This window comes from Saimiri boliviensis, chromosome 9 (assembly GCF_048565385.1).
Source record: "Saimiri boliviensis isolate mSaiBol1 chromosome 9, mSaiBol1.pri, whole genome shotgun sequence".
Taxonomy (NCBI): domain Eukaryota; kingdom Metazoa; phylum Chordata; class Mammalia; order Primates; family Cebidae; genus Saimiri; species Saimiri boliviensis.
In genome coordinates, this window is record NC_133457.1 from 90776511 (window position 1) to 90920689 (window position 144179).

At 42.7% G+C, this 144179-nt stretch overlaps 1 protein-coding gene and 3 pseudogenes across 2 annotated transcripts; 3 read left to right on the forward strand and 1 right to left on the reverse strand.

Moving 5' to 3' along the window:
- The first annotated feature begins 1793 nt into the window (after positions 1 to 1793).
- Positions 1794 to 72674, forward strand: GPCPD1 (glycerophosphocholine phosphodiesterase 1). 2 transcript variants are annotated; one of them, XM_039479591.2, is made up of 20 exons: positions 1794 to 1989; positions 9232 to 9307; positions 15120 to 15216; positions 19446 to 19530; positions 25559 to 25634; positions 27458 to 27499; positions 32994 to 33117; positions 34477 to 34708; positions 36579 to 36741; positions 37018 to 37150; positions 38666 to 38720; positions 42591 to 42683; positions 46368 to 46445; positions 47124 to 47163; positions 49411 to 49472; positions 53211 to 53276; positions 54635 to 54771; positions 55976 to 56111; positions 56680 to 56840; positions 71477 to 72674. In XM_039479591.2, the coding sequence occupies exons 2-20, from the start codon at positions 9259 to 9261 to the stop codon at positions 71664 to 71666; spliced, it is 2019 nt and encodes a 672-aa protein (XP_039335525.1). In that variant the 5' UTR covers positions 1794 to 1989; positions 9232 to 9258; the 3' UTR covers positions 71667 to 72674. The 2 variants fall into 2 exon arrangements, with proteins under 2 accessions (XP_039335525.1, XP_074262380.1); XM_074406279.1 differs by lacking the exons at positions 1794 to 1989; positions 9232 to 9307; positions 15120 to 15216; positions 25559 to 25634 and having other exon boundaries at positions 19500 to 19530.
- On the reverse strand, positions 68673 to 71031 carry LOC104652211 (eukaryotic translation initiation factor 4E pseudogene; annotated as a pseudogene).
- A 53851-nt stretch (positions 72675 to 126525) lies between the features above and the next one.
- LOC101052806 (small ribosomal subunit protein uS3 pseudogene) lies at positions 126526 to 127302 on the forward strand (annotated as a pseudogene).
- Positions 127303 to 132784: 5482 nt separating this feature from the next.
- On the forward strand, positions 132785 to 134664 carry LOC101052495 (GTP-binding protein 4 pseudogene; annotated as a pseudogene).
- The last annotated feature ends 9515 nt before the right edge of the window (positions 134665 to 144179 follow it).

Consider the following 144179-nt stretch of genomic DNA (forward strand, 5'->3'; position numbering starts at 1 on the left):
TCTTTAAGAAATTTGGGATTAAAATGAGTACTATCAAAAACTGTTGCATCCTGAGCCTGGCATAAAACAGGCACTTAATTATTTACGTGAATGGATGACATTGTCAGAAAATTTCTGGGATTGAATCCAAGCTAAATATCAAATGTGGTAAAGAACAACCAGATTTCTAAAACCAGAAATTTGGTCTAAAGCTAGAGCTCATCTAATCCAAATACATTTTTTAGTAGGCCCATTTTGAACCAGCATGCAACTCGAGCTATTTGTCCACTTCTTGTTGTAAGAGAACTTCAACATCTCCCAAAAGGTGGTTCTTTGTAGTCATTTTTTTGTTTTGTTTTGTTGTTTTTTCGAGAGTCTAGCTCTGTCACCAGGCTGGAGTGCAGTGGTGCAATCACAGCTCATGAAAACTTCCACCACCCAGGCTGCCTCCGAGTAGCTGGGATTATAGGCATGAGTCACCACACACGGCTAATTTTTGTACTTTTGGTAGAGACGGGGTTTCGCCATGATACCCAGGCTGGTCTCAAACTCCTGATCTCAGGCAATCTGCCCACCTCGACCTCCCAAAGTGCTGGGATTAATAGTGTGAGCCACCTTGACACCAGGCCTCTTTTTAGTTTTCAACATCTCACTGGATTTAAGTAAAATCTGCTAATATAATTTTATATTGGATGTTAACCAGAGGGTAACTTTGATACTGGTAAAGTAACAGTGTAAGTTAGGTGAGTTGCAAAGTGTTGTAGGAGAACTTCAAATGGCAAATGCTGAATAACTTTCTGGAGACCACCAAAGGAGAAAGGGGAAAAATTTTTTTTTTTTGATGGGGCTTTTTTTCTTTTCTTTTCTTTCTTTCTTTCCTTTGTGTGTGTGTGTGTGTGTCACACTCTGTCACCCAGGCTGGAGCGCAGTGTCAGGATGTTGGCTCACTGCAACCTCCACCTCCCAGGTTCAAAGGATTCTCCTGCCTCAGCCTCCCGAGTAGCTGGGATTACAGGTGTTTTGCACCACCACACCAGGCCCGGCTAATTTTTGTATTTTTAGTAGAGACGGGGTTTCACTTTGTTGGTCAGGCTGGTGTAGAACTCCTGACCTCATGATCCACCTGCCTCAGGCTCCCAAAGTGCTGGGATTACAGGTGTGAGCCACCACAGGTGTGAGCGAAACTCCGTGTCGAAAAGACAAAAACTACAACTCTGGCAGGGAGAGTCTGCTTCAAACTTTAATTTGCATACTCGTTAACCTGGGGATGCTGCTAGAGGCAGATTTGATAGGGCAGGTCTGGGATGGTCCTGGGAGTCTGTAATTTTGAGTGCCGGCAGGTGCTACTGGCTTGTCGACCATACTTTGAACAGCAAGGGTATAAACTCTCATCAAGCTCAGGTGACTCAATCGTTTTCAATTAATAATATGATTCAAGTGTGATTGTTGTTTTGCAACGAAAGAAAGTTTCCAGAAAACATCAGTACTGCTCGTTTCCCCCGTTTTCAAATGGGGAAAAAAATGCAACTCTTGAATTGTAGTTCCAGGCTCCACAGCCGGTTATTCTAAGGCTGCTTTGAAGGACCACAGTACACGCCTGTGACCCCAGGGCAGTTCTCCAAGGTGCGGGTGCCAGGGTCAGCTGAGAAGGGCGGAGGGGACACTGGGGATGCCCGGCCGCCCACGGCCGTAGACGTCAGCCCTTTCCAGGAACGCGCGGGCCCGTCCCCACCGCGCGCGGCCGCCGATTGGCTGAGACAGCGCCGGGCGTGACGTCAGGCCCCGCCCCGCCGCCCTCCGGCCCCGCCCCGCGGGGTGGCCTGGCAGTTTGGTCTGGAGCAGCTGAAACCGGTTTGAGCGTCGCCGCTTCCTGCCGCTCCGCGCCGCGGCGGGCCGCCTGGGAGAGCGCTGGCGAGGTACGGACGGCGGGCGCCCGGCACCTCGGCCCGCGGTCCTCGCTCTCGGGAGGGGCGAGGGCGACGCGGACCCGCGGACTAGCGAACCCTGCAGGTGAGGCGGGCGGGCGGGCCGGCACCGGGTGCGGGGGCCGGGCAGCCGCTCACGTGGCGGGCCGAGCTGTCAGGGCGGCCCCGGGACGCGGCGGGGCTGGGGGCGTCGGGGCCGAGGCGCGGGCGGGGTCCTCGGGCCGGGCCGGGCGCTGCCCGCGGGGGAACGGCGGCCCGGGCGTTCGCTGCGCTAAGTCGGTGGCTGGGATGCACTCCTGGACTTTTATTGTTCACGGCCGCGGTTCCGCTGGGCTGCCTGGGGCTCAGTTCCCTTCTGAAAAACGCGTGGGGCGTTTGAGGCATAGCAGGACGCGTGGCGCGGAGGACCACCGCCGGCGTGCCGAGTACCGAGTCAGGGAACAAAGACGCCAAAGACGCAGGTGAAGCGCTCTGCGGACATCCCTGCCCCACCGCGGGCCCCTGGCGCACCGCCGCGCGGTGTCCCTAGGTAATCCATCGTGTTTTGACAACTGCTTATTTTCCGAAATGGCCTGGGCACGTAGTCTAGGGCATGCTTGTATAATTCAGTTATTCCCAGAAACCGAAGTGCGTTTGCTACGAAAAGGTTCCAGGAATAGTCGTCAGTGACCTCGATACAATTTTTTTAGCTCTGCTGCCCCTTCTCTTCAAAGCTCTACTTTCCCAAAGCTCTTAAGACTTCCTTGCTGAGTTAGGGGAGAGAGCCTCAATCACTTAAGTGTTTTTCATCAGCCCTCTCCCCAAGCTCCACTGGCCGGCTGGAAAAGAAAGCGGGCATGAGTTGTAGAGGATTCTTCCACCTTAAGGCAGCTGTTAGTCTGATGTAACCTGCATAGAGGAACTGATGGAAGCGAGCAGGATGTTTGGACTCGATGTTTTCTTCATACTCTTCGGTCGCCCTCCTCCCATTTCTGCACAGTTCTCACCCACTACTCTACCCCTTCATGTTTCCCCTTGCTACGTTTCTGACAAGTTGTGACTTAACTAAGAAATAAATACAAGCTAGCAGTCTTTCCCCCCCCCCCAAAATTCCTAATGTCGTGGATACAAATAACACCAAGCAAAACTGCACATGGTGTAATCTATTCCTGATTAAGAACTAGGAAGAACCAGAGCTAGAGAAAACCCTAGTATTCTATACAAAATTTAAATCTGCAAACAACTACGTGGGAAAGTTGGACTCAGAGAAATAATGACCACAAAAGAAAACTCATCGTGGCAAAGTGAGTAAAATTTGATATATACATAAACTACGTTGATTAATTAAATCTTTATGTATGAGTTAAAACAGGAAAAATGTGTGAAACACACCTGAGAATAATATCACGATAAAATGAATGGAAAACATTTGGGGAAATGTTACTGCATTGTTTACAGAGTTGATCAAGGAACTGACTAGGCTTAATGAAATCTATTCCAGAAACAGGGTTTTTTTTTGTTTGTTTGTTTTGTTTTGTTTTTCCCCTTTAAGATGGGGTTTCACCATGATGGCCAGGCTAGTCTTAAACTCCTGACCTCAGGTGATCCATCCACCTCGGCCTTCCAAAGTGTTAGGACTACAGGCGTGAGCCACCGCTCCCAAACTGAAACCGTTTCTTAATAAAGATCCATTAATATCTTAACATGTTTTATTAAAATATTGGCTTAACGTATATGGGAATCAGAATGACAGTCACAACTTGTTAGAACGTAGCAAAGGCCATAATCATTCATCACTAAGATGAACAAAAATTAACTCAGGGAAAGGTAGGAATTGTATATATTCCTTTATTCAGCTAGTTAGGAGGATCAAAGCTGCCAAAGCCTAGGAAAGGGCAAGGAGAATTGGAAACGGCTTTTTTCTTTGAAAAAATTCGAGGGAAAACAGGTGTTCCTTTTAGCCAGAAAAACACTTTAGCTAAAATATCTGACTTCAGTTTAGCTCTAAAGTAAATGTCCCTGTACCTTAGTTTACTTCATATCCCTTTTGTTTCCCAGGCTGGTAAATCAGTAGTGTCACGTGTTGGAAAAGTTTATTCGAGGAAAAGAATAGAGTAAAATTTATTTTGCCAGGTAGTGTGAACTCTGAAAGTTAAAAAAATGTAAATTAATTACCATGTTATTTTGCTAGTTGCTTGAGTCTTTTAAAAAGGGTTATGTAAATACTCAGAATCTCAGATGAAAATGCTGTTTAGTTTTTCTCTTCAAAAAGTAAAAAATGAATGTTATGTTTTCAATAACCAAAAAGCAAAAGCCTGTCTCATAGTCCTATGTGAGGTAATAGGCGAGTTGGTTAAATTAGCTGGTCAGCTCACGTGCATACAATCACTTAACGTTTTTCATCTTACTCTTGTTTCATGTATATCCAGAAGACCTCCCCTTTTCTTTGTTTCTTTCTTTCTTTCTCTTTTTCTCCTTCCTTCTTTTCTTTTCTTTTTTTTCTTTTTTAAAGATGGGGTTTCACTGTGATGGTCGGGCTGGTCTTGAACTCCTGACCTCAGGTGATCCACCCACCTCGGCCTCCCAAAGTGCTAGGATTACAGGTGTGAGCCACCGCGCCTGGCCCAGATCTCCCCTTTTCAAGTTAAGATTTTTTTTTTCCTTGTTTAGAAGAAGACGTATGGGTGGGTGCATAAATTTTTTTGTACCACAGCACAATTGTTTACTTTGTCACTGCTGCTTTGCTGGTGGTAACTGGATGCCAAAATTGTATACTTCAACACTGCACCAGACTTTTGGCCTCTGTCCATGATCCAGTTAACTGCATTTGGAGCAGCTCCCCAGCCTTTTATATGGTATGATATCAAATTTGGGGGTTGAGGGGTGGTCAGGGTGGAAATCAAACCGGATTGCTTGACTTTGGCAAATCAAGTGGAAGATGATGCTTTGTTTTCTGGAGGTTTTTTGGAAGATGTTTTTGTGCTTGTGTATGTAGTTTTGTATTTACTGGAGCTGTTTACTGCCAAGTTACTATAGTCACTCTTATAAACAACTTTGAGAATGAAAGACTCAATTTCTGTAATCAGTTCATTTCCTTTTTATTAAATTTACTTAAGTTTTCTATTGCCTTAATGCAATAGAAATCTAGAGATAATTTTGTACTAGCTGTTGATTTTAATACATGGGAATAATATCTGATTTCCCTTAAGTTGATGAAAATAGTTATTTAAAATTAATCCGCAAATAGCAAAATACCAACTATTATTTAATCATGTATATGAGGTTGTTCTTAGTTGAGAACTGTGGCAGTCAATGCCAAATGAAAGGACACCTTAAAGGTTAAGATTGAAGTTGTTCTTTCAGCCCTTTTGAGGGGTGATGGAATATTTGCTCTCTTAAAATTAATTCAGTAACTTAAATGTTTGTCAAGCATTTTATTTTATTTTATTTAGGTAGAGTCTCACTCTGTCACCCAGGCAGTGCAGTGGTGCAATCTCAGCTTGCTATAACCTCTGCCTTCTGTATTCAAGTGATTCTCATATTTCAGCCTCCCAAGTAGCTGGGATTACAGGCATGTACCACCACTCCTGGCTAATTTTTTTTTTTTTCTTTTTTTTTTTGTATTTTTAGTGGAGATGGGGGTTTTGCCATGTGGGTCAGGCTAGTCTTGAACTCCTGACCTAAAGTGATCTGCCTGTCCCAGCCTCCCAAAGTGCTGAGATTATAGGCATGAGCGATCAGGCCTGGGCACCATGTTTACTCTTGGTTGCCGAAAGTAGAATAAGAAGTTATTTATCTTAGAAATTATTTTGATGAATGAAGAGAAGCTTTTCTTTCTTTCTTTCTTTGGTCTCGAACTCCTGACCTCAGGTGATCCGCCTGCCTCAGCCAAAGTGCTAGGATTACAGGCATAAGCCACTGTGTCCCGCCAAAGGGAAGGTTTTCACTAATGTAGTATTGGGTGTTCTAACCAAAATGGTGAAGTTGCCAAATATAGAATTTCTTTTTTTTAATTTTAATTTTTTTTGTTTTTATTTTTTAAATATAGAATTTCTTATCCTCTTATCCAAATATGACATGACTCCACATTGATGGTCTTGCACTCTGTGAGATGAATATTGGACAATGTACATTTATATATATATATAAACATTCGGTGTTACATTTTATAATTTACATAAATGTGTTGATACATAGTTTATAGCTAACATGGAGCCTGGACTCTTGATCCTCATCTCAACCTCAGCCCTGTTGTTTGGAGCTGGACAATTAATTATTTGTGGAGGGCTGTTGTGTGTATTGTAGGGTGTTCAACAGCACTCCTTGGCCTTTACCCGCTAGATGCCAGGAGTGCCACTCCCAGTTGTGATAACCAAAAATGCCTTCTGACATTACCAGATAATCCCCTGGAGGGCAGAATTGCCTTCGGTGAGAACTGCTGGTATAGATCTATCTACCTTGACTGGGAAGTGTGGCTAATTGTGCATAGCAGACTCAAGGGGAGGGGAAGGGAGCAAAGCAGAACTAGAAAAATGACTAAGGTAGCTATGAAAGGTACTTTAGAATTGTTTCATAAAGTAATATATAAGTGCAAGTGAAGTTTTTAATGTACATGATGCAGAATAAAGATGTGATTGGAATTCTTGTAGGAACATTGGTGGGTTGGGGGGCAAAGGTTTTTTTGAGGGGTTGTTGAAGATTTGTAGACTATGGTATGTCTTTTGGTGGAGTATGTTCTCTCTCCATTTAAATTATGTAACTATCTCGAAGTATACGTATGTGTGTGTTAATCTATTTTTTTAAAACTTCCTTTAGGTATTTAAGTTAGTGGATGGGAAACAGATTACTTTGGCTGACACAGACAAGGAAGAAATTTAAAAATTAGCTTTCTCTCTCTCTCTCCCTCTCTGTCTCTGTCTCTCTCTTTTTTGAGACAGAGTTTTACTCTTATTGCCCAGGCTGGAGTGCAATGGGAGATCTTGGCTCACCACAACCTCTGCCTTCGGGTTCAAGCGATTCTCCTACTTCAGCCTCCTGAGTAGCTGGGATTACTGGCATGCGCCACCACACCCAGCTAATTTTGTATTTTTAGCAGAGATGGGGTTTTTCTGTGTTGGTCAGGCTGATCTCAAACTCCCGACCTCTGGTGATCTGCCCTCCTTGGTCTCCCAAAGCGCTGGGAGCCACCAAGCCTGGCCTTTTATATATATTATATATAAAATTATATATATAAATAAATATATATAAATTTATATATAAATTTATATATATATATTTTTATATATATATTTATATATATGTGTATATATATTTAGTGGTAAGTTACATTGTAGTCTTAGAAGCAGATTCTCAAACTTGCTTTTTAAGGAGTGATACTTTGCTTGTTTCCTTTTTGTAAAGTAGAAATTCTTTCTAGAGTCAAGCTTTTTTCTATCTATAGTTGTTTTTCTCCTGGACCACAGTGTTAGTCATGAAAGATAGGTTGAATTCAGAACACCTGCTTATCAGAAGAGAAACTGTGTAGCAAGAGAATCTTGACTACTTAAAAAGATAACAAATTTGGATACTTTGTTTTACAGTGTATATTTTGGGCATAAATTCTGTCTTGTTTTGGTTTTGGGCATGCATTCTCTCTTTTTTTTTTTTTTTTTTTTGAGACAGAGTCTTGCACTGTCACCCAGGCTGGAGTGCAGTGGTGCTATCCCCTGGGTTCAAGCAATTCTCCTGCCTCAGCCTCCCAAGTAGTGGGACTACAGGTGTGTGCCACATGCCCAGCTAATTTTTTTGTATTTTTAGTAGAGATGGAGTTTCACCATGTTGGCCAGGATAGTCTCTGTCTCCTGACCTCATGATCTGCCTGTCTGGCCTCCCAAAGTGCTGGGATTACAGGCGTGAGCCACTGTGCCCAGACTGGGCATACATTCTTTTTTTTTTTTTTTTGAGACGGAGTTTCGCTCTTGTTACCCAGGCTGGAGTGCAATGGCGCGATCTCGGCTCACCGCAACCTCCGCCTCCTGGGTTCAGGCAATTCTCCTGCCTCAGCCTCCTGAGTAGCTGGGATTACAGGCACACGCCACCATGCCCAGCTAATTTTTTGTATTTTTAGTAGAGACGGGGTTTCACCATGTTGACCGGGATGGTCTCGATCTCTCGACCTCGTGATCCACCCGCCTCGGCCTCCCAAAGTGCTGGGATTACAGGCTTGAGCCACCGCGCCCGGCTACATTCTTAAATAATAGTTTTGAAGCATTAGGCTCCAGACTTGCTAGCTACTTCTCAAGTAACTGAGTCACAGCTCATAGGCTGTTACCTATAAGCCTTCATCAAAATAGACGGCAAATGTCATTTTCAGACCTTAATATCACTTATCCTTGAAAGGAAAAGCTTGGCTATATAATGGAGTTTCTCTACAGATGCAAAATTCTTCAAAAAAGATGGCCATTTCAACCTGTATATATAAGAACTCTGAGATTGAGGGTTTTTTTTTTTTCTTTTTTTGGCTTTTTAAAAAACTTTTTTCAGCCTTTTTTTTTTTTGAGACAGGGTCTTGCCCTGTCACTCAGACTAGAGTACAATGACACAGTCACAGCTCACTACAACCTCAACTTCCTGTGTTAAAGTGATCCTCCCACCTCAATCTTAATCTGTAGCTGGTACATGCTCCCCATGCCGTGCTAATATTTTTTATTTTTGCCAGGCGCGGTGACGCGTGCCTGTAGTCCCAGCTACTCAGGAGGTTGAGAGGGGAGGATCACTTGAGTCCAGGAGTTCTGGGCTGTAGTGGGCTATGCCAATCGGGTGTCCGCACTAAGTTCAGTATCAATATGGTGACCTCCCGGGAGCGAGGGAGCACCAGGTTGCCTAAGGAGGGGTGAACCGGCCCAGGTCGGAAACGGAGCAGGTCAAAACTCCGGTGCTGGTCAGTAGTGGGATCGTGCCTGTGAATAGCCACTGCACTACAGCCTGGGCAACATAGTGAGACCCCATATCTTAAAAAACAAACAAAAATATATATATATATAAAATAATTATTATTTTGTAGATATGGGGCCACACTGTGTTACCCAGACGGGTCTCAAACTCCTGGGCTCAAGTCACCCTCCTGCTTCAATCTCCCTAAACATTTGTATTACATGCATGAGCCACTGTGCCTGGTTTATTTTTTGCTGTTCTACTTTTTTTCCCCCGCACTAAATTATACTTTTTTTAAAAAAAAAACCCACCATAAAACTGCAAAGACATTAAATATTGCTTTTTAAAAATATAAATAGCTCTTGATTGAAGTTGTTTCTTGATGGTAGCTATCTAAAGTTAATATTTTTATAAGTGTTTTTTTCTTTTTTTCTAGCACAACGTCATAAAATAAATCATCAGAATGACACCTTCTCATATTACCTTTGAAATAAGAGGAACTCTTTTACCAGGTATTGTAAAAGTTTTTCTTTAAAACGGTTTTTAAAATTAAATTAGCATTTTTCTTATTTGGATTACCTTAAATATGGAGTTGCTATTAGAGCGGGGCTGATTTTTTACGTGAGAATATCTGTAGGTCTTGCCTGATATGGGAAATGCACTTGGAGCATAGTAGACACAACAAAAACTTCCTCAAACTCTGTCTTCTACTTCTCATGTTTTCCCAAGAAAGCTGTGAATTTACTTAATTTTGCACAGGACAAAGATGGTGGGGCTTTGGTTTCTAGGCAGCATGAAAATGACGGAAACTTTGCTAGTGCAAGAAGTTGGTAGGCCAGCTACAGTGGCTCACTGCTGTAATCCCAGCAGTCTGGGAGGCCAAGGTGGTGGTGGGAGGTGATCATTTGAGGTCAGGAGTTCAAGACCAGCCTAACCAACATGATGAAACCCCATCTCTACTAAAAATACAAAAATTAGCTGGGCCTGTTGGCCTGTGCCTGTAATCCCAGCTACTTGGGAGACAGGCAAAAGAATCCCTTGAAGCTAGGCGCGGTGGCTCAGGCCTGTAATCCCAGCACTTTGGGAGGCCGAGGCGGGTGGATCACGAGGTCAAGAGATCGAGACCATCCTGGTCAACATGGTGAAACCCTGTCTCTACTAAAAATACAAAAAATTAGCTGGGCATGGTGGCACATGCCTGTAATCCCAGCTGCTCAGGAGGCAGAGGCAGGAGAATTGCCTGAACCCAGGAGGCGGAGGTTGCGGTGAGCCGAGATCGCGCCATTGCACTCCAGCCTGGGTAACAAGAGCGAAACTCCGTCTCAAAAAAAAAAAAAAGAATCCCTTGAACCCATGAGGCGGAGTTTGCAATGAACTGAGATTGTGCCATTGCACTGCAGCCTGGATGGCAGAGGCAGACTTGATCTCAAAAAAAAGAATAAGTTGGTGAAACATTTGGCTGGGATAACCTCGTTCCTATATGTGAATGTGTTTTTTTAGCCTCATTGTATTTTTTTGCTGTCCATTAAAGCACTGAATAATTTTAGTGTAGGATAGCATGTCAAAGCAGTATCACACCTGGGCTAGGTACCTCTCAGTTTTGATGTATTCTGGCTGTACAGACCTTCTTTCAGTTCCTTAAATGTGCTGCATTCCTTCCTCTTTTCTTCGTCTTTTGGGACTTTCTCAAATGCTGTTTCCTCTGCGTAGATCTGTGCCCACTCTCATACTCCCCCTGTTCCCTCTCTTTTCTCCCCTGCTCCCACTGCCAGCCTCCAGATTCCACTAGGTTCTGGCACTATTTTATAGCACCTCTTGGAGATTTTATAGAATTATTTGAGTGACAGATTGTAACTCTATTGAAAACATGACTTTTTTTTTTCTTTTGAGATGGAGTCTCACTCTGTTGCTGAGGCTGGAGTTCAATAGTGTGTTCTCGGCTCACTGCCGCCTCTGCCTCCTGGGTTCAAGCGATTCTCCTGTCTCAGCCTCCTGAGTTACTAGGTTACAGGCGCCTGCCACCACACCTGGTTAATTTTTGTGTTTTTAGTAGAGATGGGGTTTCACCATGTTGGCTGGCTAGTCTCGAGCTCCTGACCTCAGGTCATCTGTCTGCCTTGGCCTCCCAAAAATTACTGAGATTACAGGTGTGAGATATAGACCTCACCCGGCCAAAACAGGACCTTGTCTTGTTTATGCTGAATTCCTGCACCTAGCAGACTGCCTGGGTCAGAGCCAGAGTATAGTATAGATATATATTCAAACAATGAATGAGTGACTCACACCACATCTAGCTTCTTTGTTTTAGCATTCATCACAGCAATTGGCAGAGTGTGTGTGAGTCTGAATTCAAATTCTTAGCTAAGATAATCTGGTGTAGTTCCACCCCTGGGCAGAATTCAGCAGATTGAAGATTGCTAGTTAGCTGATTGGTTCCCTTGAGCCAAGTGCTCACCTCTGGTTTAGCATGTGGCCATCTCCGTGGATAGAAGATGGAATTCTCTCATAGGGAGTTTTAGGCTGGTAGTTAAAGCTAGAAGGAGTTGGCTATTTCAGACAAATGAACTGACCACAGAACTGGCCACAGAAGTGTCAGCTTGATTGGGACTGGGGGGAATGCCTATAGTCAGGGATGAGAGGGAAGAGATAATGGTGGATGTGGATACAGATGACTCTGTAGGTGGCAAGGAGGAGGCTGAGGGACAGCAAGGGGATATTGAGGGAGATCCCGCCTCAATTCCCCCCTCACTTAATTTCCTCACTGTACAGAAGGAAGGCTCCTCAGCTAAATGTAGAGAGAATGGGTAGAGTAGAGAAGGCTTGTCGGGGGAAAAAGTACAACCAGGCGAGGAAACAAAAAGAGTATGTGGAGGAGCTGTTTGCAGATTCCTTTAGTTAGCATCCAAGTCTGCATACTCTTTTATCAATGAGAGCCGATTGAAAAGGGTCTGTGTGTTTTAGTTAACAATTTCCTCATTTTCAGAAGCCATATTCCCATGGAATCAGCAGAAAGAGAAAGTTACATTGCAGGGGGCAATTGGTAAAATGCAGGAGCACCTGGAAGAGGAAAGTGAACTACTGATTCCCTATTTCACTTGTTCCACCTGGAGTTTGTTCTTTTCACAGCAAAAAGTAGCATGTGGGAGATGAGAAATAACTTGAGTCCATGAAGGTTTTTTTGTTTTTTTGTTATAAGAGACAGGGTCTTCCTCTGTTGCCCTGTTTGGAGTGCAGTGGTGTAATCACAGTTCCTCAGATTCCTGGGTTCCAGTTATCCTCCTGACTCAACCTCATGAGGAGCTGGGACTGTAGGTGCACAACACAATGCCTGGCTAATTTTTAAAATTGTTTTCTATTTTTTAATTTATTTTTATTTTTTTTATTATTTTTTTATTTTTTATTTTTATTTTTTATTTTTTATTTTTTATTTTTTTGAGATGGAGTTTCACTCTTGTTACCCAGGCTGGAGTGCAATGGCACGATCTCGGCTCACCGCAACCTCCGCCTCTTGGGTTCAGGCAATTCTCCTGTCTCAGCCTCCCGAGTAGCTGGGATTACAGGCACGCACAACCATGCCCAGCTAATTTTTTGTATTTTTAGTAGAGACGGGGTTTCACCTTGTTGACCAGGATGGTCTTGATCTCTTGACCTCGTGATCCACCCGCCTCAGCCTCCTAAAGTGCTGGGATTACAGGCGTGAGCCACCGCGCCCGGCTATTTTTATTTTTTTTAAAGAGACGAGGTTTCACCATGTTGATCAGGCTGGTCTTGAACTCCTGACCTCGTGATCCACCTGCCTTGGCCTCCCAAAGTGCTGGGATTACAGGCATGAGCCACCATGTCCGGCCAAATTATTCTTTATATATATATATATATATATATAGTACAGACAGGGTCTCACTATATTGCTCAGGCTGGAGTGCAGTGACACAATCTTGGCTCACTGTAACCTCCATCTCCCCCAGGTTAAAGTGATTCTTGTGCCTCAGCCTCCCGAGTAGCTGGGGTTACAGGCATGTACCACCATGCCCAGCTAACTTTGTGTTGCATGTGTGTGTGTTTTTTGTTGTCTTTTTTTTCAGGGGGTGGGGAGGATGGAGTCTCACTCTGATGCCCAGGCCAAGTGAAGTGACGCAATCTTAGGTCACTACAACATCTGCCTCCTGGGTTCAAGCAATTCTTCTGCCTCAGCCTCCCAAGTAGCTGGAATTACAGGCGTATGTCACCACACCCAGCTAATTTTTGTATTAGTAGAGACAGGGTTTTACCATATTGGCCAGGCTGGTCTCGAACTACTGACCTTGTGATCTGCCCACCTTGGCCTCCCAAAGTGCTGGGATTACAGGCGTGAGCCACTGCACCCGGCCAACTTTGTGTCTTTATCTATTTATTTATTTTAAAAAATATTTTTTTGAGACAGGGTCTTGCCCTGTTGCCTGGGCTGGAGTGCAGTGGCATGATTTTGGATCACTGCAACCTCTGCCTCCTGGGTTCAAGTGATTCTCCTGCCTCAGCCCCCTGAGTAGCTGGGATTATAGGCACCTGCCACCACAACTGGCTAATATTTTATTTTCAGTGGAGATTATGATTCACCATGTTTGTTTTCCAGGCTGGTCTTGAACTCCGGACTTCATGTGATCTGCCCATCTCAGCCTCCCAAAGTGCTGGGATTAAAGGCACGAGCCAACCATGCCTGGCCTTTTTATATTTTTAGTAGAGACAGGGTTTTGCTATGTTGGCCAGACTATTCTGGGACTCCTGGCCACAAGTGATCTCCCTGTGTTGACCTCCCAAAGTGCTGGGATTACAGGCATGGGCCACTGCACCTGGCTCACATGTATTTAGAGCTCTGAAATCTGAATGACTATCACACTTGGAATTTTACTTAAGTTTTAGACAGTCCAAGCTAACAATGCTCATGCAGGTGGCTGAAGCTGACTACAGTTCTAGTCTTACTAGAGCAGTGCCTCAAGCTTGGAAGCCCAGCTATTCTCAAAATGTGGAGGAGTTTGTCTTGAGCCAAATTGGCAGTTGAACTCAGTTCATTATCTTTATGAATTTTAATTGTATTTGGAATGTGTTGATATGTAAGTCAGAGACTTCTGCATACTTTTATCCAAGTATGTTCTGTGAAATATATAAAATTTAGCAAGAAGAGGTGGTAGCTATATGTTGGCTTTTAAAGCCTATTGATAAATGTTCAAAAGAAATGATAGTTATTACTTTAGTTAAGAAGTACTAGATTTTGGCCCAGTGTGGTGGCTCATGCCTATAATCCCAGCACTTTGAGAGGCCAAGGCGGGCAGATCACCTGAGATTGGGAGTTCAAGATCAACCTAGCCAACATGGTGACCCCATCTTTACTAAAAATACAAAAATTAGCCAGGTGTTGTGGTACATACCTGTAATCCCAACTACTAGGGAGGCTGAAGCAGAATTGCTTGGACCCAGGAGGCAGAGGTTACAGTGAGCTGAGATCATACCACTGTACTGCAGCTTGGGCAAAAGAGCAAGACTCCATCTCTAAAAAACAAAAAAGCATTACGAGATTTTTCAATTATATAAGTCTTTGTTTTGTGGGGTTTTAAATTACATTTCTGCTATCCCATTGATAATGTTCTTTTCTTTTTGTGATGAATCTTACTCTGTCCCCCAGGCTGGTGTACGGTGGTACAATCTCATCTCACTGCAACCTCCGCCTCCCGGGTTCAAATTATTCTCCTGCCTCAACCTATCAAGTAGCTGGGATCACAGGCACCTGCCCCCACACCCAGCTAATTTTTGTATTTTTAGTAGAGATGGGGTTTTGCCATGTTGGCCAGACTGGTCTCAAACTCCCGACCTCAGGTGATCCGCCCACCTTGGCCTTCCAAATTGTTGGGATTACAGGTGTGAGCCACCATGCCTGGCCTTGATAAATGTTCTTGATGTGAAACTTACTAATAGCTACTATTTGAGTTTCTGGAAGATACTGATTAATAACCCTTTAGAGTACTGATAGGCATTTAGTGTTTGCCCGTTAAAATTGGGAGCTATCCTGAAGGCAAGGACTGTGGTTTTATCCCATTTGTATACTTGGGTGCTTGTTACTGACTAATGACTAGTTGAACAGATGAAGAAAACTTCCGTATGCCTTTTCTCTGGCTTCAGTTCTAGAAAGGTGAGTCAAGTTAACAGGCAGGTGTCAGTGTGTGGTAGGTATGTGGGCCCAAACCTATGTCTAGTGAGGCTCTTTTATCTCTGCTAAAGGAGGCAGCAGATCTGGTTGAACTAATGCAAGCTTCCCTACTTATCCCACTGTAACTGATTATTCTGTTTCTTTAGGAGAAGTTTTTGCAATATGTGGAAGCTGTGATGCTTTGGGAAACTGGAATCCTCAAAATGCTGTGGCTCTTCTTCCAGAGAGTGAGACAGGTGAAAGGTGAGTATGGAAATGTTAGGTTACAGAATAACTGTGACATTAACCTTATAATTTTAGAGGTTTTTTTTGTTTTTTTTTTTGTTTTTTTGTTTTTTTTTTAAGATGGGGTTTCACCATATTGGTCAGGCTGGTCCTTGAACTTCTGACCTCAGGTGATACACCCACCTCAGCCTTCCAAAGTGCTGGGATTACAGGCGTGAGCCACTGCACCCGGCAATTTTAGAGGCTTTTAAGGCATCTTGGCATTTTTAATTTTAGTTTTAATTTTTATCAAAGTTATATTGAATGATTTTTTTTGTTTTTGTTTTTTTCCTTTGACAGAGTCTTGCTTTGTCACCCAGGCTGGCGACTGTCATGCAGTGTTGCAGTCACAGCTCACTGCCACCTCCACCTCCTGGGTTCAAGTGATTTTCCTGCCTCGGCCTCCCAAGTAGTTGAGATTACAGGCTCCTGCCACCACACCCAGCTAATTTTTTGTATTTTTAGTGGAGATGGATTTCACCATGTTAGTCAGGCTGGTCTCAAACTCCTGACCTCATGATTTGCCCACCTCGGCCTCCCGAAGTGCTGGGATTACAGGCGTGAGTCACTGTGCCCAGCCCACACTGAATAGTTTTATGAGTGAAATAATTTTACAAAATTAGTGTGATAAAAACAGGTTCCTCTCTTGCCCTTAATTCCCACCTCTCAACCACTTTCGTGAATCCATCATTAAACTTCATATGGGCCCAGTGGATGGGGAAAGGTAAATCTGGGTGTCAGTCACTCTTCTGCAGTTAGGTGTGATCTCGGACAGCTGATGTCTATAGGCCTCAGTTAACCTCATCAACACAGTAAAGGGGTTAGCATAGGTCAGTGGATGTCAGCAGAGGTGGCACTTAACCACACTGTAGAAAATTGGACATCTTATGGGTTTTCTTAAACAGCATGCAGGTATATCCAGTGCCAGATGAGGTGATTGCTAAGGCTCTATTTTTCTGTAGAGCAGCGTGACTAAAAATGTAGCCTGTGCACCAGTACCGGTACAAAAGACTTTAAAAAAAAAAAAAATCAATCCACAATATGGGAAATACAAAAATTGAGAGCAAGCATTTTTTTTTTTTTTTTTTTTTAAGGCAGGGTTTCACCATGTTGGTCAGGCTGGTCTTGAACTCCCGACCTCAGGTGATCTGCCCGCCTTGGCCTCCAAAGTGCTTGGATTACAGGCGTGAGTGACCACGCCCAGTGCAAGCATTTGTAAATGTGTATAACACTTGGACTCCATGCATGTCACTGTGGACACATCCCACTGAACCGGGTATGTAGATCAGAATGTTGGTTACCAGATAGTTTGAGTAAAACCAGCAAACAACTGCTGGTCATTCACAGCAAATAGTTTGAAGGGCACTGGTGGGCGAGCAAAGGAAAATAACAAAGTAAAATAATAACAGTAATGTAAGCTAAGGGAAAGAAAATGAAAACACACAGAACTCTTCTTTTTTTTTAGTTTGTTACTAGTGTGACATTTTCTCAGCCAATTCTCAGCTCTTATAAGAGTTCTATTGGTAAATAGTGTTATTTTAATAGTATATATTATTTAGTAGTGTTTCACAGACAAGTATTCCCTTCAAGGGGTTCTTTTTTCTTTGATTTTCAGATCAGCCACTCTGGTCTGAAGTGAAACCTCTTATTTTTCTAAATTTGTCTCTAAAACACACCCCTGCCTGTCCTAAGTCAGTTTCAGCCCACTTGCTCTAAACGATGTGAACAGGATGAGGCACTTAACAACTTTAAGAGGACCAGTTCATATGTTGCTCATGTACAATAAGAGAACTGATTCACTGTTGATCTGTAGCAGAGAAACAGTGTTTCACAGGGAGAAGGAAGTAGATGATGTAAGAATCCATGTGCCTTTAGGCAATATTTGTGAGCTTTAGAATTGTGTTTCTTTGGAATTTTAATGTGCTCTACATCTATGTCTGCTGTGCTCCTCTCTTTCAGGGAGTATCTTAAGCTTTCCCTTACCAGCTCTCCATGCCCACAGGCTCATGGCAGCTAGAGCTCTCCTGGAATTTTTTTCTACTTACAGATAACTTGAAGGTCATGGTATTGCTTTCTAATAATGCTGAAGATGTGGGTCACTTGTGGCTTCATTTGCCCTCCTTGTAGATTTTATGGTATTTTGGGAAAGGATATGAGGGCAATTCAGAATTGGGCAGCTGCACTAAACCATCATATGACTACCCATCTTTCCTGGTTTTGATTTAATTTCATTAGATTATTTTGTCTTCAGTTCACTGAATAGTTCTGATTTCCTTTTTTATTTTTTGAGACTGCGTCTCCTCACACAGGCTGGAATGCCATGACTCGATTTCAGTTCACTCTAACCTCAAACTCCTGGGCTCCAGTGATATTCCTGCCTCAGCCTCTTGAGTAGCTAGGACTATTAAGTGCACAACATCATGCCCAGCTAATTAAAACTTTTTGTAGAGATGAGGTCTCACTTTGTCAAGACCCAGGCTGTTTCTGAACTCCTGGGCTCAAGCTATCCTCTCAGTTCAGCCTCCCAACATGCTGGGTGTAAGCCACCATGCCTGGGTTCTGGTTCCTTCTTAAGAAGTAGAGTAGGCCGGGTGCGGTGGCTCACGCCTGTAATCCCAGCAATTTGGGAGGCTGAGGCAGGTGGATCACCTGAGGTCAGTAGTTCAAGACCAGCCTGACCAATATGGTGAAACCCTGTCTTAATTAAAAAAAAAAAAAAAGAGAGAGAGTAAAAAGACACTGCTTTGCCTTCTTATTTTTTATTTTTATTTTTTTTAAAGACAGGGTTTCTCCATGTTGGTCAGGCTGGTCTTGAACTCCCAACCTTAGGTGATCCGCCCGCCTTGGCCTCCAAAGTGCGTGGATTACAGGCGTGAGCCACCACGCCCGGCCTACAGTGTCAATTTCTTAAAATAAGACAATGAAGTTTACCACAGTGATTAACTGTTCCTTTCATGAAAGATTTTCTGTAGCATACAATCACCATAACAGATAAAATAATAACAAAAAGGTTTGAAATATTATGAGATTTGCCAAACTATGACATAGACACGAAGTAAGCACATCTGTTGGGAAAATGGCACTGATAGACTTGATCGCCTCAGGCTTGCCCCCCCCCCCACACACACACACAAAACACAGTATCTGTGAAAGATAATAAAGTGCAGTACAATGAGCTGTATCTGTATTTATTTTAGGAGCTAGGATTGTATCAGAGTGAGGACAATGCCGTAAAACCTGTCTTAGTAGAGCCAGGTAGGGCTAAACTACTCATGCTGAATTAACGTTTGGTTACTGGTCTGAAAGGGGTTCTCAGAGAATGGGGTTCTCAAGGGTTGCCTAGAGGCTTGTTAAAATACAGATTACTGGGCCTCCACCCCCAGAGTTTCTAATTCTATAGGTTTGAATGGGACCTGAGAATTTGCATTTCTAAGAAGCTCCCAGCTGCTAATGATGGTCTGGGACCATGCTTTGGATACCATTAGCTTATTATTTGAAGCTAAAAACCAGTTACAATAATGAATTGTAGTGAATTCTTGACCTGGAGGCAGCTGTTGAGTCAAATCTTAGTTTCTATTAGAATACATAGTTCAGAGAAAGACATTGGCCTGAAACAAGAAACAGGTTCTGACTGCTTGGCTAAGGAATAGTCAGAGCCTGAGTAGGACAGTTTAGAATAAGGAATAGTCAAGAACAGGAGTTCAACTCATGTTTATCTCTCATTTGTGACACAGAAGCTGTGCCCCAAAGTCTCTTAGCAGCCATGTAACATCCGTCTCCAAGTGGGAAGTCAGAGAAGATTCTGACTCTGGCTTCCACTTTTGTACAATTTACATTTTCCATTTGGAAACTTATCCTGGCTCTTTGTATGGCTGATTCCTTCTCATTCTTTAGGTCTCAGCTCAGACAGCGCTTCCCCATTAAAACCTTCCTTTCTTTTAAAAGCCTCCTCCAAAACTTCCTAGTATCTTCTTTGGTTATTTTTCTGTCCACCTACACAGCAAAGGAAGCTCCTTGAAGATGAGGCTCTTTCTGCAATATGTATCACTGTGTTCCTATTGCCTGCTACAGAGTAGGCCTATAAAATTTTGTGTAGGAATAAATGATATTGGTCACATGTTTTATTTGAGGGGTTTGGTGAATTAAGAAGTCTTTATGCACTGTAGTTGGATACTGATTCTGCTGCTTTTAATTTTCTTTCTTCACAGCATGTTATGGAAAGCAACCATTGTACTCAGTAGAGGAGTATCAGTTCAGTATCGCTACTTCAAAGGGTACTTTTTAGAACCAAAGGTACGTTTTCTTTATCTAGTTTCCAATTGCTTTAGCACTTCCTTCAAAAGCAACTCACTTAAGTTTGAAAACGTTCAAAGTAAATGCATTTGCTTTGGTCAAATAAGGAATAGAACTCTTGATTAATAAAATGTACCAAAACCAAGGAAGTAGCCACTTCAGAGGCAGATGATGTCTGCCATGGACTTTTAAAAAGACGTAGTAAGTATGTTCTGTAATATTCTTATCGTGAAATTGGTTTTATTAATGTGTTCTTTATAAGTGTGCATTTTGGTAACTTTCGTAAACTAGGAACCGCTTGCAGAAGTTTTACTTTTGGTTTTTAATCCTTATGTGATGTAAATACATTTAGAGAAGTATATAGCCCGTTTTAAGTGAATAATTTTTAAAAAATTATTTCACAGCAACTGTCTCTTAGTGGCTGTGTTAACTCTGATCAAAGTTGAATTGATTCCTTTTACATTTTTTTCAAAGATGGTATTGATAGACCCCTATCTTTTCTAAAGGCCTTTGGCATTTCTAGTTTAAATCTGCCTGTTCACAATGATTATTTTGGGATTCTTTTCATATTCAAAAAGAAAAAAGTTAATTATTTTCCTTTTATTCTGAAGATACTTATTTGCTGAAAGGATTCTTTTCCTTCAGATTTTTACGTTTGACACCCTTAGGCTGCATATGAACAAAGGTTTAGGCAGGGGTCTAGGAAACAAAGGATTAGATCTTGTTAAAAATTTTATTTCCTTTGGGGGTCATTAAGTGTTTTTGTTACATGTGAAAAATGCAAGCAGCCACTGTTACCTCATTCTCTTAGCCACCATTATAAAAAGAAAAGATAAAAAACTTGGCAAACCCACTTTAGCTGTCTTTTGCACCTATTACGTTTCTTATTCCAAGAATATTTTGTGAATACCCAGTAACTGAACTTAAATTACATTGTGGTTGATCATGGTGTTGGCTTTTCTTGACAATAGTTTCACTTTAACTTAAGGGCATCTCATTTATTTGGCATGGGGTAATGCTTCATGGTAAAGTTCTTCAGTATAACTTGAGCAATCGTGTGTAGGTACATAGGTCATAGACACAGCAAGCTTATCTGAGGATCCTGGTACATGAAATTTAGCTTTGTAATATGTGAAAACTAAATTTTACTTAGAAAGGGGAGTTTGGACAAGAAAGATGATAATGAGTTCTTTGGGCATAGTTTTCTAAAGTAAGACTATTGTCAACACAGGTCAAATTAAGCCAACCTAAGTATCCTCTTCATTGAAAATGTAATCAAAAGCAGCAGATCAGTCCAAAATACCTTTTGACAAAATTGGCAAGAAGTCTGCTTAACAGTAAAAAACAAGTTTTTCCCCTTGTAATACTTGCAAAAGTTTACAGTATGTGTTGGTGAGTGTGTTTCTTTAAGTAGGTGCTCTGTATCGTGTACACATGTACCGTGTGATGCAGGGGCTGCCATGGTAAGTATGTTTTTCATGGAATAGAGTAAATAGCTACGTAAAATCCCAGTTTTTTTTCCCCCCACATTTCAGCTTAATGTGACACTTTTTTAAAAAAGTTGGTGGCGCTTTTTAAATGAAACATTTTTAATAGAAGTATTATGAAACTTTAGTTGTGCGTTGTCAAATAATAGAAGTAATGTGCAAGGCATCTTAAATTGTTAAATGATGTAAATTATTGTAATACATAATGTTATGAATATAAAGAATGATAGGAAAACAAATAATGAAAGCATTAAAAAGCTGAAATGGGAGCAAAGTTAATTTTACCGGGTTGACAGTTTTAGGAAGTAATCTAACTAGCGAGTTTTGGAACCAAAGCTAAAAGTTTTGTGATTATGGAAAAGCCAATTGACCTTTAGGCGTTAACTTCCTCATCTATAAAACAAAAGGTTTGAACTATAGATTTTTAGATCCCTTCATTACTGAAATTTTATTGAGTAAATAAAATTTTACCATTCATATTTTTCTCTCATGCTATGCTTTTTCTGGCATATTTCTTTTAGTTTAGAAGAGTCCTGAAATCCTTTTTCTCAAATTTTCACAACTACGTGTTCTCTCTGTGAATTAGGAGGTGTTAATGTGTTAAATTTTAAGATAATTTCACAGATGACAAAGCCAAATATTATTTGAACATAGCACACAAACGTAGTGAGTATTCCTGGAATGAAAACATTGGTATGAATCTGCAGATAGTCCATTGATGTTACATCCTCACCAAAGATATTTTTTGAATTAACACGTAATTTCAACATTTTTTTTTCCTATCCACCCATCTTTGCTTGTGGGTAGAATTAGGAATGTTTCCTCATAGTGAAATGTTAGCCAGTTTTTCATTATATCCTTTGAAATTTTTCCTTCATTTTTGTAGAAATTCATCTTTAGTTTTTAGCACTTATCTATGCTTCTAACTTTGATAGCTGCTCACATTAATTCATGATTAGATTCATTACAAACTCTTATTTTCATCTTGATCTTCCTTGAGTTTTGTTTAAATCCTTTAACAAGACAGACACCTGTGATAATTGTTTATTTTCAGAATAGTTTGTCATTTTGTACAATAATTTAGTATCTAAAATTCTTCTGAATAGTAAATACTGTCAGCTGTTAACTTGAGATTTGAACATCCTCAGAGAGTCTTTTGATTTAGCTTCCTTTGCTTTACTTACGCTTAGGTGACTTTTTATTTTTGAGGCGGAGTCTCACTGTGTCACCAGGCTGGAGTGCAGTGGTGCGATCTTGGCTTACTGTAACCTCTGCCTCCTGGGTTCAAGTGATTCTTCCACCTCAGCCTCTGAGTAGCTGAGATTACAGGCATGCACCATCATGCCTGGCTAATTTTTGTATTTTTTAGTAGAGACAGGATTTTGCTGTGTTAGCCAGGCTGGTCTCGAACTTCTGACTTCAGGTGATCCTCCCGCCTCAGCCTCCCAAAGTACTGGGATTATAGGCGTGAGACCCCTCGCGTGGCCTTGATTCCTCAGGTCCCCTGTTACGTTTCAGTTTGTTTTCAAACTTGTGGAAGGAAAACAATCAGTAAAAGTTTAAAAAATTTGTGATACATGCAAGCAGTGGTATTACATGGCTAACTGATAATTTTGCTTGGTGATTTGTTGCAAAACAAAGACAAACTTCCAGTCTACATATTAGATAGTCTTATTTCTTTCTTTCAGTGCTTGGTGTAACTGAGTGATGTCAGTAACTGTTTAAGAAAACAATCATTAAGACTTACTCTTGTGGAAAGAAATTTTTTTATGTTTTTGTTAATATGCATGTTTCTGCAGTCATCTGACATTATGTACGCTAAATTGTGAAATAACTACAAGTACTGTTAATGGAATATTGTCTTAGATTGACATCATCATTTTTTTCTCCAAAGATGTGTCTCCCATGTTACTCCAAAAAGCTTAAAATTTTGGCAGACTTTTTTAGAATGGAACTGTTTTTTTTTTCCTTAGATCTTAAAGAATGAGTTATTACAGATAGTATGTTACAAAGGATTGCATGTACAAGACCAGGATTTAAAAAAAAAAAAAAGGAAAAGGAAACAAAGGAATGCAGGTTTTGGAGTTATCACTGAGATTTTGAATTTCCCATGCTCAGTTAAGTTTATTTTATAGTCTTGTTTTGGGAGACTGATTTTCACTTTTGCAGGCTGGAGTGCAATGGCACGATCTTGGCTCACTGCAACCTCCGCCTCCGGGTTCAAGTGATTCTTCTGTCTCAGCCTTCTGAGTACCTGGGATTACAGGCATGCGCCACCATGCCTGGATAATTTCTGTATTTTTAGTAGAGATGGGGTTTCTCAATGTTGGTGAGGCTGGTCTCAACCTCCTGACCTCAAGTGATCCACCTTCCTCGGCCTCCCAAAGTGCTGGGATTACAGTCATGAGCCACTGTGCCTGGCCCATTAATTTTTTTGTTGTTTTTAAAGAACTAAAGCTAAAAATTTAAGATTACCTTCTAAAGTTTAATAAAGTAGTCATAACAATTTTGGAAATTCAGTATATTTTAAAACTAGGTTCTTTTTTTTTCTCTATATTAAAACAGTTTACCAACCAGTGTGCATTTGTAGTCTGAATGATGATAGACATAATTCTAAGTCATCTGTTTTACTGGCCCTTTGGACTGTTCCTCAGATATGCTGTTCTATTCAAGTCTAGATGGTTTTATGCAGTGGGTAGTGGGTAGATGAGAGTGGAGTTGTTAAAATATGTTCCCTATCAAATTGAATCCAAAGGACTATTCTTATGCAATTAAATAAAGATACTGCTATCAACAGTCTATAAAGTTCCCCTGACATTTAAATTAAAACAAAACAAACTCTCTGCTATGCCTCCTTTTTATCTCTTTTGACATTTAATATTCTATTCACAGCACCCATTTCTTTTTCTTTTTTGAGACACAGCCTCCCTCTGTTGCCCAGGTCGGAGTGCAGTGGCGTGATCTTGGTTCACTGCAGCTTCTGCCTCTCTGATTCATGTGATTCTCCTGCCTTAGTCTCCCTAATACCTGGAATTACAGGAGTGTGCCACCGCACCTGGCTAATTTTTGTATTTTTAGTAGATAAGGGATTTTACCATGTTGGCCAGGCTGGTGTCGAACCTGCCTGCTACTTGGGAATCAGAGGCAGAAGAATCACTTGAACATGGGAGGCGGAGGTTGCAGTGAGCAGAGATCACGCCATTGCACTCCAGCTTGGGTGATGGAGCAACTCAGTCTCAAAAAAAAAAAAAGTGTGGGGCTGGGCGCAGTGGCTCACGCCTGTAATCCGAGCACTTTGGAGGCCAAGGTGGGGTGGATCACCTGAGGTTGGGAGTTCAAGACCAGCCTGACCAACATGGTGAAACCCCATCTTAAAAAAAAAAGAGACTAAAAAATAAAAATAAAAAAGTATGTATAATACAATGCCTAGAAAAGGGCTCAAAGATTATATGTGAAAATATTGATGGTGATTATCTCTAAATGGTATATTATGGGTGAGTTTTATATTTTCTTTGTTTCTCTGTATTTACATGTCTTCACAGAACATGTAAAGAATAAAATACTTTGTAAGATTATAGTTTGAAAATATGCTTCCAAAATGTGTATTTAAAGGTTTTATTTCAGCTCATAATTATAACTAGTAAGGTTTCCTTTTAATAATTAAAGGAAAATTAGAACACTTAAATATTAGTCTTTTAGGTATACTTGGAATCTTTCTTAGTAGTTCATTCTTGTTTTAAAACTCCATATGTCATCAACATAGAGCTTTATGTTCTTTTTTTAGCAGGGGAACTTGATAACAGAAAACAGTATGAGGAATTGTCACACTGTATGAGTTTATAAACTAAGGCATATGATGACACTGGATGTTAGTTCCTCTTTTATGACACTTGCTCTTCAAGTTTACCTGGCCACGTGTCCCTTCTAGAATTTCCTGTATTCCTTAGAAACACTGGTTCCTATGATATGAGAAATCTTACCATTTTTCACTTAGTATTCTTAAATAAATAAAGAACTTTACTGTGCTTGTTAGTTCCTTGAGTAGCCTGTGATAATTGCTCTTGAAGTATACTTGTTCCTACTATTTCTGCTGTTATAGACTTGTTTAGGCTTTTTCTAAACACATGGAGACTTAGTTAAATAGAGCAGGAGGTACATCCTTTATCTAGCAATACCTCATTGATGGCTGACATACCGAAGAAAGAATATTTGATGTTTATCTTAAGAATTCCTATCAGTTAAAAATGAAAATTTCTTTGAAACAATTGAGTATTATAGGCAGATTTAGGAATGGGTTCAAGAGAGTTCTGTGTGCCAGTTCATCTCATTTTTCTTTGTTTACTGCCTCTCATTTTCTTCCAGCATTTCATCGTGTTTTGTGATCTGGTACATTCCTGACTTTTGGCATATAATATTGATAATAAGATGAATCTTTTGGTCTCATATTTAGTATAAGATTTAGGCCACAATCATCTAATGGAGTCATGGGTAGAAAATAAGATATAAGAAATTATTGCAGACGTTTAACTTTTAAATTGCAGACTATCGGTGGTCCATGTCAAGTGATAGTTCACAAGTGGGAGACTCATCTACAACCACGATCAATAACCCCTTTAGGTATGGGCATTAACTGCATCTGTTTGAGGCATAAGCATAAAGTTACTAATATGCTGCACAATGGCTTAGTGGGATTTAATAAATTTTTATTCTAAAGTTTAAGATCAGTGCATTGTCAGTGCTACAAATTTCACTGAGCATTTCATGGATCTTTCAAAACTAAACAGTTTTTAATGCCTTAAAATAAACTATTAGAAATGCTTACCTGAATATTTTTGTTTTCTTGGGTTAGTTTAGTTTATTATGAAATACATACTTTCATTTGGATTGGTTAGAAAGTTTATAAGATACCATTCTTGTTGAATGAGCATCAGTGACTATTTGATTACTTGCTCAGGCTTAGAGAACATTTGAAGAAAGAATCCAAAACAAAGACTTAAATTTTTAACTGAATATTAATAGAATAACTTATTCTACTTTTTTCTCTTCTTCCTTTTTTTTTTTTTAAGAAACTGGTACATACTTGAATAAACTTGTATGAATGAATTCAAATTTCTTAAATTCCCTGCTGGCTATTCTAGAATTGCTACTCAGAAAGTTGTTTTCTTTTGAACACATTATTTGCTTATGCTTAAATATGGCATTTCTCTTCATACAAGTATTTTTGAATTTCCTTGTCCGTATTGAAAATAGAATTCGAAGTTCATTTCACATACGTTAAATTACCCATATGTATTCATCTATAAATGGACTCAGTGCTGAGAAATGTATCTTTTCGTTTCTAGGTAAAGTTAAAATGGAAAGATAACTGGATGCTAGTTTTCCGGTTTAAATTAGAAAGCAGTGGGAGTTTCTGCTTTACCCTGGAGCAAGGACATATCTCGTTTAAACAGTATCTCATTCCATCCTCTTTATTGGATTTTCTTTTTGTACATTTTAATACATTCTTATACTGTATTTAGAATTTTTATGAGAGTATACTTAAAATTATAATAGTCCCATACTGAGGTTGGAACTTATTAGGTGTTCAACGTTTTAAAAAATTGTATTTTAAAGCATCTTGCAGTTAAATGTATTTCCTTATTATGAGAAGTGGGATAGTTTTGTTTCTGCTGTTTTAGAAAGGAAGGTATACTTTTGAGAAATATAACTTTTGAACTTAAAAGCTGTTTGAAACTTACCAGAAAGTCTTTCTTAGGAACTGTCACATTCATTTTGAAAGTATTTCAGACTTATGTTTAAAGTAAACTGGGAAGGGAAGTAGGCAAGTAAGATAAATTTTATTTCACTTAGTGGGTGGGGCTTTACAGCTTTTCTCATTGAGTTGAAATTTCTGTTAGGAGAAGGGGATATGCTTGCATTTATTCTTTTGGTAGTTCCTCACAGCTCTGTACATACAGGTAAGTTCACACCATTTGTAAAGCTTTTAACTGGCGGTAGAGAATAGTTGGGATATGAGGAGAATTACATTTGAGACAAGTTCAGAATATGCACTACATAAGAATAAGCATTTTAATTGTGCCAAGACCTTTGGTTTGAAAATCAAGAAGGAGTTATAGTACAGCAACCTGTGAGTCTTGTACATTGGATAGTGTAGAAGTTCATCCCAGTGCCTCTAGAGCACGTCTCTGAAGAGTTTTCTTTTTCTTTTTTATAATATAATGAATAATCACCAAAGTATGTAAGAACTATTGCTGTTTGCTAGCCTCCTTTAAAGGGAATTCTTTGTTGAGGGCTACAATAAATATGCTTATTCACCTTGGGCTGCTTTTAAGCTATAGATTTAATATTATAAACGATCTTTAAGGTGGGTAATTTCTCAATTGTTCATTGGGTGTGCATCAAGAGTTTTAACTAGATTTTCTATTTTCCTTAAATTCTAGAAAACAAAATTATTATTGATGATGGACAATTTGGAATCCACAGTAAGTGAGACTGACTTATTAAATGTTTACTGAAATGATTGAGATGTTACTTTACATTTCACTGGAAATATATAGCACAGGAAAATAGAACATAGAGTCATGTGCTGCATAACGATGTTTTGGTCCAAAACAGACCACACATACAGCAGTGGTCTCATAAGATTATAATGGAGCTGAAAACTTCCTGTTGCCTAGTGACATTATAGCAGTTGTAACGTAGCACACATTATAGTGCAATGCATTATGTTTTCTATGTGTGGATATGTTTAGATACACAAATGCTTACCACTGTGTTATATAGTTGCCTGCAGTATTCAGTACAGTAATATGCTGTACAGTGTTAGAATCTAGGAGCAATAGGCCATACTGTTTAGGTTTGTGTAAGTATATTCTCTGATGTTCTCATAACAGTGAAATTGTCGAATGACGCATTTCTCAGAACTTATCTTCATTGTTAAGCAATGCATGACCGTAGTGTGGTTTTGAAAATAGAGACTAGATCCAAGAAACAAATCCCGGGCCGGGCGCGGTGGCTCAAGCCTGTAATCCCAGCACTTTGGGAGGCCGAGGCGGGTGGATCACGAGGTCAAGAGATCGAGACCATCCTGGTCAACATGGTGAAACCCCGTCTCTACTAAAAATACTAAAAATTAGCTGGGCATGGTGGCACGTGCCTGTAATCCCAGCTACTCAGGAGGCTGAGGCAGGAGAATTGCCTGAACCCAGGAGGCAGAGGTTGCGGTGAGCTGAGATCACGCCATTGCACTCCAGCCTGGGTAACAAGAGCGAAACTCCGTCTCAAAAAAAAAAAAGAAACAGATCCCTTCTCTTAAATAAGAAGTAGTTTCTAATATAATTTTTGCGCTTTAAGATTTTATTCTTTTGGCTTTTATTTGACTAGCAATTTCAAGTATATGACATTACGTAATTAAAAGTGTAGTATAATTAACTGCTGATGTAGTCTTTTAACTCTGTTATTTTTGAAATTATATTAATGGTTCTAAACATCTAAAGTGTGAACTGTTACACTGAGGCTAAGTTTGTGTATTTTTTGTGTTTTTATGTCTGCATATATAGTAAAATTTAGACTAACCAGAATGTTCTAGTAGTTCTGGCTGAATGTTTAAAAGTTAATTTGAGATAGAGTAGAAAATGCTTTAACTTCTGAATATGTTGAAAATGTTATGTATTTGTATACTTTTCTGTTTTAGTAAATAGTATATCCTGAGAATTCAGATTTTCTTTGTGACTGGTATTCTTCCCCCCACCCCCCACCCAAGACAAAGTTTTGCTCTTTTGCCCAGGCTGGAGTGCAGTGGCACAATCCCAGTTCACTGCAACCTCTGACCCCTGGGTTCAAGCAATTCTCCTGCCTCAGCCTTCTGAGTAGCTGAGATTAGAGGTGCCCGCCACCATGCCTGGCTAATTTTTGTATTTTTTGTTTAGTAGTGAACAGGGTTTTGCCATGTTTGCCAGGTTAATCTTAAACTCCTGACCTCAGGTGATCCATCTGCCTTGGCCTCCCAAAGTGCTAGGATTACAGGCGTGAGCCACCATGCATGGCCGGGTGACTGGAATTCTTACAGTGTATCAGGCTGTTATGCTAAACTACATTTTTTTTTTTTTTTTTTTTTTTGAGATGGAGTCTTGCTGTGTCACCCAGGCTGGAGTGCAGTGGCAGAATCTTGGCTTGCTGCAACCTCCACCTGCTTGGTTCAAGCAATTCCCCTGCCTCAGCCTCCTGAGTCACTGGGACTGCAGGTGTGCACCGTCACACCTGGCTAATTTTTGTATTTTTTGTAGAGTTGGGTTTTGTTATGTTACCCAGGTTGGTCTTGAATTCCTGACGTCAAGTGATCTGCCTGCCTTGGCTTCCCGAAGTGCTGGGATTACAGGCATGAGCCATGGTGCCCAGCCTGCATTCTCATTTTGGATGCTGTACTGTAGGAGTCAAAAGGCGAAAAGAGGGTGGGCAGAATTGTGCTTGTACTGACTGTCAATCAGATAAATTGCTGATAACCAGTTTGTTTTCCTGCTAAGCACAGGAAAGAACAGACCTGCATGTTTTGGTTGTGGTTTTTACTAGGTGCATATGTTTTATGTATGTTAGAAATGAACATGCTTGGCTGGGTGCGGTGGCTCATGCCTGTAATCCCAACACTTTGGGAGGCCGAGGCGGGGGGATCACGAAGTCAAGAGATCGAGACCATCCTGGTCAACATGGTGAAACCCCGTCTCTACTAAAAATACAAAACTTTAGCTGGGCATGGTGGCGTGCACCTGTAATCCCAGCTACTCAGGAGGCTGAGGCAGGAGAATTGCCTGAACCCAGGAGGCGGAGGTTGCGGTGAGCCGAGATCGTGCCATTGCACTCCAGCCTGGGTAACAAGAGCGAAACTCCGTCTCAAAAACAAAACAAAACAAAACAAAACAAAAACTGTCTCCTCTCCTTACCCCCTACCTTGGATCCATTGCACCATGTTTTCTGTTTTCTAAAATTCCCGAATGACATATCTGAATTTAAAACAATCCTCTTGGCCGGGCACGGTGGCTCAAGCCTGTAATCCCAGCACTTTGGGAGGCTGAGGCGGGTGGATCACAAGGTCGAGAGATCGAGACCAACCTGGTCAACATGGTGAAACCCCGTCTCTACTAAAAATACAAAAAAAATTAGCTGGGCATGGTGGCGCGTGCCTGTAATCCCAGCTACTCAGGAGGCTGAGGCAGGAGAATTGCCTGAACCCAGGAGGCGGAAGTTGCGGTGAGCCGAGATCGCGCCATTGCACTCCAGCCTGGGTAACAAGAGTGAAACTCCGTCTCAAAAAAAAAAAAAAAAAGAACACGCTCTGGCAGTATTCAGATAGGAATTAAGACATCTTTTCCTTGATTTTGTTTGGGATTGTTTATATTAGATCAGAAAATAGTCTGTGTTACTGGTGGCATTACTAGTGGCAGCTGAATATCTAAAGTGACACTCTGTAAGTGTAGCAGTGATCCCTAGTAGAACAATTGCTAGGTTAGATGCTGTTTCTGAAATAGATTTGTATTATTTCAATCATGGATTCAATCTGAATAATTTACTTACGTTGTGAAAGCATAACTAATTATTATTATTTTTTTTTTTATTTGAGACGGAGTTTCGCTCTTGTTGCCCAGGCTGGAGTGCAATGGCGCAATCTCGGCTCACCGTAACCTCCGCCTCCTGGATTCAGGCAATTCTCCTGCCTCAGCCTCCTGAGTAGCTGGGATTACAGGCACACGCCACCATGCCCAGCTAATTTTTAGTATTTTTAGTAGAGACGGGGTTTCACCATGTTGACCAGGATGGTTTCGATCTCTTGACCTCGTGATCCACCCGCCTCGGCCTCCCAAAGTGCTGGGATTACAGGCTTGAGCCACCGCGCCCGGCGTGCATAGCTAATTATTAATATTCATTTAATTTTCCCCCCTACTTCATATAAAAGTTTTTTTTTTTTTTCTTCCAAGAGAGAGTTTTGCTCTTGTTGCCCAGACTGGAGTGCAATGGCGCAATCTAGGCTTACTGCAGTCTCCGCCTCCTGAATTCAGGCGATTCTCCTGCCTCAGCCTCCTGGGTAGCTGGGATTACTGGCGCCTGCTATCATGCCTGGCTAATTTTTTGTATTTTTAGTGTAGATGGGCTTTCACCATGTTGGTCAGGTTGGTCTTGGATCTCCTGTGGTCAGGAGTTCACCCACCTTGGCCTCCCAGAGTGCTGGGATTACAGGCATAAGCCACTATGCCGGCCAAAAGTTCTTTTTTAAGGACGAATTTAAGACTACCTGTATATTTGCTTTGGGGAGAAGAGTACCAGTGTTATGTAACCTGAATGTATTATTACAGTGTGAATGTGGGCAGGGCAAGGTGACTCATGCCTATAATCCCAGCACTTTGGGAGGCCTGAGGAAGGTGGATCACTTGAGGTCAGGAGTTCAGGAGTTTGAGACCAGTCTGGCCAACGTAGTGACACCTTCTCCACTAAAAATACAGAAATTGGCCAGGCACGGTGGCTCATGCCTATAATCCCAGCACTTTGGGAGGCCGAGGTGGGTGGATCACCTGAGGTCAGTAGTTCAAGACCAGCCTGGCCAACATGGTGAAACCCCATCTCTACTAAAAATACAAAATTAGCTGGACATGGTGGTGCATGCTTATAATCCCAGCTACTTGGGAGGCCGAGGCGGGAGAATCACTTGTACCCAGGAGACAGAGATTGCAGTGAGCGAAGATCGTGCCATTGCACTCAAGCCTGGGTAACAAGAATGAAACTCCATCTCAGGAAAAAACAAACAAAAATCAGCCAGGCATGGTGGGCACCTATAATCCCAGCTACTTGGGGGCCTAAGGAATGAGAATCACTTGAACCTGGGAGACAGAGGCCATTGTGAGTTAAGATCGCACCACTGCCCTCCAGTCCGGGCAACAGAGCGAGACACTGTCTAAAAAAAGAAAAATTGATTTCTTTTAGATTTTTTCAAAGATGATATTGATAGACCAGGATCTTTTCCAAAAGTCTTTGTAATATCTATTCTAAATCTGCCTATTCACAATGATTCATTTTTTGGGGATTATTTTCATATTTAGAAAGGAAAAAAGTTAATTGTTTTTTATTATTATTCTAAAGACACTTATTTGAAAGGATTCTTTTCCTTCAGATTTTTACTTTTGGCACCCTTGAGCTGCATGTGAACAAGGGTTTAGGCAGGGTCTATGAAACAAATCAAGGATTAGATCTTGTTAAAAAATGTATTTCCCAGCTAGGCACAGTGGCTCATGCCTGTAATCCCATCACTTTGGGAGGCCAAGGTGGGCGGACCACAAGGTCAGGAGTTCAAGACCAGTCTGGCCAGCGTAGTGAAACCCCGTCTACTAAAGATATAAAAAATTAGCCAGGCATGGTGACAGGTGCCTGTAGTCTCAGCTACTTGGGAGGCTGAGGCAGGAGAATTGCTTGAACCCATGAGGCAGAGATTGCAGTGAGCTGAGATCATGCCATTGCACTCCTGCTTGGGCAACAATGCAAGTCTCAAAAAAAAAAAATTTATTTCCTGAGGCTGGGTGTGGTGGCTCATGCCTGAATCCCAGTACTTTGGGAGGCTGAGGTGGGTGGATCACCCGAGGTCAGGAGTTCGAGACCTGTCTGACCAACAGGGAGAGACCCTGTCTCTCCTAAAAATATAAAATTAGCTGGGCATGGTAGCACATACCTGTAATCCCAGCTACTTAGGAGGCTGAGGCAGGAGAATTGCTTGGACCCAGGAGGCAGAGGTTGCAGTGAGCTGAGATCGTGCCATTGCACTTCAGCCTGGGCAACAAGAGCAAAACTCCGTCCTTCCCCCCGCCCCCCCAAAAAAAGATTTCCTTTGGAGATTAAAAAAAGAAAGTGTTAACTGGAATTATCAATGCAGTAGGTACTTACTCTGTTGTTTAAAAAAACATGTATAATAATTACTGTTCTTCATATTTATTCTATCAGATGGTGTTGAAACTTTGGATTCTGGATGGCTGACATGTCAGACTGAATTAAGATTACGTTTGCATTATTCTGAAAAACCTCCTGTGTCAATAACCAAGAAAAAATTAAAGAAATCTAGATTTAGGTATGATCATGTGTTTGTGTTACTTGGGCCATTTGTTTTCACTAGTGCTGTAGATTTCAGAGTCAATTGGTTTGAGCCTTTAAATGTACACAGTTTGGGATAATGTTACATATTCTAATAACTACAGCTTTGTAATAGTGAACTACTTCCTTGCTCAGGTTGGTTGCTACTGTTGCACATACTTAAGTTAGGTTTTTTGTTTTTTTTGGTTTTTTTTCAAGTGTATGTTAAGTTCTGGCGTACATGTGCAGATCATGCAGGATTGTTGCGTAGGTACCTACATGTCAAGGTGGTTTGCTGCCTCCATCTCCCCCCACCCCCGTCACCTATATCTGGCATAAAAATTTGTTTTTAAATAGATAAGTACCTAAGCTTATGTATTGTTATAGTTTCTATTTAAATTTTCCTAGTGTAGCAATAGTTTGTTTCAAAGTTGGTATAATGGAAATGATTGTGTGCTACATAAGAATGAGATAAAGGGAAAATTTTCTTTTTTTTTGAAATATTCTTCAGTGTTCTAAATTTTTCTGTGTCTTGAAAATGAAAAATTTTCCACAGAAGAGAAAATTTTTGGTTATTATATATGTTTAATAAAAATATATTTAATAAACTTTTTTTCTTTTTTTTGCCTTTTTTTTTTTTTTAAACACAGGGTTTCACTGTGTTGGTCAGGCTGGTCTTGAATTCCTGATCTCAGGTGATCCACCCACCTTGGCCTCCAAAGTGCTTGGATTACAGGCGTGAGCCACCACGCCCAGCCATAAACATTTAACCATTTATTTTTGTTTGAGAGGGGGTCTGGCTGTGTCACCCAGGTTGGAGTGCAGTGCTGTGTAATCTCAGCTTACTGCAGCCTCTGCCTCCCAGGCTCAAGTGATCCTCCCACCTCAGCCTCCCAAGTAGCTGGGACTACAGGCATGTGGCACATGCCTGGCTAATTTTTATATTTTTTGCAGACAGGGTTTCACCACGTTTCCTAGGCTGGTCTCAGACTTCTGAGCTTAAGGAATCCTCTCGCCTCAGCCTCCCAAAGTTCTGGGATTACAGGTGTGAGGCACTGGCCCAACCCTAGATTTATTAATTTATTTTTTAATGAAAGAATCAACAACCTTAGTAGGCATAATGGTCATTTATTTCATTTTAATACTTTACAAAAATACATGCAGATAATAACATCAGTATTCTATAAAACACACCTAATTCCTTAACCTTTAGTATGTGTAGTCTTGCATAATATGTTATTTCTGTTATTTAAAGATTTAGCATATTTGGGGACACTTTAAAATGTAGCGTTTAGGTAACATTTGTATGAGATTTTCTTTTCTGCCGCTTTTTTAATCTCATTTTTTTCTTATATAGGGTGAAGCTGACACTAGAGGGCCTGGAGGAAGATGACGATGATAGGGTATCTCCCACTGTACTTCACAAAATGTCCAATAGCTTGGAGATATCCTTAATAAGCGACAATGAATTCAAGTGCAGGCATTCACAACCGGAGTGTGGTTATGGCCTACAGCCTGATCGTTGGACAGAGTACAGTATACAGACAATGGAACCAGATAACCTGGAACTAATCTTTGATTTTTTTGAAGTGAGTAATTACTGCAGTGAGGGGTTTCAGAAGAATGCAGGGATACGCTTATTTTTATGTATGTTTTGATTTTTATTTTACTTATTATTTTTTTCATTTATTTGATTTTTATTTTAATCTAGTTTATGTAAAACTAACTTTTTAGAGGTAGGCTCCTCTGTACAGTTAAGCTTTAAAAACTTAGAGTTGTCATTTTTAAGTACTATTAAGAACATAATTAATAGAACACCTGCTGTATTGGTGTTTGAAATCAAGAACAGATGTCTTGATGCTTTGTCTGCTAAACAATCTAAATGTAAATGAATTTTATCCAAAGGAGCCATCAGTGGTAAATAGAGACCCGGGCAGGTTTTTACCTTCTTGGTGGGCAACCTGATGTAACAAGGGTGACTGAGTTCTCATTATGATGGAAGCCTGTCATTTATTGCGGGTACTTTGTTAGGATTTGTTGATGGGCCTGACTTTGCAACTTGATATTGTAAATATTTAATGAAGGTAATTGTAAAGCTTGTGCCAGGTTATTCACAATCTGTGCTGCTAACTTTCTGGAGCTACATATAATACTTAATAAACTAGTGCTTGTAGCTCACTGGCTGTTCATATTTCCCCAACACATAATACTTGGTACATCCCCTAAGGTCCTTACTGCCATGGACCTGGCTCATAGCAGTCTGTAGTGGTTTCCTTAGCTTCTAGCTCCACCTCCACACCCATTTAAATCTTGGAGGGTAGGGAACATGTCTTGACTACCAGTAGCCCCCAGCCAGTTTCTTGAGAACAACAGAATTCAGGATGGATTTTTAAAAACCTAAGTAATCTTAAGTAGTAAGATCTATGGGACTCTATTATAAAAATACGAAGTTTTGATGACTTCTTTTTCTTTCCTTTTTTTCCCCTTTTCTTTTCTTTATTTGAGACAGAGTCTCATTCTGTCGCCCAGGCTGAAGTGAAGTGCTGCTCCTCTCCAGGAGGTAGAGGTTGTAGTGAACCGGGATCACGCCACTGTACTCCAGCCTGGGCGACAGGGGAAGACTGTCTTGGGGAAAAGAAAAAAACAAAACAGAACTTTTTTTGTTGTTGAGATGGGGTCTTTGTTGCCCAGGCTGGTCTCAAACTCCTGGGCTCAAGCAGTCCTCCTGCCTCAATCCCTAGAAGGGCTGGCATTACAGGTATGAGCCTCTACTTCTGGCCTGAACATTTTTTTGTTGCTTCCTTTTAATAAACCTGTCTTTTAACAAACTGTTGAATTTCCTATCTTCCCTTTAATTTGGTTAGTATTTTTTGTAATAGTGTTTTATGCATAGACTAGGCTGATAACATATCCAGTGTAATCTCAAAGTAAGTACAGTATGTGGTTTCCTAAAGAGTTGCTATCCCTATATGACACTTGTGTAGACACATTTTTAGAGAATATGTTAAAAAAATCACTACAAATGTATCATAGTCTTGCAATGTAAAAATGATTAGAAATTTTCGAGCAGTGCTCTAAATTTACCTAATGCATGTTAGATCAGTAAATTCTTTAAATCAGCAGAATTATGATTAATAAAGTAATATAAAATTGTAATGAATTTATATTTTAAATACTATAAAGAAAATGTAGTATTTAATTATAGAGAAGCCATCAAGTCTCCTGAATATAAATTTGATTGTATTTCTTACTGTTTCTCCCCCAGAGATTCTGTTGACTATAAGTGAATTTTTTGATCTTGAAATTGAATATATTGATCTTTTTAAGAAAAAAAAATAAACACATTATATATAGGAGATACAAATGTGTGTGTGCGCGCACGTGCGTGCGCATGCTCCTGGGCGCATGTATAACACAGAAGTTTAAAAATTGAGATTATTTTAAACCTCATTTTTTCAGGAAGATCTCAGTGAGCATGTAGTACAGGGTGATGCCCTTCCTGGACATGTGGGCACAGCTTGCCTGTTATCATCCACCATTGCTGAGAGTGGGAAGAGTGCTGGAATTCTTACTCTTCCCATCATGAGCAGAAATTCCAGGAAAACAATAGGCAAAGTGAGAGGTAAGTTTGAAAACACTGGCAAATAACCTAAGATTAAGTTAGAATTTTAATTAGTTTCAAATTAAGCATTTAATAATGATAAAAGCAAAATTAATAATTTAGAGTAGCATCAATTTAAGGAGCATGTCTGTTACATTTTCTAAAAGTTTTCAATCCTGTCTTTTTTCTGTTTGAGACTGATAAAGCTGACCTGAGTGGTATTTAAATATAATTCAGCTCATAATGGCCCTTTTAATAATTTTTATTTTTGTTCTTCCCTCTTTTTTCCTATGAAAGTTGACTATATAATTATTAAGCCATTACCAGGATACAACTGTGACATGAAATCCTCATTTTCCAAGTATTGGAAGCCAAGAATACCCTTGGATGTTGGCCATCGAGGTGCAGGAAACTCTACAACAACTGCCCAGTAAGTTGAATATTTGAGTAGGATTAGCATTTGGTATAGCTCATGTTTGATAAAGTTATACTGGTTTTCTCAGCAAAGGTTAAATGATTTTTTTTTAAATTTACCCAGGGAATTTAATGTCATTTGGTAATTGGAGTTACCGTTTCAAAATAATTAGAGACTAACCTTAAGATTCTGGTCTGTTTTTATAGTATATTTACTGAATTGATAAGGAGGAAAACAGTAACAGTAGAAAGGGAGGAAGGAAAGCTTGATGCGGAAAGCTTTGGTAGCATCAGTGTGTCTGTGTTGTGGTTCTTACTTTTGACATGCTGCCCTCTCTGAGTTTCCACATCTATAAAATGGAAGGATTTGAACAACATTATCCCTAGTGTTTAGCTCCAGCCATCCATGAGCCTAGAAAAGTGTTAAACTCAAGGAATATTAGTTAACTTAGTTCGTAACCGAAAGATGCTCTCTCTTCTCAACAGACATTAGCTTCCAGCCTGGAATAGTTGTCTTCCCTTTCTACTTTTGTAAGTTTATTTAATTACTAGTGCTATAGCTCATACCACAGATTTTCTACTGTAAGTTTTAATCCTTCCTCATTTTATTTTAAAGGGATGCTGTGGAGATCATTAGGATCTTTTAAGGTCTATAAAACAAATAACCATTTAAGGAAGAAGCACCCTCACCTGTCCCCACCTTTTTTTGTTTGTTTGTTTTCAAGACAGTCTCTGTCATTCAGGCTGGAGTGCAGTGGCACATTCTTGGCTCACTGTAGCTTCGACTTCCAGAGCTCAAGCCATTCTCCCACCTCAGTCTCCCTGGTAGCTGGACCCACAGGCGCGTGCTACCATGCCCAGCTACTTTTTGGCATTTTTTTGTAGAGACCAGGTCTCACCTTGTTGCCCAGGCTGGTCTCAAACTCCTGAGCTCAAGTCATCTGCCTCCCTCAGCCGCCCAAAGTGCTGGGGTTACAGGTGTGAGCCACCACACCCAACCTCTCAGGCCCCATCTTAATCAAGCAATACATTTTCCCACTTTCTGTTCTTGTTATTAATAGAGTTTTCATACTTCTATCCTGTGTGTGTGTTAGTAATCTCTCATTCCCCCGAAATCTGCCAGTATTAAGTCATTTGGAGGCTGTATTGCAAGGAGCAGGTTTCTATGTCTCTATTTCTTCTGCCATTTAAAAGGATTGTTTTCCTTATTGATCACCTTGCATGTCTCCAAGAAAAAAGTCCACAGGGGAAGTGTATGTTGTGTATCTATCAGTGTTAGAGCTTGCATTTAAGGAATGAATTTCGAATGTATGTTGTGTATCTGTCAGTGTTAGAGCTTGCATTTAAGGAATGAATAACTCAAAGATGAGTTTCGAGTGAGCCACAGTCATGTTTTGGGGATGTCAAAATTGGCCTCAAAATACAAAATAAGTACCATTTCCCATTGTTGAAAGTATACTTTGCTTCTTTATTAATTTGCTTCTTTATCTTCTCTATAGTCTATGATAACTGTATTTCTTCTCCTTTTCAGGCTGGCTAAAGTTCAAGAAAATACTATTGCTTCTTTAAGAAATGCTGCTAGTCATGTAAGTAACCTTTCTTTAAACAACTTTACACTACTGAGGTAGAAAAATTTGGATCAGGGAGTCTCCTTCAGTTTTTATTAGTAGTTGGACAGGCAAAATATCTCTTGGCATTTATATTCAGATACATGGTGAAAATTGGGATGAAGACAATAGAACCATAAGCATCTTTTTTTGAGGCAGGGTCTCATTCTGTCCCAGGCGTAGACTGCAGTGGTACGAACATGGCTCATTGCAGCCTCAACCTCCTGAGCTCAGGCAGTCTTCCCACCTCAGCCTCCATGGTACTGGGACTAGAGGCATGTGCCACCATGCCTGGCTAACTTTTAATTTTTTTTTTTCATTTTTAGAGACAGGGTCTTGCTATGTTTCCCAGGCTGGTTTCGAACTCCTGGGCTCAAGCTATCCTCCCGCCTCAGCCTTCCTAAGTGCTGGGATTTCAGGCATGATCCACTATGCCCAGCCAGCATCCTTTTTTGGAATAATAAATTTTAAGTAATTGGGACAAGAAAAAAGTTCCCACTAAGCATTGGTTTTTCACTACCTGAATGATGCTTTTTTTTTGAGATCCTCACTTTGGAAAAAATGCCTATGGAAAGATTTGATGGGCTGGGCGTGGTGGCTCACAACTGTAATCCCAGTACTTTTGGAGGTTGAGGTTGGTGGATCCCCTGAGGTTGAGAGTTCGAGACCACCCTGGCCAACATGGTGAAACCCCCATCTCTGCTAAAAATACAAAAGATTAGCTGGGCATGGTGGCCCATGCCTGTAATCCAGCTATTTGGGAGACTGAGGCGGGGGAATTGCTTGAGTCTGGGAGGCAGAGGTTGCTGTGAGCCTAGATCACACCACTGCCCTCCAGCCTGGATGACAGAGTGAGACTCAGTCTCAGAAAAAGGAAAGATTTGATGGAGATTTTATGTAACACTTGATAAAGTGTATCAGCTGGATGTGGTGGCTCATACCTATAGTCCCACCTACTTGGGAGTCTGAGACAGGAGCTTTGCTGGAGCCCAAGAGTTTGAGGTTACAGTGAGCCGTGATCTGGCTAGTGAGTGCCAGCCTGAGTGACAGAGTGAGACTCTATCGCTTAAAAACACAGTGTCAGTTCCCACCCTTACATACAACTTGATTGTCTTTAACTTCCTTAACTCTTTTTTTTTTTAAATCCAGTTATAGAGGATTAGAGTCTGTTTTTTTAGCTTTTAGTATTTTCAGCAACTGTAACTTGGACATTTTTAATCAATAACCTGAGATTTTTCTCCCCTATTCCTCTGTATCTGTCTAGACCGCCTCACATTCCAAAGTGAAACTAGAGAAAAATGGAGGAACATCTCATAATTTCCACTTTTTCCACAGTGTCCTCCATATGCCTCCAACTTTGTTTTGTAAAAAATAGTGCAGGAAGTAAACTTGGTTAGTCAGTGTTTAGCTTTATCATTTACATGAACTAACATCTATTCTAAGGTGTACTTTTAAAATATTAACCTCTCTGAAATGGGAATGGGTTTACAGCTTAGCTTTGAGTCATAGTTTAATTGGCAGCATATTTCCCCCTCTTAGTGGCATATAAAATAATGCATTTTAAAATTCATGTCATCTTGAATTGATTATAATTTGAATGTTTAAAATAATAGATTGTTTTATTTTTCTGTTATGATATTTATTAGTATTATTGGGCCATAGTTTATAATTAATTTGGAACCAGCTTTACTAGTGTCACAGCTAGTCTAAAGACATTTCATTAACTATAAACATGATGGCCTGGTCGCCCAGGCTGGAGTACAGTGGCGGGATCATAGCTCACTGTAGCCTCCACCTCCTGGGCTCAAGTGATCCTACTGCTTTGGCCTCCCAAGTAGCTGGAACCACAGGCATGTGCCAACACACCTGGCTAATTGTATTTTTTGTAAAGACAGGGTCTTACTGTATTGCTCAGACTGGTTTCGAAACTCTGGGCTCAAGTGATCCCCCCACTTGGCCTCCCTAAGTGCTAGGATTACAGGTGTGAGCCATTATGCCCAGTGTAATAACTCTGTTAGTTTTTTGTTTGTTTGTTTTGTGAGATAGAGTCCTGCTCTGTTGCCCAGCCTGGACTGCAGAGGTGTAATCTTGGCTCACTGCAAACTCCACCTTCTAGATTCAAGCAATTCTCCTGTCTCAGCTTCCTGAGTAGATAAGATTACAGGCATGTGCCATCATGCCCAGCCAATTTTTATATTTTTAGTAGAGACAGGGTTTCACCATGTTGGCCAGGCTGGTCTCGAACTTCTGACCTCAGGTGATCCGACCCCCTCAGTCTTCCAAAGTACTGGCATTATAGGTGTGAGCCTGGCCAAGAATTTTTAGATAAGTGCTTTTTGAGAGAGGATTTCATTAAGACTTTTTTTTCCATATTCTAGTGGAATCCTTTATAACTCACAGGAATCACATTTTCAGCTGTCTTATTTTAATTATTATTGGCTTATTTTAAATACGTATCTGTGAAGATGTTTTGGTCTATTGTTGGCTTATTACTTAAATCTCACAATGAATTTTGAGATTAAATTTTGTCTCTCACAAAATGATTTTCTGTAAGGATTATGGTTGTCTAAAACCAGATTAAAAAGCTACAACTTAAAATGTTTGATAGTTAAAACTACTTGGCAATGGTAGGGTTTGTCCTCTTCAGTAGAAATGGTTTTTGATATTGTCTAGTTTAAAGTAAGAGGAGGTGCTAAGCTTTCTGTTTCAGAAGTCAGCAAGGAAGTCGGCTTCCTTGGCCAGACTCTTGAACCCTTTGACTCTAGTCTGTGATGTGATCCATTTGTATTCACAAGTTGAGTTTTACCCCTTCACAACTTGGAGCCAGGATAAGGGGTAGAAATGCATACATCTTTTAAAGTACAGCGCCTCTGGGGGTCACAGTAAAGTAGTGTTTCAGATTTTTCAAACCTTGCTTCCTTCTATTGCAGCTGGCTTGCTTTCAGTTTATGACATACAACCTTTAACTGAATTAATTTATAAGGCTGAATGGATCTGCCTGCCTTTCTCTGTTTCTCTCTCTTTCTCTCTTTCTTTCTATAAATTTCAGTCCTCCTTCTGTATGGATCTGATTTTTAGAAATTTGTCTTTAACTGTAATTCAGGTCTTCCTCATTTGTTTGGGTTTCATTAGGAAACTGGACATGAGCATCATCTTTTTCCTGTTTCTGTTTTCTCTGTCTGTTCATCAGCAATTACAGCTTCCTCTTTCTTTCTTTCTTTTTCTTTTTTAAAGATGGGGTTTCACCATATTGGTCAGGCTGGTCTTGAACTCCTGACCTCAGGTGATCCACCCGCCTCAGCCTCCCAAAGTGCTGGGATTACAGGTGTGAGCCACCGTGCCTGGCATAACTTCCTCTTTCATTCAGTACTGACATTTTGCTGAGAAAGGCTGTACAGTGGACTGCTCAGGTGTACCAAGTAGCAGAGCTGAGATGATTTGCAGCTTGTTCTTCCCTCACCAAATCTTTCATGTTAGTTATGCAGCTAAGGTTTGCAGGGGCAGTAGGCAGCAATGTGAGGGATCCCTGAACTCCAGGCTCTTGATGGGTTCCTTTTCTGCCAATAGCAGTTGCAGAAATGACAGTCCTGAAGGCTATCTCACTGCCACTGAGGTGCCTCTGGGTGTTCTGAAGTGGATCTGTGCCCATTTTTTGCCAGGAAAAAGTAGCTGTGCTTTTACAAAAGAGAAAAGCCGTTGTTTTAAGATAATACATTACATTTTAGAAAAATCTTGCTTTTTTGTACAGATCCATAATTTTATAGTGACCAAAAATTTCTTATGTTCTTGCAGTTTGAGATGTACTGTGTACCAGGCAATGTTTTTCAAATACTTGTTTCCTTTTGTCAGGGTGCAGCCTTTGTAGAATTTGATGTACACCTTTCAAAGGACTTCGTGCCTGTGGTATATCATGATCTTACCTGTTGTTTGACTATGAAAAAGGTATGTTGAAATTTCTTTATTTTATTTTTTTTTTCATAATAGACACCTACAGAAGAAGTTTCTTCATTTCAAACTGTTAATGTTAGGTAAAAGGTTTAAAAACTAGGACGTTTGTGTATTTTTAATTACTTATTAAATAGAATTGGTTCATTTATTTTCTTGGTGAATTACTGCTAGTGTTCCCTGCCATGCTCTTACAACGCTGAGTGAGTGATGATATGGAAATACTGCCTTCCTAGAGTAGGGTCTGTTGCTGAATATACTTTACTGTGTTACAGAAAAAGGACATTCCAGGTGGTTTCTGTAGCAGCCTGTTTGTGCTACTATATTGAGGCGAGAGAAGAAGACTTGTAGTGTTTATTTTCTAGGATCCCAGCTGTTTCTGCTTCAAGCTTCTTCTACAGTTAATAAGGCCAGTAAGCCACAGTGAAAAATTCAAAAGGTGGTTTGGAGTTAGATGCTGAAGGGCCTCAGTCAAGAGGTTTAGACTCAAGAACTAGGGAGGTAAGAAATACTTTTTAGCTGGCCAGGCACGGTGGCTGATGCCTATAATCCCAGCACTTTGGGAGGCTGAGGCAGGTGGATCACCTGAGGTCAGGAGTTCAAGAACAGCCTGACCAGCATGGAGAAACCTCACCTCTACTAAAAATACAAAAATTTGCCAGGCATGGTGGCGCATGCCTATAATCCCAGCTACTCGGGAGGCTGAGGCAGGAGAATTGCTTGAACCCAGGAGGCTGAGGTTGCAGTAAGCTGAGATTGTACCATTACACTCCAGCCTGGATAACAAGAGTGAAAACACTGTCTAAAAAAAAAAAAAAAAAAAAAAACGAAATGTTCAAGACTAATGTTTTGGTAGCTGATATAATAGGAACTTCAGAGGATAGAGACTGCAGGCAGGGGCAGCAGCAATGTGGGCTACAGGTAAGGTAAGCCTGAATTTGAGTAAGCGACTGGAAGAATGGAAAAGAGAGTGTAAGGAAGCGGAGACCAGAGGAGATTTAAAATTTTATATAGTTTTTAAAAAACGGTGATTGTTTTTGTACAAACATAATTGAGATAACGATATTGTCCCTAAACAATATATTGTCCCTGACTGATACTTAAGTGATTTCTCAGGGAAGGATTTCATTTCTAGAAGGGTTCATTCCACATTTTCTCTAAAACCATGTTGGGTATTAATTTCCAACTGAGTTGATTTAAAGTTAGGCCAGTTTGCTAACATCGCTGTACCAGATACTGCCTGTTGTATTAAAGAATGTGACAAGGAACCTGGCACCACCTGCTAGTGGATTTTAATCAGAGTTCCTAGGGGTTGGATTATTATGATGTATAGGAAAGGACCCTTTGTTTCTGTGAAAGTATATTAGGAGAAGGAAGGAAGGAAGGGAGGGAAGGAAAGAAGAAAAGGAAGGAAAGGAGGGAGGGAGGGAGATGCATCTAATTAGATTACGTAAGTAGAATGACCACCCACTTGGAACAGGTCGTTTTTGCCATGGAAGAACATTAATGAAAAGATAAATGAAAAAGAGTGAAGTGATAAATGATCTTATTAGCCAAGATCGAGATTAATTGATCTAGCTGCAGTTTGTTTGTTTATGAATTTATTTTTTGAGTCTGAGTCTTGCTGTATCACCTAGAGTGGAGTGCAGTGGTGTGATCTTGGCTCACTGCAACCTCTGACTCCTGGGTTCAAGTGATTCTCCTGTCTCAGCCTCTTAAGTAGCTGGGACTGCAGGTGCACGCTACCATGCCAAGCTTATTTTGGTTTTGTTAGTTTGTTTTTGTTTTGAGATGGAGTCTAGCTCTGTTGCCTAGGCTGGAGTGCAGTGGCATGATCTTGACTCACTGCAATCCCCGCCTCCCGGGTTCAAGCGATTCTCCTGCCTCAGCCTCCCTAGTAGCTGGGATTACAGGTGCCCGCCACCTCGCCTGGCCAATTTTTGTATTTTTTAGTAGAGGCAGGGCTTCACCATCTTGGCCAGGCTGGTCTTGAACTCTTGACCTCAGGTGATCTGTCTGCCTCAGTCTCCCAAAGTGTTGGGATTACAGGCATGAGCCACTGTGCCTGACCGAGCTATAATTTATGTCTAAAAATCAGTGAGAGTTCAAGTATTTTAATTCCCTATTTTCACTAGGCTATCTCTTGATCTGAAGTTGAACCTGAATGAAATAATTGGGAAATGAAAGCAATGAATTTTTATATTGAATTTTAATTTTTAAGCTGGTATTTTTCTTATTAAAAACAATTCAAGTTCATTAAAAAAAATAAGTATTTCAGAAGGTTATAAAATGAAAAATAAATTGTTCCTGTTTTTCCTTGTTCTTACTCCCTTACTCTTTTTTTTTTTTTTTTTTTTTTTTTTTTCCCGAGACTGAGTTTCGCTCTTGTTACCCAGGCTGGAGTGCAATGGCGCGACCTCGGCTCATAGCAACCTCCGCCTCCTGGGTTCAGGCGATTCTCCTGCCTCAGCTTCCTGAGCAGCTGGGATTGCAGGCATGCGCCACCATGCCTAGCTAATTTTTTTTTGTATTTTTAGTAGAGATGTGGTTTCACCATGTTGACCAGGATGGTCTCAATCTCTTGACCTTGTGATCCACCTGCCTTGGCCTCCCAAAGTGCTGGGATTACAGGCTTGAGCCACCGTTCCCGGCCACTCCCTTACTCTTAATAGTTACTTGTACATTCCAGAAAAACCTTACGCATGTACAGGTTCATGCCAATGTACGTGAATGAATATATATGTGATGGATTTTAGTATATTTGTTGCACAGATGATTTGTTGGTGATACCTTAAGTCATTTCTGTTGAAGTGCCTTCAACAGAGTGACATTTGATCATTTGATAGACATCAAAACCTAAAACAACAGATTTGCTTGTAGGGGAAAGATGATTATCAGCATGCTTGTTAAGTATTAGTGTTTATAGCTAATAAGACAATTTTTTCATGACACCTGATGTGTCTGCTGTTTTTAATCAAATGTTTAAAAGGCTTCGACAAGATTAGGAACAGCCAGGCGTGGTGGGTCACCCCTGTAATCCCAGCACTTTGGGAGGCCCAGGCGGGTGAATCACAAGGTTGTGTTTGAGACCCTCCTGGCCAACATGGTGAAACCCTGCATGGTGGTGCATGCCAGTAGTCCCAGTTGCTTGGAAGGCTGAGGCAGGAGAATCACTTGAACCCAGGAGGTGGAGATTTCGGTGAGCCAAGATTGCACCACTGCACTCCAGTCTGGTAACAGCGAGACTCTGTCTCAAAAAATAAAAGATTAGGAAGTGACAGAAATAAATTTTATATAGTACTTTCATATGTTGATTTCCTAGTCATGTAGCATGGGTAAGTGTCAAACAAAATGTATAGACAGCATAACAAGAATTGGGGAAATGACTGACTTCTGGTTCTGTTCTCAGTTGTCTTCAGTGCTACACTTTCTCCCTGCTGTTCTTTTCTTGCAGGTATTCTACACTTGCAATAAAAACAAAAGCCAGAATATGAGGGCTAGGAGGTGGTATTAGGTTAGAAGGGCTCTCCTGCATGGGCTCAGTGTGGCTACTAACAGTTATTCTCATTGTTGAGTAAATAGAGATGCTAGGCCTGTCTAGTGTAAGCATTCAGTAATAATTTAGAGCTCACTTTTAACTTTATTCTTTCTTTCTTTCTTTCTTTCTTTTTTTTTTTTTAGAAATTTGATGCTGATCCAGTTGAATTATTTGAAATTCCAGTAAAAGAATTAACATTTGACCAACTCCAGTTGTTAAAGGTAGTAATAGTAGCATGAAATGTAAATTATCCTTTAGCTTTAGGACTATTGTACTTGCTAGTATATGGTAATGTTCTCTGCACATGGAGATGGCTGTTATATTTAATGTGTACGGTGTGTGCTTTGGCGTTCTGTTCTGTTTGGGATAATGGGTCTGTGTTGGTCCCGCTGTCTTCTCCAACCATATCCATGGACCCCATTGGTTTTTGTATTTATGAAGGAACGAACTAGACCACAAATTCTGGTAGGCCACAGGGGCTAGCTAGCTCTTCTCACTCATAGCCTTAGGTTGCTTCTGTTCTGCAGTAGCCCTTCTTCATATAATAGTCATTATTTTACAATAGGTTTTTTATGCGGTAGTTGGTAAATATATGTTAATTTCTAATAACCTTTGAATATTTTGCATCATGTAATTTTACATGGTTCCTCTTCCTATCCCCATTAGGTACCTAAATAAATGCATGATTAACTATAAACAGTTATCTAATAGAGAATTTTTATATTCCGTTGATCATTATCTAACATATGTATATGCATACGTAAAGTATATACAATGGTTTGTGCTTATTCTATATAGACTTTTTTTTATCTTGCTAGTTTTTCAAGTTATAGTTCTGTTAACCATCTCTTCATAAGCTAAGGCTTCTTTTCTGATTTCATTCCGTTTGTGTTTCCTAGCTCACTCATGTGACGGCACTGAAATCTAAGGATCGGAAAGGTATGCACCAATATGGAAACACTGTTTTCCTTTTGTAGTTAGCATTAATAGGATTTTTAAAATCCATTTTAGCACGTACTCGGTCATTTTAATGAATATAAAACTGGGTCTTCTAAATGTAATTTGATAGTTCTGAAATTAATTTGTGTTAGTTTTCTACTGAATATGTATCATGTGTATAGTAACCATTGTATTGCTTTTTTTAGCTTGACGATCAAATTATTAATACCTATCAGTCTTTCCAAACATTCTTAACCATTACAAAGTGGAAAGTAAATCAACTGTAGAATCCAGTTTCAGAGTCAGTTTGAACCAGCTCTGTTATTTGCCTGCTATGACTGTAGGTTAGCTTTCCTCAAAGCTTGTGCTGCCTAGCACATCCCTTTATAATTTCACTTTACTTTCTACTCCCATAGAAATTAATAGCTGTGCCATTCATATGAGGCTTATTGCATTCATTTTTAAGTCCTTTATTTTCATATATGTCCCTTCTTTTCAACTAGAATGTAAGCCCCTCACAGGTAGGAAAATGTTTTTATATTCCCAGAGACTGGTGGTAGTATACATACAGTAGGTGTATTATAGATACAGATGTTTATAATAATTGTGATAACCATACAGGTTTTTTTGTTTGTTTTGAGATGAAGTCTGACACCCACACTGGAGTGCAGTGGTACAATCTCAGCTCACTGTAACCCCTGCCTCCCAGGTTCAAGCAATTCTCCTGCCTCAGCCTTTCCAATAGCTGGGACTGCAGGTGCACATCGCCACACCTGGCTAATTTTTTGTATTTTAGGAGAAACGGGGTTTCATGGTGTTGCCCAGGCTGGTCTCAAACTCCTGAGCTCTGGCAATCTGCTTGCCTCAGCCTCCTAAACTGCTGGGATTACTGGTGTGAGCCACCACGCCCGGCAACCTGCAGTTTTAATATCTTTATAAAGATTGTGAAGTGCTTAAGACCAAAGATTATCCCCACCCAGAACATAAATGTAACTGTGTAGACTTACAGGTATTTCATGACTCTTAGTAATAAAATGAATTTTACCTTTAGCTTATTCTACTAGAAAATTTTACATGATTTAATCTTTAAATTTGTAATACAGGTTTTGTGTGTGTTTTTAAGAAAAACTTGATATTTTAATTTTTTCCACTTTTGGAAAATAATTTTTGGTCTGTATTGATAATGTTAACAGAAGCACAGTAGTAGCTATATATTCTCCTAATTTTTAATTTCTGAGCTGATTTTAGTATTTCAAATAGAAGCCTTAGCAAAATCACACAGCTTATTTCTGTGTGAGTAGTACTTTAGTACAAATTTTATAAAGAAAACAATTTATAAGAAAAAATAATCACTCTTGCGTCTGCAGTCTGGTGTCTATTAATCGTTGCAAATTGGTTTTCGTGCAGGTTGCTTATTTAGAAAATGGATTTTTTTTTTTTTTTTTTTTTTTGAGACGGAGTTTCGCTCTCGTTACCCAGGCTGGAGTGCAATGGCGCGATCTCGGCTCACCGCAACCTCCGCCTCCTGGGCTCAGGCAATTCTCCTGCCTCAGCCTCCTGAGTAGCTGGGATTACAGGCTCGTGCCACCATGCCCAGCTAATTTTTTGTATCTTTAGTAGAGACGGGGTTTCACCATGTTGACCAGGATGGTCTCGATCTCTCGACCTCCTGATCCACCCGCCTCAGCCTCCCAAAGTGCTGGGATTACAGGCTTGAGCCACCGCGCCCAGCTAGAAAATGGATTTTTAATGCTTAATAAATACAAGAACCTTTAAAAATCCTGTGTATATGAGATGGGCATAGTGGCTCACTCCTGTAATCCCAGCACTTTTGGAGGCTGAGTTGGGAGAATTGCTTGAGGCCAGGAGTTCAAGATCAGCCTGAGGAATGTAGACCCCATTTCTACAAAAGATTTTTTAAAATGAGCTGGATGTGATAGTGCATGCCTGTGGGCACACATAGCTACTCAGGAGTCTGAGACTGGAGGATTGCTTGAGCCCACTTCAGTTTGAGGCTGCACTGAGTAAGGATTATGCCACTGTTTCAGCCTGGATGACAGAGTGAGACCCTATTTCTAAAAAAAAAAAAAAAAAAAAGTAAAAGAATCTCAGAATTGCTTAGTGCTCTCGAACTTACACAATCTCTTTCTCTTTCTTTCCCTCTCTTTTTGGTGCTAAGGATTTAGGAAAGCTCTTAGTGATATACTGGTATTTTATTTACTAAGATCTTCTATTTTAAAATTTCAGAATCTGTGGTCCAGGAGGAAAATTCCTTTTCAGAAAATCAGCCATTTCCTTCTCTTAAGATGGTAAGTTATTGAGGAAAACCAAGGCAAGGCTTTTCTTAATTTTCTTATGTATCAATAATTTACTTTTGTTTCTTAAGATGATCCTACAAAGGCTGTGTTAAAGACAACGTTAATATAAATTTATCATCATTGGTGCTTGTAGAGAAGAGCCTTTTTTTTTTTTTTTCTTTAAGACGGTCTCACTTTGTCACCCAGGCCGAGTGTAGTAGCATGATCAAGGCTCACTGCAGCCTCAACTTCCTTGGCTGAAACGATCCTCCCACCTCACTCAGTCTCTCAAGTAGCTGGGACTGCAGGTGTGCACCATTATGCCTAGCTAGTTTTTTAATTTTTTGTAGAGATGGGTCTCACCTTGTTGCTCAGGCTGGTCTTGAACCTCTAGACTTGTGCTGTCATTCAGCCTCAGCCTCCCTAAGAGTTACAAATACAGGCATGAGCCAACACACCCTGTGCTATTTATTTTTCTTTCCCCAAGAGTAACTTCTACTCAAATGAATAAAAATTCCCGTCAGTATGTTAATTTGGTACGAGTAGCAAGCAAATCCATGTATTTGTTTATAAATGAAAAGGAAGAGGGCACAGGTATCGGGGTGAGAGAAAGGTGATGGTGGGAGAGGCAGTTATACAATGTTTTATACTGCTTAGTTTTGGGAGAGAGGCGAGTTTCTTCAAAGAAAATAAGTGGCCTCTTAGTTAAAATGAGATTGAAATTTCAGAAATGTACTCTGAGAAAGTAGATCTTCACACAAAAACCAACATGCAGATTTAAAAACCAGACACAGTTTAATACAGGAATACCCTTGACAGCATCAGGAGAGCCCACACATATGCAAAAAGATGCTGGCTCTGCTTTTGTTCTGCCGACTCCAGTTTCTAAATTCTGGTCTTTCTCATTGTCTTTTTCTGTCCATGTCAGGTATAATAGATTTCTTTCTTTCTTTTCTTTTCTTTTTTTCTCTTTTTCTTTTTTTTTTTTTTTTAAACGGAGTTTGTTGCCCAGGCTGGAATGCAGTGATACTATCTCAGCTCACTGAAACCTCCGCCTCCCAGGTTCAAGCAATTCTCCTACCTCAGCTTCCTGAGTAGCTCGGATTACAGGCGCACATCACCACGCCTGGCTACTTTTTGTATTTTTTTGAGACGGAGTTATTACCCAGGCTGGAGTGCAATGGCGCGATGTCGGCTCACTGCAACCTCCGCCTCCTGGGTTCAGGCAATTCTCCTGCCTCAGCCTCCTGAGTAGCTGGGATTACAGGCACGCACTACCATGCCCAGCTAATTTTTTGTATTTTTAGTAGAAAAAGAGTTTTGCCATGTTGACCAGGCTAGAGATTTCTTAAGCAAAAATAGGTAATTTTGGTTTACCATAATATGGAAATTCTTATTTGGGGAATGGAGCTTATTAACTTGATGGGTTTTATATAGTATATTAGCCACTTGCTAAAATGTGTGTGTATAAATATATGTATATGATTTAGAAAGGAAAGACATGACAATATTTAATGTATAACAAAGACTTTGTTAAAATATGTAGGCATATATTTCTTGAGGAGTTCATAAAACAATCTAAATCATTAAAATCTCAGTGATTAATGGTGAATTAAGTAATGATTATTCACTGCAAAAAGGATGCAAAAAGAGAGCCCCTGCAATTAATATTATCCTGGTGCATTTAAAACATCATTTTTGGCTGGGCATGGTGGCTCATGCCTGTAATCCCAGCACTTTGGAAGGCCAGGGTAGGAAGATGGCTTAAGCCCAGGAGGTTAAGGCTGCAGTGAGCTGTGATTGTGCCACTGCACTCTAGCCTGGGCAATAGAGATCCTGTTTCAAAAATAAATAAGCAAAATATAATTTGTATAATTTTTTTTTTTTTTTTTTTTGAGACGGAGTTTCACTCTTGTTACCCAGGCTGGAGTGCAATGGCGCGATCTCGGCTCACTGCAACCTCTGCCTGGCAATTCTCCTGCCTCAGCCTCCTGAGCTGGGATTACAGGCACGTGCCACCATGCCCAGCTAATTTTTTGTATTTTTAGTAGAGACGGGGTTTCACCAGGTTGACCAGGATGGTCTCGATCTCTTGACCTCGTGATCCACCCGCCTCGGCCTCCCAAAGTGCTGGGATTACAGGCTTGAGCCACTGCGCCCGGCCTAATTTGTATAATTTTTAAGATATTTATGAAGCCCATCTAAGTAAGATCATTTCTTCTAATTCAATTTTCTAAAATCATTTGTTTCTTAGAAATCACATGATTCCCAGAAAAAAAATTTTCGATTGTAATACAGGTTTGACAACCTTTTAGTCAAATAAGTTAAAACTCACAAACTCATTTACTCACTTTGCCATCATCATCATTCAATCACAAATTTTAATGCCAAAATAATACCAAATATCTCCTTATACAGACACTTTTCCAGCAAATTTGCTGTTTAGCAATCTCGACACTAATATATTGTCCTAATCTTTCTCATTTTGCATTAGTCCAGCAAAAACATGACAGATATGTTAAATAAGCCTTTAGATACAGGAAAAAATAAGTCCCACACAGAATTGAATACAAACTGTTTTAGGTGCTGTACTTTATATGCAGCTGTTTAGAGAAGACCCAGAGCTAGATGCCAGATCACCAGACTCCCAGGCTATGTTCTTACCACTATATTATTCTGTTTGTATGCATTTATTTGCTGTTAAAATTAAGTAATGATTATTCACTGCAAAAAGAGAGCCCCTGCAATGAACATTATCCTGGTGCATTTAAAACATCATTTTTTATGTTTATGCCTGGCCAACGTGGTAAAACCCCATCTCTACTAAAATACAAAAAATTAGCCAGGAATAATGGCAGGCATGTGTAATCCCAGCCACTCTGGAGGCTGAAGCAGGAGAATTGCTTGAACCCTGGAGGTGGAGGTTGCAGTGAACCAAGATTGCACCACTGCATTTCAGCCTGGGTGACAGACTGAGACTACAATTCAAAAATAATGATAAAACTTAATCTCTGTCAAATTCATTTTGCCCTGAGCATATTTATGTGTATGCCTGGCCTTCATGTTTAAGACTGAACAAGACCATTCTTTGGAGGTCACTGACCAAGTTTCATATTTTCAATGTCATTTTCTAGTTACAACTGCCAAAATAACCTGATGGCAAAGTGTCTGGATAGTTTAGTTTAGATACGTTGATGGCATTTGTCATTTATATGAATTATAACCTTTTTGATTTATGAGCTGCAGCATAATCTTTTCATTTGGGGATACATCTTTTCAAGGTGTTATGGTATTTGTTTAGTATCGTCACCTTCAAAACAATCTAAAAATCATGGGTTTTCATACATTTTAGACAAATAGACTGACATCACCAAATGCAATGTAGAATACATGACAAATGTCTTGAATTCACGATGTTGCCTCTCGTGGTAGAGTTCACTTTGGCTGTTCACTAGTAATGGTGAAAAGGATTTGAGGTTAAGGACCATGTTTATGTTGGTCAGTTATCACAGATGGTGCCTGAGTCTCCTGCTTTTGCTGCTTAATTTCTTTTGAACTTATTTAATGTAATAATTTACCAGGTTGTCCCTTTGAGTATGGCAAAATGTTTGTGCATTATACACAAAACATTTTATTGCTGCTAATGATATGTTCCTAATGTTTTTAGTAATAATTCTATTTTTCTTGTTTTCTTATTCTGCTATCCATCTCTCCAAAAACAAAATTCACCACCAACAAACCAAACTCTAGGTTTTAGAGTCTTTGCCAGAAGATGTAGGGTTTAACATTGAAATAAAATGGATCTGCCAACAAAGGGTAAGTAAGTCTCTATGCAGCACATTCTGTACTCTCTCCGTCCTTTCTAAACAAATCTTTCATTCCTATCTTTGTATTTTAATGGAGTAAGCTAAACTGAAATCTCAATGTGGCTTCTTCCATCAAGCACAATGCTTATTGGACCTTTTAAATAAAACCTATCTTACACTCATGCTAGTTTGTGAGTACTTCAAATTAATGATGAATGTTGTAGAAATTTCCATTTACATGTGTCTTGTGTGCACAGTATGTTGGTTTTGGGGAGATACTTATAAAGTGGACGGTCACATCTCTTGGATTTAATTTTTAGTTATTTCCTGTCTAATGTGTTTTAAATAATTTTCTAAGCAGTTTTCTATTGGTAATAGTAGCTAGTAATAATTACTCAGGAAAAAAAATTTCTGCAGTTTTAAATCATTTCCAAATTTAGTCATTTCTTTGTTCAACAAGTATTTTTTGAAAACCTGCTATGGGCCAGGCATTTTCCAAGTGCTGGGGACAAGTAGTGCACAAAAGAGAATAAAGCTTTTTCTTGCTGGGACTTATATTTCAGTTGTGGAAAACAATTAGCTAACTATTGAATATATCAGAGAGTATGTACAAATTGATGAGATGCGTGGGGTGTTGGAAGTAGTTGATTCAGATGTCATGATTGGGCATTGAATTGGTTTCGGTCAGAATAATCTATAATTGCCCTCAAGTCATGCTGTTTGTGACAAGCTGGTCCTCATTAATGTAGTGAATGCTCAACCAAGGTTTCCCTAATATGTGCTTTTTAGTTTTCTGAGCTAGAATGATTTCAGTGACTGGTACTTAACCCATTTAATATTTGAATGTCAATAGAGCTGGTTTGGTGTCTTGGCTATGTTTATTGAATTATTTTAATTAATTTTTGGTTGCTTGATATGCCCAAGACCCAAAGAATGAGACTTTTAAACTGGTAATTAACAATTAGTAGGAGCATTTTGTTAATGTGTTGGCAAATGAAATGTCCTATCATTTATGGAAATAAAGTCATAGTGGATTGCAAAATTCTAGAGTTTTAGCTTTTAACTTTTATTATAGAGTTTTAGATTTTATTAAAACTTTAATGCAAAAGTCTATTGATGTTATAGTTAATAGTAACTTGCTTTTTGTGTGAGAGTCTGTATAACTGAATTATGATCTGTGTCATCACTAAACAGCTGTGTGATCATGGGCAGATCACTTAATCTTTTCAGGTTTCATCATCTGTAAAATAATAGTTGGACTGGATGAGGACTTTTTTTCTATCACAGTTTGCCAGAATAAAAACAGAGTTTCTAGGACTGTGATTTTACGGTGTGCGGTGACTTTATTTTGCTATCTCTTTCACATAGGATGGAATGTGGGATGGTAACTTATCAACATATTTTGACATGAATCTGTTTTTGGATATAATTTTAAAAACTGTTTTAGAAAATTCTGGGAAGAGGAGAATAGTGTTTTCTTCATTTGATGCAGATATTTGCACAATGTGAGTAATACTCAGGTTTTTTTTTCCTGTAAGAGTGTGTCTAGGACTTAAGTCACCAATCTGGAGGTGGGGTAGTTGTCCAGCTTTCCCCCTTGATCTGTCCTCTCAAATCATGTCAGGTTGTGTGTATTCTCATGTCCTTTCTTGACTGCTTGCTAGCATGCCTACTACTCCTGTGAAGTCCACATCTACTGGGTCCTAGAGACTTATACCCTTTATTTTACAGGCATGTCATACGCTCCTTACCGTGTTGTAAGCTCCCAAGAGCTTTATAACTGCTGATTTCTGAGAAAATTTTAGCTCTTGTATAGAAAGATTTTAAATTTATCTTTTATCAAATAAATTTTTTTTTTGCGATAGGATTTCACTCTGTCACCCAGGCTACAGGGGTGCAATTATGACTCACTGCAGCCCTGACCTCCTTGGGCACAAGCAGTCCTCCTGCCTTAGCCTCCTGAATAGCTGGGACTACATGTGCATGCCATCAAGACTGGCTAATTTTGTATTTTTTTTTTTTTGTAGAAACGAGATCTCATCACGTTTCCCAGGCTGGTGTCAAACTCTTAGGCTTAAGCAACCCGCTTGCCGTGGCTTCCCAAAGTCTTTGGATTACAGGCATGAGCCACTGCACTGTACCTTGCCTAAATTTTTGTTGTTGTTGTTGTTTTTAGTTTTTGTTCTGCCACTGTCCAACCCTACCCCATTCTTGCTGTCATCTTAGAAATTTTTATTTTTGGACTGAAAGGCAACACATGTTAATGGTGGTTATATCTGAGTAATGGGACTATACACCTTTGTTGTCTGTTTAAATCAATTTTTTTTCTTTTGAAACAGAGTCTTGTTCTGTTGCCCAGGCTGGGGTGCAGTGGCGTGATTTTGTCTCACTGCAACCTCTGCCTTCAGGGTTCAAGCAATCTTGTGCCTCAGCCTCCTGAGTAGGTGGGACTACAGGTGTGCACATGACACTTCGCCAATTTTTGTATTTTTAGTAGACATGGGTTCGCCATGTTGGCCAACCTGGTCTTGAACTCCTGACTGCAAGTTCTCTGCCCGCCTTGGCCTCCCACAGTGCTGGGATTACAGGTGTGAGCCACCATACCCGGCCTCATTTGTTTTCTTTATACTTTTAGTGTTTTCTAAAATTTCAAAAAGGAGTATTAGTTACCCCCCATTGAAAGGTATTTTTTAAATTGTTTCTTTTCAGGGTTCGGCAAAAGCAGAACAAATATCCCATATTATTTTTAACTCAAGGAAAATCTGAGATTTATCCCGAACTCATGGATCTCAGATCTCGGACAACCCCCATTGCAATGAGCTTTGCACAGTTTGAAAATCTACTGGTAAGTTATGTTTGAATTTTTATCTTTTAATTTTCTGTTTTAGAGGAGTAGTAAAGATTTCATTTTACTTTACACATCTAATCGTTAACGTTTTGAATAAACTGTAGCAAACAAGTAGCTCTACTTAAAAGTGAGGATATTAGATCTCAGAATGAAAAACAGTTAATTAAGTACAAAATTTGTTGTAGGCCCACATTAAACTTTTCGGTTTAACTTTCTGAATAGATTTTATGAATAATCTAAAAATGGTTAGACTGTATGCCTTTTAAAAAATATTATTCCCATTTTACAGATGTATGTAAAGTTGTTTTGATAGAGCATCCATTAGTAAAATTGTTTGATGGCACATTCAATGTGTATGTTTATAAATTATGTATATTTTATTAATATGTTGTGAATATATGTATGAGATGTCCATTAAAAAGAAGAAAGTAATTGGAAGAAAAAAAATCTAACCTTTTCTTTTCCCACCTACTATACTTTGGAGATCACTGATCTAGAGCGTGGGCATCTAGCTTTGCAGTTTACTTGTTTCCTTTTCATGCACAACGAATTTTTCTTCTTCTAGGGGATAAATGCACATACAGAAGACTTGCTCAGAAATCCATCCTATATTCAAGAGGCAAAAGCTAAGGGACTAGTAATATTCTGCTGGGGTGATGACACCAATGATCCGGAAAACAGGAGGAAATTGAAGGAACTTGGAGTTAATGGTCTAATTTATGATAGGTATTTGTTTTTTATGAAAAATTTAAATGGAATTTAGAAGTATAGATTCCATCTTACAAAATTATAAATAAAATTAAACTTAGTTAAAATTCTGCAGTTCAGCCTAAGATTATCTTGACATTTGCCTGTGGGTGTTTTCAGTTTGTAGGATACCAGAATCACGTGGGAAGCTTGTTAAGGATTCAGTTGCCTGGGCCCTAACTCAGATACATATATACTAAATCATCCTTGGGGTGAGGGGTAACTGACTTTTTCAGTGCTCTTGTCCAATTCTATGGCTTTTCATAACTTTATATGTTCCCAAACTTACATATTTTCAACTCAGACCATTCCCCAGACCTCTCCAGACTTTTATTTCCCAGTGCTGACACCTGTTCCTCTTAGTCTTCCTGATTTCAGTATCAGTGACATTTCAAACCAATTCATAGTCTTCCATGACTGTTCTTTATCACATACCCCAAATCCAGTCAGATAGAAAAGCTTTTTTGTTCTGTCTTTAAATATACTCTGAATCAGTCTACTCACCAAGTTACCTGTTGTCACTCTCAACTAAACCAGCTCATCTTTGGTGTGGATTGTTGAGGTCGGCTGCCCCCTGCTGACTGCCTCCACCCTTAACCATCAGGCTGTTTATTACTAGTGCAGCAGCCAGAAGGGAGCTTTTAAGACTTATGTCTGATCATGTTGCTACTTAAAATTCTCCCATGGTTTTCTGTGTCACCTAAAGGAAAAGCCAAAGTCTCAGGGCCCTGTATGAGCCAATCTGCACCCCTCTACCCCCACCACCTTCCAGCCCTCTTGCCCTCTCTGACCTTTCACAAATTTCTCCCATCTGCTGTTTCCCATTCTTCAGAGAAAGACTTTGGTTAACAATTGAAATGTCACCTCGGTGAGGCCTGTCTTGAATAACAAATTTCAAATAACAGCCTCTATTCACAGTGCACTTCCTGACTTGTCTCCATATCATTTATCATCATCTAACTCACCACATATACTATGCTGTATTTTACTTGGTTTTTCTCCCTAGCGCCTTTTCTCCATCCTCCTTGGCACTAATGTATACATGCAAATGAGAATGTAGGCTCCATGAGGAGGGCAAAGCTGTTTACCTGATTTATTCATTGTTATTGAGGTTAGAACAATCTGGCACACACAATAGGAATTCAAATAATTTATTGGACAAATCTCTTTTTTTTTTTCCCCCATCAGCTTCCTTGGCAGCCATTAATCTAATCTGAGAACAAAAATTTTTTTTAGTATAAAGACATTTGGGGTTAGAGGGAATGTCATTTACTCTGCTGAGGGATTAGCAGGCCAGCTTATACAAGTGTGGACCTCAATGATAGTGAAGGCTGGGATCCAGACCACTACAGCAAAGCAAGTCCCAGATCTTTTGGTTTCACAGTGCATATAAATGTTATGTTTACACTACACTGTAGTTTATCAAGTATATGACAGTGTTGTGTCTTTGTGTCTGAGAAAACACAGTATTTTGAAATCTTAATTTCAAAATACATTATTAAGAAATGCTAACAATCTCCCTTCAGCAAATCATAATCATTTTGCTGCTGGAGGCTCTTGCCTTGACATTAATGGCTGCTGACTGGTGAGGGTGGTGGTTGCTGAAGTTTGAGGTGGCTGTGGCAGTTTCTTACAATAAGACAGAAATAATGTTTGCTGCACCAGTGGACTCTTCCTTTTGCATAGTATTTCTCTGTTGCACATGATGGTGTTTAGAGCATTTTCACCTATAGTAAAACATCTTTTTTGTTTTGCATGATCCTGGCTCACTGCAATCTCTGCCTTCCGGGTTCAAATGATTTTTCTGCCTCAGCCTCCTGGGTAGCTGGGATTATAGGCGTACACCACCATGCCTGGCTAATTTTTTTTTTTTTTTTTTTGAGACAGTTTTGTTATTTCACCCAGGCTAGAGTGCAGTGGCATGATCTCAGCTCACTTCAACCCCTGCCTTCTGGGTTCAAGCGATTCTGCTGCCTCAGCCTCCCAAGTAGCCGGGATTACAGATACCCACCACCATGGCTGGCTAATTTTTATATTTTTAGTAGAATCGGGGTTTTGTCGTGTTGGCCAGGCTGGTCTCGAACTCCTGACCTTGTGATCTGCCCACCTTTGCCTCCCAAAGTGCTGGGATTACAGGCGTGAGTCACCACGTCCGGCCTAATTTTTGTATTTTTATAGAGACGAAGTTTCACCATGTTGGCCAGGCTGCTCTAGAACTCTCAACCCCAAGTGATCCACCCACCTCAGCCTCCCAGGGTACTGGTTTTATAGGCGTGAGCCACCGTGGCTGGCCAAAACATCTTTATTCATTTATTTTTATTTTCTTCTTTTTTTTTTTTTTTTTTTTTTTTTGAGATGGAGTCTCACTGTGTCACCCAGGCTGCAGTGCAAGGGCACAATCTCGGCTCATGGCAAACTCCGCCTCCTGAATTCAAGTGATTCTCCTGCCTCAGCCTCCAGAGTAGCTGGGATTATAGGCATGCATGACCACACCCAGCTAATTTCTGTATTTTTAGTAGAGACAGGGTTTTGCCATATTGGCCATGCTGTCCTCAGGTGATATGCCTGCCTTGGCCTCCACCTGTAATCACCTGCTGGGATTACAGGTGGTGACCACGCCTGATCCCACTGTGGGACATCTTTAAATTGGAGTCTGTCTGTTTTCTCAAACCCTGCTGCTGCTTTATTAACTAAGTTTCTGTAATATTCTAAATCTCTTGTTGTCATTTAAACAATATTCAGGGCATTTTGCTGGGAGTGGATGTATCTTAGAAGACCATTTTTTTCCCTCATCCACAAGAAGCAGCTCTTCATCTGTTAAAGTGTTATCATGAGATTGCAGCAATTCAGTCACATCTTTAGGGTCCACTTCTATTTCTAGGTCTCTTGCTTTTTCCACCACATCAACAGTGACTCCACTGAAGTCTTGAACCCCTCTGTCATCTATGAGGATTGGTATCAGCTTCTTCCAAATGCCCTGTTGATGTTGATATTTTGATCTTGTCCCATGAATCAGAAATGTTTTTTTTTTTTTTTTTTTTTTTTGAGACGGAGTTTCGCTCTTGTTACCCAGGCTGGAGTGCAATGGCGCGATCTCGGCTCACCGCAACCTCTGCCTCCTGGGTTCAGGCAATTCTCCTGCCTCAGCCTCCTGAGTAGCTGGGATTACAGGCACCCGCCACCATGCCCAGCTAATTTTTTGTATTTTTAGTAGAGACAGGGTTTCACCATGTTGACCAGGATGGTCTCGATCTCTTGACCTCATGATCCACCTGCCTTGGCCTCCCAAAGTGCTGGGATTACAGGCTTGAGCCACTGCGCCCGGCCCAGAAATGTTCTTTTTTTTTTTTTTTTGAGACGGAGTTTCGCTCTTGTTACCCAGACTGGAGTGCAATGGCGCGATCTCGGCTCACCGCAACCTCCGCCTCCTGGGTTCAGGCAATTCTCCTGCCTCAGCCTCCTGAGTAGCTGGGATTATAGGCACGCGCCACCATGCCCAGCTAATTTTTTGTATTTTTAGTAGAGACGGGGTTTCACCATGTTGACCAGGTTGGTCTCGATCTCTCGACCTTGTGATCCACCCGCCTCGGCCTCCCAAAGTGCTGGGATTACAGGCTTGAGCCACCGTGCCCGGCCGAAATGTTCTTAATGATACTTGGAATGATGAAAAGTTTTCAATTTACCTTGTCAAGATCCTTCAGAGGAATCACTGAGGAATCACTGTCTATAGCAGTTACAGTCTTTGAAATGTATTTCTAAGGTAATAAGACTTGAAAGTCAGAGTGACTCCTTGATCCATGGGCTGCAGAATGGATTTTGTGTTAACAGGCATGAAAACAGCAATCTCTCTTAGAGCTCTTGGGTGACCAGGTGCATTGTCAATGAACAGCAATATTTTGAAAAGTATCTTTTTTTTCCTGAGCTATAGGTCTCAACTGTGGGCTTGAAATATTCAGTTGTCGTCCAGGCTTTTCTGCATTTCTGGAGCACAGACAGAGTGGATTAAACTTAATTCTTAAGGGTCCTACAGCTTTCAGAATGTTAAATGAGTATTGGCTTCAGCTTAAACTCATCATCAGTTGTATTAGCCCCTAACAAGAGAGGCGACCTGTTGAAGTTTTGAAGCCAGGCATTGACATCTCTTAAGCTATGAAAGGTCTAGATGGCATCTTCCAGTTGAAGACTGTTTCATCTACATTGAATATCTGTTGTTCAATGTGGCCACTTAAGTGATCTTAGCACGACCTTCTGGATACCTTGCTGTAGCTTCTCCATCACTATTTGCTGCTTCACCTTGCACTTTTACATTATGGAGACAGCTTGTTTTCCTGAAACTTCATGAACCAACCTCTGTTGGGTTCCAACTTTTCTGCAGCTTCCTTACCTCTCTCAGCCTTGCTGAACTAAAGGGAGTGAAGCCCTTTGAATTTTTTGACTTAAGGGAATGTTTTGGCTGGTTTGATCTTCTATCAAGGCCATTAAAACTTCCTCATCAGCAATAAGGCTGCTTTGCTTAACTATCATTGTTGTGTTCACCGTTAATAGCACTTTCAGTTTCCTTCAAGGACTTTTTCTTTGCATTCATAACTTGGGTAACAGTTTGGTGCAAGAGGCCCAGCTTTCAGTTTATCTTAGTTTTTAGCAAGCCTTCCTCGCTAATGTTAATTATTTCTAGTTTTTTATTTACATTGAGAGATTTAAGTTTCTTCCTTTCACTGGAACTCTTAGAGGCCATTGTAAGGTTAATTGGCCTGATTTCAATATGGGTGTGCCTCAGGGAATAGGGAGGCCAGAGGAGAGGCAGAAAGATAGGGGAGAAGCTGGTCAGTGGGGCAGTCAGAACATACTGATTTATGGGTACGATTCATGGCACCTAAAAACAATGACAGTAGTGACATCAAACATTACTAATCACAGATCACCATAACAGATAGAATCATAATGAGGAACTTTGAAATATTGTGAGAATTATCGAAATGTGACAGGCACGAAGTGAGCACATGCTGTTGGGAAAATGGCACGAACAGACTTGCTGAGTGCAGTGGTCACAAACCTTCAATTTGTAAGAAACACAGTATCTGAAAAGAGGCGCCGGTGGGGCATGGTGGGGCCTGGTGGCTCATGCCTGTAATCACAGCACTCTGGGAGGAGGCCCCATCTCATATAAAATGAAATGAAATTATAAGCAATTATAAGAAAAGAAGACAAAGTGCAGTAAGATGAAGATTGCCTGGGCTTGAGGAGTGTCCTACAAAGAGTAAGTGATAAAGCCTCACTAGGCCTGCTTTAAACAATACTTGGATTTGGTTCATATTACTATTCTTACCATAAAATTATATTACTTTCTTAATAAAGCTTGTTTTCCTCCCAGTATTTTGTCTCAGTTAGTTTGGTTTTAAAATTGTAGTTCAAGTTAATCCTGCCTACCTGCCTTTTAACCTATTTGGTTTATTTTACATGAAACAGCATGCATAACTCATAGCTCTCTTTAACATTTCCAATTAATTTTATTAAAATTAAAGTTTTAAATTAATAATTTGAGACAAGTGCTGGCTTCAGCAAATTTTTGAATATATATGGTTATATTTTTGTTACAAGAAATGATTACAAATATTTTTAGGCAAGGGAGTATATTATGAGATTATACCATTTATGGTTTTGTAGAGTATACAAATTTCAGGCAGATCCTTCATCTTAAGGGCTTTACTTGATTGGAATCAAATTTTGACGTGTAAAGGAGAACAGGAAGATACATGATGTAACAGGTGCTTAAAGTTTTTCCTGGCTTGGAGCTTTAAAGAGGAAGAACTGAGTTGGAATGTGGGGAGTGGTTATGTTGACTTCGACAGGATTTGTTTTCTAGGCAGAGGCAAGAGGGTAAATCAGGGCACGACTGTGTTGAGGATTTCGGGGAGGTGGCCAGGCACTCCTGGCCCGGATTTGTGATAGGGACTGAGGAGGGGTCTGGTGGTTGTGTTGAGTTGGTTTTTACCCTCAAAAGTTTTAATTTTTAATGTTTAATTTTAATCAAAGAAGTACATGTATATACTTTAAAAATTCAAATAGTTTGATAAGTCTTATAGTAAAAAACAATATTTTTTTTAACCTATTTCTTCCATTGTCCCTGGCTGAGACCCTATCCCCTAATATCTTTATTATCTGGCTCTTCTGGCAGTTATCTCTGTTTCTAAATCTGCTCGTGCTATTTTTTTTAATTACCAAATTTAGACATCATATGGAAGGTTTTGAATTATTAGTGACTTGGAGCCTTTGAGGCATTTTGGATTGGAGAGAGGTGTGGTGAGTGTGTGTTTTCGATGATCAAACACTAAACTGCTGCATATCATTTTCTGGTATTTTGTTTGGGAAATTTGCACATAGGGTGATGAGTAAGAGGCCGTTTTTTATGTTTTTTTTGAGACAGAGCCTTGCTCTGCTGCCCAGGCCGGAGGGCAGTGGCACTCTCTTGGTTCATTGCAACCTGGGTTCAAGCAATTTTCCTGCCTCAGCCTCCATCTCCCAGGTTCAAGTGATTCTCCTGCCCCAGCTGTAGTTTTGTATAGATTCAAGCTCTAATTATACTTTGAAAAACTTGTAATTATGTTCTTAAAATTAACCTATATCGTGCATTTAGCTATACCTTTTTCCTTTTCATGGTCATATTAATATTCCATTGTTGTCTTTAACACAACTTACACTGCTATTTAAGAACATTTAGGTTGCTGTCGGGCAATTGCTATTATATAGGGTTGCTATGAATATTAATGATAGTAAAGTGACTTTCAAACCTTTTTGCACTCAACCTATCTTATGTGGCAACCCAGTACACAAATAAGGTATATTTACAAGTATGTACCTGAAACAGTTCAAAGTGTCCTTTAGATACTTCCTGCTTATGTGTGTACTCCTTGGTGTGTGTGTGTGCACTTAAATGCTAGTCTTAACTTTCTGATGTGATTGTGTGGCCCGCTGGGTCTCTACTCAGCACATCCGTCTGTGGGTCAGGCAGTATAGCAGTTCCTGGTTCTATACTCATTGTAGCCTGTTACCAGTTCTCAGGAGTAGGGCAAGGCATTATAATCCTGCAGGTAATGTGGAAACTTAACCAGGTCACGGTTAAGACCATATTTAAGTAATATGCCAGTTAAGGCTCATGAGGCATTGTATTCATAGCTGCTAGAATGACATTGTCCCTCTCGGAGTGATAGCCCTTAATGCATCTGCCATTGCACTGGGCTGCTCAGTACTGATTGGTTGGTTGCACACAGCTATCATCCTGTGCCCTGGCGTTCTCTGTGTTAGATCTCCTGTTTCCTGCAGCCCATATCTTTTTCTTTCTTGGTTCAGTGAATTGTACAGAACATGTCTTTCAGCATCTTCTTCAAAAAAGGAGGACATGGGAGGTAAACATTTTCGAGGTCTTACATGCCTAGAAATGTTGTGGCCATGTATAGAAGTCTGTGTTAGAAATACTTTAGAATTTTAGAAATACTCTCCATTGGCCAGGCGTAGTGGCTCACGCCTGTAATCCAAGCACTTTGGAGGCCAAGGCGGGCGGATCACCTGAGGTCGTGAGTTCAAGACCAACCTGACCAACATGGTGAAACCCTGTCTTAAAATAAAATAAGAAATAAAAAGAAATACTCTCCATCATCTTTACCATTCCAGTGTTGCTGTTGAGTGTGAAGCCATCTTGATTATGTTCTCTCACATATAATCCGTGTCTCCTCTCTGGAAGCTTTGAGGGTCTTCTTTATGTTACCACTGTTGTGAAATTCTATAGAGATGTGTTTTCTTGCAGGTCTGGTTTTGCCCACTTTGCTGGACACTTGGTAACCCTTTTAGTCTATCAATATATGTTCTTAAACATGGGAAAATTTTTTCAAAAATATTTCTTTTGATTCTTGCCCCTTTCAGTTTTCTGGATTTTTTTTCCCCCCTTATAGAAGTCTTTTTGTTTGAACCAAATAGCTCTTGAACCAGATTTCTCATTTTTTTCTCCTGTTTGGTTGTGTGTGTGTGTGTGTGTGTGTGTGTGTGTGTGTGCGTATGCGTGCACACATGCTTCATTTGAAAAATTTTCTGTCTTTCTACTTATTCTATTGAGTTCTTCTGTTATTGTTGTTGTTGTTTGGAGACAGAGTCTCTTATCACCCAGGCTGGGGTGCAGTGGTACGATCTGGGCTCACTGCAACCTTTGTCTCCTGGGTTCATATAGTTCTCATGCCTCAACCTCCCAAGTAGGTAGGACTACAGGTACCCACCTGGCTAATTTTTTGTGTTTTAGTAGAGACAGGTTTTTGCCATGTTGCCCAGGCTGGCCACGAATTCCTGAGCTCAGGCAAATCCACCTGCCTTGTCCTCCCTAAGTGCTGGGATTACTGGTAGGAGCCACCCTGCCTGGCCTCTACTGAATTTTCATGTCTGCTATTGTGTCTTCAATTTCGAAGAACTGTCTTTTCTTCTCTTAATATACTCTTTTCTATATATTTAGCATCCTATTCTCATTTAATGAACATACTATTCATTAGTATGAACATATGCAGAGTCATTAAGGATCTCTTTTTTTGTTTTTGAGATTGGATCTCTCTCACTCTGCTGCCCAGGATGGAGTGCAGTGGCGCAGTCTCACCTCACTGCTGCCTTGACCTCCTGGGCTCAAGATCCTCCCACTTCAGTCCCGTGGGTAGCTTGAACTACAGGTACACACTGCTACATCTAGCTAATTTTGGTATTTTTTTTTTGTAGAGATGAGATTTTCCCATGTTGCCCAGGCTGCCCTCAAACTCCTGAGCTCCAGAAATCCTTCCACGTCAGCCTCCCAAAGTGCTGGGACTACAGGCGTGTGCCTCCATGCCTGGCCCATAATGGATCTTTTGTTTTTGTCATTTGGGGATATTCATCTGTTTTCTTTGGAATCTTCCATATTAGAAGCTTTCTTGACCAGGTGCAGTGGCTTACGTGTGTAATCCTTGCATTGGGAGGCTGAGGCGGGTGGATCACCTGAGGTCAGGAGTTCAAGACCAGCCTGGCCAACATGGTGAAACCCTGTCTCTACTAAAAATACAAAAATTAGCTGGGTGTAGTGGTGTGTGCCTATAATCCCAGCTACCCAGGAGGCTCAGGCAGGAGAATTGCTGGAACCCAGGAGGTAGAGGCTGTAGTGAGCCGAAATCATGCCACTGCACTCCAGCCTGGGCAACAGAGATGATCTAGGTGGCCAGTTGGTTCATACCTCTGATGTCAGTAGATTTAGAATTTTACCTTTTGGCTGATCAGATTCCATATAAAAGAATCTGTGTATTCTACCTGGGGGTTCCAGGTCTGGCTGCCACGGTTCTCAGAGTCAAGTGAGGGAAGAGAGCTGCAGGAAGAAGGAATGTTGCTGTATTTAGCATGTGACACATACACAATGTCTCTGAATTGCCTCAATGCTGATGGTTTTGTAAAATGCCCAAATTATCTTCCATTTCAAAAGACTGCTGTTTACTTCTCAAAATGAAACTCTTGGTTAGGGGATGGGGGCAGCCGCAACAGCAGGGAGTAGAGGAAAGGAAATACTTCATTTGAATCAGACTTTTCCCCTCATCCTCTCTTAGTTCCTCTACCTTTTACTCCCAATTGAAGAGGAATGTACTGCTGCTTTTATTTATTTAATTATTTTTTTTCTGGTTGTCTAAAAGACAATTCACTGTACACATTTTATTTACAGTTTTGTACACTCTTAAAATGAATGGGACTGCTTTTCTACTTGAGCCATTTTTAACCAAAGCAAAATAACCTAAGTAATACGAAGTGATAAAATACAGCGTAAAGATACATAAAGACATACTAATTCTAGTTAGAAATGTAATTACAATGTCACGGTTTTTTTTGTTTGTTTGTTTTGTTTTTTTTGTTTTTTGAGACGGAGTTTCGCTCTTGTTACCCAGGCTGGAGTGCAATGGCGCGATCTCGGCTCACCGCAACCTCCGCCTCCTGGGTTCAGGCAATTCTCCTGCCTCCGCCTCCTGAGTAGCTGAAATTACAGGCACGTGCCACCATGCCCAGCTAATTTTTTGTATTTTTAGTAGAGACGGGATTTCACCATGTTGACCAGGATGGTCTCGATCTCTTGACCTCGTGATCCACCCGCCTCGGCCTCCCAAAGTGCTGGGATTACAGGCTTGAGCCACCGTGCCTGGCCACATGTCACATTTTTTATGATTCACAACTATGTTTAGGAAATCACACACATATAGATCACTGATTTGAATGAAGTGCATAAATTTGTAGCAAATCTTTGTAGTTACAAAAAAATTATCAAAGAATGCACAAAATCAATATTTATTTCACTTTCATGTCATATTCCTGGATCCTTCACCAGTGGTCACATGAGGAAAAAAGCAAAAGCTAAGAAAATTAAAAACCGAAATCAGAATCACTCATTTTATTAAGCAGGGAAACAAGTAGGTTAAAATCTAAAATCCATCAGCAAGAGTACAGCAAAGACAGTGCTGTAAAAAGAAACAAAATTGCTAGAAAACTATATGCACCATAGTCTTTCACACCAGCAAAATATGCTCCTGCATACAATAGAACATCAATAGAATTGTTTTTCCTGTAAAGTATACAGATGCCAAATTGTTTTTTGAATATTGTGGATAGGTAAAATGTAATGTATGTGTAATTAATGGTAATTCTACTGAACTATTACAGAATGGGCCAGGAACACATTTATGGATTTTAGGATGATGTATACTGTAATTCTTTGATTGGTATAGTGGACACTCTTAACATCCCCCTCACCCCCCAAAAAAAATGAACACAGAAGTACAAGAGAAAAGCAAATGAGAAATTGAGACTTTTTATGTCTTAGCAACATTTGGAGGGAAATCAAATTTAAATGCAGTCTATTCTGTTTTTGTGTGTGTGTGTGTGTGTGTGTGTGTGTGTGTGTGTTTTTAGATTTTTTATTGCATTTTAGGTTTTGGGGTACTTGTGAAGAACATGCAAGATTGTTGCATAGGTACACACATGGCAGTGTGGTTTGCTGCCTTCCTTCCCCTCACCTGTATCTGTCATTTCTCCCCATGCTATCTCTTCCAACCTCCCCACCCACCCCGTCCCTCCCCTGTTTCCCTCCAACGGACCCCAGTGTGTAGTGCTCCCCTCCCTGTGTCCATGTGTTCTCATTGTTCAACACTCGCCTATGAGTGAGAACATGCGGTGTTTGATTTTCTGCTCTTGTGTCAGTTTGCTGAGAATGATGATTTCCAGGTTCATCCATGTCCCTACAAAGGACGCGAACTCATCGTTTTTGATGGCTGCGTAATATTCCATGGTGTATATGTACCACATTCTCCCTATCCAGTCTATCATCAATGGGCATTTGGGTTGGTTCCAGGTCTTTGCTATTGTAAACAGTGCTGCAATGAACATTCGTGTGCATGTGTCCTTACAGTAGAACGATTTATAATCCTTTGGATATATACCCAGTAATGGGATTGCTGGGTCAAATGGGATTTCTGTTTTTAGGTCATTGAGGAATTGCCACACTGTCTTCCACAATGGTTGAATTAATTTACACTCCAACCAACAGTGTAAAAGTGTTCTTATTTCTCTACATCCTCTCCAGCATCTGTTGTCTCCAGTTTTTTTAATGATCGCCATTCTAACTGGTGTGAGATGGTATCTCAATGTGGTTTTGATTTGCATTTCTCTAATGACCAGTGATGATGAGCATTTTTTCATATGTTTGTTGGCCTCCTGTATGTCTTCTTTGGTAAAGTGTCTGTTCATATCCTTTGCCCACTTTTGAATGGGCTTGTTTGTTTTTTTCTTGTAGATCTGTTTTAGTTCGTTGTAAATTCTGGGTATCGGCCCCTTGTCAGATGGGTAGACTGCAAAGATTTTTTCCCATTCTGTTGGTTGCCGAGTCACTCTGCTGACTTGTTTATTTTGCCGTGCAGAAGCTGTGGAGTTTGATTAGGTCCCATGTGTCTATTTTGGCTTTTGTTGCCATTGCTTTTGGCGTTTTGGTCATGAAGTCCTTGCCTACGCCTATGTCCTGAATGGTTTTGCCTAGATTTTCTTCTGATTTTTGAAGAGGCTTCGATTAAGCTCCCAAATCTCAATTGCTTGACGTGGTCTCTTATGAGAGTACTCAGAAGGTATCTTCTTAAATAACAAACTTATTTTTAGTGGTAGAGCCGTTCTTAGTAGCTGTGTCTATGTGAGACTGATAAGGAATCACTATCTTTGGAGTTAGTCCTGACCTTTCCTTGTATACCCTCCCTGTATGTGTAACAGCTTTTCTGTTTTCACATTCAGTTGTCCATACTGCTATTTTATCACCTTTAGCTCGAACATTTACAGCAGCTCCACATACATCATCACTGCAGTCATCAAAAGATTATTCAATAAGGCACAGTAGAGACTCAAGCCAGAAGTGATCGAGGTCACTTAGTCTCTGCTGTCTGTTTAATGTAATTAGCCATCGTCCTTCCTGTTTGTTTTTCTCTTGTTTCCATAGGTTCATTACCATCCTTAAAAAGTGAGTAGGCACAGCCAGGCACTAAATTACTACACACTTGGATATGGTTGTACAGAGCTCAAAAGTCTTCAACAGGATCAAACTTAGAAATAGTGTTCTGGGTTAGCAACCTCCTGATTAGATTGTTTTCTCCTGTAGCTGGGAGATTAGGAGTAGGGGTGGTTTCCTACCTCTGGCCTGTGAGCCAGCCTTTTCAGTTCTCTTACCGAAAACCTTTTAGTTCTTATTTATCCATCTGTTGTCCAGTTTCCAAAATGTTTTAGCTTTGTCTCTTGGGCTTTTCTCATACTTAATGGATTTTTTTCTTTTTTTTAAGAATCCCTTTGTCGGCCGGGCGCGGTGGCTCAAGCCTGTAATCCCAGCACTTTGGGAGGCCGAGGCAGGTGAATCACGAGGTCAACAGATCGAGACCATCCTGGTCAACACGGTGAAACCCCGTCTCTACTAAAAATACTAAAAATCAGCTGGGCATGGTGGCACGTGCCTGTAGTCCCAGCTACTCAGGAGGCTGAGGCAGGAGAATTGCTTGAACCCAGGAGGCGGAGGTTGCAGTGAGCCGAGATCGTGCCATTGCACTCCAGCCTGGGTAACAAGAGTGAAACTCCGTCTCAAAAAAAAAAAAAAAAGAATCCTGGCCGGGCGCGGTGGCTCAAGCCTGTAATCCCAGCACTTTGGGAGGCCGAGGCGGATGGATCACGAGGTCAAGAAATCGAGACCATCCTGGTCAACGAGGTGAAACCCCATCTCTACTAAAAATGCAAAAAATTAGCTGGGCATGGTGGCGCGTGCCTGTGATCCCAGCTACTCAGGAGGCTGAGGCAGGAGAATTGCCTGAAACCCGGGAGGCGGAGGTTGCGGTGAGCCGAGATAGCGCCATTGCACTCCAGCCTGGGTAACGAGCGAAACTCCGCTCAAAAAAAAAAAAAAAGAAGAATCCCTTTGTCTTATTTTTATTGGGACATAGGGAGATATTGAAGTTAGATGTTTGTTCTGTCTTGATACCTTAACACAGAGGTCATTTTTCATTCTCTTAGATGTGTCTTTAATTAGTAGAACCTCTTTGTTTTAATATAGTCAGATCTCTCTCTCTCTCTCTCTCTCTCTCTCTCTCTCTCTATATATATATATATATATATATATATATATATAATTTTTTTTTTTTTTGAGGTGGAGTCTTGCTTTGTCACCCAGGCTGGAGTGCAGTGGCATGATCTTGGCTCACTGCAACCTCCACCTCCTGGGTTCAAGCCATTCTCCTGCCTCAGCCTCCTCAGTAGCTGGTATTACAGGTATGCACCACCATACTCAGCTAATTTTGTATTTTTAGTAGAGACAGGGTTTCACCATGCTGGCCAGGCTAGTCTCAAACTCTTGTCTTCATGATCTGCCCACCTCAGCCTCCCCAAGTACTGGGATTACAGGTGTGAGCCACCGCACCTGGCCAAGTCACCATATTTTTAAAATCTTGTTTAAAAAATTCTTTCCTACTGTGATGTCGTAAAGATTCTCTGTGACTCCTTCACATAGTTGCCTGGCTGTTACCTTCATGCACAGGAGACCATCCTTTCTCTGCTGATGGGCAGTGCCAGTGTCAGTCACCGGAGGCTCTTTCAGAGTTCTCCACTCTGGATGCATATGACGTTATTGAGCAGCTTTATAGTAGTTCCCACACTGGTGAGCAGTCTTCTTATCTTCGTCTTTGGTGACTTTGAAGTCAGAACTGTCAGTTCTTTATAGATTTTCATTTGTTTAAAAAAGCAAGTTGGAGAGCAGATACTTTAAGCTAGAACACAAGTAAACTAGACATTTCATTTTCTGATTTGGTTGCTTTATATCGAGCTTCGTTGCATCAGGGATACAAAAGGGCAATGCTGCTATTCTGGATTATTGGAAATATTGGGGAGAAGGGAAATTTTTAAAAATAGAATGGACACGTTCACCTTTAAAACAAAACAAAACCTCTGATATGGATGTCCAGGCATTCTGTAAATGAATTCTTATGAAAAGGTTGAGTCAGGCAGGTCTTCGATAAGCCATAAAATTACAGTATTTTATGTATTTTGTGTTTGTTTCATCATAGGATATATGATTGGATGCCTGAACAGCCAAATATATTCCAAGTGGAGCAGTTGGAACGCCTGAAGCAAGAATTGCCAGAGCTTAAGAGCTGTTTGTGTCCCACTGTTAGCCGCTTTGTCCCCTCCTCTTTGTGTGGGGATTCTGATATCCACGTGGATGCCAATGGCATTGATAACGTGGAGAATGCTTAGTTTTTGTTGCACAGAGGTCATTTTGGGGGCATGCACCGCTGTTCTGGGTATTCATTTTTCATCACTGAGCATTGTTTATGCCTTTTGGGCTTCTCAGTTCAATGAAGCAATAATGAAGTATTTAACTCTTTCACTACAGTTCTTGCAAGAATTTCAAGTATGCTATTTAAATCACTTGGCCAGGTATAATTGCCAGTCAGTCTCTTTATAGTGAGAAAATGTATTGGTTGGCAAATATAAATATTTTAAACTAAATATATAAATCTATAATGTTAAACGAATGTTTGTAGCACTTTGAAATTATATAAGTAGCTCATATTTACACTTATAACTTTACATTTGATCAGGTCTGAAATCTTTAGCACTTGAGGAAAATGACTATGCATTATTATACCTGACCATGGAAAAATAAGTACCTCAAATGCATGCATTTGCACTGGTGATTCCAACTGCACAAATCTTGTGCCATCTTGTATATAGGTATTTTTTACATGGGTTGACATGCACATAACACCGTTTGCATTCAGTATGGACCTTGAGGCTGCTGCCATTTTTCCACTTAACCAAACCAGCCTGAAGGTGAACCTTGAAACTTGTTTCATAAATCTTTCAAAAGTTGTTTTACATCAATGTTGAAATTTCAAAATGCTGCAGGGTAATTTAATGTATAAAATATGAGTAAGAAAAAGTATGTATTGCGTACTTAGTACAGTAGCTCACAACATATAAATTCAATTCAGTGCATGCTTTAGGTTTTAAGCATGGGATTGTACATGTTTACTGTTAGGTCCTTGCATCTGTGGTGCTAGGTGAGTATGAGAAGATGTCAAGGACTGGATATAATTTTGTTGCCTAAAAAAAAAGCCTGTTTGTAGGCATTTTAAATATGCTTATTTTGTGTGTCTCTCACTATCTATTACACACTGTTGCTTTGTCGGTCGGTTTTGTATGTGTGTGTTGTACAGTAGTTAAATTTCCATGCAGAAAAATAAATGTCCTGAATTCTCATATTGGTATTCTTTATTGTACATCATGCATGTAATTTATTTAGAAATGTAGGTCTTACTAAATGTATATGCGTGTGTTTCAGATTATACTAGGATTTATTGGATTAGAAGCAGATTGTGTTAACTAACTTAAGAATGAATGTTAAATAAAATGAAACATTTATTTTCTTCATTACAAAATGAAATTTCAGGAAGGTGTTACTTTTGTAGAACGGTTTTATAATACGACGAGAAATTTAAATATAGTGTCTACCCTAAAGGGATGGCTTATTTGCATCTACCTTTTACTGCATGTTTTTCATGAGGCAGTTTGTTCATATATTGACATATTTTGGTAGTAGCTGAGAACCTAAGACTTGAAATTACACATTGTATATTATATTTTAAGCTAAGCAATGCAATTTTGGTCAGATCTTGTTTGTGTGAAGATAGGCTCTGAAATCCTATGGTATTGCATTTGTAACATTGATATTTAATGGAAAATAGTTTAGGAAATGGAGTTTTCTGCAAGGGTTCTGTATACTTTTCCCATATCGAATGAGATTTTCCAACACTTTGGTGGAACTGGGCACTTTAGGAAAACTCTTGAAAATGAATTTGTTCCCATCATCTGCAGACCTTTGTCCAAGACGGTTACCGTTTCTCTATGGTAACTCAGTTAGCCATATTTGTTTCTAGTCCTGCTCCTTTGCTCCTCGCCTATGCCTTTCCAATGCGGGCTCCATTTTGAAGACTTAAGGACAGAGGGGAAGCAGATCATAAAGGGAAAAAAGAGACAGAAGAAAGGATGAAGAAAGGCGGGCACGGTGGGTGTGGGCTTCTAAAGAGTTTAGTTTGCTGGGGAGAGCAGGCAGTCACTGCCTACAATACAGCCAGAACCTTCCTGCTCACTTTCTGTCCTATCTCTTCCTGACCTCATGAACCAGTGTTCGATGATTAAAGCATGACTAGCAGTGGCTCCTTACTTCACAGGACTAAGTCTGGGCCTTCATATCACTAGCTGTTGCCTTTTACACCCCGCTTCAGCCACACTGTCCCTTCATTGGCCCTGGACCTCCTCTCTGTGCCCATGTGTCCTCTGCCTGGGAGCCTCTCCTCCCGTAGTCACTTTCTCTCTTCCAAACTCATTTCTTCTTGAGCCCAAGACCTCTCTCCTGAGCCCTTGCGGAAACTCCAGAAAGGATGAATCCCTCTTTGTGCTCCATGGCAGTATGCTCATACCTTCTCAGGCTGTGCGTCACAGTAATTCTAACTGGGCAGAGTTGACGTTTGTCTCGTCTGCCAGGCTGCGGGCTCTTCAAGGGCAGGAACCTTGCCATAGTCATTTATATTTTCACAGTGCATGGGAAATGAATGTTGGAATCATTGGAGTAATGTGATTTGTATCAAACGTCCTTTTGAATTAAGAGATTTAGTTATGTTTACTAAGACTGTAAACTTTGAATTGGTTTACATTTTGACAATTGTTAGGATGGTTTATCGATGTGAATTTTGAAATGTAGAGGCATAATGTTAAATTATTTTGTACTTTATGGAAACCAAGTGAAATGTTTGACACAATGCCGCCGTTGTCCTCTGGTATTTTCTGCTCTCTGGAATTACGTACTGTAAATGATTGGATGTAAATATGAGGCACGCTGCTCACCGCTGCGTGGGAAGTGCGGTGGTTACTCCTGCCACCCACCCACCTCTCTGCCGTTGCTCCTTGTGACGTTTGTCTGTCTTCTCCCCGCCAAACTCCAAGCTTACAGCTACCTCAGTACCGCTTTCCTTGTCTGAAACACCTCCTTGGCCTTCCTTCAGTGTCCCGCTCAGGTGCCGCCACCTCCAGCTTTTGATCTGAATCATGATGGAAACGCAGACAGCCTCTCAGTCTTACTATTTAATGTTGTAGCTGGGATAAAAAAACAAACAAAAACCCAGAGAGTTTAACTGACGTACTGGGTTGGGACTAGGATGTGGGTTTTGTGACTCTTAATCCCATGTTCTCAAACTATGCTGCCTTCCGAAGTCTGGCATTTGTTAGCTTATGCTTTCTTGTAGTCCAGCTTCTTATGTGCCTGTTACATTCGCCAGTAAGATTGTAAGCCCCTTAAGGGCAGGGACTTCTTTGCATCTACAGCACTGCTATAGTGTTCTGTCCTTAGCTATGAACTAGATAAATAAATGGTGGTGGCAACAATCCTAGTTTCCTAACTCAGATTGTTTCACAATAAACATAGTCTTGTATGGCATGCTTGGCCATATTGTCTGGAGTGTGTGTGCTCTCACATGTGCATGTGTGTATGTGTTTGCATGTTTACACAGGGAGTTCTCACTCTGTCCTGATTGCTTGGAGTCTCATATTTGATGGATTATGCTAAAACCAGGTTTTTGCTCCATGCAGACTGGGGAGAAATACAGGGATAGTTAATTCCATTTAAGTGGAAGATAAGGTACAGTTTTCCCCGGGTCTTGTTACCTCCTCCTGGGACAGTATACCTAAATCCCACAGTTGGTGGTGGTTTCACTGGTAGTGAACAAGGTACAGCCTTGGATAGGAATTGTGTGGCCTGCAGGGAGGTCGTTTCATTAGTTCTGGTGGACACTTCATCGCCGTTTCTGCCTAGGCTCGCTCTCTAAGCCTCTGACTAAATTCTGTCTTTCACAGTATTACAGGCTCTAGGTTCATAATGGTACTCTAGGTTCATAATGGAGTCCTCTTAATTTAGATTTGGATATGATTGATTTATTCCTTTGCATTTTAGTTTTGGATCATGTATTTTGGGGGTAGAAAGTAAGTATTTGTATTAGAAATACTGCATGATTTTGGCATTGATGTTTGGAAAATCATTCCAATATGACTTCTTAGTGGGCTTGTAAAATGTAAGAAGTTGGTTTGAGATTAAGATGCAAGAGAGCAGATGATGAAGACTACCATGCAAATGTGTGTGGAGGTGAGGGGGGATGATGGGCTGGAACAGTTGGAGACATCATGGGGCTCTCAAGCTCTTACAGATTGAGGTATAGGTCAAGGGAGTTGGGTCACAGTCTGCATAAAGTCAGAGGCCAGGGTTATATTCATGGTGTGTTCGGGGGGAATGAAGGAGCCATCTTGACAATGGAGAATATATTATGAATGCCAGAGAGAAGCTTAGCATCAGATAAGAGGTAAAAGTTAATGATTTTTTTTTTTTTTTTTTTTTTGAGACGGAGTTTCGCTCTTGTTACCCAGGCTGGAGTGCAATGGCGCAATCTCGGCTCACCGCAACCTCCGCCTCCTGGGTTCAAGCAATTCTCCTGCCTCAGCCTCCCTAGTAGCTGGGACTACAGGCATGCGCCATCATGCCCAGCTAATTTTTTGTATTTTTAGTAGAGATGGGGTTTCACCTTGTTGACCAGGATGGTCTTGATCTGTTGACCTCGTGATCCACCCGCCTCGGCCTCCCAAAGTGCTGAGATTATAGGCGTGAGCCACTGCACCTGGCCTTTCCAAATATTTTTAAATAACTTGATACTTTACAAATGCCAGAAGAGTATGCTTGAGAGTCTGATCAGTCTTGGACTAATTTGCTATATTAAGAATATAGCAGGGGCTGGGTGCAGTGGCTCATGACTGTAATCCCAGGACTTTGGGAGGCTGAGCCTGGTGGATCACCTGAGGTCAGGAGTTCAAGGCTAGCCCAGCCAACATCATGAAACCCCATCTCCACTAAAAATTCAAAATTAGCTGGGCATGGTGGCGGGCATGTATAATCTCAGTTACTTGGGAGGCTGAGGCAGGAGAATCACTTGAACCTAGGAGGTGGAGATTGCAGTGAGCCAAGATCGTGCCACTGCAGTCCAGCCTGGGCAACAGAGCAAGACTCCATCTCAAAAAAAGGTATATAAAGCTCTACATGGTATTGATTTATATATATATGTATTTCCCTAGGCATGACCACTTTTTCTTCTGCATTAACCTTGATTAGAGTGTCAAAGATCTCTACATTTTTTTTCTAAACTAGCTTTTAGTATTATTGAACAATGTTTTTACAATCTCATTATTGCCCTTTGGTTTTTAAAATTCCACTTAATTTGGACTCATTTTATACTTTTTCTTGGACCTTGAGTTGAGTCTACCACAGTATTAAGACAATCCTGGTTCTATAACAGTGAAATATTAGACTTTCACCGTGATCATGGAGAAATATTTGAATGGAAGTGAAATAACTTTTTTTTTTTTTTTTTTTTTGAGACGGAGTTTCGCTCTTGTTACCCAGGCTGGAGTGCAATGGCGCGACCTCGGCTCACCGCAACCTCCGCCTCCTGGGTTCAAGCAATTCTCCTGCCCCAGCCTCCTGAGTAGCTGGGATTACAGGCACGCACCACCATGCCCAGCTAATTTTTTGTATTTTTAGTAGAGACGGGGTTTCACCATGTTGACCAGGATGGTCTCGATCTCTCGACCTTGTGATCCACCCGCCTCGGCCTCCCAGAGTGCTGGGGTGAAATAACTTTTATAGAAAAAAAAAAACAAAAACAAAAACAAAAAACTAGGCTGGTTCATACCTGCAGTCCCAGCATTTTGGGAGGCTGAGGTAGGTGGATCACTTGAGACCCAGAGATTGAGAGCAGCCTGGGCAACATGGTGAAACCCTGTCTTTACAAAAAATACAAAAATTAGGCCAGTGTGCTGTTATGGGCCTGTGGTCCCAGCTATTGGGAGGTTGAGGTGGGAAGATTGAGCTCAGGAGGTCGAGGCTACAGTGAGCTGAAATTGTGCCACTGCGCTCCAGCCTGGGTGATAGAGTGAGACTTTGCCTCTAAAAAAAGAAAAAATCTATACTCCTTAGAGCTGGTGTTTCTATATAATGGGACTATGCACCAAAGTATACACCTTATTTTTCTTTTCTTTTTTTTTTTTTTTTAACACCTTATTTTTCAATTTCTAAACTGATTAAATGGAGCTTTCTTATTGTAACTCCTTATAGCATAACTAAAATATTTGTTGATCGTGTGGGTAATCCATAGGAAAACAAAGCAGTTTCTGTCTTTAAGGTGCTTCTTACTTGCTTGAAGCAGTATGTTTTTAAAAAATACAAGATTGTAGTTGTCCAAAAGAGCAGTAGAAGGAAAGTCACCAAACCACACTCTTTTAATGCTCCTTTAGTAACGGATCAGTCCTACCACCTCCACTTCAACCAGAATGGCTTTGCTTTTACCTGTTCTTATTTTTTAAATTTCTGCCATGCACTCTGGAATGGTGCAGTGGCATGAACACAGCTAACAGCAGCCTTCACCTCCTGGGCTCACAGGATCCTCCCACCTCTGTTGACTGCATTTTAAATACAGATTGAGCTTCCCTTATCTGAAATACTTGGGGCAAGAAATGTCCGGATTTCCGATTTTTTTTTTTCCTGGAGCTGTGAATATTTGCATTATATGCTTGCATTATTTGGATTTGAACATCCCAAATCTCAAATCCAAAAGGTTCTAATGCACATCGCCTTTAAGCATCATGTTAGCACTCAAAATGTTTCAGATTGTGAAGCTTTGTTTTTCTTTTCTTTTTCTTTTTTTTTCTTTTTTCTTTTTTTTTTTGGTGGTGTTGGGGTTAGAATCTTGTTCTGTTGCCCAAGCTGGAGGGCAGTGGCATGATCTTGGCTCACTGCAACCTCCACTTGCCTCCCAAGTTCAAGCAATTCTCCTGACTCAGCCTGCCAAGTAGTTGGGATTACAGGCACTCACCACAATGCCTGGCTAATTTTTGTATTTTTAGCAGAGATGAGGTTTCGTCATGTTGGTCAGACTGGTCTCAAACTCCTGACCTCAAGTGATCCACCCACCTCAGCCTCCCAAAGTGCTGGGAGACGTGAGCCACTGCACCTGGCCGGGATTACATTTTTGTGTGTTTTTTCCCTCTTCCAACCTTCTGGTGGTCTTACGGTTACCTCTGCTGGTAGCTCCGAAAACTCCATCTAAACCCAGCTCTATGATTGTTTCTGGTACTTAAAGCCCAGAAGGACGCTAGGGACACTGTACTCCATCCCAGACTTAGCAGATAGCTTTATTTTGATTTCTGATTCAAGGAGGTTTTTGTGTTCTGTTTCAGTTTATTTTATCATTATAGTTTGTCCAGTTTTCCTGTGTGTTTGGAGCAAAGATTGTTATTTTCCTTTGGCGTGACCTCATTAAACTCTCATACAGTATTAAAGATCCCTGCCATTCCAGAGAGTATGGGGTAGGTTTCTCCTTCCCACAGGGGACCAAAATTAAGGATGTGATGTGTGGCTGGGTCAGGAGGCTGAGGAGGGAGAATCACTTAAGGCCTGGAGATTGAGATCAGCATGGGCAACATACTAAGATCCCCATCTCTACAAAAAGCATGTTTTAAAATTAGCCAGGCATGGTCTTGTGCACCTTTAGTCCCATCCATTCCCCACTTTCCTCCAACCAAAGACTGGGTTTATTAACAAAGCCAGACTAACTGGACTCTTGTGGATCCAGACTGCATCTTAATCAGAACCACTGGAGGACAGAGCAAGTGCTTAGACTTTTCATAACAGAGTGACTCAAGCCATTTGTGCAGTGAAATCCACTGGACTTCCCTGATTCCTGTTTGTTCTGACCTCATTGGGTTTCAATTCTGAGATCTTTCACATCCCTCTAGTAAATTCCTTTCTTCAAGTTTTAGAGGTAAATTCTGTTGCTCACACCCCAAAAAAACTTGGCTGATAAGCTGGGCACGGTGACTCATGCCTGTAATCCCTGCATTTTGGGAGGCTGGATCTGGTGGATCACTTGAGGTCAGGAGTTCCTGACCAGCCTGGCCAATATGGTGAAACACCCTCTCTACTAAAAATATGGAAAAATTAGCTGAGTGTGGTGGCAGGTGCTCGTAATCCCAGCTACTCAGGATGCTGAGGCAAGAATTGCTTGAACCCAGGAGGCAGAGGTTACAATGAGCCGAGATCGCCGCACTCCAACCTGCCAACCTGGGTGACAGTGTGAGACTCCCATCTAAAAAAAAAAACAAACTTGACTGATAGAATTTATATCTTTACAGTCACATATGCATACATCTATAAGCACACAAATACTCAAATATGATTTTACATACTCTGCTTACAGTTCAGCAACTTGCATTTTCTTTAGGCATGTCAGATGACTTATGCACTTAACAGAAAGCATTTTTTTCCATTCTAATCTGACTTGGTTTGGGGATAAATTAACAAGTAGTAGACCATATCTCAGTTAACTAAACAAGTATCTCAGTGCAGCAGGAGCCCAGCCTGTGCTGCTGCTGCCTTACGGATAGCCTGGCTGGCGTGGCTGTGTTCTTATGCCTGTTCTGCTTCCCAGTTGCTTCCCCAGCTTACCTCCCAGCATCCTCAGTCTCAGCTTCCTCTCCTGTCCCATTCTAAAGCTCAGTACTCCAGGAGGCACACTTGTACTTCACTTTCACTATTTTTCTATTACTTCACCTCTCTTTCTTGTAAGACCAGATCAATGAACTTGACATCTTTTATGAATACTCCAGCCCATAGCACAATGCCCTTCCTTCCCTCTCTGAACTCCCAAAGTAGCTAACCACTATCCACTTGACGGTTGCCTACCTTGTGACGCAGGTACCTGAGTCTAGGATATAAAGAATAATGAGGTGGGGTGCAGTGGCTCACGCCTGTAATCCCAGCACTTTGGGAGGCCAAGATGAGTGGATCACCTGAGGTCAGGAGTTCAAGACGAGCCTGGCTAACATGGTGAAACCCTGTCTGTACTAAAAATACAAAAATTAGCCAGGTTTGATGGCATGTGCCTGTAGTCCCAGCAACTCAGGAGGCTGAGGCAGGAAAATTGCTCGAATCCAGGAGGCGGAGGTTGTAGTGAGCCGATATGGCACCACTGCACTCCAGCCTAGGCAACAGAGTGAAACTCCGAAGAAGAAAAAAAAATGAGACAGTGCTTTTGATGGCATGAATACTTTTTTTTTTTTTTTTTTAAGGAGTCTTGCTCTGTCACCCTGACCGGAGTGCAATGGTACCATCTCGGCTCACTGCAACCTCCACCTCCCAGGTTCAAGCAATTCTTCTGCCTCAGTCTCCCAGGTAGCTGGGATTACAAGTATGCACCACCACACCTGGCTAATTTTTGTATTTTAATAGGGATGGGGTTTCACCATATTGGCCAGGCTGGTCTTGGACTCCTGAACTCAAATGATATGCCTGGCTCAGCCTCCCAAAGTCCTGGGATTACAGGCATGAGCGCCTGGCCAGCAGGAATACTTTTATGTTGCAAGTACCATGGTCAGAGCGACCTCTTACAGTGTTTCTACACACACTTGCCTTTTGTCTTTGGCAAATGTTTGGCATGGGGTTATATCTGTGCCACTTAATCTGTTAAGTAGACAGATCCCACACGCAGAAAAAGTTGATACTCAGCACCCAGGATCGCAAAAAACTAGGTGTCCAAAAGGCTTCGACTGCCTATTCACTAGTTTTCTGAACCTGCTTCCTGAAATTTCGAGCATCTCACAGCCTTCTCAGCGTCTCTGTCACCTCTTTGCTCCCTGATTTCATGGCCCAGCCACAGGGACTTACTCACCTTCTCTATGCCAGTCTTTCTTGGCTTCATACTTCTGCCAAGATACTTCATTACAGCCCATCCAGGACTTTTTCATTGTCTTTTTGTTTTGTTTTTAGGCATTGGGTTAGTGAAAACCCGGACTTTCTCTTTTCCCACATTTCCCTGGCACTGGGAATCTTGTTGCCCCTCTAATAGTGATCGATGATTGGAGAAGGGACAGTATCATCTTCATTGAGTTAGTCAATGGTGACATCCAGTGGTTAATTTTTGTCTTTACTGCTGGTTCTAGTTCTTAAGGAACTGTCAGAAACTTTCTTGGGATACCAGCCTGGGCAACATAAACAGGTTATATTGCCTAAAGTCTTTTTTTTGTTTGTTTGTTTGTTTTGAGACAGAGTTTTGCTTTATCGCCCAGGCTGGAATACAAGATCTCAGCTCACTGCAACCTCTACCTTCAGATTCAAGCGGTTCTCCTACCTCAGCCTCCCAAGTAGCTGGAATTACAGGCATGTGCCACCACACCCAGCTAATTTTTGTATTTTTAGTAGAGATGGGGTTTCACCATGTTAGCAAGGCCAGTCTCAAACTCCTAACCTCAGGTGATCTGCCCACCTTGACCTCCCAAAGTGCTGGGATTATAGGCGTGAGCCACGGCGTCCAGCTGCCTATTGTCTTTTGAGTGTTCTTTTACAGAGAACTTATCTCTACAAAAACCATTGTTTTAAAATTAGCTGGACAGCGTGGCACATGTCTGTAGTCCCAGCTACTTGGGAGGCTGAGGTGGGAGGATTGCTTGAGCTCTGGAGGTCAACCCTGCAGTGAGCTGTCATCATGCTTCTGTATTCCAATCTAGGTGACAGTCTAGATCCTGTCTCAAAAATTAAAAAAATATACCATATGACTGGCCATTCTAAGTTGTTTACCCACCAGAAATGAAAGTTTTTGTTTGCATAAAGACATGTACATGGCTGTTTATGCCAGCCATTTATGTAACACCCCAAACTGTAAAGAAGCTAAATGTTCACCAACAGGTGAATCGATTGAAAAAATGGTGGGTGCAGACACAATGGCTTACACCTGTAATCCCAGCACTTTGGAAGGCTGGGGCAGATGGATCACTGGAGCTCAGGGGTTCAAGACCAGCCTGGGCAACATGGTGCAACTGTGTCTCGACCAATAAAACACAAAAAATTAGCCAAGCCAGGTATGTGTGCCTGTAGTCCCAACAACTCAGGAGGCTGAGGAAGGAGGACAGCTTGGGCCTGGGAGGTCAGGCTGCAGTGAGCTGTGACTGTGCCACTGCACTCAAGCCTGGGAGATGAAGGGAGACTCTGTCTCAAAAAAAAAAAAAAAAAAAAAAAAAAAAAAAAAAAAAAAAAAAAAAAAAAGAATGGCTGGAAAGGTAAAAACAATTAGCTAAGTGTGATGCTCCTGTGGTCCCAGCTACTCCGCTGGCTGAGGTAGGAGGATGCCTTGAGCCAAGGAGATTAAGGCTGCAGTGAGCTGTGGTCTCACCATTGCATTCTAGCCTGGGTAACAGAATGAAACTCTCTCAAAAAAAACAGAAAAGAAAAAACTATATGCGCGCGCGCACACACACACACACACATATGTACATATACACATACATACAATAGGATATATTTCCTCAATAAAAAGTCACTTAACAGAACAAGAGTTAATCTGGAAAAATAACTATACTGAGTATAAGAAGCAAGATAGGCCAGGTGCAGTGGCTCACACCTGTAGTAATCCCAGCACTTTGAGAGGCCTAGGAGGGCAGATTACCTGAGGTCAGGAGTTCAAGACCAGCTTGGCCAACACAGCAAAACCCCATCTCTACCACAAAAATTAGCTAGGCATGGTGATGTGTGCCTGTAATCCCAGCTACTTGGGACGCTGAGGCAGGATGATCACAAACCTGGGAGATGGAGGTTGCAGTGAGCCAAGATCATACGACTGTACTCCAGCCTGGGCTACAGAATGAGACTCTGTTTAAAAAAAAAAAAGGCAGGGGGAGGCCAGGTGCAGTGGCTCACGCTTGTAATCCTAGCACTTTGGGAGGTCGAGGTGGGCAGATTGCCTGAGGTCAGGAGTTCGAGACCAGCCTGGCTAACATAGTGAAACCCTGTCTCTACTTAAAAAAAAAAAAAAATTAGCTGGCCATTGTGGCATGTGTCAATAATCTCAGCTGCTTTGGAGGCTGAGGCAAGAGAATTGCTTGAACCCAGGAAGTGGAGTTGCAGTTAGGTAAGATCACACCACTGCACTCCAGCCTGGTAACAGAGTGACTCTGTCTCTAAAAAAAATAAAAAAAGGGAAGCAAGATAGATAAGGAGTTCATACCATGTGAATCCATTTACATAAACTAGAAAATACAAACAAATCTACAGGCCCAGTACAGTGGCTCACACCTGTAATCCCAGCACTTTGAGAGGCCAAAGGTGGGTGGATCACTTGAGGTCAGGAGTTTGAGACCAGGCTGGCCAACATAGTGAAACCCCCTCTCTACTAAAAATACAAAAAATTAGCTGGGTATGGGGGAGGTCCTATAATCCCAGCTACTAGAGAGGCTGAGGCAGGAGAATCGTATGAACCTGAGAGGCAGAGGTTGCAGTGAACTGAGATCGTGCCATTGCACTCCAGCCTGGACAACAAGAATGAAACTCCATCTCCAAAAAAAAAAAAAAAAAAAAGTAAGAGGAAAACCTTATTTAAAAAAAAAAAAAAAAAAAAAAGCCTGGCACAATGGTTCACACCTGTAATCCCAGCACTTTGGGAGGCAAGGCGGTTGGATCACCTGAGGTCAAGAGTTCGAGACCAGCCTGGCCAACAAAGTGAAACCCCCTCTCTACTAAAAATACAAAATATTAGGTGGGCATCACATGCCTGTATTCCCAGGTACTTAGGAGGCTGAGGCAGGAGAATTGCTGGAACCCAGGAGGTGGAGGTTGCAGTGAGCCGAGATCGCCCCACTGCACTCCAGCCTGAGCAACAGCAAGACTCCGTCTAAAAAATAAAAATAAAAATATAGTTTATTCTTTGTACCCTAGTTCCATATAGATAGTACAAACATGTCTTGAAGATAAACCATGTCTCACAAGAAAAGTTATTACAACTGATCCCCAGACCCACATAACGTGGAACTATAGGGTGGTGAGGTAGATGTTGACACTCAGAAGAACTCATCATGGTCACGGGGGGAGGTGGGGACTGCTCACTTGTGTTGAGGCTGTGTCCTTCATTGGTGATGGTAATCACAAAGAGCCTGGACCTTTGCCCAAGATGCTGACTGTTCTGTTCCCTGGCTCTATTGATTCCCTTGGTCAGAAAGAGCCTAGAGCTCCTGTTCCTGGAAAGCAGGGACCAGGACATATTAATAAACCTAACGCGCCAGCCATTGGGAATTTAAATAAACAAAAAAACACTAGAGATCCAAATTATATTTTGTTTCGGTAGTTTGGAACCCATACACAACAAAGCAAAGGTGAACATGACCTCGTGGGGAAGGGATTTCACATGAAGGGAAGATGCTAGTAGAAATCAGTTTGTGGGAAAATATTTTTTAATCATTTCCAAAGCAATACATGTTCATTATTTTAAAAACTAAATAGTACAAATCACAAGGTCAGGAGTTCAAGATCAACCTTGCCAACACAGTGAAATCGCCCTACTAAAAATACAAAATTTAGCTGGGCATGGTGGTGGGCGCCTGTAGTCCTAGCTACTTGGGGGACTGAGGCAGGAGAATCGCTTGAACCCAGGAAGTGGTGGTTGCAGTGAGCTGAGATTGTACCACTGCACTCCAGCTTGGGTGACAGTGCTAGACTCTGTCCCAAACACACACACACACACACAAACTAAAAACTATGCCAGGCACAGTGGCTCATGCCTGTAATCCCAACGCTTAGGGAGGCCAAGGCAGAAGGATTACTTAACACCAATGGTTCAAGACCAGTGGGGCATATAATCCCAGCACTTGAGAGGATCACTTGAGCCCAGGGTTTTGAGACCAGCCTGGACAACTTCATCTCTACAAAAAAAAAAAAAAAAAAAAAATAGCTGGGCATGGTGGCATGCATCTATAGTCCTAGCTACTCAGGAGGCTGAAGTGGAAGGATTGCTTGAGTCCAGGAGGTTGAGACTGCAGTGAGCCATGACTGCACCACTACACTCCAGCCTGGGTGACAGAACATGACCTTCTCTCAAAAAAAAAAAAAAAAAGTTCAAGACCATCCTGGATAACTAGCAAGACCCCATCTCTACAAAAAAAAAAAAAAAAAAAAAAAAAAAAAAAGTAGCCAGGCACAATGGTGCACATCTGTGGTCCTAGCTACTCAAGAGGCTGAGGCAGGAGAATCACTTGAGTCCAGGAGTTTGACACTGCAGTGAGCTGTGATTCCATCACTGCACTCCAGCAGTCTAGGTGACTGAGCAAGACACTATCTCAATCAATCAATCAATAAACTAGAAAGTAGAAGGAAAGAAAAGACAAATATTCAGAAGACTACTACCCAAATATTTGCATTATTATAATTTATGATATGACATGTACAGTAAGTCCTCAACATCATTAATAGGTTCTTTGAAATTGTGATTTTAAGCAAAATGACATATAGTGAAGGCAATTTTTGTCCTCATTAACATTATAACAAAACATTGAAGGAAACGACATTATTTAAGGACCTGCTGTATATCATTTTGCTTAAAGTCACAGTTTCCAAGAGCCTGTCAATGAGATTGAGGACTTACTGTATGTATTTCTAGTTTTTTTTTTAAACAGAGTCTCCCTCCAGCCCACACTGGAGTGCAGTGGCTCAATCTCAGCTCACTGTAACCTCTGCCTCCCAGGTTCAAGCAATTCTTCTGCCTCAGCCTCCGGATTAGCTGGGATTACAGGTGCATGCCACCATGCCCAGCTCCTTTTTGTATTTTTAGTAGAGATGAGATTTCTCTATGTTGGCCAGGCTGGTCTCGAACTACTGACCTCAGATGATCCGCCAGCCTCAGCCTCCCAATGTGTTAGGATTACAGGCATGAGCCACAGTGCCTGGCCTTCTAGTCTTTTAAAAATGCATATAGTATGTTTTGTTTTCAACAAAATTGTCAACTCTACTTTTTAAAACTTTTTTTGACTTATATAATGAAAAATTGGACTTCATCCAAAAAGATGGACTAGAAGTACTTCCCATGTTACTCCTGCTAGTACAATTAAAAACTCTAGGGCCGGGCGCGGTGGCTCAAGCCTGTAATCTCAGCACTTTGGGAGGCCGAGGCGGGTGGATCACGAGGTCAAGAGATCGAGACCATCCTGGTCAACATGGTGAAACCCCGTCTCTACTAAAAATACAAAACATTAGCTGGGCATGGTGGCGCGTGCCTATAATCCCAGCTACTCAGGAGGCTGAGGCAGGAGAATTGCCTGAACCCGGGAGGCGGAGGTTGCGGTGAGCCGAGATCGCGCCATTGCACTCCAGCCTGGGTAACAAGAGCGAAACTCCGTCTCAAAAAAAAAAAAAAAAGAAAACTCTAGACATGGGCTAGGGGCGGTGGCTCACACCTGTAATCCCAGCAACTTTGGGAGGCTGAGGCGGAGGGATCACCTGAGGTCGGGAGTTTGAGACCACCATGACCAACATGGAGAACCCCTGTTTCTACTAAACAAATACAAAATTAGCCGGGCATCGTGGCATATCCCTGTGATCCCAGCTACTCGGGAGGCTGAGGCAGGAGAACTGCCTGAACCCAGGAGGCGGAGGTTGCAGTGAGCTGAGATAGCACCTGTACTCCAGCTTGGGCAACAAGAGCGAAACTCCATCTCAAAAAAAAATAAAATAAAATAAAAAAATTTCCAGGCATTATATATGTAGCAAACATAATACTCTAAAAGGTAGAGAGAAGACAGACTAGCTAGGGACTTCAGGACTCAAGGAGCAACCTAGTATGAGTTCCCTGGGTTTTCTTCTTGCCTCATGTATCCCAGACAATGCTGGAGAAGTTGGCAGTCAAGAAACATGAACAACAATGAGACTAGCATTGGGTGGACAAAAAAGCCTGCTGTCTTTAATCATAGGACCAGGAAAAGATCAGCCTAGAAAGACAAAAGGTACATGTGGACACCAAACTTAAAATTATCATTTACAATTGCTAAAAAAGAAATATTTAGGTGCAAATGAAACAAAATATATGCAGAGTTTGTATGCCCAAAGCTACACAATATTGTTAAAAGAAATCTAAATATATATCTAAATAAATGAAGAGATAGTCCAGATTTATGCATTGGAGGACTCAACATGGTAAAGATGTCAATTCTTCCACATTGATATCTAGTTTTATTTGTTTGTTATTTATTTATTTATATTGTTTTTAGACAGAGTCTCACTCTGTTGCCCAGGCTGGAGTTCAATGGTGCGATCTCAGCTCACTGCAACCTCCACCTCCCAGGTTCAAGTGATTCTCCTGTCTCAGCCTCCTGAGTAGTTGGGATTGCAGGCTCCTGCCACCATGCCTGGCTAATTTTTTTTGTTTTGTTTTTAGTAGAGATGGGTTTTGCCATGTTTCAGATTGGTCTTGAACTCTTGAGCTCAGACATTCTGCCTGCCTTGGCCTCCCAAAGTGCAAGGATTACAGGCATGAGCCACCATGCCTGCCAGATGTCTAGTTTTAATTCAATTTGTATCATAATCCCAGAAAAATATTTTGTGGATATACTCATGATTAAATTCAAATTTGTTTGGAGAGGCAAAGGAACTGAAATAGCTAAAACAATTTTGAACAAGAAGCAAGTAGGAGGAATCACTCAACCTGATTTTAAAACTTATATAACCACAGGAACCAAAACTTTGCTACTGGCAGAAGGATAGACACATAGATCAGTAGCACAGAATAGAAAAATCCACACAAGCACAGCCAACTGCTTTTTGACAAAGATGCAAAGGCAATTCAGTGAAGGATTGAAGGAAGGATGGCCTTTTCAAGAAATGATGCTGGAGCAGCCAGGTGCAATGGCTCACTCCTGTAATCCCAACATTTTGGGAGGCTGAGGTGGGTGAATCACTTGAGGTCAGGAGTTTGAGACCAGCCTGGCCAGCATGGGAAAATCCTGTCTCTACTAAAAATACAAAAATTAGCTGGGCTTGGTGGCATGTACTTATAATCCCAGCTACTTGGGAGGCTGAGGCATGAGAATCACTTGAACCTGGGAGGCAGAGGTTGCAGTAAGCCAAGATCACGCCACTGCACTCCAGTCTGGGCAACAGAGCAAGACCTTGTTTCAAAAAAAAAAAAAAGATGCTGGAACAAGGGGACATCCAATGCCATGAGAGTGAACGTTGGCCTAAAGTCTACACCTATACAAGAAGTAACTCAAAATGAATCATAGAATAAAATACAAAACCTCAAATATTTTAGCAGGTAACAGGCTGGGTGTGGTGGCTCACACTTGTAATTCCAGAACTTTTAGATCCCAAGGTGGGACAATGATTTGAGGCCAAGAGATGAAGACCAGCCTGAACAACACAGCAAGATCCTATCGCTACAAACATTTTAAAAATCAGCCAGGCGTGGTGATGTGTACCTGTAGTCCCAGCTATGAGGCAGGAGGATTGCTTGAGTCCAGTGGTCAAGTCTACAGTGAGCCATGATTGCACTACTGTACTCCAGCCTGGTAACAGAGCAAGACCCTGTCTCCGAAAAAAAAAAGAGAGAGAGAGAGACAATAACAGGAGACTATCTTCGGGACCTAGGGCTTGCTACAGAACTCTCAGACATGACACCAAAAGTACCATCCATAAAACTAAAAAAATCAATAAACTGGACTTTGTAAAAATGTAAAACTGTTGCTCTGTGAAAGACCTGTTAAAAGGATAAAAAGGGACTGGCGTGGTAGCTCATGCCTGTAATCCTAGCACTTTGGGAGGCTGACGTGGGTAGATTGCTTTAGTCTGGGAGTTCAAGACCAGCCTGGGCAACATGGTGAAACCCCATCTCTACAAAAAATACAAAAATTAGCTACGTGTGATGGCACATGTCTGTAGTCCCAGCTACTCAGGAGGCTGAGGTGGGAGGATCACTTGAGCCCTGGAAGTTGAGGCTGCAGTGAGCCAAGATTATGTCGCTGCACTCCAGTTTGGGCAACAAACAAAGACCCTGTCTCAAAATAAATAAATACATAAATACATAAAGGATAAAAAGACAAATTTACAAAGTGGGAGATAATATTTGCAAAACAACTGTCTGACAAAGAACTCTCAAAATTCAACATTAGTAGCCAGGTGCAGTGATATCTGTAGTTTCAACTACTGCTGAGGCTGAAGTGGGAGGATCACTTGAGTCCAGGAGCTCAAGGCTGTAGTGAGCTATGATTCTGCTATTGCACTCCAGCCTGGGTGACAGAGCAAGACCCTGTCGCAAAACAAACAATAACCAAAAAAACAAAACAAAACAAAACAAAACATGAAAATTCAGTTTAAAAATGAGCAAAAGATATGAGGATACATCCCATTGAAGACAATATAAGAATATCAATAAACACATAAGATATTCAACATCACTAACCATTAGGAAATGCAAATTAAAATCATGATAAAGGTCAGGCCTGGTGACTCATGCCTGTAATTCCATCACTTTGGGAGGCCAAGGTGGGTGGATCACTTGAGGTCAGGAGTTTGAGACCAGTCTGCCCAACATGGTGAAACCCATCTCTACTAAAATACAAAGTTAGCCCGGCGTAGTGGCACACGCCTATAATCCCAGCTACTTGAGAGGCTAAGGCAGGAGAATCTCCTGAACCCAGGAGGCAGAGGTTGTAGTGAACCAAGATTGTACCATTGCACTCCAGCCTGAGCAATAGAGTAAGACTCCATCTCAGAAAAAAACAAAAACAAAAACAAAAACAAAAAAAAACCATACCCAATGGGTAAATGGGCTTCAAGTTTCTAGGAAGCAACTTATAAGTGATCTTTAGAAGCACAGTTTCTTGTGTTTCTAGTTGAAATAGAAGTGAAAGTCTGTCTCCATTGACTTTCAGCAAGGTTGTTCTATGAGGAAAGGGCCGAGGTTTGGAGAATTAGTGTGATGAAGATATCCCATGCTTGGTGTTAGAAGGCAGTAGCCATGTGGATAGCAGAGGCAGAGGTGCCCAGGCTCCCTGCGTGTTCTGTGATTGCCTGAAGGGTTCTTCTTGCCTGTCACACAGACAAAATCATTTCACTGCAGTAAAGAGTTAATCGATGTAAGATCCACCACCACACAGGAGATGGAGTTATTACTCAAACCGATCTCCCTGTGGGCTTTGAGTTTAGGGGTTTTTCAAGGATAGTTTGGTGGGCAGGGGACCAGGGAATGCCACTGATTTGTTGGGGATGCCATCAGAAGGTGTGGAAAACACTTTGCCTCTGGGTGGGTGTGCCAGAGGACTGGTTAGTCATGAGTCATGAGTCTGGGTGGAGTTAGCCAATTGTCAGAAATGCAGAAGTTGGAAAAGACATCTGAAAACTCCAGTCTTAGGTCGTACAATAGTGATGTGATGGAGAAACTGGAGAAGTTGCAACTCCTGTGACTTCCGGAACAATGGCTGTTTATCCAAAGGCTAAACCTACATCTTAGCAGAATTCAGGTCCTGCTCATTCTCCTAACCCTGTGGACTTTCATTCATTTTAAAAGGTGATTTAGTTTTGAGAAGGGCTATGACAGGCTAAGGTTAAACTATAAACTAAATTTCTCCCACAGTTAGCTTGGCTTATGCCCGGAAATGACCAAGAACAGCTTGGAGGTTAGAAGAAAGAAAGGTCAGCTATGTCAGATTTCTCTGTCTAAGTTTGCAAAGGCAGTTTCATGTGAGGGCTCTGCCAGAGATACAGAATTTGTGCACGATGCCTCAGCCTCTCTTCTCTTAGGAAGTACTCCAAAGATGCACATGGTGCATACATTCCCAGCTGTCCCTTCTGGGAATTGGTAGGTGGGTCCTGGAAGATTCCCCCGTGTCCATGTGTTAAATAATCCTCCCACCACAGTCTTGCAAGTAGCTGGGACTACAGGGAGAGCCACCACGCCCAGCTGAGACTACAGGTGCACGCCTCCCACCTTCCCCTCTGAAAGCATTTCACTGTTGACATCAAAGTGTGTGGAATCTGAACCAACAGCCCCACTAGCACATCGGTAGAATCTCAGTGAGATGACTTTGGCTCAAAGAGGAGTCCTCAAAATATTTGCACCTCTTCTAATTAATTTTTGAGACAGAGTTTTGCTCTTGTTACCCAGGCTGGAGTGCAATGGCGCAATCTCGGCTCACCGCAACCTCTGCCTCCTGGGTTCAGGCAATTCTCCTGCCTCAGCCTCCTGAGTAGCTGGGATTACAGGCATGTGCCACCATGCCCAGCTGATTTTTGTGTTTTTAGTAGAGATGGGGTTTCACCATGTTGACCAGGATGGTCTCGATCTGTTGACCTCGTGATCCACCCGTCTCAGCTTCCCAAAGTGCTGGGATTACAGGCTTGAGCCACCGCGCCTGGCCTCTAATTAATTTTTTTTAAGTTTGGGAAACGTTAGGAAACAAGGAGGCCAATGACTATCGATGACAAAAATGCAGAAACTGTGTCTCCTTTGCTGTGACTCTGGCAGTGAATCCTGTACTGGAGTAGGTCAAGTATGGGCAGGGAAGTGCTGCAGCTTGTATTGTTGAGTTCCCAGTCTCCCTGTGGGGTACAGGAATTGCTCATGATCTTACATAACCCAGAAATACCTACTGGATAGAATGCACCATGTCATGGCTAGGCACTGGAGGCTCAGTAGTGTGTATGTGGTTACCCCTCATGAAGCTCAACAGCTGCAGCACGCAATATGTTGCAGTCCTGCCTCCACCCATGCGAATCTGTCTGTTTGAGCATCAGTCTCTCTCAATCTCTCTCTCTGAGACAGGATCTCACTCTGTCACCCAGGCCTGGCTGCAGTGGCATGACCGTGGTTCACTGCAGCCTTGACGCCTGGGGCTCAAGCCATCCTCCCGCCTCAGCCCCCACCAGTAGCTGTGACTACGGGTACATGCCACCATGCCCAGCTAATTTTTAAAAAATTTTTGTAGACATGAAGTTTTGCCATATTACCCAGTCTGGTCTGGAACTCCTGGGCTCAAGTGATTCTCCTGCCTCAGCCTCCCAAAGTGCTGGGATTACAGGCATGATCCACTCTGCTCAGCTAATAAAACCAACTGCTAATGACCACAGCTCCTAGCCAGCGACAGTGACCCAAATAAGTCCAAGGAACAGGAAGGCTGTGGAATGGCACATGATTCATTTGGACCAGCAGGAAAATAGATTTTCACAGGTCTAGGGCAGGGCATAAATGAGGTGAGCACTGGACCGCTTATCACATTGAAAGCAAGGAAGGTATCGGGTGGAGGGCTAGAGGAGGGATAGAAGTGGGTGGGGGAATAGGAGAGGGATAGCATTAGGAGAAATACCTAATGTAGATGACAGGGTGAAGGATGCAGCAAACCACCATGGCATGTGTATACCTATGTAACAAACTTGCATGTTTTGCACATGTACCCTGGAACTTAAAGTATAATAAAAATAAAATAAAATAAAATAAAGAAAGCAAGGAAAGTATCAAACACTAATAGGATGAAAAGGAATCCAGAACCGATGTGAAGAGACTTCAACTCACCTACAATGGGACAGCTTTAGCACCAAAACAAATGTTTACAATAAACGTATTATAATGACACAATTACAGAATGATCACAACAGCAAGAGCCCTGCATTTGTCACCACTGGAGTTTCCTGGGGAATAGGCCAGTTTTTTGACAACTGATAAATAAATGGACAGGATTAAGCATTTATCGAAACTTTCTGTATCAGCTCCCTACCCTCTTTCCTCTCTCTCTCCTTGTCTTTCTTCCCTTCCTTCCCTCCCCGTCTCCCTCCCTCCCTCCTCCCCCTTTCTTTTTCTTTCTTTCTTTCCTTCTTTTTCTTTCTTTCCTTTCCTCCCTCCCTCCCTCCTTTCCTTCCTCTTTTCTTTCCTTTTTCTTTTCTTTCTTCCTTTCTTCCCTTTCTTTCCTCAGGGGCTCACTCTGTTGCCCAAGCTGGAGTACAGTGGTGCAATCATGTCTCACTGCAGCCTCTACTTCACAAGCTCAGTTGATCCTCCCACCACAGCCTCCTGAGTAACTGGGACCACAGGCATGCACCACCAGGCGTGGCTACCTTTTGTATTTTTTTTTTAGAGATGGGGTTTCAACATGTTGCCCAGGCTGATCTCGAACTCCTGGGCTCAAAGCGATCCACCTGCCTTGACCTCCCAAAGTACTGGGATTACAGGCATAAGCCACCACGCCCAAACATCAGCTATATTTCAAAAACACCAAGTCATTGATAAGGAAAAGTTTTCCTTTATAGAAGAATTCTAATTAGTAAAAGCAAAGGAGTGATAGAATTTTTAAAAAGCATTTTGTAGGCATGCATGAAACAATGAATGTAGATAATGATCATCAGGAGATGCTAGAACCATGATGTAAAAGGTTTACAGGGAACTTTATGACGAAGGGATCAGGCTTACATCACCTGAACCTGCTGAGCATTTGGCCCTAGCTTCACCAAATGTACAAGGAGGCATCCGGACAGGCAGCAATAGCAAAAGCCCAATGTCTTTTTATCAATTCTTCTTGCCTAAAAAACGGAATCCGAACAAGCCTTTAGACCCGACTTTCCGATGTACACAGAACACTGGGGACAGGGTACCACAGGATGCAGATGACACGATGGGAAGCAAAAAGCCAAACTCAGAACCCAGAACATTCTAGAAGGCAACTGATTCATCCTTTCCAAAAAGTCAATGGCATTAAAACAAAAAGAGATATAAGATTGCTCTGGAATAAAAGAGACTTAAGAGATATAATCACCAAATGCAATATACAGACCTTTCTAATCCTGATTCAAACAAGCCAACCGTAAAAAGATATCTTTGAGATAATCAGATAAATAAATATGCATCCTGGCTAACAGTGAAAACCTGTCTCTATTAAAAATACAAAAAATTAGCTGGATGTCATGGCACGCACCTGTAGTCCCAGCTACTCAGGAGGCTGAGGCAGGAGAATTGCTTGATCCCAGGAGGCCGAGGCTGCAGTGAGCTGAGATAGCATCGCTGCACTCCAGTCTGGGTGACAGAGAGAGACTCCAACTGAAAAAAATATATAGACAGATATTAGGTGATATTAAAGGGCTTGTTGTTAGCTTTACTGGGTGTTTGATGGCATGTGTTTTTATTTTTAAAATATTCTTATCAGTTAGAGAAACACAGTATAATGTATTTACAAGAGAAATGCCCCCAATGTGTGATGCTCCTTTCCCTGAGTCCATGTGTTCTCACTGTCCAACACCCACCTATGAGTGAGAACATGCGGTGTTTGATTGTCTGTTCTTGTGTCAGTTTGCTGAGAACAATGGTTTCCAGATTCACCCAAGTCCCTACAAAGGACACGAACTCATCATTTTTTATGGTTGCATAGTATTCCATGGTGTATATGTACCACATTTTCTTTGTCCAATCTATCATCGATGGGCATTTGGGTTGGTTCCAGGTCTTTGCTATTGTACACAGGGCTGCAATGAACATACATATGCATGTGTCTTTATAGTAGAATGATTTATAGTTCTTTGGGTATATACCCAGTAATGGGGTTGCTGGGTCAAATGGAATTTCTATTTCTAAATGCCTTCTGTGTGATGTCCAGGAGGGGAAGGCAATCATGGTATGGGTTGTGTCAGAAGGTGTAGGGTTCCTGAGGGAAGTGGAATGCAGAACCAATTCAGGGTTAAAGGGTGATCACAAAGAGTTTGTGTTTTTCTTAGCTAAGCAAGGAACCGCAAAGGGGAAGGATTCATCTGATGCAATTCCCTCTCCAACTTTTTTTTTCAGTGTATGCTGTTGGGTAATTTCTATACAGAGGCTGTTAACCTGTGGGTCTAGATGGGAGAATTGCTTGCTCACCTGTTGGCCTAATGCAGAAGGAACAGCTTTTCTCAGCTGTGGGAGGGTGTAAGTTTCAGCTCAAGAGACTCTTACCCAAACATTTTTTTCATTGTAAACAAAATTGTAGGTACGTAGGGAAGTGTCTGCAATGAGGCAAGAGCAGCTTGTGAGCAGAGGGTAGAAAGCTCTTGATGAGCGGCTATAGGATTTCTATACTATGAAATGTAGAAACCCTGTCTGGCTTCTGAATTCTTATACTTTGTCAGCTCGTGTTTGTCTAGGGCAGGCACATTGACTGTAATATTAGATTGAGCCAAATGTCTATAGGAAAACACATCTGAAAAAAAAATGCACTCTTAAAAGTGGATTGGGAGTTAGTTATACCATTGTTTTTCAGCAAGCTATAGGGAGTTGACTGTGGATTGAGCTATAATTCTTTTAATCTCAGAAGTCAAGTTACAGAGCTTTAAATACCATCTATGTGCTGTAGACCCTCAGATTTTTTTTTTTTTTTTTTTTAGGTAGAGTCTCACTCTGTCACCCAGGGTGGAGTGCAGTGGCACAACCTCAGCTCACCACAACCTCCGCCTCCCAGGTTCAAGCAATTCTTCTGCTTCAGCCTCCCGAGTAGCTGGGACTACAGGCATGTGCCACTATGCCCAGCTAACTTTTGTATTTTTAGTAGAGATGGGGTATCACTATGTTGGCCAGGCTGGTCTTGAACTCCTGAGCTAGTGATCCACGCACCTCGGCCTCCCTAAGTGCTGGGATTACAGGTGTGAGCCACCATGCCCGTCCAACCCTCCGACTTATACCTGCAGCCTCATCTCTCCAGTGAGCTGCAGAGCCCTATTAGACAACTGCCTACTCAAAATCTAGCAGGTCTCTCAAATTTAACATCTCAGTATGAACTCATGTGCAACCCCTGCCTCCCAAACATTCTACTTGCAGTCTTTCCCCTAACCAGCAGCTCCATCCTTTAAGCGGCTCAGGTCAAATCTTTAGTCACCATTCATTCTTTCTCTTTTTCTGGGTTTTGTTTGTTTGTTTGTTTGTTTGTTTTTGAGATGGAATCTCACTCTGTCACCCACTCTGGAGTGCAGTGACACTATCTCATCTCACTACAACCTCTAACTCCCGGATTCGAGAGATTCTCCTGATTTGCCTCCCGAGTAGCTGAGATTACAGGCAAGTGCTACTATGCCTGGCTAATTACTGTATTTTCCGTAGAGACGGGGTTTCGCCATGTTGGCCAAACTGGTCTCAAACTCCCAACCTCAACTGATCTGCCTGCTTCGGCCTCCCCAAGTGCTGGGATTACAGGCCTGAGCCGCTGCGCCTGGCCCATCCTTGATTTTTTTACTTTCATTTCCAACTTCCAATTCATCAGCAAATCCTGTAGGGTGCTTCCTTCAAAATATTTCTTTTTTCCAGCATAAATGGAGATCTCTGGCTAGAACTGGACCTCCTCCTTGCTTCTGGTCACAGCTTGGCCACCATTGAAAAACTAAGGATTTCTCTGCTTATTACAGGCACCACAAACATTCCAGGACTCTCTGGAGACCCCTCAGCCCTGAGAGCTTTGTTCCATACACCTATGCCTCCGCCTCTCCGAGCCCTTCTTCCAGCTCTTGCCAAGCCCTGCAGCCTTTCCCCTGTGCTGCCTGGTGTGTCGTCAGCTAAATGCCCTCATCCACCTCTCCACTCTACACATTCCCTTCGTCTTCTTTCTAGAGGCCAGCACTGCCCAACAGAAGCATAATGCAACCCTAAATATAATCTAAATTTTCCTGTTTTTCTGTTTGTTTGCTTTGCGGCAGTGAGTCGATCACAGCTCACTGCAGCCTCAACTTCCCAGGCTCAGGCTATTCTCCTACCTCAGCCTCCTGAGTAGCTGGGACTACAGGCACCTGCCACCATGCCCAGCTAGTTTTGTATTTTTTTGTAGAGATAGAGTCTCACCGTGTTGTCCAGGGTAGTCTCAAATTCCTGAGCTCAAGCAATCCACTCACCTTGGCCTCCCAAAGTGCTGAGATTACAGGTGTGAACCACCACACCCAGCTAAATAGCCTCCTTAAAATAAGTAAAAAGGGCTGGGCGTGGTGGCAGGTGCCTGTAGTTCCAGGTACTCGGGAGGCTGAGGCAGGAGAATCGCTTAAACCTGGAAGGCAAAGATTGCAGTGAGCCGAGATTGTGCCACTGCACTCTGGCCTGGGTGACAGAGCAAGACTCCATCTCTAAATAAATACATAAAAATAAATTAGAGATGTTAGGCGTGGCATGGGGGCTCATGCTTGTAAACCCAGTGCTTTGGGAGGCCAGGAGGGAGGGTCACCCGAAGCTAGAAGTTCAAGACCAGCCTGGCAAGAAAGCGAGACTCTGTTTCTAAAAAAAAAAAAAAAAAAAAAAAAAAAAAAATTAAAAGCTAGTGGGGCCTGGTGGTGGTTGCCTATAGTCTCAGGTACTCAGGAGGCTGAGGTGAAAGGATCACTTAAGCCCAAGAGTTTGATGCTATAGTGAGCCGTAATTGCACCACTGCACTCCAGCCTAGGCAACAGAGTGAGACCCTGTCTCAAAAAAAAAAAAAAAAAAAAAAAAAAATTCACATGCCAAATATGCTCTGATAGGATTTGGGATTTTCCACTTAAAAAAAGTGGTGGCTGACGCCTGTAATCCCAGCACTTTGGTAGGCCAAGGCGGGAGGATTACCTGAAGTGATCATCTGAGGTCGAGAGTTCAAGACCAGCCTGACCAACATGGAGAAACCCCATCTCTACTAAAAATACAAAATTAGCCAGGTGTAGTGGCATATGCCTGTAATCTCAGCTCCTCAGAAGGCTGAGAATTGCTTGAACCCGGCAGGTGGAGGTTGCAGTGAGCAGAGATCACGCCATTGCACAACCTGGGCAACAAGAGTGCAACTCCGTCTCAAAAAAAAGACAACAGAACTGAAAAAAGAATCTTATGAACTTTCTGGCTCTGTCGCCGGGCTGTGATGCAGTGGTGCAATCTCAGCTCACTGCAGGAACTTGAAATGCAGCGTGCATGGGCTGCCATCTTGTGGTAATTTGGGGGAACGTGTCTGATTATTCTGGAGTCGCTAGCTGACACAAAGGAGTTCTATCCTTTTTGAGAAGGATTACATGTGACTACACCTGGTACATAGGCACCCATAAATCCACACCAAAAATGGTGTTCCAGACAATGGGTCATTTCACCCATCAAATTATTCACAGGTTTTTCTAAGTGTAGGAGAAAAGAGGACAAGGCACATCCGTGCGTGCCCCTTCGCAGGCTCAGGAGCTTCCCTATGGAGGGAAGCCCTGTTTCCTAAGCGCTTCCGAGGGAAACAGATCTGGGAAACTGAAGGCTTTAGAGATTCAGCTCAGGATGGACCCAACTCTAGACTGACCTCCTCAGTTCTGCTAGCTCCCCAACACACACCTTAACTCATTCTCTGGAAAGCTACACACATTCCAAGAAAAAGCACCAGTCCCCAGACTCCTTTGGACATTTGCGCACTGAAGGTCATGGGGGTTGTGTCCGGTTTGGGACTAGGATGCATAAATCGACTATAAACACTTGTGTACAGGCTTTTGTGTGAAGGTAAGTTCTCATTTCTGTTGGCTAATTCTGAGAACGGTAAATATTAGGTCATATGGTAGTTGCATGTTTAACTTTTTTTTTTTTTTTTAAATGAGATGGAGTCTTGCTTTGTTTCCCAGGGTGGAGTGCAGTGGCATGATCATAGCTCACTGGTGTCTCTAATTCCTGGGCTCAAGTGATCCTCCCGATTCAGCCTCCAGAGTAGCTGGAAGGCTGTGGGGTATTGGTGGGGAAAACTACAGGAAAAGGAGGCAAACCTTCTGAAAGGTCAGAAGCTTTTGCAGAGTCCCAGGAGAGAATAGCTGAAGGCAGCTGTTCTATACACTGAGGTAGGGGGCAAAAAGCAGGTAGAAGGGAGTGTAGGGGAATTTATCTTAAACAGGCTTCTTTACTTGTATTGGCCAGGAACTGACCATTGATCATCTGCACCCCTGACGTTCCCTGAAAGGGGAACAATAAATGTTAATTACCCACAGGTTGGGTTTGCTCCAGGTTTTTAGCGTTGTGCCTGCACTGAATAGTCTCAGCTGCTCCGGAGGCTGAAGCAGGAGAACTGCTTGAACCCAGGAGGCAAAGGTTGTAGTGAGCCAAGATAGTGCCACTCCACGCTGGCCTGGGCAGCAGAACGAGACTCCATCTCAAAAAAAGACAATACAAAAATTAGCCAGGTGTGGTGGCAGGCACCTGTAATCCCAGCTACTCAGGAGGCTGAGGCAAAGAATTGCTTGAACCTGGGAGGCAGAGGTTGCAGTGTGCTGAGATGGCACGACGGTACTTCAGCCTGGGCAACAGAGCAAGACTCCATCTCAAAAGAAAGAAAGAAAGAAAGAAGATAGTATCCAGCCAGGTCTAACAGAGATGGGGAATTCACCTCTGTTGTGTCCCACTGATGGGCAGTCTAGGGGTCTTCTGTAGAAGGATGACTCTTGAACATTGAGAGAATGGTATCCCTCACTGGGGATCATCTGGTGCTTGGCAGCCTGAAGGTGAGAGGACACAAATCAGTTGATTAGATTTAGAAGACGTGGACCAAAAAGGAGCAAAAGTTGGAGATTAACATGTGGTTTTAAAAAGGGGAAAAACCCCAGAGAACCATTTCCATGTTTCTTCCTCATCAAACCTGAGAGGCTTGTTTCCATCAAGTAGAGGCTCAATTTAGGAATTGTCTGTTGTTATCTTGTACTTCTCCCAATTCATTTACCCAAATGCAACTTTTGCTATCTACGGCTAAGCAAATTCCAACCCATGCTGCCATTAACATATCTAGTTCTTGGAGATTTCGAGGATACAGCTGCCAAGGAGTCAATTGGTTCTTACACCATTGTTAAGGTTTCAGCTGTGGCCTCGATGTTGTTGGCTATTTCCTTTGAGAGTTGGCTATAGATCAAGGAGACTTTTGTGATTCCAGCAATTCTGGTTTCCACACAGGCTATAATGCCACAGCCCACAGGAAGTGGAATTAATTGGCTAGCTCTCTTCACCTTGGGCAAGATAGGATGCCTGTAGAGTGGTGCTGGAAGAGAGAGAGTTCCAGGAACTATGAAGATGTCTGGGTATACATAGTCTATGGTACAAGTTTCAGCCCAGTTAGAGGGGAGGCATTGGTGAACTGATTGGCCACAAATACAGATGGTTCCTGGGGTTTTAAGACAAGTAGAGTTGTCCAAATGAAATAAGGGGGTGAGGACAGCTTCAAAAAACCCTGAAGCTGCCAATGTGCCCAGGTAGCTCATGGCTGTTATCATACCTGCTAAGACTTGGGTGCATGATATTGCTAGCTGATTCCCATATGTGCCCAGAATTAGAACATTGATGAAGATTTTTACATTACCTATGCCTCTTATTTCATCTTAGCTGTAGCCAGAGATCACTGGTTGGTTCACAGAAATAAGCAGGATCGGTCTAAATTGCAGAAAGAAATCCCAAAAACAAATAATGAGACTAGAATCGAGTAACACGTGTACCATAGTTCTTAAAACATACTTTTTCTCTCTCTAGTTTTCATTTTTATTAAACAAACCATGATAGGACTGATTTGTTTGCAAAATAAGCTGTAGTCTTATAATACTTGGCCTGATTGTTTGCATAAAGCACAGCAAGAAGAATTATTTGCTAAATTGGCTCCTTTTTGTATCGGCTTTGATGGAGTGTCGTTCTATAAAGAATCTCATATAAGACATGAAAGCCTTGAGCGCAGCCATGGGTTTTTGCCATCACATACCTGTATGAGTTGCATGAATTCCTCTCCTCTTGAGGTCCTAATATAACTTGGGGCTGCTGGGCCTGCTAGTAACTGGTATTCTTTACTTACCACAGATCAGGAATCCTGATTTTTGACTGTACACTGAGGCATTGTCCTTCCACCTTCCTCATCCCCATGGCTTCTCATCTTTTGAAGCAGCCAGCTCTATCCTGGCTCCCCAGGCCTCACAGCCCCCTGGTGGCCCCAGGTATACTCTACTAGAGTCCTATTTATAGGATTGGGGAAGGGATCGGAAGGAGCATAGGGCCTAGAGAGCTGTATCTCCGTGCCCAGATTTCCTCCTGCCTTGTCTCAGGACATGGAAAACCACGACTGTCTTTTCGGGCTCAGGAGCTGGTTGATCACAGAGTCTTCAACTGTCTTCCCAGGGCTCACCTCTCCACAGAGCTTCTGTGCTACTCCTCCCATCCTTTATTTTCTAGACTCATATTTCTATAAGGTCTCTCACTGATTTTGTCCTTTTAAAAATTTGATAGTTGGCCAGGTGTGGTGGCTCGTGCCTGTAATCCCAGTATTTAGGGAGGCCAAGGCAGGTGGATCACCTGAGGTCAGAGGTTGAGATTAGCCTGGCCAACATGGGGAAACTCCGTCGCTACTAAAAAACCAAAAATTAGCTGGGCATGGTGGCGGATGCCTGTAATTTCAGTTACTTGGGAGGCTGAGGCAGGAGAATTGCCTGAACTCGGGAGGCCGAGGTTGCAGTGAATTGAGATCACACCATTGCCCTCCAGCCTGGATAATAGAGCAAGACTCCATCTCAAAAAAAAGGAAATTTGATATGTGATATTTTAGCCATTTCTTGACTTTTGTAGCATAATTTTGAACTTCTGCCAAACTAATTTTGAGTCCCATGATGTTGTGCATGTACGGAGTTGTGCCAATGAAAATGACATCATGTAGGCTCCCCTAAAACTTCAGTCAAATCTGGTCCAGCTCAGATCCTGGCAGCTCTTCCTGTCACTGGATCTCAGTGAGGCCTTTGCACCCATTCCCTTCCTTTGTGATTCATCCATGGTCATGCCCCTCCATCGATTTGAAAACCATTTCAGCAATATTCCTTGCCTTCTTCCACCTCCAGCCAGTCTCTCACTCCATCCAAACTGCCTGTTGTTCTTCCTTATGGAATAAAGAGATGCCCCACACTTTAGAGATTAAAAAAAAATTGGAGCTCAGAGGGGGTGGACTTGTCAAGATCACACAAAGCTGGGAGTGTGGTAAGCCCTTGAAACTGGGTCTCAATGACTGGGCTGTCTTCTAGGGATTCCTAATGTCCATGAGTACCAATGAGCTGGGCTGAACCTAGGGCCCAAGAATGGCTGTCTGGCTCCATCACTTCCAAAGCCATATCCAGTGCACATGGCCTGAGGCTTCCATGGTGATGATAAAGTGTTGGAAATAGATGCTTGGTGCTGCAAAGAAAAATCAGCACTGAGACAAAGGATCTTTCAGCGACACAAATTCTACTTACTGGACTGCAGGAAGGGGAGTACAACGAACAAAGGAAAACAGACAAATTTATCCCTCGTGCATTTGGGGTTGTCCTTACTGCTGTGTCTGATCTCCACTGGCTGGAGCCAGACTAATAATCTAAACTAAAACCCAATTGGCTAATAACTTAAAACTTTTTTAAACAGGTAAAAGCAGTGGGGAGCTGGGACATGCCTGTGAGCATGTCCAGCACAGGTATCTTGTAAAGTACAAGGACACAGAATATACTGTGTGCCTGTAAGCATGGTATGTCTAACAGCTACATAGGATAGGGCTTAGTAAAGTTATTAGCACACTTATTCTTTAACAAGAAAGGAAACTTTATTTTATTTATTTATTTATTTATTTATTTATTTATTTATTTATTTGAGACGGGGTTTCGCTCTTGTTACCCAGGCTGGAGTGCAATGGCGCGATCTCGGCTCACCGCAACCTCCGCCTCCTGGGTTCAAGCAATTCTCCTGCCTCAGCCTCCCTAGTAGCTGGGACTACAGGCGTGCGCCACCATGCCCAGCTAATTTTTGTATTTTTAGTAGAGACGGGGTTTCACCATGTTGACCAGGATGGTCTGGATCTCTTGACCTCGTGATCCACCTGCCTCGGCCTCCCAAAGTGCTGGGATTACAGGCGTGAGCCACCGCGCCCAGCGAAAGGAAACTTTAAAAAGGAACTTTTCTACTTCCCACATAAATCAACCTCCCCTGCTGCCTCTCCCATTACTGCCAAATCCCCTCTCATCTTATTCTTGCTAAATGTGCATATGTGATTGATAGAATCAAAGGGAAATGGAGCCCTGAGGGGAGGACAAGACTCTGGGAGGAGAGGGACTGGAGTCAAACTGGGGGCTCTGCAGCTCTGAGTACAGGGGCTTCAAACTGGCTGAGGCAGGTGGATTGCCTGAGCTCAGGAGTTCAAGACCAGTTTGGGCAACAAAGTGAAACCCTGTCTCTACTAAAATACAAAAAATTAGCCTGCCATAGTGGCATGTGCCTGTAGTCCCAGCTATTCAGGAGGCTGAGGTAGGAGAATTGCTTGAACCCAGCAGGCAGAGGTTGCAGTGAGCTGAGATCACGCCCCTGCACTCCAGCCTAGGCAACAGAGTGAGAATCCATCTCAAAAAAAAAAAAAAAAGGAGCTCAACACTCAACAGTAGCGTGAGGCTGGGGGAGTGAGGTCCAAGTTTATGTTGGGAAGAATATAAGCATGATTTGAAGATTCCTGTGTCCCCAACAAGTAGAGCTGGGAGCCACTGGAAGGAAGATTGGTGCTACAAACTCATGTGAGAACAGGGCAGACACATGGATAATGTGGGGTCTCCCAGGCACTGCAGGTGTTTGAATAGCGGCCCTAACACTATGGTGGGACAGCACCAAGGAGCTCAAACATGTGATTTATCAGGGCTTTAACATAAATATCAATTCTGGAGAAAATAGGCACCATGAGTTAAAATCTCATTTAATCTTCTGTAAGATGCTATGCATGTGGAAAACTAAGTTAAGAGTCAAAGTATCACCAAATTGTTGCAACAAATTACCAATGCAGCAATCCTGCATAGCTGTGAGGGCTCAGGGAACAGAGGGGGTCACCATCATCCTGGGGGAAGGAGACAGCACAGGAGAAGGTCTGTGACTCAGCTCAAAGACAGGAAAAGGGGACAGAGTTGCTGTGTTCTGAGACAAAGCCTCTTGGGTATTTTTGTTTGTTTTTTTGAGATGGAGTTTCATTCTTGTCACCCAGGCAGGAGTGCAGTGGTACGATCTTAGCTCACTACAACCTCTGCCTTCCAGGTTCAAGCGATTCTCCTGCCTCAACCTCCTGAGTAGCTGGGATTATAGGCACGTGCCACCACGCCCAGCTAATTTTTATATTTTTAGTGGAGATGGGGTTTTACCATGTTGGCCAGGCTGGTCTTGAACTCCTGACCCCAGGTGATCCAACCACCTCAGCCTCCCAAAGTGCTGGGATCACAGGCGTGAGCCACTGCGCCCGGCCAAGGTGTTTTTGACCACTGGTTTGTTCCCTATGAATACATAACTTTGATTTTAAAAATAAAGAGAAAACAGCCTCTTTCCTGACACCGCCTGTCTCTCAGCCCCACAGATGGTGTTCTGGTCCCACCCACCTGCTCCCTTCTAAGACAACCCCACCAGCAAGGAGGTCTTCTAGTTCTTTCTGTGAGTGTTCCCTTCCTGGTCCTGGCATGGGCCCCTGGGGCCTAGGAACCTCTGGGTTTTCTCAGCTACACTTCCCATCCATGGTCCCCAACCTCAGTGCCCAGGACCCTGTGGCTGGCTTCCCGGAGGGAGGTGGCTCCTCATAGGTAACCACATTGTAGTGAGCCAGGCCAGGCCTCCCGCGGCAGCTCTCCTCTCATGACTGAGTGTGGTGGGGATGCTGAGGCCAGGCCGGTTGCTGGATATGCAGGCCTTCTTTGCTGACTGTTTCAAAGACTGAGTATAGGCTCTGTGGATTTTCCTCTCAACTGCAGTCTAGAGCGCTCCCTCCCCGCCTTGTCGCCTCCCTCCCTCACGTTGGCAGCTAGACTTGCTTCACGGTCTGGTGGCTCTCCCAGTCTTTTGTAACTCTTTTCACAAAGGCATGTCCCCCACTAAACCCTTGCAATTTAATCCCGTCTTGGTGTCTGCTTCTCAGAGGAGCTGGATAACAGACTCCAACCCTTCTCCCGGTCCCTGCAGCCCCTGGGTGACCACAGAGTCAGCCTGATCTTGTCCATACCGCAGGCTGCTGCTTCACAAGCCCTGACCCCGCTAATAACTGCATTTCTCCATGCTCCTGCTGGTCATATCCAGAGCATTTGGGTTACCTTTTTTTTTTTTTTCCCCTGAGACAGAGTCTTGCTCTTGTTACCCAGGCTGGAGTGCAATTACAGGCAAGGAAGGCAACTTCGTCGTTCTTCAGGATCACCCCTGTAATGCTGAGGCTGTTCATTTTTGTGTATGACCAGCTTATTGCACAGGTTCAGCTGTAACCAGGTCCGAGGGTTTTCCGCAGTAAACTAGTCATAAGGAGCACTTCATGAGGTCACAGGCGTGGGGTGAAGGACAGACACAATGCAATAGGAGTTTGCGTCAAAGGAGTCTGAAGTGCCTGTTTATGAAATCTACTCATACCAGACCTACTCAAACTTGATCTCTCATATACCATGTCTATTCGATGATACATGTGTACATGCCTGACCTGTTGGCAAGGTGAGTTTGTGGTGGGCAGCATTAGCCATTCAGTATCTACCAAGGCATGGTAGCAAGATAGAAACCATTTTCAGAAAGAGAATAGTTATCTGTAGAAGAAGACATGGATTTTATTCAAAAATTCTACAGGTGTCATTTCCTATTCATGCTTGTGAGAAGCCCCATACATCAACTCTTTGCCACACTTAAAGTATCATTGGGTCTGTTGAGTCAGAAGGACCAATGACAGAGCAGCTTGTACTATAGCCTGAATTTACAGCAGAGCCTTCTCTGTCCCAGGTCCCATGTAAACTGGGAGCCTTACAAGTATCTCTGCAGATTCACAAATGTGATACATGTTGCCTCCAAAATCCCAAAAGGCTTATCAAGAGTTGCGCCTCTTTGTGGTAGGTAGTACAGAATGCAGACTTTGGTCTTTTGCCTTGGAGGAGATATTTCTATGTGCTCCAAACTACTGAACCCTGAGCCTTCACCTAGGTGACCAGACTCTGAATTTTGTGTGGGTATTACCTCTCTCAATGTGGTTCACATATGTCTTATTAAGACATCTAAAGTACTTGTAACTTCCTGCTCGTCAAATCCAATCAGCATAATGTCATCAACATGGACCAGTATTATGTTCTGTGGAATGTCAAGACACTCAGTATTTCTATAGATCATGTCATGGCAGAGAACAGACTAGAGCTACCCTGTGGCAATGCTGTGAAGGTATACTATTAGCACCACCAGGTAACAGCAAACTATTTCTGGTGGTCCTAGAAAATTGGTATGAAGAAAACCAGCTTTAGCTGGGTCAGTAGCTGCATACCAAGTTTCAAGGGCTTTGTGGATTTGCTCCAGTAAAGCTGTTATATCTGAGCCTGCAATTGCAATGAGAGTCTCTACCTGATTTACTTAATGATAACCCATAGCCTCTCTCCAAAATTCATCTGACTCCGGAACAGGCCAAACTGGTAAGTTAAATGGGGATGTGATAGGTATTGCCACCTCTTTTGAGTCTTTGTGGCGTTCATTGATACAATTTCTTCGCTTCTGGTTTATTCTTGGTAGGGAGGGGAAGTTTCAAGAACTTTCACTTGTCAAGTGTACAAAAAAGGGCAAGGCATGACTGACTTGGCCAGTAAAGAAGAAAAAGCTGTTTTTTGATTTAGACTGTTTAGTATGTACATAGACACTGAAAGGAAGAATAGCGAAATGTGACAGCTCCCTGTGGCTCTTGTCCCTTAACCACACCCTCACACACACCCCTACACACACCCACATACACACACATGAAACTGAAATGAAAAGAGCCAGACAGCTGCAAGACAAGTTGGGGGATACCCACTGCTGAGGACCAAATTCTAGACTGCAGCTAACCAGTTTTATGTTCTGCAACTCTATTCTGAGGAGGGTGGGGCAGAAAGTCTCATACTTCATCAGAACCCAGAGGCAATAGCAGCCTTTTGGCAGATATACAGGAGTGGGAAATGGCCTTACAGCAGCTCCTCATAGGCCTCTCATCTTCTTGTGTTCCAGGAGGATAACAAGATGTTCTGCCAAGAATCAGATTACCTGTGACTCATGCCTTTGCCTGGAAGGCCTGTGTGGATATGTGCTAGGTTGTCAGGATGCAGGGTGGAGGCATTCCACTACAACTTCATGCTCCCATCTCCTGGCCGTTCACATAGCCAGTAAAGAATTCTTGGTAGCATAGGCCACCATAATTACATTCTGTAAGTAACTACAAACGTATCAGACCAAATTTGTTCTCTTTGTCTTGGGCAACATTAGATGAAAGTGATCCCATTAGTGCGATCAGACCACAGCCGGGTGCCACATTTGGAGTTAAGCCAGTGAATTATGTCATTAACCCAGGTGCAGGCATGAGGCATCATCAGCCACACACCTCCCACACCCCCCTGACTGGCCAGCAGGAAGTCTAGGGCAATATGATTGCCCATTGTCACTCATGCTATAGAGTTTAGAACAGTCAGTGAAAAGCATATTAAAAAGCCTAACAATATGAGTTTCTGCAAAGTAAATCTTGTTCTTTCACTTCACTGGAAGCTATTTCCTGGTGTCAAGGGCTATCAGGAGGTTTCTGATGTAGACTCTATGCTGGCCAGCAGTGGAGGGTGGTGGCACTCTGAGATAAATTGTCCAGATGGCCTGCAGACAGCTCCTTCTACCCCTGACACCCAGGGCCCAAGGGGTTCCCTCCTCACACCAACCAGGGTTACTCTTCTCTTTCCACAGCCAAGTGCTCAGTATGACCAGTCCTTGCGGCAGTCACTTCACTGTGTTTGCAGTTCTTTCCATGTCTAGCCAATACCACACATTCCGACTCATCCCTAAGTGACTCAGGGATTTCTACCTTATACACTGTGGAGCACGCTAAAAACTCTTTTTCACCCACTGATGCACTGTGGGCCACCAGGACTACCTGAGGAATTGTTGCCTCGTATTCATGATCATCGTCATCAACGTCCACAACTGCCTAAATTCAGTAAGCATAGCCAGACAGCAAAAGATGTACCATATTAGAGTCACCTATTCTCTGGATCATTTTTGCTACTCTGAAATTCCAGTAGCTCAGAAGTACACAAAGGAGAGAGTGCAACAGTGTTAATTGTGTGATTTAGGAATTTTACAGGCTGTCTGGGCCTCCTCTGCTCACCAACCTGTCCAACATTCTATTTAAATATAACGGAAGGTATCATTTCAGGGTATTGCTGCATTTAGAGCCCAAAGTGCCTTCACGATGAGTATGCTCTACTTGGTGTATAGCCTTCACTGTTAGCTTTATCTGTTTCTCCTTAAGGGCAGCCCATTCCATCTTTTAATGGCTACTGGCACCACGGCAGTACAGGTCTCCTTATCGGCTTGTGGAGGGTTTCAAGGATGTCCATTATTGAAGGGATGTCCATTTTTTTCCTGGCATCCACATGAGTCACAAACCAGAGGTTAGGATCTTGTGCAATCTGCACCAGAACATTTGTCCTCATAGAAGCTTCAACGTGATCATCCAATCGTCTCATCACCAGCACCAGACCACAGTGCCAATTCCACTGTTGATTGCCCCCAAGTCAGTGACCTGTAACGAGGTGCATTTCTGGGGGGTGTTTCTAGGGCGAGTGTTGACCAGCAACTCCACCCACTGATCAGAGTTCCCTTTTACATGCAGTTTTGAGCAATTTCCTTTGGGTCCTCACAGCAGCAGCACAATATCCCCCACTGGCCTTGAACTTAGCTGACCCATCTGTGAACCCAGCCCAGTATCCCCCAGAACTTCAGTGCACCAAAGTCCCCAAGAAGTCCAAGTTGCTGGCACAGATCCTGTGTCCGAGACAGCCACATCGGGAAGGTGACCGGGCACTTTTCCATGTAGCTGTGAGATGCCATTAATGTCTAGTTTGCTACTTTCCTGGAGGTGATGCTTCCATTAGTAATGGATGCTTGTCGGGCAGTACCCACTTCGTTAGAGTTCTCATTTCTGACCTAGCCCAGGATAGGGATGTCGGTGTGTAACAACACATGCTGTCACTCCTGCTTATGTACTTGTGCCTTTTCATTGTTCTACTTTGGGTATTTTCTTACAGGTAATGTCCTTTACGGTTAAACATAGTATTACATACACACTCTACATCTATTCCCACAATACATTCAGCATTGTTACAGCCACTCCAGTTTGTATTGGCACCGAAGGGCCCGCCCACAAAGATACATCAGCCCACTGTCCAGAGTTACTTCCAAATCCAGTTAAAGCAGCTTTTCAAAACGGGCGTGGACATTTCTTGGTACCCCTATGACTTGTGCTCCTGTATCCAGAAGAATTGAAATGTTTGGCAACCTTGGTTGGCATCAAGTCCCTAACACACCTTGTGGGGCATAAAAGGCCTCAGGTTTTATTATGGACAGAAGTTCCTCAGCCTCTGCCCTGACGCAGTTATTCTTGAAGAGCTTGAGGTCAGGGTAGAAGGTGGAGTTTGATGCCTTCGACACACCCCTGTCCTCACAGCACAGACTTCAGCATGGAGATTCAGGCCTTTCTGGTCACCCTCCACTTTCTTCACAGTCAGCTTCAAAGCTGCTCAGGCATCTTCTCCTGGTACTGCTCAGAACTTAAGTGTGTTTGCCCTCTCGTGGCCTGATAACAAAAGAGAATTTCCCTCATGGGACGTTACCAGTATCTCCTCTTTGGGAATCACCTGGCATTATAGCCATGCCCACAGGGTCCTATGGTTTGAATCTTTGGTTAGATTTTTCCTCCTCCTTAGCCTGAAGACATTTCCCTTGGTGCCTAGAAAGAGCTCACTCAGCAGGCCTCGGTTGCTCAAACCCTGTATAGTCCCCAGAAAAGCCTGTCTTCAGGACTGGACTTTGGTGCTTCAGGTCACTCATATTAGATGAAGACCTGAGATGCTGGGCACGGTGGCTCAAGCCTGTAATCCCAGCACTTTGGGAGGCTGAGGCAGGTGGATCACGAGGTCAAGAGATAGAGACCATCCTGGTCAATACGGTGAAATGCTGTCTCTACTAAAAATGCAAAAAATTAGCTGGGCATGGTGGCACGTGCCTGTAATCCCAGCTACTCAGGAGGCTGAGGCAGGAGAATTGTCTGAACCCAGGAGGTGGAGGTTGCGGTGAGCCGAGATCGCGCCATTGCGCTCCAGCCTGGGTAACAAGAGCAAAACTCCATTTCAAAAAAAAAAAAAAAAAAAAGAAAAAGAAAAAAAAAAAAGACCTGAGACAAATTGAGGTTCTGAATGAGGACAGGGAAAATATGGACTGGGTAATAAAACAAGAAAACCATTGTATCATCATGGTCTGATTCCACAAAATAAAAGAAGTGTAGTGAAAAGAATGCATTTTTTAAGTGTTTAAAAAATTTTTATATATTTTTAAAGGTGTTACAGCCTCATGGTAAATTACAGAAACAAGTATGGTAGTAGCTTTGCATATTTTTCTTTGTAATATGTGCACATAATATAATATTCTCACCATTTTTATTTTTCTCTCCATTCATTTGTTATATACACATGTTGTTGGAGTTTAATTTTATAATTCTGTCTTCAGGCAACAGAATATTTGATGGATCTGTGATGGATTTTGAGGAGTGACTAATATGGGCAGTGATACATACAATAACTGTTCGAACGGTACATCTCCTTATTCTGTGTAAAAGGTGCAAACTTCTTTAGATACAAGGAAGAAAGTTCTATTTTGTTTGATAGGAATAAGAGTTGTTACAATGTTTCATATGAGTTCTAATAAGTGTTGAAGGGTGCAGATGGAAACTCAGTAGTCAAATGGTGGATGTCCTTTCCTTTCTCTTTGTAGGTGCATGAATTTACTTTCTCAGGAGCAGAGTTTGTTTTAGACTTTTTAATCATTGGATAATGAAATATGAGGAATAAGTTCACCTTGTTGACTCACAAAGTAGCTCATACGCAAGCAGATATGGGTTTCAGAGATGTACATTTTTCTTCTGTCGAGGGAGTGTGGAGGTTGGATGAGTGGAAAGAACTACATCAGACAGAGAAGGGAGGTCGAGTCAGAAGAAGCAGAGGCACCAACCCTGATGTTTTTTAGAAGTGGCATTTTGAGTTTCATGATTTGGAGAGTTGCTGTGGCTGTTCCAAGCAAGGAGGGAGGGGAGAAGCAGACAGCTACAGGAGGAGCAGCAGGGAGGAGGGGCGTTGGCCTCTCCATACCGCTCTGGAAGGCTCTTCTCTCATATGTTACGTATGTATGTATGTATGTTTTTTTGAGACAGGGTCTCACTCCAGTTACCCAGGCTGGAGTGCTATGTCGTGATCTCAGCTCACTGCAGCCTTGACCTCCCAGGCTCAGGTGATTCTCCCACCTCAGCCTCCTGAGTAGCTGGAACCACACATGCGTGCCACCACACCTGGCTAACTTGTTGTATTTTCAGCACAGACGGAGTTTCACCATGTTGTCCAGGCTGGTCTCAAATTCTTGGACTCAAGTTGTCCACCTGCTTTGGCCTCCCCAAAATGCTGGAATTACAGGAGTGAGCCACCACGCCCAGCTTCCTCATTTCTTCTTCAAAGCTCAGCTCACACATTGCTCCCCAGAAAGGTTGCACTAACGACAATGGTTTGTCTCCCCTTTCTCTTGATCCTGTCTGTGCTCACCCCTCTACTCCATCTTTGCCACACTGTTTCCTTTCAGAGTCAGTGACTTCCTTCTGTCTCATCCAGTGAACTGTGAGCTCATTAAGGAATGGAGTCTTACCCTTGTTTTTCACCTTCAGTGTCTATAGACATGTCACATAGAAAGCCACACACAGAAGACAGATGGATTTGCAGATGCTTGGATAACAAACTGTTACAAGGTAAAAAGTCTTGACTCTGAGTTGTCCAGGTTCATGGGGCATTGAACAAAGGATGGAACAAAACACGTCAACAAAGCCACAAAAGAACAAAGCAATGAAAGAAGGAACAAAAGCACACATTTGTTGTGCACAAACAAAGCAACAGAAGAATGAGGCGATGAAAGCTCAGACTGAAGCAAAAGTACACTCCACAGAGTGGAAGCAGGCTCGAGCAAAGGGCTCAAAAGCCCTGATCACCATGTTCTTTAGAGTTTTTATTAAGCTATTAATAAAATCATTTAACAACCCTAGGTGCACTTGAGAGGCCTCCAGTTGGTTACACCCTGTGAAGAACTGGCCCACAATGAATCGAGAGACAGAAGTGGAAACTTCTGTCTTGCTGTAACAGGAGTCAGGCTGTGGCCTACATGTTGTCTAGAACTGGCTGCAGCCGCTGTTCTTTTGCTTATGTCTTAACCGTTGGTTACTCTAATTCCCTCTTCTCCTGCCTCAAAATGATTTCAGAGGTACAGTAAGGGAACAAACTGGCCTTGCAGGGTGGGCATCCGAGTGTACCTGTGAAGAGTAGTTCCTGGGAATTCCTGAGGTGGGTACCAGTGATGGAGACAAAGCTCTCCAGGGAGCAGTGAGGCAGCCACCTGCTTAGGGTGTCAGTGCCACCTCCTCTCAATGCCATTGGTACTGATGATGGTGCCATTGATAAAGGCTGTACTCCACCCGGGAGTTTATGCTCAGCCAGGGAGCTTCATTGGTGTAAACTTTGGCAGGAGACAGGGACTTAATTCCGAGGCCTCTCTCCCAACCTAGTAAAACCTCTCCACTAGAATTTTCAAAAACATGTGATCATTGTGGTGCCCTCATAACCCGGATTTCAAAGATTCTCCCCTCCTCATCCATCAGACGCCCCAGGCCAGACAGTGGCCCCAGGAGGACACCTTCTAATTCCTGCCTCCCTCCCTGACCTATCCGCATCTATTCAGCATCCCTCAGAAAATATCCCAAGTTTGTAGTAGAAAACAAAAATGTAAATCAGAAAAGGTGACATTTGTGCTTCACACCTTCATGAAGAAGCCCAGCAAGCTCCTGAACCCAGAGTCAGGATGCCTTCCTGAGATAGCTGCTGCCAAGATGATGCCAGACAGCTGCTGCCAAGATGGTGCCAGAGGGCAGTAGAGGCCAGCCCAGCGGCCTGAACATCTGAGACACCTGCTAGTGCTGCATAGCTGGGGTTTCCATGATGACTGAAGACGGGACTGCCACCTGGTCCACTCCTGCCATGACTACAGTGGTTCCCAATCTACTGTTGCCGAGTGGTAGCCCAGATGTGCTGGATGTGACTAGCAGGAATGTGCATAAAACACAGCCCTTAGCAGGGCCCGGTCTTGCTAAGAGGTCATGTATCCTTTGGGCAAGGCCAGGCTGGCTCTATGGTCTGCAACTGTCAACCTCACCACAGGGGCAGCAGGGCCTGAGAGAAGAAGGGCTGGAGTCTGTTATTAACTCCGAGGAGCAGCTGCCAAGAACAGATTAAACTGCAAGGGTTTTAGAAAAGAACATTGTGAAAATTATGAAGGACTGGGTGAGCCATCAGACCTTAAAGCAAGTATCAGCCTTAGTGGGAACGAGAGAGGAAGAGGGTGGGTGGGACTGCTCAGGACTGTATTCTAAGGAAAATCCATGGAGCCTTTCGGGAGTCTTTGAAACAGCCAGCAAAGAAGGTCCAGGTGTGCCAGCAGCAAGTTGGCCTTAGCATCCCCTCCACACTTGGTCATCAGAGGAGAGCTGCCATGGGAGGCCTGTACCAGGTAGACACCTTGGGGTAGCAGCCCTGCCTGGAGGAGGTCAGGTACACAGAGTCCTAGGCACTGAGTTTGGGCACCATGGATGGAAGTGCAGCTGAGAGAACTCAGAGGTTCCTGGGTCACCTATGGCCCCAGCCACGACCAGCAGGTAAACACATACACACACACAAAGAACTAGAAGACCTCCTTGCTGGTGGGGTTGTCCTAGAAGGGAGCAGGCAGATGAGACCAGAACCTTCTGCAAGACACCAGAACACCATCTGTGGGGCTCAGAAATTAAGTGGTGTTAAGAGGCTCTTTTAAAATTTATTTTAAAAATCAAAGTTACACATTCACAGGTAACAAATGGTCATATAACACCTAAGAGGTGTTCAGAAAACAGCAACTCTTTCCCTTCTTTGCCATTTGTTCTCTTTGATCTGAGTCACAAGGACTTTCTCTGGTGCTATCTCCCTCTCCCAGAGTGATGGCCACCCACTCTGTTACCTGAGCTTTGTATGATTGCTGCATTGGCAAATTTTTGCAACAATTTGGTAATAATTTGACAGTTAACCTATTCCAGGTATATGGCATCTCATAACAGAGTAAATGAGATTCTCATTCATATGTTGCCGATTTTATTAAGAATCAATATTCCTTATGTTAAAGCCCTGATAAAATACATGTCTGATTTCCTTGGGAGTATCCCTGCCACAGTGTTTGGGCCTTGTTTCAAACAGGGAGAGCCCACCTTTATGCAGGGGTCTGCCCTGTTCTCACATGAACTTCTAGCACCAATCTTTCCTCTGGCAACTCCTAGCTCTGCTTGATGGGGACACGTGAACATCAGGAGTCTCCAAATCGTGCTTATATTCTTCCCAACATAAACTTGGACCCAAATCCCCTGCATTCCCCTTGGCATTGCTGCCAAGCTCCCAACATTTGAAGGCTCTGAACTCATTGCTCAACAGCCCCTTGTCTTACTTCAGACTCTCAACTCCCAGAGTCTGGCCCCCTCTCCTCAGGGCTCAATTTTCCTCTGATTCTATTTATCACATGTGGACATTTAGCACAGAATAAGAGAGGAGACACAGCAGTAATGGGAAAGAAGGCAGGTGAGGTTTCTTTACCATCACCATGGAAGCCTCAGGCCATGTGCACTGGGTGGGGTTTGGAGGTGACGGGGTCACGGTGCTTCTCGGGTCCTGAGTTCATCCCAGCTCACTGGGACCCTCAGACATTAGGAATCCCTGGGAGGGAGCGGTGTCATTGAGCCTCCATTTCAAGGGCTTACCACACTCCCAGCTCTGTGTGATCTTGACAAGTCCACCCTCTCTGAGCTCCAATTGTTGTTTTTGCTCTCTCAAGTGTGGGACATTTCTTTATTCCTGAGATATCCTCAAACAGATGAAGGGAGATGTCCGTGGAGGAATCACAAAAGGAGGAAATGGGTACAAAGGTCTCACTGAGATCCGATGACGGCAGAACCTGTCAGAACCTAAGACCTGGACCAGATTTGGTTGAACTTTTACGGGAGCCTACATGACAGCATTTTGTCTCTACTGACACAACTCCATCCGTGAATAATGTCATGGCACTCAAAAATGGGTTTAGCAGAAGCCTAAAAATATGCCACAAAATTCAAGAAGCAGCTAAATTATCATCAGATTGTTAAAGACACAATCAGCTTTTTAAAGACACAGACGTGGGCTCTCCCTGTTTGAAACAAGGCCCTTTTGAAAACACCAGCATGCGTCATCCAAAGTAGTGGATTTCAGCTCAAAATAAATAAATAAATAAATAAAAATAACAGGAATACAGCAGAAGCTCAATGGTGGGTGAGATTTGGGAAGACAGTTACTTTGTAGGACCCTGTGAGCAACCTGCACTGAGTCCAAAGTCAGCTGGAGTTAAAGAGAGAAGGAAGCAGAAGATGAACCCCAGCAAAACAAATATTTGGTGAGAAAAACTTATAATATCATCTCCAAGAAGATCTGGTCATAAAACCCTTCCAGAGAAAGGTCCTCAAACCCAAATTCACTTCCTGGAGCCAAACACTGAAACTGGCTGAATGCCTGTCTACTCCCATCATGTTCCATCTGCAAGGCCTTTCTCTCTTTTAAATGAGATAGGTAAGAATGGAACTTGTGTTTGAGGATGGGTCTCTATCTTAGTCAACCATCACTTGCTTACAACTTTAGGGTAAATATAATACTTTCAATACTTTTGTTCTCTATAATTAAGAACCAAAGCAAAACCCCACACCAATAACTTCATCAAGAAATTCTAGATTCTCACTTGGGCATTGGACCCATCGGCCATATCAAACTCTGATCTGTACATTCTGGGGGGATTAGAACATACCCAGTTGGTAGAGCACCTGGCCAGCTGGGAAAGCCTTGCCCTTCACCTGATTCCACCCTCAAAACAGAGGGACAAGGAGGAAAAAGACTGCCAGGGCTCTGAGAAGTTCTCTCACCCAGTGTTGCTCCCGGCAGCAAATTGTAAGGATTAGTGCTCACGGAGAGGCCTAGGATCTCCCTTGGATCTTGGCACATAGAACTTAATGGCAGCCCTCAGCATATTAGTGAAGCCATTTATCTTATTAAGGAGAGAAAAGAGGCACAGAGAAGTTGGCTGAACTTGCCCAAGATCACACAGCCAACCTATGGCCAAGCGGGCCTTTGAGCTCAGGCACCTGACTCCATGTTCTCTGATACATTCTGGTTCCTTTGATGTCTTCCCATCCGAGGCTCCCCACCCTGTACTCAGATGCCCTCTCTGAGTCACTTCTCAGGAGCACAGGCTTCCACAGAGAGAGCTAAGGAAATGAAACCAGCCAGGCCCGTAAGGACTGAGTCCGAATCACAGGTTTCTCTACAAGTCCAGGCCTTTTCTGGCAAATATGAGCAGCAAGACCAGGTTAGCCACAGAGGCGAGCGCTGTTGAAGAAACTCCCTGAATAACAAAGTTTGCATGGGATTTTTCCAGGGGAGAGCCCGGACCTGTTCTGTTCCAGGTAGGAGGCACTGGGCATCTGGGCACTCAGTATCTCCCTGTTAGTTGGACACTGAATCAGTAAAGCCACGCACTGGGCATGGGCCCCCATTTTTGGAAGACGGAGCCAGCCCTGTTGGGGCTGCTCATGTGTCTACTTCCTTCAGGCTCCCTTCATTATCCAAACAGCATTTCCACACCTAGGAATTTGCAAAAGGAGAGAGTGAAAGACTCAGGGCATTTCTGTGGTCCATGCTAACTCTTGAAGGTTCTCTTGGTCTGTGTGTTCCTCATTTTTAAATTAGAGGCTAAAGATGGGCAAGTATCAGTAGCACAGTGTGCAGGTCTCCGGGGCCAGCCCTGTGTTTACTCCTCTCTCCAGGCAGAGTGGCCAGTACCGTTTGCTCAGTCCGTCCTTTGGGAAGGCACTCCTTGACGGCCCCTCTGTGATTCTGTCCACATGATGCCTGCAGCGCAGCAGAGTCCCAGGTGAAGCAGAATGAGCCCTGAGAGAATAATCTTGGTTCCCGAGGTCTTTCTGCTGTTATGTCTGCAATTACTAAACTTTTTCATATAATTGTGTTTTTCAAACATATGAGGATTACAAAAAATAATATAACAGGTAAACAAAAGTGCCATTTTGCTTCCCTGGCTCTGGCCCCTTAAAGGGCAGGAAAGCAAGTGACCTTATTCCTGGTATCTAAATGGCATGGCTGGAGTTCAGGTGGGCTGGACAGGAAGCTGTGCATCCTACAGCACCCTGGAATGGCTGAACTTAAGTATTTTATATGGCAGAATTGACTCGTGGAGCAGAAACCGTCTGCCCATGTGGACCATGGGAGCAAGACGTCCTTCAGGACCCCAAACCTCTTCTGAGCGTCTTCGCCTGGAGATAGCTGGGTGGGGGTGGGCAGGTGTGTCTGTCCATCCCATGTAGCCAGGGGCCATCTCCAGCAGTTGTGGATTGAGACCTGTGTCCTTGTCTGTGCATATCTGAGAGGTGCTGGAGAAAGCCTGTGGTGTCTTGGTCTTCATCCTCACTGTCAGCCACCGCAATGGCCCAGCTCAGGTGCAGCAGCCTCAAGGGGAGGAGGTGGTAGGCTGAGATCATGGACAATGCAAAGGCTGCCAGGGGTTGATTACTAGAGGGAAAGAAGGAGGAGACATTACTCTTCTCTTAAAGCACCAATCAGAAGCTATTTTCCAGGTGTTGAGGATGTATGTGCCCCACTGGGTACTGGGCAGCATTTCTGATTGAACACTGCCACAGAGCTTGATGCAGGTTTACGTGGATCCCAATTTCACGAGAGGGTCCCCTTTCCTCCCTCAGATGTCTCCATCTGTACTCTTAGTGGCCTGGTCTTTCTGAGACAATTCCAGGCTAGTTCCCCTGTTTGCTATCTCCTACAACCTCCCCCACACCACTGTCCAGCTCCCAAGAGCTCATTTTGGCTGAGGAATGGGGGTGCCTTGACATGATGCTCCCTTCATATTACGGTCCCCAGAACACTCCTCCTGGAAGTGCTCCACTGGGACCCCTGTCATATGTGCCTCTTGGTGCAGGGAGGAGAGGAGAGCAGGTTTCGTCTGATGTGGGTGTGTCTGTGTGCAATATCTGCTTGTATCCTTGTGTGTTGTGTACCTGCTCAGCAAACACCTCCAGTTAACTGAGTGCCCAAGTGATTCCTCTGATCAGGTATAGTCTTGCAGGAAAAAGATGGACTTTTTGCCCTGGGGGCCCTCTATTTCCCATGATCACTTTGTCCTGAGGCCAAGAATGATCCTGGGTAAAACTGAGCACATTTAATCCAAGTTTGATTTCAACTCAACACTTTCCCATTGCACCTCCCTCTCATCCCAAATTTGCCAAATACTTAGTCTAATCTTAGAGCTTATTCTTTGCTTTGTCAGGTCCTGTTCTCTGCGAGTGAATATCCTGATGACCATAATAAAACCAGTTCCCTTTTTGGGGACTGACATTTGTTGAGAACTCCCTCTGTGAATGCTGTCTTGCTGCAAAACTTCACCTCTGGATAAACTGGCTCTGCTCTTTATGGATGTCTGCATCGGGGCTGCTGAGGCCAGCTGAGAATACACCACAGAGCTGTCTACACTGCTGTGTATATCTCACTGCCAAACGCATGCCCCTTTCAAGGATGCCAGGTCATTAGACCTGCACTGCAACCTTGATAGACACTGGGGATTACTGCCTGTGTGTTTTTGTTCCATTACAAAGTTTGAAGTTTGATTTTATGAGTCATTGGTATAATGATAAGTATATTAATATCATATAGTTCAATTGTTTTCTCCTGACTGAAAGAAACTGACACTCTTTCATGGGCTTGTAAGTTTCCTGGCCTTGGTCACTGTGCCCACCCTGCCCACGGCTAAGCGGTTCTAGCAGCAAGCCTGTTTGTGACTGGCCCCTACACTCTTCCACTGTGACCAGAGATTTTTTCCAAAAGGAATCTCCCTGCACAGAGGGTAGCGCTCGAGCTCTTCATGACTGGGGCGGCTCCCAGGTCACCACTGCCCAGTGCATCTCTGCCGACTAACAGGACTCTCTGCTTTTTCTTTCTTTCTTTCTTTTTAAATTTTATTTAAAGATGGGGTTTCACCATGATGGCCAGGCTGGTCTTGAACTCCTGACCTCAGGTGATCCACCCACCTGGGCCTCCCAAAGTGCTAGGATTACAGGCATGAGCCGCAGCGCCCGGCCGACTCTCTGCTTTCTTAACTCCTTAATGGAGTTCCTGGAGTTGGAGGGAAGCACTCCCCACCAGAAACCCAACTGTGCCATTTTTCCTTCTATTTGAAACAAATGATGAAAGTGACAGCATTTTCTATGTTACATGTCAGTCTCTGGTCACTTAAAAACAAAACTAAGCGGGGTGGGGGGGTGTCCCTGACAGCCCAGGAGAAGGACAGACAGCCCTGGGGTAACCTGTCAAGGTTCAGATCCTGACCTCCAGCCATGGGCAGGTGACATCCTCACTCTCCAGGGGACAGGTAAGCCTCTCCTTACCTCACAGCTCAGACCCCAGGATTGGCCCCAATCCCTGTGCCCCGAGCTCCTCCTACTTCCCCTTCCCCTCCTGGCCCGCTGCCAGCCAGCTCTGAAGGAGGCTGGCCCTGAGGGACAGGGAGGGGTCCGGTCTGGGACCCGGCCTGAGACTGGAGGGGACACTCACCCTGCCCCGCCCCAGTCCCTGTACCGAGTCCCCTCTTACCGGGCAGGTGGTGACTCCCCATCCGCCGAGGCTCCCCCGCTGACCCCGAGTCCCCAGCGGTCTGTCCCCTCCAGGATCTGGCGCAGGAGTACACTTTCCCTGGGTGGCCTGACCCTGCTGACCATGGGTCACCTCTCTGACCATGATTACACTGCCAACTGCCCCAAGTGGCCAAGGCAGCTCAGTCTAGAGTCCTGACGATCCAGGGTGACCTAAGAGTCCCGACTCCCGGAGACACCTGACCCTGAGGCTGGGGCTTCGTCAGTTTAACGGATTCAGCCTCCAGGAATCAACTGCCGGGGGATTCTGATTGGCTGAGCCGCGTGTCCAGTGACTGATGGAACCACCCGCCTGGATCCTCCAGCTGCCTGTGAAACCTACTGCCCTGTGGGCGCCCTAGGGAGGAAGAGCCTAGAGGGAGGATGGGTCCGCGCCCGGAGGCTTCCTCCACAGGCTCTGCCACTTTCTGGCCTCAGGGACCCATTGAGTTCTCTGCAGTGCCCTGCAGTCTTCAGAGTCAGATCTGTCTCTGGAAGTTTCTTGATGTGAGGCCCAAAGATGAGCTCCACAGAGACCACTGAGCTCCTGCAAGTATATTCATCTTTGCGTAAGGCGAGGTCATGGTACCTATCTAGCTCTCAAAAATGATTGTCTTAGAATTTAAAGATGTTAGGAGTCACTTCTCCACGGAGACCCTCCAGAACGTCAGGAAGGTCCCAGAATAAAACTCATTAAATCCTATTTCACTCTTGCTCCCAGAAGCCCTGTGGAGGCACCTCAGCGGGATGCCAAAAACTGAGCTGGGAGTGAGGTTGTCAGGGAGGAGGGATGGGGCCCTGTGTGACCCTCTGAGTTCCAACTGGGGCTCTGAGCCCTTCACTCAGCAATCCCTTAACGAGCAGTCACCATATGAAAGGGGCACTGGCAAAAGGCAGAAGTTTCCCTTTACTTCTGGTCCAGGACACCCAGGACAATAGAGAATTCCTGCCTTGGCTCAGTACCAACGGCCCTCATTTTTACCTGAGATTCCCAGCAACTGCAGTTGAGAGCTGGAAGGGGTTGTGCACCTGTGTGCATGCGGGGATGCTGGAGTCTGTGGACATTCACACCAGAACACGGTTTATGCCACAGTGTGTTCATGTCCTCGGTGACTGTGTGTTGATCATTGAGAACACAGGGTGTCTGCACATGAAGGCGGAGCTACTGCCTGCCCACTACCCTCCTTACCTGAAAGCTCCACCTGGCTTTGTGCTGCATGCTGACTGTGATCATTAATGTGCCAGGAGGGGCAGATGCAGGATGATTGGTAACAACTAGGTCCTCTGAAACCACTCAGCCCTGGACAATCTTACCAGGTGGCCAGGCAGAAGCCCCACATGAGAACCCCTCCCATGCTGGCCACTGGTGCTGATGGCCACTGGTGGTGTTCTTACCATGTGCTGTCATTCTGGCTGCATATGAAACCCACTGGTAGTTTCATCAAAGTTACTGCCCCTTGGCCCTCACTTCCCCAGCTCTTGATACTGTTTTGCGGGGCTGAGTGAGTATTAGTAGTTTGAAAGCTCCCAGATTACTGTGATGAGCAGCTGTCTGTCCCAACCCTTCATTCTTCTAGCAGCCACCTCATCACCACTTGCCATCTCTCTCACCCAAGCACCCATAGCCACTATGCTGACAGCTGTCCTGTTGCCTAGGGCTGAGGGAGGTCCCTTGGAAACACCAGCTCAGTTCTGGGAAATCAGGACACACACTCTAACCTGGCCTTCCAGTTTCCTACCAAGGATGAAGCTTTTGACCTAGCTCACAAGTTCTTTCTTTGCTTTCACTCCCCACCGGGAGGGCAGAAAGTATGACTGGAAATTGTGATGTCCAACTCCGCAGAGGTTCCTTCAATACATGGCATTTATCCTTGATGCCAGGTTCTTTTGGGTAAGCTGTGTGGCGTGGGTAGGCTGGAGCCAACAGCAGCTGTGCTGCCCAAATAGTTCTGCGGTAGGTGAAGTGCAATAACTTTATCCAAGTCCTGTTCCTGTCACGTTCAGCATTTATCCTTAAGGAGGAGGTTTTCTTCCACGGTGTAGACATGTGCCTCAGAGGCCCAGGGGTCAGTTCCTGGAGTGATTTAGCAGAATAGCTGCACTTCCATGGTTTGGAGCTCCTGAGACCCTGAGCATACAGAGATGAGTCATAACTCATGCTGCCATCTACAAAATTGTGATTGCAATAGTGATTTATTTTTATTTTTATTTTTTTGAGACAGGGTCTCACTCTGTCGCCCACACTGGTGTGTAGTGGGGTGATTTTGGCTCACTGCAAGCTTGACCTCCTGGGCTCAAGCTCTCCTCCCATCTCAGCCTTCTGAGTACCTGGAACTGCAGATATGCATCAGCTCACTTGGCTGATTTTTTATTTTTATTCTTGTAAAGATGAAATGAAGGGGCCATAGCCCAGGGTGATTCTGTGCAATGCTGCATATATCGGAAAGGCTGCATTTCCCCGAAGGAACTAGGTCCAGAATTGTGGAAGAGTCTTGAGGTCTCAAACAGTCTGAGCAGAGCAGGTCCCAGCACCCAGAGCTCCTGATGCCTGGCTCCTGTGCCAACCACAAACTCTCCATTCCCTTCTTCCCTCAGTCCCTAACAACCAGCATTTTATTTTTTGTCTTTATTTTGACTAAGTACATAGATTCTATACAAATGGAATCATATGGCATTTGCCTTTTTGTGACTGGCTTATTTCACTTAGCATAATATCCTCAAGACTTAGCATAGCATATTAGAGAATTTCTAAGGCTGAGTAATATTCCATTGCAGACACATGATGTTTTGCTTATCCATTCATCCACTGATGGACAATTGGATTATTTCCATGTTTTAGCTATTGCTATAAACAAAAGTATACAAATATCTCTTTGAAACACTGTTTGCAATCCTTTTGAATATCTACCCGGAAGTATAATTGCTGGAGTATATGGTAATTCTATTTTTAATGTTTTAAGGAACCACCATACTGTTTTCCTCTGCAGCTACGCCACTTTACATCCCAGAACAGTGCACAAAGTTCCAATTTCTTTGTCAAAAAAGACAAAGATGGGCATTACATAATGGTAAAGGGGTCAATGCAACAAGAAGAGCTAACTATCCTAAATATATATGCACCCAATACAGGAGCACCCAGATTCATAAAACAAGTTCTTAGAGACCTACAAAGAAACTTAGACTCCCACATGATATTAGCAGGAGGTTTAATACCCTACTATCAATATTAGATCAATGAGACAGAAAAGTAATAAGAATATTCAGGACTTGAATTCACCTCTGGACCAAGTGGACCTAGTGGACATCTACAGAACTCTCCACCCCAAATCAACAGAATATACATTCTTCTCAGCACCACATAGCACTTATTCTAAAATCAGCCCCATAAGTGGAAGTAAAACACTCCTCAGAAAATGCAAAAAAATGGAAATCCTAACAGTCTGTCAGAACACAGTGCAATCAAATTATGACTCAGGATTTAAAAACTCACTCAAAACCATACAACTATATGGAAATTCAGCAACCTGCTCCTGAATGACTACTGGGTATATAACAAAATTAAGGCAGAAAAAAAAGAAGTTTATTGAAACCAAAGAGAACAAAGAGACAACATACTGGAATCTCTGGGACACAGCTCAAGCAGCGTTAAGTGGGAAATTCATAGCACTAAATGCCCACATTAGAAAGCTGGAAAGATCTAAAACTGACCCCCTAACATCACAATTAAGAGAACTAGAAAAGCAAGAGCAAACAAATTCAAAAGCTAGCAGAAGACAAAAAATAACTAAGGATCAGAGCAGAACTGAAGGAGATAGAGACACAAAACACCCTTCAAAAAAATCAATGAATCCAGGAGCTGGTTTTTTGAGAATATTAAACTAGAAAGTCAAGAAGAAATGAATAAATTTCTGGACACATACACCCTCCCAAGACTAAATCAGCAAAAAGTTGAATCCCTGAATAGACCAGTAACAAGTTCTGAAATTGAGGTGGTATGAGGTGGTAATTAATAGCCTACCAACCAAAAAAAAAAAAAAAAAAAAAAAAGCCCAGGACCAGATGGATTCACAGGCAGCTTCCTAAGTAGCTGGGACTACCAGTGTCCACCACCACACCTGGCTAATTTTTTTATTTTTAGTAGAGATGGGGTTTCACCTTGTTGGCCAGGCTCTCAGACTCCTGGCCTCAAGTGATCTGCCCACCTTGGCCACCCAAAGTATTGAGATTACAGGCGTGAGCCACCACGCCCAGCTTAGCTCTTAAAATTAAAGTCTGTTTGATTCCATGCGGGTAATGCCCATCACAAGCTTAGATTGGAGCACAGGTGCAGAATAAAGACAAGACTCATTCTTCTACCTACCCAGAGACACCTGCATACTTGACTCTTCCTTTACTCTCCTTTTTTTTTTTCAAACATCCAATTTATCTTGTGTAAAATGTAGATTTGCCAGGCAGTAACTAGAGTCTCACAGGAATGTAGCCATTCGCCTTACTACCTATCTGCCCTTTTCCCTAAGTGCCTTCCCTCCATTTAAGGAAGTATGTAAATGCTAAATCCCCTGGAACTCTTTTGAGGAAAACAGTCACAGATAGGCCTGTGGCTTGTGTTTTTCCCAGACGCACCCTAAAGCTGCTTTAATGAACCTCGCTGACTGAGATTTATGCCTCGGTCACTCAATTCAGATGTCAGAACGACCCCATGGGAAGAAGCAGAGAGGAAGGTCTGTTGGAAGAGGCTGAGGAGCCCAATCTTCTCCCAGAAAATGGACACTTTAGGTGGTCATGAATTGCAGGGCTATTGGGACTGGGGTAAGTAAGGAGGAAGGGAACAAGAGGAAGGCCCCAAGGAGAAGGGGAAACAGGGAGGGAGAAATGGGAAACGGGCCATGCCCTGTCCTCCCCTCCTCCACTGCCCCTGCCCCTCCCCAGCCTCAGAATTCCCATTGCTCCTTGAGAACTCAGACACTAGCGTCCCCACCAAGGCGTCTGGGGTTTCTGTGGCTGATATTCATTTCCTTCTTCCTCTGTGCTCCCTCAGCCTGTCCATTCTCGGCCACACTGACTTGGAGTCTGGTCAGCTGCTTGTAGGCCTGTCTCACCCAGTTAACTTAAATCCCTGGGGGGCAGGAAGAATGCATTCGTATTTTCCACGCCGCAGCTCCAGTGCTGTGACTGACACACAGAAATATTGGTTTGGAGTCAATTATCTCAGGGATGCAGCTCAAAGTAAATGTGTCTTGTATCGAGTGGGCATAGGGATGCCTTAATGAGGAAGAAGCAAGTCCCAAGAGGAGCAAGGAAAACTTGAGCTGCAACCACTTTGCATTTGAGGATGAATTAGAGCGGTTGTTATTGAATCTGCCACCAGAGGGCGACCCAGGCAAACATATCTTGAGGCTACGCTTCAGCCCTGTGACCTGATCTTCCCCCAAATTCTGAGATCCTTGCTGCCTCCAGAAACAGCAGGCACTTAAGTCCAATGTAGCTTGCCAGGATTTCAGGGATTGAACTTTTATAGTTTGCTGGCATTTCCTTCAGGGGAGCAGAGGCAAGAAAATAATCAAATCGATGGTCTGCTGTTTGCTAGAGGAAGAATGAGACTGCCTAAAGGCAAAGCGTTTAGTACAAAGGTGTCATAAGCTCTGAGCTGGTCCCTGCTTTACCAATTTCTGGAAGTGTGGCATTAAAGCAACCATCTTCTTTTCTGGGCCTGGTTTTCCTCTATAAAATGTCAATTCAGGTTCCAGCCTGTCGTGGGATGTCATCAGCCTTTACAACATACCTGGGCTATGCCCCTGCGCTTAGGTGCTCATTGGGAGCTTAGTCCCCTGCTTTTCCGCCTCTCTTAGGGAACCACAGTCATATAAACCAGCAACTTGCTGCAGTAGGAACTGCTAATATCTTGGACATTCCCCATATTATTTCTGAGACCAACCAAGCATAACCAGAGGAGCGAGACATCGGAAAAGTGAAAGAAGCTAGGGCATTATTCAGCAGTGAGCCTAAAGTCTGTACATGCAATAGCACACTATTCATGCAAATTCTTGCAAAATGCAAAGCTAATGGCATATGACTTATGACTCATTCTTGTGTTTAACAGTAGAACAACATGCAACTGAAGAAACCACTACTCAGGATGAAAGTAGCCTTGGGAGGGAGGCAAGGAATGGTGAGGGGGAGAGAATGAACTGTTTCTGTAATGTTTCATTTCATAAGAGAGACAGATGGACTTCAAGCATCTATAGCAAAATATTAACTCAGATAAATCTGATTAGTTTCAAATTATTTTCTTTAATCCTTTCTGTTTGACTCATTCTTTTAATTAAAAAGAAAAAAATATTTAATGTAAATTAAGCCTTTCCTTTCAGCAGAAAGCCACAGCAAGATGGCTGTGCAAATTTCAAGAAGAGGAAGTTTGTCACTGATGGCATCTTCAAAGCTGAACTGAATGAGTTTGTTACTCAGGAGCTGGCTAAAGATGGCTACTCTGGAGTTGAGGGTAAGTTATACCAACCAGGACAGAAATCATCATCTGAGCCATCAGAACACAAATGTTCTTGGTGAGAATGGCCAGCAGCTTCCAGAACTGACTGCTGAAGTTCAGAAGAGGTTTGGCTTTCCAGAGGGCAGTGTAGAGCTTTATGCTGAAAAGGTGGCCACGAGAGGTCTGTGTGCCATTGCCAAGGCAGTGTCTCTGTGTTACAATCTCCTATGAGGGCTTGCTGTGCAGAGGGCCTGCTGTGGTGTGCTGTGGTTCATCATGGAGAGTGGGGCCAAAGGTTGCAAGGTCATGGTGTCTGGGAAACTCTGAGAACAGAGAGCTAAATCCATGAAGTGTGTGGATGGCCTGATGATCTGCAGCGGAGACCCTGTTAACTACTACGTTGACACTGCCATGTGCCATGTGTTGCTCAGACACGGTATGCTGGGCATCAAGGTGAAGATCATGCTGCCCTGGGACCCAACTGGTAAGACTGGCCCTAAGAAGCCCCTGCCTGACCACGTGAGCATCATGGAACCCAAAGATGAGATATTGCTCACCACCCCCATCTCAGAACAGAAGGATGGGAAGCCAGAGCTGCCTGCCATGTCCCAGCCTGTCCCCACACGTAACAGGGTCTCCTTGGAAGCTGTTTTCTGGAGTCTAGATGTTGCTCTGTAAAGACCTTTAATATAATATTGTACAAAGTAAATAAATAAATAAATAAATAGCCGGGCGCGGTGGCTCAAGCCTGTAATCCCAGCACTTTGGGAGGCCGAGGTGGGTGGATTGCGAGGTCGAGAAATCGAGACCATCCTGGTCAACATGGTGAAACCCCGTCTCTACTAAAAATACAAAAAATTAGCTGGGCATGGTGGCGCGTGCCTGTAATCCCAGCTACTCAGGAGGCTGAGGCAGGAGAATTGCCTGAACCCAGGAGGCGGAGGTTGCGGTGAGCCGAGATCACGCCATTGTACTCCAGCCTGGGTAACAAGAGCGAAAACTCCATCTCAAAAAAAATAATAAATAAATAAATAAATAAATAAATAAAAAGTAATTAAAAAAATAACAGCTCACCAGCCCCTTAGAGCACATCTCAGTCTAGGGTAGTTTCTTTAGCAGAGTTTTCTGAAGATACAGACATGCATTCACATAGTATCTTTAGGTTTCCCAGGCCCAGGAGGGGCAGGATAATACTAAGGGAGGGAGATCTGCTCTAGGAGGAGGGACCTGCTCTAACCAGCCCTGCAGCTCTGCAAATTTTGGGGGCTTTGTCCTCATTTGTAAATGGGGATGAAGTCTGTCCAATTTACCTCACTCAGTTATAATGTGCATCAGATGAAGTGACATTTGTAAAAACAACTTGAAAATACAAAATGACATAAGCAGGTATTATTTAGTTGTCAAGTTCTAAGTCCTGAGGCCTCGTTTATATTAACAACAGTAATAACAATACAGGCCGGGTGCAGTGGCTCACACCTGTAATCCCAGCACTTTGGGAGGCCGAGGCATGCAGATCATGAGGTCAGGAGTTCGAGATCAGCCTGGCCAATATGGTGAAACCCCATCTCTACTAAAAATACAAAAATTAGCCAGGTGTGGTGGCACGTGCCTGTAGTCTCAGCTACTCGGGAGGCTGAGGCAGAAGAATCACTTGAACCCGAGAGGTGGAGGCTGCAGTGAGCTGAGATTGTGCCATTGTACCCAGCCTGGGTGACAGAGTGAGACTGTAAAATAATAATATTGTAAAATAGTAATAATAGAATAACAAAGGAAGAAATAAAAGGAGGATGTGCAACGTGGCAAGGAGGGAAGGAAAAATGAAGAAAGAAGAAAAACCTACTGAAGATAGCCAAGAAAATAGCTTTCCTTCTCAGATACTGACTTGAGGGCTTTCAAAACAATGGAAATTACACTTCACAAAAAAATAACCCCAATGGTCATTGTCATTAGAATTCAGAACAATATTTATATGGTTCCCTATAGTGAGTCAACGATTACTTTTGATGGAAGCCACAGGGCTTCAATTTTCAGAGTTTAAATAATGAACATAGTGACACCACCAAAGAAACATTTATTAAATATCAATATAAAACACAGTGGAAGAAAAAGAGAAAAACCGCAAGCTGCTCATTGCAGTGTTTCTGACCGAGACTCTGTTCTGCAAACCCTGGGGGCGCAGCATGGATTGAGCTGTTACATGAGGCTTGGGTTAAACACAGTAGGCTGTAGACTTTCCAGGGCAGATCAAGTCAATTTATATTCTGAAAACCTGGCATTGCCTAAGAAAATCCAAACCCACCAGACAGAAGCTTTGCAGGAGTGTAGTTAATGGCATAAAAGAGTGCTCAGAGACTCACCCATAGAGACTTTCTGATAGCTGATGCCAGGGACAGCAAAAAGCGAATGTTCAATGGGGTAGTTAACCAAGCCCCTCTCAATTCTTCTTAAGCCCATCCTCTGCTCACTGGTCCCTATTTTATAATCATGCTCAAGGAGCCTAGGCTTCTCTGCTTCTCTTACAACATGCTTAATGTCACTACTTTATCTATTCTGTACTGTTGCAGGCTGAAGGAGACATTCCACTTAGAGGGATCCACAGATCCGAGAGGATGCTTCGGGAGGGCAGCACAGTAAGGTACAAGGACTTTGCCATCAGATAGCTGGATTTAAGTCCCAATTTCTGCCTGTGGTAACCAGTCTGCAAGACAGCCTGCAATGATTCCTGCCCCTCATATTCATGTCCTTGTTAGTTCCCTCACACATTGAATCAGGGCTGGCTCTGGGTGACCAACAGAATACGGAGGAAGTGATGGAGTATGAATTCTGAGGCTATGTCACAAAAGGCATTGTACATTCTACCTCTTAGATCTCTCTCTCTAGGGAAGCCAGCCACCACTCTGCAAGGACCCTCAAGCAGCTCCATCTACAGATTCACATGGAGAAGAATTAAGGGCTCCTTGCAATCACCAGCATCCCTTTGCCAGCCTTGTAAGTGAGCCACCTTAGAACTGGAGCCTCCAGCTCCGACTGACATTTGACTGCAACGTCATGAGAGACCCTGAGTTTGAACCACCCAGCTGAGCTGCTTCTGAGCTAACCCACTGAAACCGTGAGAAATAATCAGTATTGTCTTAAATCCTAAATTTGGGAGTGATATGTTATATAGCCATATTAACAAGTCTAAGTATTGGGAGCATTTAGGCTGATATTCATTTGGGAGGCACCTGTACAGCTGTACCAATTGTTCAATCATTTAAATATTTCTTGGTAAAAAGCCCTGTGCTTGAATTAACCTGATCTTGAATTACAAGCTCCCTGAGGTTGTAATTCAACCCAAGTTGCCTCTTCAAGGAGGCCTGATCTATGGACCTATAAAAAGGACCAAAGTGTTCAGAAGACCAGGCATCCTTAGCTGAATGTAAGGCTCTCTCCCTGCAGGATGGCATTGCTGTCAGGAGGGACCATGTATTTGTTCATTTTTGTACTGCTATAAAGAAATAGCTGAGCCTAGGTAATTTATAAAAAAAGACATTTAATTGGTTCACGAATCTCCAGGCTGTACAGGAAACGTGGCTGGGGTGGCCTCAGGAAACTTACAATCATGGTATAAGAGGAAGCATAGAGAAGCGGAAGCAGGCTGGAGCAGGAGGAAGAGAGAGGGGGAAGATGCTACATACTTGTAAACAACCAGGTCTCGTGAGAACTCTAACAAGAGAACAGCACTAGAAGGATGGTGCCAAACCATTAGAAAGTGCTCCTGTGTTCAATCACTTCTCACCAGGCCCCACCTCCAACATCGGGGGTTACAACTGAACATGAGATTTGGGTGGAGACACAAATCCAAACCATATCAGATGGTAATGAATATGGAGGAGCGGCCCAGTATCCAGCAGGAAGGCCCTCAATAAACAGAAGACTCAGAAGCGGAGCCACCCTGTCTCAGGAGCACTGACGGGCCTGCCCTTCTTTCCTTCAACCTCCTGGAGGGAGTGTCTGTGTCTTCTTTATCTGTACCCCGAGCCCCTAGTCCCCATGGCTGGTAGGCATTACTCCAACATTAGAAGTTAGAGAACCATGTGCTGTGGATAAAGAGTGGCTAAAAACAAGAATTAGACTCTAAGCAGGTAATAGAGAAACACAACCAAGTGTGTTCTTAGAGATAAGTTGTGCCTTTAAGCTTTCCTTGGCCTTTTAATGTGACTGCTAGGGCTTTAGCTTATGTCAAAATAATTGACCAAGATGGGCAAAAAGTCACTAAGAATGAAAGCACTTCCATTAAGGAATATTTTATTTTCCATTGGGTCTTTGAGAGCTCAGAGAGAAATTAAAGCAATAGTGAAATAACAGAGTAGACTGCTGCAATTAAATGTGATTTACCACAACTTAAGTATCACTTTCAGATAGTGTCAAATTAAAGCATTTAAGGAGATTGCTGAAAATAGGAGACTTTTTTCTTATCTAAGTGAAATGCTGGCACAGGAGGTCTCCAAAGGGAAACTGCCAGATGCTGCTTTATGTGCTTGGCCTGTTTGTGCCTAACATCTCCTTAGTGTTTTTGAATTTTACATTGTCTGCAAAATTGCCACTTCGTTAGAACTGCCTCAGAAACTCCCTTCTAAATGGTGGAGGTAGCTGTCAGTCTGCATCTGTTCTGCCTCATTCACATTTTAGAAATGCAGGAGTTGTTTTCAAAAATACCTTTTTATTTAATTTTGAGTTTTCTATGTCTTCAGGAAAAATATTGGTTAGTCCAGAAAGTCAGAGGGATGACTTTAAAATCAGTATATTTAATATATCTCCTTGTTTAAACTGTTAGGAGCTAAAAATTCCTAAAGTTTGACCTCATTGCAGTGATATATGCCATAAATCTCCAACATAATTTTGTTTTAGCTTTGACAATAGTCTCTTACAATTTGAAATTTAATAGAATTTGAGTAAGTGTGGATATAGAATATCCTTTATTTCTTTCTGTTGCCTCATTGCCCTGGGCAGAACTTCCAATACTGTGTTGGATAGGACTGGTGAGAGAGAGAGCATCCTTGTCTTCTGCCAGTTTTCAAGAGGAATGCTTTCAGCTTTGGCCCATTCAGCATGATACTGGCTGTCAGTTTGGCATAAATGGCTCTTATTATTTTGAAGCACGTTTCCTCAGTACCTAATTTATTGAGAGTTTTTAACATGACGGGATTTTGAATTTTATTGAAAACCTTTTCTGTGTCTATTGAGATTATCATTTGGTTGTTGTCTTTAGATGTCTTTGGTGATGGATTACTTTTATTGATTTGCATATGTTGGACCAGCCTTGTATGCCAGGGATGAAGCCAACTTGATCATGGTGGATAAGCTTTTTCAAGTGCTGCTGTAATTGGTTTGTCAGTGTTTTAGTGATAATTTTTGCATCAATTTTCATCAGGGATATTGGCCTGAGGTTTTCTTTTTTTTGTTTTATTTCTGCCAGGCTTTGGTACCAGGATGATGCTGGCCTTATAGAATAAGTTAGGGAAGAGTCTCTCCTTTTCAATTATTTGGAATAGTTTCAGAAGAAAGGATATCAGCTTTTTGTATTTCTGGTAGAATTCAGCTGTGAATCCATCTGGTCCTGGGCTTTTTTTGGTTGGTAGGCTATTTATTATTACCTCAATTTCAGAACTTCTTGTTGTTCTATTCAGGGATTCAACTTCTTCCTGTTTCAGTCTTGGGAGGGTGTATGTGTCCAGGAATTTATCCATTTCTTCTAGATTTCCTAGTTATTTGCATAGATGTGTTTATAGTATTCTCTGATGGTTGTCTGTATTTCTGTGGAGTCAGTGGTGATGTCCCCTTTATCATTTTTTATTGTGTCTATTTGATTATTTTCTATTTTCTTAGAGGAAGTCAAATTGTCTTTGTTTGCAGAGGACATGATCCTACATCTAGAAAACCCCTTCATCTCAGCCCCAAAGCTTCTTAAGCTGATAAGCAACTTCAGAAAGTCTCAGGATACAAAATCAATGTGCAAAACTCACAAGCATTCCTATATACCACCAATAGACAAGCAGAGAGCCAAATTATGAATGAACTCCCGTTCACAATTGTTACAAAGAGAATAAAATTCCTAGGAATACAGCTAACAAGGGGAGTGGCAGGAGCACCCAGTCCCCGCGTGCACACGGCAGCCGGCATGGCACATTACAACCTCAAAAAAATTATGGTAATGCCGTCTGCCAAAGACTTTATTGACTTGAAGTTGTCAAAAGACTCAACATAAAACTCCAGCTGTTATTCATAAACATTACCAAATTCATCGCATTGGACATTTTTACATGAGAAAAGTCAAATTTACTCAACAGAATTACCATGATAGACTTTCACAAATTCTAACAGATTTCCCTAAGTTGGATGACATTTATCCGTTCTATGCAGATTTGATGAATATTCTTTACAACAAGATCACTACAATTTGGCTCTGGGGCAAATAAATGTTGCCAAAATTTTAGTGGACAATGTTGCTGAAGATTACATTCAGCTGATGAAGTAGGGCGACTCCCTCTACCGCTGCAAGCATCTGAAGTGTGAGGCCCCAGGGCGGATGTGCACCATGAGCAAGAGGCAGAAGCAGAGTTTGGAGTACTTGGAGCAAGTGCGTCAGCATTTATCCTGTCTGCCAACCATTGATTCAAATACCAGGACTCTGCTTTTGTGTGGGTACCCAAATGTTGGGAAGTCCGGCTTCATCAGTAAGGTGACCAGAGCAGATGTGGATGTCCGGCCCTATGCGTTCACAACCAAGTCTCTGTTGGGCACATGGATTCTAAGTATCTACGTTGGCTGTAGATGCTCCTGGGATCCTGGACCACCCTCTGGAGGACAGGAACACCATTGTGATGCAGGCCATCACCGCCCTGGCCCATCTCTGTGCTGCAGTCCTGTACATGACAGATTTGTCTGAGCAGTGTGGGCATGGGCTGAGGGAGCAGCTAGAACTCTTCCCGAACATCAGACCTCTCTTCATCAACAAGCCTCTTATAGTTGTAGCCAACAAATGTGATGTGAAGAGAATAGCTGAACTTTCTGAAGATGATCAGAAAATATTTATAGACTTGCAGGCTGAAGGATTCCCTGTAATAAAGACCAGCACCCTGACTGAGGATGGTGTTATTAAAGTTAAAACAAAGGTTCGCGATAGGCTTTTGGCTCATCAAGTGGAAACCAAAATGAAGGGAAATAAAGTGAATAAGGCACTGAGTAGACTGCACCTGGCTGTCCCAACCAGGGGGGACAATAAGGAGAGGCCCCCTTTGATCCCTGAAGGAGTGATGGCACTCAGGAAAAGGATGGAAATGGAGGAGCCCAAGAAGAGGGAACGAGATCTTGAGCTGGAAATGGGAGATGATTATATTTTGGATCTTCAGAAGTACTGGGATTTAATGAATTTGTCTGAAAAACATAAGATACCAGAAATCTGGGAAGGCCATAATATAGCTGATTATATTGATTCAGCCATCATGAAGAAATTGGAAGAATTAGAAAAAGGAGAAGAACTGAGAACAGCTGCCAGAGGGTATGACAGCGACTCAGAGTGAAGGTGAGGAGATGCTGGAAATCTGACAGCAGGCAAAGCAGATTAGAGAGAAAAAGAAGTTGAAAATTCTTGAGTCCGAAGAAAAGAACACACAGGGACCCTTGAACTGCTAAGAAGGTTCAGAGAACAGTTTTGGAGAATGAGTCGCATAGTCTTGGTGTTGACATGGACAATAAAGACGACGCCCACTACGCAGTCCAGGCAAGACGATCCCGGAGTGTCACTAGGAAAAGAAAAAGGAAGACTCTGCTCCCCTCTTCTCTGTGGCCCGGAGTCGGAGTTGTGCTCAAACTCCATGTGACATTTCTGGTCTCTGGGATGTCAAGATGGTGAAGAAAGCCAAGACTATGATGAAGAATGCTCAGAAGAAGATGAATCGGTTAGGGAAGAAAAGGGAGGTGGATAGACATGTGTTTGATATGAAGCCCAAGCACTTACTCTCTGGAAAGAGGAAAGCTGGCAAAAAGGACAGGCGATAGGGTCCCCACACAGCTGCGAGGGACTCTTTCCCACTTCCCCAGTCTTTCCTGTCTTTATCTGATATTCCTAAGTACAGCTATGGAAAAGGGAAGTGCTTTGATAGCAAGTGTCAGCAGGTTGAGGATTCTGTAAAGGCATCTTGGAAAATCAAGGAAGGAGATACAGGCCTAATTCTTATGCTCTGTTATCCTGGCCTCCAGCAAGACCTACCCTTGTATCAGAGAGGCCCATTGTAGATAAATATGGGCTGCCAAAAGCAAGGCAAGCCCTAGGCAAACTGCCCAACAGATGGTTCAACTCTGTGTGTACCAGCCAAGGGCCAATGTGTCAGACAGTAGCTTCTGTTTGTGCCTTAAGTCAGAGTTGTGAATATAAGATAATTGTGGGATGGCAGGGATCCCACAGTTATCGATGTGGGATGGTTTAGTTCCATCCAAGACAAACTTAGGACCTCTTCTTTCAGGGGTTTGAATACACAGCTTTCTCTCCTGCCCCCTCAAAGCCTTGGCCACTGGAGCTGAGTGGTGAGAAGGGTGAAGGGCTTTAGACAGGAGGGAAGGAATGACCTTGCATGGCTCAGAGGACAGGGACCCTAGTCGAGGTCTTGGTGCTTTGGCCTGTAGACAGCATCAGAAGCCAGCCCAGGGAGTAGGCCCGTGGCCTTGCACAGAGGGCTTGTGGTGGCTAAATTTATGTGTCAGTCTTACTAGGCTAAGGGATACTCACCCAGCTGGTAGAACAAGATTCCTAGGTGTGTCTGTGAGGCTGCCCCCTGGAGATTAGCACTGGACTCAGTGGACTAGGTGAAGATCTGCTCTCACCATGTGGGTGTGCACCGTCCAATCCACTGAGGGTGAATCCCCTCCCTCTACTTGAGCTGGGACATCCATCTTCTTGGACATCTGCGCCCTAGGTCTCAGGCCTTCAAATCCTGGGACTTAACCTGACCCCCTGTAAGTCCCCTGGGACTCACACAGCTCCCCCACTCCCCCAACGCTATGCCAATTCTTATGCTGTTGGACTTGAACCAAATTACACCACTGACTTTCCTGGTTCTCCAGCTTGCAGCCAGCAGATGGGAGTACTTGTCCGTCTCCATAACCACATGAGCCAATTCCTAGAATAAATCTCCTCATAGCTATTGATCTGTAACTATTTCTTCTCTGGAGAACCCCGACTAATACAGGGCTCTTGTCTCCCTCAGATTCCTCAGGTCCTGAGAGATGGAGGTGGGCCAGCAGAAGGTGACCTTGGGAAGGCGGTCTGCGGTCGGTCCAGATCCTCCCAGCTCTTCAGCTTGGCGGGTTAGTTAACATTCAGAAGCCTTCATCCCGCATCCGCAAAATGGGCATGAACGACTCAGAATGCTGCCTTGAAGAAAGGGTCTACTCAGCATGGTGCGTGGAGCCCAGGCAATCAGTACTTCAGGACTTCACCCTGCCCCTTTCCAGTGACTCTGCTGTCGCCCTCGCAGGTGTCCCCCTTGGTGTCTGAACGCTGGCTTTGATGCATGCGTCTGGAAAGGCGTCCCTCACAGGCCTCATTGCCGGGAGCCCCCAGTGCCGCCAGCAGCCAGCAGGAAGCGCGTCCTCCGCCCGCCCACTTCTGCTGCTCCTCTTGCTGCAGGACTGGAGACCTTAGGACACAATGACTCTAAACCCGCTCCAGCCCGCGGTATGAGCATTTCCTGATGTGAAAGCTTCAACCGCAGTCTCAAAATTGAGTTCTTCCAAGGCATAAAATAATCAGTTGAAAATATTAAGGGTCAGGCCGGGCGCAGTGGCTCAAGCCTGTAATCCCAGCACTTTGGGAGGCTGAGGCGGGTGGATCACGACATCAAGAGATTGAGACCATCTTAGTCAACATGGTGAAACCCCGTCTCTACTAAAAATACAAAAAATTAGCTGGGCATGGTGGCGCGTGCCTGTAGTCCCAGCTACTCAGGAGGCTGAGGCAGGAGAATTGCCTGAACCCAGGAGGCGGAGGTTGCGGTGAGCCGAGATCACGCCATTGCACTCCAGCCTGGGTAACAAGAGCGAAACTCCGTCTCAAAAAAAAAAAAAAAAAAAAAGAAAGAAAGAAAAAAAAGAAAATATTACGGGTCCTAAAGACGTTGGCCCCGGAGAAGAGTGAGACCCAGAACGCGGGGCAGCTGCGAGCGGCCTGGGCTGCGCGGAAGGCTCCGATCTGGGGATGGCCCTTGCCAAGTGACAGTGACCTGGGCTGTCTTGGAGACTCCGTTTCTCCGTATGTAAGATGAGAATGCTCATACCAGCCTCAGGCAAGGTTGTTTGTGCATTCGTGAAATCAGACGTATTAAAGTACTACATTGATCGTGGATTTTGTTGAATAACCAAGAACAACAACAACAAAAAATGTTGAAAATGATGAGGGCGTGGCTCTACATTGGGAAGGGAAATAGGAGGCCTGGGACAGAGGAGGAATCCAGGACAGTTCCGTAAGAAAATATGTTTGCACTCTGGTTTTTGGCGGAGGCTCCTGTGTGTGTGCTGGGAGGCTGGCTGGGACGGGGAGCTGGTGTCAAAGAATACTGTCTGTTTTCTTCCCCGTAACTGGAGAGAACTCCAACAGAAGACTGGGGTCATTAGGAACCAGTGGGCAGGTAGGGACAGGCGTTGTCGTGGACTAGAGCAGCTTCCCCTGAAGTTCTCCACGGTGGAGGTGAGGAAGCTTCTAGAGCAAAGTTTGCCAGTTAAGGGGGAGCCGCTGTTGGGGCTGCTCTCCGAAGTGGAGAATTTTCGTGTGTGCCTGGAGTGTTTCTATCTGAGAGGTAAGAAGGTGAATTATTTACGAATAAATATATCCTTCTCTTCTCAGATTCTGAAGAACTCGCAGACCCCAAAACAAATTAGAAATTGCTTTTCTCTCTTGCTTAACCTAAATTTCTTTGTGGAAGCTGAAGGAAGATATTAGTAGTTTTCTAAGATATTCAGTTACAGAGACAACAAAGAGAAATATTCAAGAAACAGAAACACTAACGTGCTCTGACTTCGTGTGTGCCTTAGCTGTAGACAGAATGGGGACTTCCTAATATGGGTTTGTTCCAGTACAACCCCTCGAAAAGATTTTCATCAGCAAAACACACAGTGGAGGAGCAGCTGCTGTGCAGTTGTCTCCTGTAAACCATTTTCTCACTTCATTGCTAGTTTTCACAGCATCTTTCTCCTAACGATTCTCCTTTTTTGATCTGCAAACAACCTGGAATTATTTCTTTCCCTCCTGGTAAATGAAAGAAATGTAAAGCAGATTCTAGAATAGGGTTAGATTGGTTTATTGCAGGTCCCTTTAAAAGAAGTCTGTGTCAGCCAGGCGCGGTGGCTCACGCCTATAGTCCCAGTACTTTGGGAGGCTGAGGCGGGCAGATCACCTGAGGTAGGGAGTTTGGGACCAGCCTGGCCAACATGGAGAAACCCCGTCTCTACTAAAAAAAAAAAAAATTAATTGGGTGTGGTGGCGGATGCCTGTAATCCCAGCTACTCAGGAGGCTGAGACAGGAGAATCGCTTGAACCCAGGAGGTGGAGGTTTCGGTGAGTTGAGATTGTGCCATTGCACCCCAGCCTGGGCAACAAGAGCGAAACTCCATCTCAAAAAAAAAAAAAGAAGTCTGCGTTAAAGGTTAAGCCATAAATACAATAAATAGAGAACTGCCTGGTTAACTGGGGGCTGATTCCCAGAGACACAACCAGAGGGAGCTTCCCTAGCAAGGTGGCTACTCTCTGCCAAGGTAACCACAGCTTTCTAACAATAATTAAAGTGTTTCTACTCATATCATAGGGACCCTGCTACAACATGGCCCTTTTCTCTCTGCCATCCAAAAAAAACCATCAAGAAAGTAAGAAGGGGCGTTTCTGAGAGCAAACTAGGAATCTTAGCATAATGCCTTCTCTCTAATTATGTTGGAAACAGGCTTTTAAAAAGAAAAAAACTGAGGAGAAGATTACTAAATAGAATTCAACTAAAGTGCTTTCAATATTCTGCAGCTTCAAAGTATTTGTATTGAGTATATGTTCTCATGGATTCTGTTTAAGTTAAATTTGAATGTCCCATTCCTCTGAGAACTCAGAGAAAGCCAGGTTGATTAATAAGTAATTAAGAGGCCAGGAGCGGTGGCTCACATCTGTAATTCCAGCACTTTGAGAGGCCAAGGTAGGTGGAACACCTGAGGTAAGGAATTCAAGACCAGCCAGGCCAACATGGTGCAACCCCACCTCTACTAAAAATATAAGAATTAGCCAGGCGTGGTGGCTCACACATGTAATCCCAGCTACTTGGGAGGCTGAGGCAGGAGAATCGCTTGAACCCAGGAGGTAAAGGTTAGAGTGAGTCGAGATCATGCCATTGCACTCCAGCATGGGTGACAAAGTGAGTAAGACTCTGTCTCAAAAAAAAAAGTATTTAAGGCCAGATTCAAGCTTACTTCTTAGGAAAAAAAAGAGGTAATTAAGAACAGGTAGACATTTCAGATAAACTAGCTAATTAGCATTCATAGTTCCTTAAGTTTTGCTCCAGCAGTCTGTTAAGTACATGATGTGCATATGTAGATATAGTCATTTATCATTAAGCCTCACCTCATGATTTCTAAATGTGATGCTTTGCTCTTTTAATACTCACAGTTCCCATTTTAAATGTGCAACCAAGTGCACAATTTTCCTTTGGTTCCAGGAAATTTGGTTAATGGAATCTCAGCTATTTTTCCCTAAGTCCCTTTTAGTCATACAAAGGTAGTTCACCTGAATTTTCAGTAAATCCCATGGAAGAAAAGAATCAACTTTGGTGGTTATCAACCCAATTTTTTTTTTTACCCCAGCCCAGTTTTTGTTCAGCCTCCACTGCATTTACCAAGTGGAGTAGCAGCTGTGGAGCCATTGCATTCTTTCTACTGAAAATATGCTATTGAAAGGAGAGAGAACTTGGTCTAAAGGAAATGGAAAATCATTCTTTGGGTATGGAGGCCAAAGGAATTTCAAAGGCTACAACCTGCTATTAAACTGTTACGTAGAAGAGAAAAGCAGTATTAAATAGGACCCTGAGACACTCAGATTTAGGAATTAGCATTGACCTAACCCTACAATTACTCCCCACTGAGGAGGGATGAGTGGCAAATGACAGTCTCTAGACTGGGGGAAAGAGACAGGTTCAAGACATAGTCTTTCATATCCCTGTATGACCTTGGGCAGATCACATAAAGCTTTGGTATCCTCATCTCTAAAACAAACACTATTTTTTTTTTTTTTTTTTTTGAGACAGAGTCTCACTCTGTCACCTAGGTTGGAGTGCAGGGGTGGGATCTCAGCTCACTGCAACCTTGACCTCCCAGGGTCAAGTGATTCTCCTGCCTCAGCCTCCTGCGTAGCTGCGAGTACAAGTACCTGCCACTATGCTCGGCTAATTTTTATGCTTTTAGTAGAGATAGAGTTCATCATGTTGGCCAGGCTGGTCTCAAACTCCTGACCTTAGGTGATCCACCCACCTCGGCCTCCCAAAGTGTTGGGATTACAGGCATGAGCCACTGTGCCTGGCCTAACACTATTCTGTCTCCCTCACCTTACAGGGTTGCTGTGAGGTGTAGTGAGTTCAGATTTGTGACTCTAGAGGGGGCTGAGTATGTACAAGGTAGGACCATATTCTCTATGACTTTTGCCTACTCCCATCACAGCTTTTGTGGAACTGTACTTTTGCTCTGTGATGGCACACATGGAATGAAATAAATGTATACAATATAGAAAAACACAAATAAATGGAAGACACATTTTCCAGTTCAGATTAATGGGAAGAGGCTTAGTTCTCATCTTCTTCCCCAAAATTTGACTTTACTGGGTTGCTTACACTCAGTGGTGTGCTGGAGCAGGTTCCTACCAGCTGGGAAGAACCAATCTGATGCATCTCTTCTCAGCTCCACATCCAGAGTTGTCAAGTTGGTAGCCTGAAATTGGCTATGCTGGAAGTATTTACAGCATGAAAACTGGCAGATGCTACATATTACAGCTTTTTGTTTGTTTCAGAGAACCAATTGTTAAATATTCGCTGGCACACCACTGCTTGGATTTTTCCAGTGCTTGTAAGTAATTTTGGTTTGATTTTGTAGACTACGGTATCCATGAGTGTTACGGTTTTAAGGGATATGGCGTGAACTGAAAACCAAAAGAAAAGCTCCATTCATTTACTACTCACAATGCATCTTTGCCACTTCCTGTACCACTTCCTGCAGTATGGAGAGAGACATTCTTAGGTCCATTCTTGTTAGTCACCTGCACAGAGATTGTGGACCGTAGTGCGTGCCTTGATTCTGGTGAAGGCCTCCTAAAATCACAACTCTGAGAGGAGATTCGAAGCTAGGAGACCTGGGTTCAAGTTCCTTTTCAGCCGTTACCAACTGTGTGATCTTTATCAAATGACCTGATTTCTGTCATTTGAGCTGATTTCTTTGGATTGCTCATTTATAACTTAGGATAAATACCTACTTCACAGACTTGCTAGAATAAATGGGATATTGCATGTAAAACACTTAGCATGTGGCCTGGCCTATAGTGACCTCTAAGAGAAGGCCAGCTATCCATCAAATTACCATTGTCATCACCATGCTTGTCATCAGGAAGGGATCATGGGTAGTCATCATGGTTCATAACCATCTGTGATAGGACCTTCTAAGGTCACAGGTGATGGAACCACAGTTTACTTAATCCTTTTTTTTTTTTTTTCCTAGATAGAGTCTCACTCTGTCACCTAGGCTGGAGTGCAGTGGCATGATCTTGGCTCACTGCAACCTCCACCTCCCGGGTTCTTGCAATTCTCCTGCCTCAGCCTCCTGACTAACTGGAATTACTGGCACTACAACCATGCCCAGCTAAGTTTTGTATTTTTAGTAGAGATGGGGTTTCACCCTGTTGGTCAGGCTGGTCTCAAACTCCCGACCTCAGGTGATTCACCCGCCTAGACCTCCCAAAGTGCTGGAATTACAGTTGTGAGCCACCACACCCAGCCTACTGCATCTTTATAAATCCCTGACAATCTTATATTCTCTATTGGAGACAAGAAATATCTTTAGGCTCTCTTTCCCCATGATAAAGCCCTATAAAACAACCAGGTCAAACAACAGATCAAGTATTAGCATTTTGCAGGGTTAAATATATCATCCAATTAATTTAAAATCATCACATCTCACTGTTGTTTGAGAAACAGGAAAAAGAAACAGAAGGAGGAAACCAAAATAGTACCTCATTACTAAGATGGAGGATGTAGTTTAGTGCAAGAACCACATAGGCCTGCCTAATAGGACCTCATAATTGAACAGACTTGATCCCCTGTCTCAGGCAATGCTAACTGAGAGCTCACCCCTGGAGGAGAGACAGAGAATGTATATTCCCAGATGCAGCCAGCTTCCAGAAAAAGAGGGGGGAGGCAAGCAGAGCATGCCCATGTCAATCTTCCAGCATTTAATGGTCATAGAAGTTACTCCCCCTCCCTTGGATGGATGGAAGATGGCATTATCTTTCTTAAATATGTTACCTCTCATCTTCTTGCTCCCTTGACACTTGAGGAGGGAGGCCAAAGGTTGATTATGCAAGTAAGTTTGTACATTTTGCACATTTATTAAGTTATGCTTTTGAGGAAAGGAAAAGATTACAAAGGCTTCAATTTTCTGTGACCCTTTTGTTTATTTATTTCAAGAAGTACTCAGTGGGAAATGCCTATGTGTTCTGCCCAGTGCTTCCATCCGGGGACATGTCCTCAGTCCAAAGATACCCTTCAGTCCTAGGAGTTCACAATTGGGTGGTATAAACAATTGTATTAACTCATCAAGTGATAAATGCTTTTCTGAATTAGGACAAAGGAGCTATGGGAGGATACTTTATCTAGGAATGTCTGAAAAGACTTTTCAAGGGAAGTCTTTAAGGATAAGCAAGGCTTTGCCCATGAGAGCTTTTTATAGATTCTAAATGGATGGTGATATTTATACATTCCAACATTTCTCTCCATAGGCATGTTAGGTGTGTTTCATTGGAAGTTGTGGGGGAGAGCTCCCATTAATGTCTGTCTTAATCTCAGCCCTTCGTTGTACTCCATGTGTCTTCTGATAGCCAGTTGTAGATAAACTATTAACACTCCACATTGTGGATGCTAAAGCATTTGAATGAAAAGCCAACATTTCAGGAAACCACCATGGGTCTATTGTGGTTTCTAATGGAGGCTTCTATTTTATCTACATTGTACCTATCAAAGTAGTTTCCAATCCTTTAGTTCAGGGGTCTCCAACCCCCATACTGTGGACCAGTACTGGTCTGTAGCCTGTTAGGAGCTGGGTCTCACAGCAGGAGGTGAGCACTGGGTGAATGAGCATTATCACCTGAGCTCCTCCTCCTGTCAGATCAGTGACAGCATTAGATTCTCATAGGACCACGAACCCTATTGTGAACTGAGCATGCGAGGGGTCTAGGTTGCACGCTCCTTATGATAACTTAACTAATGCCTGATGATCTGAGGTGGAACAATTTCATCTCCAAACCATTTCTTCCTACCCGCCGTCTCCACCCCCATCCCGGTCCATGGGAAAACTGCCTTCCATAAAACCAGTTCTGGTGCCAAAAAGGTTGGGGACCACTGCTTTAGTTCATTTGACTCTCCCATTTCCCCAGTGACACCGGCAAGACTGGCATCCATTTGCAACCCCCAATGCCATGCTGAACAGCTCCAGGGTGCCATTTAACTCATAGTCTGTGGTGTTGGGCAGTGCCACCATGGATTCCTGACCAAAGAAAACATTTTGCTTTGTCTTTGCCATCCAAACCATCTCCCAGAGCCCCATGCTGCCTTTCCACCCTCATCTAAGATAACTCCATGACCCCTACTCCTACTTCTTCACCAGTTCCCATACTCCAGACCCTCTCTAGGAAAACCATCTTTCTACTGTCCCATTCCTTAGGACCCAACTCTCTGTAAGAGATGAATGAATGCATGACAAAGGGTTAGTGAGTTATGACAAGTTGGTCCCTTGCAGATTAATCTGCTATTTTACTTGGGTCTTCCTGGAGGCTGAACTTCAACCCAGAGAAATAAGTGAAGTGGGAAATTCCAGGTTGGGAACTGGCAGCCTAGGCAGGGGTGATGACAGAGATATTTTTGTCATAGGATGGTACTTAGGGCATCTGTAGCCTCTTATTTTACATAGTCATAGAGAGGCTGCTACCTTGCTTCAGGTAATAACCCCACATTCCCACCAAAAGCAGGATGCTTGTCTCAGCCCTGCTGGGACAGGAGACTTGGACGTTTAGCAGAATTAGTTATAATTTGGGTCTCTTCATCAGGAGATGAAGGTGTATTTGCAAACTTATTAGATACACACATACACACACACACACACATAGACAAAAAGATTAACCTGACTTTTTTCTAATTATGTCTACATGGAGGTCGTTCAAATGCTGGTAGAAGTGTAAAAGAGTGATATGATTTTTGTCTGCCTTAGAAGGTGAATTTAATTGCTTATTTTGTGCT

Coding starts and splice junctions, on each gene's coding strand:
- GPCPD1 (XM_039479591.2), top strand. CDS start 9,259: ATGACACCTTCTCATATTACCTTTGAAATAAGAGGAACTCTTTTACCA. Junction 38,721..42,590: donor TAAGAAATGCTGCTAGTCAT/GTAAGTAACCTT, acceptor TCCTTTTGTCAG/GGTGCAGCCTTTGTAGAATT. Junction 53,277..54,634: donor AATGGATCTGCCAACAAAGG/GTAAGTAAGTCT, acceptor TCTTTCACATAG/GATGGAATGTGGGATGGTAA.